Source organism: Carica papaya, chromosome 6 (genome assembly GCF_054855325.1).
Source record: "Carica papaya isolate Zhongbai chromosome 6, ASM5485532v1, whole genome shotgun sequence".
Classification (NCBI taxonomy): domain Eukaryota; kingdom Viridiplantae; phylum Streptophyta; class Magnoliopsida; order Brassicales; family Caricaceae; genus Carica; species Carica papaya.
The window spans coordinates 5,884,910-6,029,088 of NC_142314.1; the positions used below are offsets into that span (position 1 = coordinate 5,884,910).

Consider the following 144,179-nt stretch of genomic DNA (forward strand, 5'->3'; position numbering starts at 1 on the left):
GAAAGGTTCTAATCCAATTGACTTGTTGATTATTGAGGAAATCAATGTGTCTTTTCCAATAAAACAATGTGTCTTAGATTACTTATTGCAGGTGATTATGTGGTTACAAATTTTTGAAAGTCATTGGGTCTTCTATGGTTTTGTGGAAATACGATCTGTGTTATTTTAAATTGGGGTTTATGATCTCTTTATTGGTGCGATATTGAAGCTGTTATTTGTTTATGATACTTTTGTTTCCAAGGCAATTCAAGCAATCCTACTTTAATTTCAATACTTATAATAATTTTTTCAATATTAATAATATTTGTAATGGTTGATCCATAATATCTAATTTAACATTATTTAAAATTTAATTTATTAATGTATTAGTTATAACAATATAAAAAGGAAAGAAAAAAAAACAAAATAACATTTTTCAAAACGATGCCATTTTAAATTTAAAAAAAAAAAAAAAAAGATCAGAGGCATGTTTGCTTCTGATCGATAAAGAAGAGATGGAAGAGGCTTGTATGCCTCTTCCCTCCGACAAAGAATAAGAGGAGGAACCCTGCACGTCAGACGGACAGAGACGTGCAAGACTTCCCTTGTTTAAAGGAGACCTGCGTGGAAGAGAGAGAGAAAAAGAGATCTGTATAGAGAGAGAGAGAGAAAAAAAATGGAGTCACGACTGCCACCGACCTGCACAAGGCGGTCTGAGTCGATGTGTGGCTTTCCTCGTGACAAACAGAAGAGATGAGATAGCCAGCAACCTGCATAATTGGAAACCATAAGGAGAATCGCGCGACGACATACATATGGAGAAGAAGGAGATCCGCAGCGATTGGTCGCGTGATCCCACATATCTCTGGCTTTTACCGACACAATTTCGCCATATACACGTTGGATCTATGTGCATAAAACATTTTGTGGTGAATTTTGGTCGATTCGAAGTGGTTCGCGGCAGCGTGCAGTAGTCTGGTGGTGGTCCAACAGCAGCGCGTGGCGAAGCAGGGGCACGCGTGTGGTGCGCGTGGCGATTTCAATGATCGAGATCGCGTGTCTATGATGAAAAATCGATATGTTTTTTGTATTCTAATTATTTTTATAAGTATTTTTCATTTAACGCATGTGTTTTCTGGTTGTAAACGAAAAAATTATCTAAATAATGTCGGATTTATAAGAGACTATAGACCTGAATCAGTAAAAATTTCGATGCTTTTCTGATTCGATTGCAGATAAGGGATTGGGTTAGTCTCATTCATAGGCCTCTATATTTTTATAAAACTTGGTTTTCCATTCAAATGAATTGTTTATCGACCTTATAAATTATTTAAGTTTTCTAACATGATTTTCGCGAACTAATTTTGTGTATGGTTATAATTACATATGATTGAAGACTATAATATTGTGTATGATTTATTTTTATGTATGCATATTGCTACTAGTGTGTATACGCAGATTTTTATACAATCTAGTTATTGAGTTGTATGTGTACATAACACTTATCTATATAGGTATATATTTAATTGTATGTTGTGTAACGTATGTATGTATATTGTTAGTGGATATGAGTGAATTACTTGTATGTGCATGTTATGAAATACACATATGCATTGAGTAAATATGCAAGAATACCTATATTTTATGTATTGCGTGTGTGTATATATATATATATATATATATATATATTTAAGTCGAAGATTGTGCATATAAGATGTATATATTATGCCTAATTTGTAAGTATGTTTATGTATAATATATATGATGTATATGTAAGTGCATGCATGAGTAGGTTATATAGTAATGAATTTGATTAGTAAAAGAATAACAGAAGAATATTTAAAAGAAGAGAAAACTCGTTTAACAAGTATCAATAATGAGAGGGTGTGTGTATAGCCATTTTGGCAAGTGAAGTGTGGTAAACCCTAACTGCAGATACGACCTCAGCCAAATGTGGTTGGGAAGTTTATGCATAATCATTCCATGTTCGAGTGCATGTGAAAAGTGATAAGTGATACTCAATACATAATCATTATATGTTCAGATGTATTGGAGAAGTGATAAATGATAAGTGACAAATGATAAGTGATGTATCTTCATGGCAGAGCAGATCCTTAGTGCCCTTGCTGACGCCGACGAAAACGGCATCACGCGATGAAACTCTTGAAAGATAAAAAATTATAAATTATAAATCTTACTAAAAATGTAACTGAGAATGAAAATGTAATTGAAAAGAATAAGTGAATAATGCAAAGTGAAAGTGATACTGACATATACAATGATAAGTAATTTAGTGACAAATGCAAGTAATTGTTAGAAAGTATAAGTGCAAGTATTATGAAACCAATAAACAGTATTACTTGTTTATATAAATGTGATGTCAGAATATTTGTGATGTCTATGAAATTATATATGAATGAGGGAATTATTGAAATATGTGAAATTATAGTTGTTGTATTACTTGAGAATTTATTTTAAAGAAAATATGCATATGTTTTATAAATCTTGTGTGATTGAGTGTGTGCATGTCTTTATTTTGGGCATTGCCCATCTTTCTTACTGAATCCGTGAAGTTCACTCTAATTCACATTCCCTCAATATAGATTAATCTAGATCAAGAGTAAGTTTAAGGTCGAAGAAAGAGTTTGAAGAACTTTTAGTGACCTTAAATGTTATTTTATAAAGTCGGTTTAATTATAACATACCAATATAATGTAAAAAAATTTATAAACCTCATGTCTTGTAATTCCGTATAGGAGATGATTGAATCTTAAATTTTACTTTATTGATGCGCAAATTTATCAGATTATGTGCATGGAGTAGCATTCCTTCATTAATAGAGAAGACGGGTCGTTACATTAGTAGTGCTTCAGTGATTAAATTTAATTTCTTTTTTAATAAATTATAATATATCTAAATAAAATTGATATTATGTAATAATTAAATTAATTTAATTGGGATAGACAGAAAAAATTAGACCTAACCTCCTATCATTTAAAAAATGTATTTCTTTTTTTTCTTACTAACATTAGAAGTGTAGGGTGATGAGTTTTTAATTGATGTAGTTGATAATTTTGTGACATCCACTTTAAATATTGTTTTTTAAAAAAAAACAAAAATTGAGTGAAAATGACACAAGTGAGGTTGTAGCTTCGTATAGCATAAATTTCCTTTTGATCCCCACTTTGGGCATCTAGTAATAAAAATTATATTATAAGAAAGAATTCAAATGTATATATATTTTGTTATCTTTCTTAATTAAATTGCACCGCAAAAACTATTACAAGTTAATTGTTCTTTGATCTTAACTAAGTAGGTATCTTGCTTTTCTGATCCTGCAACCTTCATACTTGACAACTTGGGCGTGCCAAACCAATGTGAATTCAGCTTTAAATGCACCTCTTAATTTAAGGGTTATGAAATCCTTTGGAAGATCTACAGACATATAGAATACTACAATTGGTGTGTGTGTGTGTATATATATTTGTGTGTGTGTTGCTTTTCTGATCCTGCAACCTTCATATTTGACAACTTGGGCATGCCAAACCAATGTGAATTCAGCTTTAAATGCACCTCTTAATTTAAGGGTTATGAAATCCTTTGGAAGATCCAGAGACGTATAGAATACTAAAATTGGTGTGTGTGTGTAAATCTATATATGTACGTAGTTGGAATATAGCTGTTTACTGTTAAATAGAATGTGTTTAGTGACTGGACGAACACTAGCTGCTTCATTTGACAGAAGGAGCATATTGTAAACAAAGTTGAATAATTAATTATTTTCTAAATTAAAAGTATTGGAAATTTATAATTAATGTTCATAGATTTTGGAAAAGTTGGGTTTTTGTAACTTCAAGTGGGTAAGTACATATTGTTGTCAAACATGGGAGTTAAATATTAAAAATTTCTATTATATCACCAAATTTTACCTAATCTTAGATCTAGAATATATATTACATATATGTATACACATATATATATATATATATAAAAGAAAAGAGGTTATTCATAGTACTAGATTACAAGTGTGTGTGTATATATATATAGATATAAATGTACATTAAATCTGGGTCGATCAAACCGAACCATAAATGTTTAAATAAGCAAAAGCTAGTAATCAAGAACAGACCCACTTGTAATTTCATTAAGGGGACAACTTCATTGATTAGTTTAAACATTTGATAATCACCCATTAATGAATACAAAATGGAAGAAAAGCACTCCAAGTGACATGGAATTTGGGCTCTACATATAATTTTTTATATATATGTATATATTAAGTGTTTCTTGAGGAACTTTTGGAGCTATATGGTTAGATATATATACCTTTAAACCCTTTAAATTTATTTCTTTTAGCACTTTTTATATTAGCACAAATATTTTTTCCCCATTTCCAAAAAAAAAAATGTAATAAAAGAATGTTGGTTAAATCAGGAACCAACACGAACACCCATATATATATATATATATATATATATATTGCAATATTAATTTATTCCACTTGCACGGCAAAAGAGATTTATCAAGGATTAATCGGTCACTTAATAGTCATAGTAGGAGCCGAAAAAGGGATTATCAGGCTTAGGTGGCTAATTAACTATCAAAAAAATGATTAGAAAGTGAAAATAATGCAATTAAACAAATTAATTTCGTCATTAAGGATTAATAGATAAACATTAACAATAGGAAATTAAGGCTTAACCATGACAGCTTATAGATCTTACATGTGCGTGCATATATATATATATATATATATATATGTTGAGGATTATGGGTTACAGATACGAGAATTTTGTGTTTGCCAATCACCAGGGACTTGTCAAAACTATAAGCTTGTCTCAGCGTAGGTTTAACTACAACAGTATGATATAATAATCAACTTTGTGTACGTTTAGAAATACTTAATATATATATGGAAGATCCATTTGGAAATACTTTACCCACAGAATATTCAGCTAGCAACTAGTAATATTTGGATTTAATTACTTGTTAAAACCTCAAAAAAGGCAATTCAGCTTTCCCTATATATATATATATATATATATATATATACACACACACATATATATAATCTCAATTGCCAAATTAAACCCCTTACCCCACCCAGAATACCTTTGTCCTCAATTTTTAACATGTCTGCATCTTTCATTTTCCATGATAATTTTCCGGGAAAATTTAACTCGAGAAAATTACTCTTAGACACCAATCATCAACCAACACCATCTCCTTCTCCTTCGACAGCCAACGATGATGGGTTCGAAAGCGATCTTCTTATGATCATCTCAGTGTTGTTATGCGGCTTGATTTGCTCACTCAGCCTGAGTTCTCTAGTTAAATGTGCATTAAGGAGATCAAATTCACAATCATCAAGTGGCAGAAACTCTTCCGTGCCAGTAATCCAAAAAGGAGTAAAGAGAAAAGATCTTAAGGCTTTTCCGATTTTAAGTTTCGCGTCTGAAATGAAACTGCCGGGAATGGACACTGAATGTGTGATTTGCTTGACAGAGTTTGCAGCTGGTGATTGCCTACGGCTGCTGCCTATGTGCAGCCATGGATTTCATGCTCGATGCATCGATCAATGGCTTAAATCACATTCTTCGTGCCCTAAGTGCAGGAGGTGTTTGATCATCCAGACATGTCAAAATATCAAAGGGTTGACTCACCTCGCTCAGCCTGATTCCTCATCGCAACCTTAATTTGCAAGCTCATAACCTCACTTGAATGTGTTATAATGCTTAGAGTTTTTGGTATTTAAAACATTTCGTCTTTGAAAAGATGAAAACCCTTCGTGTAAATACTTCAACAAGAAACGTAAGAAAATTTCATCTCCGATTATCTTCATCATAATTCTAATTTGTACGTGTTTGGGATAATTCAGTTTCAGCTGTGAGTATTTGTTAAAAGGGCTTGTTGGAGGAAGAAGGACTAATGGGCTTCTATAATTAACGTTCAGGATATTTTTAACTTGTTTAATTTTACTTTATATTTTGTTTCATATATTATTATGCTGGGATTATATTTGTACTTCATTATTCATAAATTCTAAATAAAATTGGCTAATTTTATTATTTAATTAAAATATGTAATTTTGGGTTAATAAATTAGTTATTTAAATTTAAAATTATAAATGTTTTAAATTCATATTCCTCCCATATATAATTTGAATTAATAACTTAATTATAAATTTTTATTAGTAATAAATCTCAAAATTGGTCCGGCCAACCGTCCCCGCCTAAATAATTAATTAATTAATTAATTTTATTAAATTATTTGCAAACCAATTTCTACAAATTAAATATAAAAGTATTAAGTCAATACTGTGATCACGACCAACGTTGATGGGGAAGTGCTTATCCTAAACTCAGCTTTTTCAAGAAGTAGCTTCTTATCTTTTTTGCGTCAAATTTCAAAAAAGCCCAGGCCTTATGTTCAATGAAAAGCAACTCGGTAAGTGCTTTTTTCATTTATCCCTTAATTTACGTTTGTGAATTAAAAGAAACTTCTGGGAAGGTTCTCTCATACAGAAAAAAAAAAAAAAAAAAAAAAAAGAACTTATATTTAAGCCGTAATTTGGCTTATTAACTTTTACTGTTAACGCATGAGCCCGACCCTGCAGGCCGTACAAATTTAAGAATTTATTACATAAATTCTTTGCTTATTTAATTAGAGTATATATATATATTGAAACAACACTCTATAAATTAATTAAATTTTATTCTAATTTCAAATAAATTTATTATTTTTTTTAAGTAGTAAAAATTTTAAAAATATATATATATATTTTAGTAAAAAATTTCTTTATAAATTTTAAGAAAAAAAAAAAAAAGGGTATGTCCAGTAAAATCCAGAGACAACAGAAATGCAAATAAAAAGGCAACCTTATCTCATCTATGGGAGACCCCCAAATAAATTATTATTCTTTTTTATAAAAAAAAAAAAAATAATAATAATAATAATAATAAAAAGTTCAACCAAACTCTAATGTATCACTGCCATGATTGAAGTTATAAATTAATAAATAAGTGGTAAAGCCAAAGTATCCACTTGCTGTGATTGCCATATTATTATATACAAAAACCACTTGTTGTTTTTTCAAGCAATGGGTGCTTAAAAAAAAGGACAGAGACGCCTCTAGTTTTCAACTTTCTGCACACCCAACAGATCATCTTTGCTGTAAACTTCAGAAGATTGCAATCAAACTCTGCATAACCGAGAAGAATTATTGATTGATTTCATGATAAAACAAAAGGAAACAGATCTAAAAAGGGGATCCTCATATCCTAATTCCAATCAAATCATTACACATATTTATATATAACAATTGAACTATGTGTATAGTGAACCAGAGAAATGAAAACATGCATGCCTAAAAAGCATAAAGTATTCTGTTTTCCAAAATGAATTTTAATTTACCCTTTGCTTTCAACAAAAAATAATTTAATTTGACCATTCTTCTATCTACACCACGACTACTAATTATTGTAAGTAAATTTCACTTCAAATTAGGTAACTATGAATTGGAGAAAATCATGTTTGTAATGAAACTAAACTAAGAGTTGAATAAATTAGCATATATATCATCAATGTCTTTTTCTGATTGGAAAGGTTCATGGTCCTTGAGCAACAAGGGGTCCTACTTGGCATTTTGTTGTATAGAAGATAAATATGCTCAGTGGCAAATCTACGCAAAATAAAAACAGATAAGACCTTAATGGCCTCCCAGATCCTCCTCTCAATCAATTTTAATTCCCCCCATCAAATGAAAAGCAAAAAAAAAAAAAAAAAAAACTCTAATCTCATTTTTTAATATACCCTTTCACCTTCCCATCTCTCTCTCTACACACATATACATATATATATATATATGTATAATCATTATATCTCTCATCAACCCATTACCCCCTTTTCTCACCAACATAAGTCTACCTCCCCAAAAATGTCTACTGCTTCTTCATCACTCCTCCATGATTTCCACCCAAGAAAGCTCTTATCAGAACCAACTAACCCAGCACCAGCTCCATCACTTTCTCACCCCTCTGCTACCACCAACTTCAATGGAAATGTCCTCATGCTCCTCTCCGTCCTCGTATGCGGCGTCGTTTGCTCCCTCTTCTTACATTACATCATAAGGTGTGCCCTCCGCTGTTCTTCCTCCATAACTTTTACAGAACCCGGTATAAATACCACCTCCACCAGGGTCGCTAACACTGCAGGAATCAAGCAGAAAGCACTCAAGACTTTCCCAGTTGTAACCTACCCGCCGGAGATGAACTTGCCGGGTCTTGACACTGAATGTGTTATATGCTTGTCGGAATACGTTGCCGGAGACAAGCTCCGACTGCTGCCCAAGTGTAACCATGGATTCCATGTTCGTTGTATCGACAAGTGGCTTAAGTCGCATTCCTCTTGTCCAAAATGCAGACATTGTTTGATTGAGACTTGTGAGAAAATTGTTGGGTGCGAACAGAGCAGCTCCCCGCCTGAGTCGACTCAGGAAACTGTGGTGAGGATTGTGACGGTGGAGCAGGAGAGATTGGGGAGTGGCAACACAGAAAATTAGTCAAGAGTTTTGAGGTGTTTGATTTGTTGACTGCTGAAGAGATGGGAAACTGCAAGTGTATAGAAAAATAGGAAATATAATTAAATTTTCAATGATAATTCATTCTTGATTATCAAATTCTAATCCACTAACATATGTATAGTCTATGTAAATATCAAAGCTTAATTATTGGTTTTCTCAATTTTATCCAACATGTCTTAAAGGTCATATTGTATCACTAAGTTAATTAATCACACTTTTCAGAAAACAATTACTTAGTTCGATCATTTGGGTCTACTATTACAAGAGAGGTAAAATAATATCTAAGTAACAGTTAAAAGGGTTCGAGTTTAACTGTATGTTTTATATATATATATATATAACTGTGTTGTTTCTTTATTAAAAAATTGATTGTATTGATACTAATTCTGCAGAAAGTTATATAGTTAGTTATTCCGATGTATAAATTTTAACTAATAAATGTAAAACTAAGACAGGTCTTAACAGGGTATGATATTATTTTGAAGTAACTATCGAAATAAACCCACAATTAAAAAACAGGGATTAAATATAATTTTTATACCAAAATAAGACTGAAAAAGAAATTAGGTAGCAAACAGTGAGCATCCCCTGTTCTATGAGTGGAATGGCTATTTAGGCTTTGTTTATTTTCTTCACTCTCTTTAATGTCCTTAGCCGAGTGTTGTCACTTCATAATTCATGCAAATCTTCTAAACATCTTTTCCATAGATAATCCAAATTATACTAACCATAAATTTTCTATGAAAATTTACCATACAATAAAATTTAAACCACAACACCTTATCGACATAAATGAATATCTACAGCAAGATTTTTCATAAGTGGATTTCATAATTTCCTATAGCATATTCTCATTACACAGTTGTAGGAAACATTCTTTAGTCAAAAGGATAAGGATCAAACCATCAATTAAGCATAACTTGTCTAATCTCTTGCAATTATAAATAAATATATAAGACAAATTTAGCAGTGCTGGATTTTTTTAAAACATGCATGCAGACCCAGTTGCTTAATTTGATGACAAATTCTTCTTTTTCAATGCTTTCTCCAAATCTTTATCCGATGTATTAGTTCTCAGAAGCCAATTAGTACTTTAGTAGTAACTTTAGTTAGAATCCAAAAAGATTGATATCTATCTTTTTAACTCTTAATTACTTGTGAAAATCAGTGAGTTGATACTTTGATGTCACTTGATCAAATATATAATGCTGCTTTAATTAGGAACCACAAGCAAAAGCTAAGTATGTATGTACAGCAGATGGATTATCTTGAATATTTGCTTGGCAGAAAGAACACAGCCTGGTTTGATGAAAAGAATGATTCACAAGGGGGACCATATACCTTTTCCTTTTTTTTTTTACTGTTTGTCTATTTCTATTGGCTGCTTATTGATAGGGTGGAAATAAAGGCTTCATTTGAGTAGCTTAAAATGAGATTAATTAATTTAAAAAGCACCTCTTTAAGCCTAAGCTTATTGGTTTGTATCAGAAAATTGTGGCTTACAGGTAGGATTGACATGCTTTTGTTTTGCTCCAGGGGCAATTTATTTATTCTTAAAGAACCAAATCTAACTTTTAGATTTTATGATAAAATCTAATATGGTATCACCTTACCGTATATTCTACCTTTGACCCTATTAGATAGTACGTCGATCAAATATAAACCTCAACCCAGATGAGTTTCAAGGGTAATTCTCTTGCTTTTTAACTTGATTAATACAAGCATGAAAAGTAACTGCCACACAGCAGTGGTCTCCTACTGAGGCACTGCTATAAGTTGTTGTTTGACTTGATCAAGGGCTTATTCTCTTTTGCTCCACTTGAATGTGATTCTTAATTGGTGCACAAAATCCTAAATCTGACATTGTGCAGTCAAGAAAAAGACCCGGCACACACACGCACACAGATCAACTTTGAACACGTTGCAACCAAGGAATTAGAAAAAGACATTTCAATGAAGCAGCTCTTGAATGTGGAATATCTAGAGAACCCTTTTAAAGAAAAATCTAAATGGTTCAGATATTTCCGAGCCAATAAAATTTGGAAGGACTGTTACTTTTCAGATATTATGAGAAAATTAACCATACTTTCAAGCTTAATTTTTTCTGTATATGTCACACCTTCAAGAAGATTGAACATTTAAGATACAAATATAAGTGCGTGCTTTCCTCTTATCAGAATAAGCATAAACCAAGAGGTTGGAAAAATAAACAATCTTCAGATTTAGAATGCGGAACGTTTATCTCTAGAGAACAGTACGGTCACAAGGTCTAAAAGTTAAAGGTAAGAAATTTGAATGCTTATATATTTTGCACTATTTTAAGTCAACAAAAACATCCAATACATACGTTTATAAAGGAAAATCAAGCTAAAGGAAGAATACTGGGGTTTGGATACAAAGACGGGGCTAAGCTCAACTTATCACTCGAAGCCCAGATTATACAGAATATCTCCACTCGGTGTTAACTTTATATGCTCTGTTAAAAAAGGCTTCTATAGAATACAGAAATATCTCCACTCATGTAACTCATAGATTAGATAAACTTCTACAAACAAAGAAGAAAAGATTTTCTGAAGGTGTGTGTGTGTAGCAAAACTAATTCAGGGGATTATAAAAATTTTTGCTTTGGAGGAATTGCTTCATTACTTGTCAAAAATTCGTAACTTATCCTACCTCTCCATTATGCGGATCCATGTATAATAAAGTTACATGCAATGTTTAGCCACAATATAATGATTATTTTAACTAATTTCATACTAAGTGCAATGACCTCGGGTCTCCACTTATCCTCTGTTTCCATTTATTGCACTTTCAACTCCAGTTCAGGTTGCTTCTTTGCTAACATGCACTATAATTTTATATTCTCTCCCTATAGTTCCTTCGAATAGCACCACCTGACTTGCCAACAAAGTTGGAAAATGAATTTATTTATGTCTCATTTGACTTTGAATTTCTATTGGAAATCCATTAAACAAAACTATGTAATTAGTTGGATCAAAAAAGTTGAGCCGCCCAATATCATAATTAGTGTCTAGAATTTCCTGGGAAGACTAATGCTTGAGGAGACCATTACTAAAAGGTATGTATTATTCAAATACAAAATTCCAATGCTCCATCCATGAGCAGTACTTGAAATTGCTATGCAGACAAAATACTTCAATCAATTATGAACCTTTCCTTAGCTAGATTAATATTGTTGACAAGGCACGGAAAACAAAAAAGATGGATGAAACCCTTGTATATCTTTTGTCTTTGTAAAAATCAGTATCAAAAGTAATTGAAGGATGTTTGACAAAATTCCTGAGGTACCCTAATCTCACATCAGAAATATATGTTATTATTGAACTTCATATATATGTTCAAATCATACACTACTGATAGTTTAAATTTTACTTTCTGAAAATCAGTTATTTGAATTTAAAAAGTTATTAAATCAGTAATTATTGGAAGCAAGCATTACAACTTGTAGCACTAAAGATCTTGGATCTTATAGGAATTGCTTGATCAGAACATCAAAGTTTAAGAGATGAAGATTGTGATAGTCCAAGATATACTATACAAGTCACATATTAATAATACTTTTGATAGGTGTTTGAACTTCAATGTTCAATGGAGAATTAAAGAAGGCACCTCAAAAATCAAGATTGTGTTTTAACATCAAAAGAACGGAAGAAGATTCCTCATCACCCAAAAAAAAATGAACTTTGTTAATATATCCAAACAAGGAGCAATAGTAAATGCTAACCCTTTAGGCTGCTTGTAGAAAACTCCAATCCGGATCAAGTAACATGCAGCAATGATGTGAAGCAGTACACTAGAAAAGCTACTTTCTGTTGTCCTATATTCTTTTCCTTTGTATTCTTTTGGATATCAACAATTGGTTACAATAATTGAGAGCAAGCCTATTTCACGTCACACAAAAGTTTCAGCTACTGATCTTTATTGCTGTTATATGCTATGTATCTAGCCTTTGTGTTTTAGGTATATCTTTACCCTGACCACTTTACAACTCCCACCATCCATCAATACTAATTTGATAAGAATTTCTCTCTTTACTAACTTCTCATCATTACTTTTCCTAAAACTTCTTTCTGTCTGTTTAAACCTTAATGTTAAACAATTCAGAGTCATTAGCTACCTGCCAGTGTACACCAATATGCTTCTTTATCCAGAGAAAAGATGCTGCTTCCACATTTTCTGCAGGATTTCCACACAGATATAAGCACATTTTTCACCATATGTTTGGACAAGTTATCCATAAAAAGCTTTTATTATGTAAGGAAATTTGCTTTTCATAAAGTTTCTTTCAATTATTTTTCACTACCTCTAAAAAGCATTTCATAATGTTCTTGTGAAGCAGATATTCAACCTTTTTGCTAATTCTCATAATGCACTCCCATGTCTCTTGAGTTACAGCTTTCAGTTATTTTCATCTCGAGCACTGTAATGATGTACAATGGAGAATTGGTGGTGATGTACCCTTATCATTCTTTTTCTTTTGTTCTAAAGGAGGCAGCGTGGATTTCATAATGGGAGCAAAAGGTTTTTCTTTTCTCTCTCTCTTTTAATGTGCGAGCAGGATTCAATAATAACTCACACTCTCGATAAGTAGAACTTTGAAGGACAATAAAAATTAAAAAAAAAAAAAATAGTGTTGATAATAATACATATGAAGAATATTGTTTCACTTGCGGCTCTTTTGAGAATACATGTTCTGTACAGTAAATACTAATATTTAATTTAGTAAAAGCTATACATATTTGATATAATTTATAATCAAAAATTACTAGAAATAAAATGGAAATGAAATTAAACAGCGTAAATATCTAAAGTAGGAATAGATTGCTTTTATAGTGCTCTATCCTTCCAATTTTCTAAGTCCTTAATCATGAGAATATAATCATAAGTAAATTTAAGTGATGAACAACAACCTCAATGGGAGTATCGCACATGCACGACATTCATATTTGTATGATATTCTACAACAAGGAATATTCTTTATTTATCCCAGATCAGCATATAAAGACACAACAATTATATAGTGAAATCCAGCTTACCAAGAAGATACAAATTTCAACCGACACTTAGCGCAAAACCATAAAGTGAAGCATTTTTTTAATTTTATAATTTTTTTTTTTTTTAAAAAAAAAAGGAGCAAACTCCCTCTGAGATCTTATTAAACTTAATTAATTCTCTGAAAATAAAAACAGTACCTATATTATTATGAACTTGCTGTCTCAACTTTTTGTACATGTTGTACAGGTGGGTTTTGAAGGCAAAACTACAGGACACAAAAGTAGATCAAGAAATCAACCTCGTAATTCTTTCCACATTACCATGAAGAACCCATTTAATATTTAAAAAAAAGAAAGAAAAAAAGCACCCACTTGATATTTCATTAAAAAAAGAGTACCCTTATGATTTTTCATAAAAGCAAAAAGATTCCAATTAAACAACAAACTATCTGGAAAAGAAAATTAGTTAATTTGGAGGCAGAAGGAGAGGAGCATATTAATTAATTTATTTGGATTATACTTAGATTTGCAATCAGGAAAAGATCACGGCGTGCAAAGAAAACAAAATAAGAGATCTAAAAGGGAGAGGGAAATGGCTTTCTTTAATGTTAATTTCACGGTCATTGACAGGTTCAAAAATGAAAAGGAGCAGGCAGCTGCAGATGGCTGTGTTGTATTGTGTACTAAAGATACGAATATGAGAGTTAATAGTAACTGAGAATGACAGATAGGCTTAAAACCAAAGTGGCTTACAGTTTTTCAAGATTAATTGGTGTTAGCTAATTTCCTTTTTAATTATTGAAGTTATTATTAATAAACTTTAATTAAAATTAGTGGGAACATTCTAATTTAGTTGGAACAAAAATTATATCAAAAACATTTATATATACGAGTAGTACCAATCAATCTCGTTCCTTTATATGGGACCCTGCAATAACTTGTCATGCAACAGAAAATTGAACAAGCTGAAAACGGACTAGAAGTTGCAAGCACTAACATGAAATGAAAGAGCAATAACTCACAGGGAAAATCACGTTGAGTTGAGTCTGACTCAAAAAAGATCTGGCATGTCTATCACTTTAAGCTGCATATATGAAAACAAAAAATTTAGAAAAAGAAGAGATCAAAAGAGATGCCCATCCCTCTAAAATTACATCTCCACAAACGTATTATCGGAACCTTCATGGCTGCTTCTCAGGCCACTGGGTCCCCAGCAGCATTTACAGATGCAATTTGCCAAGATAGCCACCACGTGTCACTTTCACACAAGCCACCAATCCTCACTGGGACGCCAATTAAAATATGTAAAGCTCAGTGGAATGTGTCCGTATGATTCCAAAACCTGCAAAAATAAAATCAAAGATTAAACCTGTATGTGGGGCTAAAAAAAAAACCTTCGCATATTCTCTTAACTACATTTCACATGTGAATAATCTTTTTATAATATTTATATATATAATATAATATAACATAATGCTCGATAGAAGAAACTTCAACCCTATATATTTATGTCATCCCTCTTATGCAGCAAGCAGCAAGAAGTTATCTCAACTATCAAAACTCTCTAAACCATGTCTGCTTCCTCTTCTATATCCACTCAACTATTCCAACATCCAGTATTTTACTCCCGAAGATTACTACCACAAAACCTTCAGCATCTACCAACAGCAGCAGCTCCTCCCCCCAGTAACAGCCATGACCCATCTGATCCCTATGGTGCCAGCAATGGCTTTGACGCTAATGTTGTTATGGTTCTCTCAGTCCTCCTTTGTGCTCTAATTTGCTCCCTGGGACTTAACTCCATCATAAAGTGTGCATTAAGATGTTCAAGCTTAGTGGCTTCTGAGACGAGTGGCAACCCCTCAGCTCGTTTAGCCAACACTGGGATCAAGAAAAAGGCTTTAAAGACTTTCCCAACTGTAAACTACTCAGCAGAGTTGAAGCTGGACAACAAGTGTGCCATTTGCCTCTCTGAGTTTGCATCCGGCGAGCACTTGAGGCTTCTGCCCAAGTGTAACCATGGATTCCACGTCCGCTGCATTGATAAGTGGCTAAACTCGCATTCCTCCTGCCCTACCTGCAGAAACTGCCTCCTCCAGACCTGCCAGAAGATTGTTGGTTGTAGCAAGGCTACCACATCGCAACCACCACCTCAACCAGCAGCAGAGACTATTTTGCACATAGCACCACTACAACCTGAAGGTTTGATACGCGACTATAGGTGAATTAATTAGTTGAGTAAATACATCTTACTAGTTCTACTTCATGCTACCTGGTGTTCATCACTGTGCTGCAAAGATTAGCATAGGTCAAAAGAATTCTAGGATTAGTTGTAAATTTTTATAAGTAAAAGAAATTATGACTTGTTTCATTTTTTACACCTCCTCATCCATTAAAAAAGGATTCAAATCACGATTCAGTTAAAATTTCAGGAAATGGAAGAATTCCTTAACTCCATAAAATCGCAGCTCAGTCAACAATGTAAGAAACAAGTCAACAGTCTCAAAAGTTATAACCAATCAACCAGTAATGAACGGGCGGCTGCCGCCCCCACCCAATCAGCTTGGTCAACTAACAGAAGCTTTTCTTTGCTTCTTATTTATTCAGAAATCACCAATTCTAATAACAATGCTCTGTCCACCTGCTTCACGATATCAATATAATATCATACTGAAAAATACTAATTCCTATAAGAAATACTGTGTCAAAAAGTACCCATTAACAAAATTAATCCCGTAAAATGCAACACTGACCACACAAAAATCTTGAATAATAAAGGTAATTACCACCAATGACAAGGAAGATGCCATAAATTCAAAACATGCATCCTGCATTGGAAAATATAGAAACCACACATTAAACAAAGTATTTTTCATCTTGAACCAATGGAAGCTGAGGGCAAATCCACTATCTATTCATGTCAAACGAAATTTCACCCAAAGGGGAATGTTATATTATATTACTCACATGCAGAATATGATAAATGGAGCTGACTAATGACAGTAGCCAGACTGCCGCACTGCACTGGTTAAAAGCTATCTTGTGGTATTCACAGAACATGGATCCCTGAAATACACTTGAAGCATGATAGAAATTTGAACAAAAACAACAGTGCAATTCCTAGATAGTTCTATATCCAATTAAAATTAGATATTCTGTATAATTTTTTCCTTAACAAGTGAGAATAAAAAATATATGATTCTGAAATTTATGATAGAAGAGAAATTAATTTAATTATACATGAAATGTCTATTATTATTTTATATAACTAAAAAAAAAAGAATTAGAATCTAGAAAGAGTGAGAATAGAGTTGATTTGATCAAAATATTAGTACTACAGTCCATTTTTCAAGTACCAATTACAGCATTGCAGAAGAACTATTGATTTGAAAACAAATCAGAAGTTGAGAAGATACAATAGCTAACAAGGGTCAACATGGAATTGATCTTCCAATATTTCATCAAATGAATATCGGACACTTAACACGAGCGTTCAGATCCCTCAAAATCAATTTTTTATCTTGGACCCCTCTTTCCCGGGGACTCATATGACACATTGAACAACTTTTTAGGAGCTAACTTCTAATGAGACATGCACTGAGATTTTATTGCTGAGGATAAGGACCAGAAAGAATAAGATTTGAGCGACTTATTGCCAATTGGATATATAATTTGAAATTTATCAGCAGTTATCACTACTCATGCCTTAATATGCATGGAGTAAAATCAAGTGAAGGAAAGAAAAATGTCCAGCACCATGAACTCATTTGAGATTGAAACTATAATTCTATGGACAGATGACACATGTTAAGAAATATTTCATCCATTGAAATTTTCACATCAACAAGCACAATGAAGAGAACAGTAAAATTCCATGGAGGACTTAGTAAATAGACTATCTATTCTGAAATATCGCAAACAGTAATATTCTAACTGGTTATTATGTCTATTAGAACATAAACAATAAAGTTAAAGTCTTTTTCTATTAACTTAAAACTTTAAAATAATTAATGAGGCAATCAATTATCTAACATAACAATGGAGTAGAGAAATAAATTTCAGACTCGTTTGTGACTCTACCCAAAACCTGTTATATATGTGCTTATTCGACTCGTCAATTTGAGTTTGTGTTCACATACTAAATCTGTTGTCTCACTTACATGCATGGGGATATATTAAAAATATAAATAATAAAGTGCGGCAGTTTTCTATCAGTTTAGTTTTTAACATATTTAATCACCCAACTAATTAAGTATTTAACAAGTTATATTATCTTATTATTCTTTGCAAAAGTCATACAATTGCGATCACTCTTAAGTTCTAGCAAGCAAGAAAACAGCCAAGAGGATAAACTTAGCACTCAACTATCACAATGGTCCAAACAGGGTCATGAATTTCGCACATGATTATAAGATATTACTTGAAATTATGGTTTAGAATATTGAGTTTTCAAATGTAAAATATGTTAGTGTAGCTTCAAAACCTCCAAACAAGACACAAAAGAACTCTTGTATCTTCTGACTCTTGAGGAATTTTCAATCTTTCACAAAAACGAACAGTAAGCTGATTTTTCACAGCAGCAGCCACCATTCTTATTGACAAAGACAATCTTAAAATAATCTTAAAGACTTGGACACAAGCTTCTGTGTTCCTTCCTTATGTCTGCCCCAGTATGGCTCCCTTGCCAGGCCTTTACAATTTTGATAAGGGTTCCAAGAACGGCACTGCTAGATTGTTAGTAGCCAAAAAAAATTATTTATAACTCAGAATAACAAAACAAATTCTACATATAACTGAGATATACTGTTTATTAAGAAGTTAAAATCACTACAGACTTCAGTCATGAGTGAATTTGTACATAAATTTTTCACTTGAACAGGATGTACAAGAGATGTGTAGGGAAAGAGAGAGAAGTTTTGTAACTAGCAAGACCCCTGTATTAGCTTCCAGATAACCAAAAACACACATTTTAGCACAATGAGAATTAGTGTTCAAATACATTAGATTTAAATCCCTAGTAAGCTAAGAATTACACGTAGCAAATCAAGCGGTGGAAGAAACCAGAGTAGTCCAACTCTTCGATTCCACAAAATCAAATCAAAGACAAATCCATTTCAAATCGCCATTATACTTGCAATGCACCGGCTTGAATCTCAAGCTTGGCGACCAACAATACGCGATTGCAGTAAACGTTTAATGATACAACGTACAAGACAATTTTTTTCAAGCAAAATATTACCAGAGTTAGGCCAGAGAAGACGTGAATTCGTTTCTTCGTTCTAACAATGAAAGACGAAGAAATTCATACCTCTCTCTGAGAAGCTGAAATACTTAAAATACTCCCGCGACAAATATTCCCTTCCCGGGTGTACCAATCGGTTATTAATGGGTCTAAAAGATCCGACCCGATACAATTCGGACTCCAACCATTATCCCGTGAACATTGGGCCTCTTAGATGTGGCCTATTGGTTTTTTGTAGAATATAACAATAATGTGTAAAATTATTCCAATTTGTTGAAATTAAAAATCACCATAAACAGGAAGTTTCTGTTTTTTGGGGTAGAAACAAAATGGTAATGTCAAAAATATCATTTTCCCAATAAAGATAATAGGAACACAATAATCACTGTCATCTTGTGACAATCACAAATCAACTTTCATGTCCTCGCGCACTGCACCAAAATTTTTTTATGTGCATCTCAAATCCAATTTTTAGTGGTCACAGTGATATGAACTCAAATACCGATTGTGATATATATATATATATATACACATGAAGGCTTTTTGTAGTCTTGTATTGTCTTGGGCTTCTTTATTTTTCTATCGACTATAAAAATTTGTGTGGGCTTCAGTTTTTATTTCTTTAAATAAAATCGATGTGGGTTTCTATCGCAGGAAATTAAATACGAAGCTGGAGACAAATTCAATCTTTCTTTATTTGTGGTCAATGTTTACCTCCTAGACCCAAAAAATTTTAATGAGATGAAATTGCCAAACAAGTGGATCTTTAAAAAATTAACTCTATGAAATACCAAACTTATGTAAACAAGAGAAAAAAGTAAAAGACGGCATAAAATTTTATGCCAAGTATTATAAAACATGGAAATTTATTCAGTTTTATTAAACGGTGTGTTTGTGCCAATTGACTTGTTACCAATATTATTTATATGTGTGACAATATTTACTCTCCCTAAAACTGTTTTATTTATTTTTATTTTTTATCTATTTATATCAACCAAAAAAAAAAAAAAAAAAAGAATTCATGAATATTTCAATGATACGAAGGGAGTTTTTTTATTATAAATTTTTAATGCAATGAACAAGTATAGTTTGTAAAATAGAGTTAGATATTTTATTATGTCAGTATTATAAATTTTATTTGATTCACACATACAACATAGCTAACAATTTACGTAAGTAATTCAATCATTTTTTTTATAAAATTAAATATCACTAAAAAAAATAAAATTCATAATTTTATAAATATAATAGATATTAATTTATAATATTTAATTTAGTATAATTAAAGATTTAATTCATTAATATATTATTAAGATAACAGTAACAAAATTAAAGTAAATATCGGTTAAACAATTACTTTTTAAAACAAAAATAATAATAATTTATAACAATTAAATTATATTATTTATGACGCTTAAAAGCGCAATTTGAAAATAAATCGGTTGAAAGAGCCTCCATAAATCATATTGTTTCCAACTTGTTTAATGATGTAAATATTAAATTTATTTTTATACTATTTTTTATTTTTATGATTATTCTTCTACTTTCAAACAATTGCATTAGTCAATATTTATTAAATATCACTACCGATAATGAATTTACCATTTAACAGCATTTTAAATACGTAATAATTTTATTTTCAGTTGTGAAGTATAAAATAATACTTTAATTTTTAAAAGTAATTTTTTTAAGAAATAAACTCTGCCTGGTCACTCCTCCCAATGTCGCCGAAGCCGTCCTCACGTCCACCCACCTCTCTCTCTCTCTCTCCCCTCTCTACCTCTTTCGCTACCTTCTCCCCATCGCCAAGCAGCATTTCCTCCACCGCAACCCACCATTCTCCTCTTCCGCCTTGTCATTCGTGCCAACCCAAACCCTCGTTCCGATTCTCGGATCCCTGATCTCCGCCGTTCACCTTCCCATGGTCTCTGTCTTACTCCATGAACTTGTTGCCATTCGGCACAGTGCTTGGGACTGCGTTGGATGTTGAACAGTCTTGGAGTTTGATCCCGTTAATGAGCTTCTTTATCCTGTGCTGGTGATAGCGTCCGTACGTGTCGTCGTTGTCTTTTCCGCTGGATGATTCTGGGGCATCACAGTCCGCGACGGATCCTGACCAGCCTCGGCAACTATAGTGGAGTCCACCTGTTTGATGCTTTCACAAGCTTGATTGTAACTGAACATTGCTTTGTATATTTCATTCGTGATGGTGAAATCGACTGATTCATTTCTTCGGTAGGAAATGACTTTTGAATAAGACCAGGCTGGGAGGGAGATGTATATATATATATATATATATATAAAGAGAGGTAGATGGAGAATGGAAAAACGTGGGAGGATTCAGTTGCGGAGAAGAGTCAAGAGGAGAGGAATCTGACGTGGGAGAATTAATGTTTCTAATTTTATATTTTTAATATTTTTAGTATCACATGACATGTAAGATACAAATTTAAATAATAAAAAATAATTAGCATTTAATGAATATAAAATTAATAGAGATATTTTTACAAATAACAAAAAAATTAATATACAAATCAATTCAAGTATTTAAAAATAGGTAGAGATTAGTTTAATATTTTTTACTATCATTTATTTAATCATTAAAATTACATAATAATAAGTTTTATTTTATTTTATTTTTATTTTTTTAAATAAAGATATAACATATTGTACCTATAATTGTTAATTTTATACATATAAAATAAATTAGATTTATTTTATTCTTATAGTATCATTTCAAAAGAAAAAAAAAAAGTCTAATTGATTATACTAACGTGGAAAGATATTTTTTTCAGTTTAAACTTTGAATATTAACTTGTTTGGATAAATTTTAGTGATGGTTAATTAGTATATGATAATGGAAGTAATTAGATGGTAATAATATATGATAGGTATGTCAAAAAAAAATTATATTTGGATGATTGTATATTAATGTATGTTAATGGTATATTTTTATTTTGATGATAGTATGGTATAGTTGTATTTTTAGTTAAATTGTTAATTTATTCATACCTATTTATGTAATAGTAAGTAGTATATCAAAAATATATAATAAAAAAATTAAATTTTTTACTAATATATTTACATTTATATTTAAATAAATAATTATTATAAATTAAATTTTTATATTTAATAAAATAAATAATAAATTGTGATGATAAAAATATAAATAATTATATTATATGGGGGTATAAAGGAAAAAAAATTAACATTTCATTCACATACTACCGATTCAGTAATTTTAAAATTCATCCTAAAATTTTTAGTCAGATATCATTTGTTACAATTGAAAGTTGAAACAAATATGATTTTTTTACATATGTAGAGTATCATATATTAAAATTATATCATTTAGTACAATATAAACAAAGTGTTTATTTTAATGTGTTACATTAGCCAAATTAATTTTAGTTTTAATTATAAATTAGCATAATTTACCTAATATCTTAAAAATAACGTTAGAGTACATTTAATTATGACAACTCTAATAATTTGCTTAACAAAAGGATCTTGATAATTTTTTGTTTGAAAAGAAAACTAAGAGATATTACTTTTCGCATACTTTTTACAAGTATGATTACTAAAATAATTATTACAAGATATTGGATTTATATTATAATAATTGTTATTATATTTTAGTACGATTTCTAATTACATTTTAATTAAAGTATAAAGTAAATCTACAAAATAAATATAAAATTATCCAAAATCCTAATTAAAGTTTTTTGAAATTAATGGATTCTTGTGCTGACCACGGTAAAAATATAAAAAAAAAATCATTACATTTTATACTATTAATTAGAGTACTATTTATATTAGACTAATTAAGGCATGATTAGCATGTTTCCAATAATATATATGTATATATATAATAATAATAAGTCAATTAGTCAAATAAAAACATAGGGTATTATCCTCTCATGTTATAAGATTCTTATAAAGATTATAGAGTAGTTTATATTGATTTCATTATATATATGCTCATGTTTTGCCACTAAGTATCTTAAGCACTACTCTAAGGTCAAGCTATCTTTCCCTATAGCAAGCTAACCCCCTAAAACATGTATTTATATATATATATATATATATATATTTGATTACAAGAGATGTAATGGCTCTAAAATTTTAAAGGAAAATGTATATATATAAGAAAAATTCTAAGTGCGGAAGTGGAATAAAAATTTTGATTTGTATTCCTTACACAATAATTCAAACGTACTAAACATATGAAAGAATAAACTAATTAAAGGAAATATTATGAATGAATACTATAAGGAAAATTAATAAATTCTTAGGCTTCTACTCGCTGTTTTCCTGCAAAACGGGCTCGGGAACCAAGTCCTCATGATTTGAAATGGTTAAGTAAGGAATGAGCTACACTAGCCCAGTAAAGACATCACACTATCTCACTATTACAAAAGTAAAAGTTGGTAGAAAACAAAAACGACCAATTGAGCATAATTTATAACAAACTCATTTATCAATAATAAAAAATTTTACTGTCCACTTACCTCGGTGAGATTCATGAAAACAATTTATGAGAAACTATAACATCATAAACATCATAAGATCATGCACACTCTGTAACATAACACATATCATACTTTTGTATTTCAATCATCAGGCAAAAAATTTCCTCTTTTATCAACCTACTAGTATCCATGGGGATCCATAGAGGGTCTCCGCTACACGTGAACCATTCACATTAATAACTTAATTCCAGGGCCGTCCCCATACCCCGTCCAGTATGGGTGCCAAAACCATAAACCTCAATACCCCGTCTGGTATGATGGTGAAACGAGCCGTCCCCATACCCCGTCTGGTATGGGCGCCAAAACATATAAAGTCTCCATACCCCGTCCGATATGAGAGACCACATTCCCGGTAGAATTTTCTATGGACCCGGTCCGTCCACCATCTCTCAGGATATCTAGTTAGGCTGTCGACATTATCCATTTATCAATTCACATACCTTTTTTTATTTTTTTTAATCTCAATTATCCAATCAAATATAAACACGTAAACTAGTAATGGACACCAAACAAGACAACACAATATCGGGTTCACAATAATTCAAACCATAATAAATAAAACCGTGATTCATGCATACGAAACTATAGAATAAACACATCAGGCACCATACTGCATTTAAAACTGTAAAATAAATCAAACAACAACTGACCGAAAAATACATCATATTCGGGCTCCATTAGCAACCTTAATTAATTATATATATCTATTAATTCACAACATACCATTTGATCATTTATTAAGCTTTAATGTCTTAATAGGAAATAGGGTGGGAGATCCTTACTTGTTTCAGAGTCTGAAATCGGGTTCTCACTGCGCCTAAGGACAGTCCCTAAATTCCCCGAATTTTTTCTCCGGAAACTGAAACACACTTCCGGTACCTGCACATGTCCCAAAAAAAATCCCAAATCAGACCCAAGGCCTTTTCGGCCAATTTCAGAATTCCGGCACGGCAGCTCCGCCGTGCTCCGATGACGGCGCCGCCGTCCGCAGCGGCAATCCGCCTCGGGTTGGCCGTTTTCGGTTGAATTCGGCCAAACTTGCATTGGTTCTTGTGATAAAACATCCCTAGGGCCCTCGGTGGACCAAAAAATTACAAAAAATCGAGACTTACCGGTGGCGGTGCTCTCGGGTACGGCGGCTCCTCCGGCGCAAGTTGCGATTTGGTGTTTTGCTCCGGTCAACTTGTAGAGAAAATGACTGTGGTCACTGTGGTATAAAAATTATATCGAACGGGAACCGGGAAGGGTCTCATCAGAGGCAAAAATTGAGAAAATCTGCGATAGCGCCGTTGGACTTCGACGGTATTTTCTGGCCAATTGGCCGGTGGTTTGGGTTCGATTTGGCCACAGGGAGGTTCAGCATCGAAAAATGAGACAATGGGATAAATTTTATATCGTTTGGCGGTCGAAAAATCCTCCGGGGCGGCGGCGGGTGGCGGCGACCGGTTCCTCTGGTGGCTGGTTTGTCTTCTCCGGCGAGGGTTCTGGCGGCTAGGGTTTGGGGGTTGAGTGTGGATGCGATTATTTATAATCTTCCCCTTTTAATCTAAGTCATTCATCACGATTTAATCTGAACCATCCGATCGCGATTAAATTGAAAATAAAGCTGAGCCGTCCGTGCGTGATCAAATCTGGGCCGTCCGCACACGTGAGATCTGGGTCGTCCGTGCGCGAAGGAACGAATCTAGACTGTCCGATCGCGCGCACGCGGATCGCCCACGTGGCTCCTTCCCGCGTGGCTCCCGTCGTCAGCGTCCCTGCCACGTGACGTGTCCTGGTTGGCCGGGGCTGCTGACGTGGCACTATTTTTCTAAATTACGTTTTGACCCCGATTTTCAATTTTCTTTTCAAGAACATCATTAGAATCCAAATTTTCACCTATTTTTCTCAAAATCAATTTCAATTAAATCCCAAAAATAATTTTACCTCTTTTTATTATTATTATTATTATTTCTATTAAATTAAATTAAAACCTTATAAATTAATTATTAAAATAGAATAAAATTAAATAAAATTCCAATAAAAATTAAAATAAAATAAAATAAATAGTTTTGGGTGTTACAAGAGATGCATAAAAATCACATTTTTTTCATATCAATTAAATGCATTTGAACTTTAATTTTTTAAAATAATGTATGTATGACTAAATTTATATATATGTATAAAGCTGAGTGTAATTCTCATCACATTAAATTATATCATTAAAAAATATTACATAGTTTTATAATTATCAATTTTTACATACTTATATAATGATTCAATGAATATAACTATATTTAACATTTTCATCACAAATAATATATTTAACTATAACATTAATAATAATAAAAATAAATCATTATAAATTGATAATATTTTAATTATATGGGATAACATGTTTTCGAATTTATGATAATTAGTATATAAATTGTATATTATATTTTTAATTATTTATATTATATTTATTAACAAGTAGAATATGTTTTTTTAAATTAATAGTATATTGATTATATGGATGTACAATTAATCAAATTTATAGTCATTAGATTCATTTTTAGTTACTATATGTTTATCAAAATTCTTATAATTACTTATAATAATTTAATGTCTATAACATTTTTATTTATTTTTATGAAAAAACGTGTGCTTGAATTTACTATTACTAACATATAGGTGTGTATATATATATGTAATATTTTCATTGATTGTATAATATAATTAATATTATTTTAATTTAGATAAGATAAAGAAATACACAAATTATTGATATAATGACATAGTATGAATAATTAACTTATATTATTTATATTTAAGAGACATAATTTTTGCTAATATTCGATAAATATGTACTTAAATATGGCAGTCAAACCACTAAAACAAACTCTGTTCTAATATGTGAGGGACCGAGTGTAGTGCCCGGGGAAATTGAAAAAAAAAAAAAAAATCGCTCGTGCCACGTCAGCAGGCCTGGCCAACTAGGACCTGCCACGTGGCAAAACCACGTCGACCGGGGACAGGCCACGTTGGCGATCCGCGTGCGCGCGATCGGACGGCCCAGATCAATCGCGCGCACGGACGACCCAGATTTAATCGCACGGACGGCCCAGATTAAAACAAAATGGACGGCTGAGATCAAAAGGCAAAAGGGTATAAATAAGACCCCCACACCAGACCCCAAACCCTAGCCGCCTGCCCTCGCCAGAGAAGACGAACCAGAAGCCGGTCGCCGCCACCCGCCGCCGCACCGGAGGGATTTCCGACCGCCGATCGAGGTAAATTTCATACATCCGACTCGTTTTTCCACGCTGATTTCCCCAGTGGCCAAATCGGAGCCAAAATCCCGGCCAAATGGCCGGAAAACACGGCCGAAAGCCAGCAGCGCCGCCGCGCCCCTTCTCGATTTTTGCCTCCGATGAGGCCCTTCCCGGCCTCCGTTTAATGCAATTTTTATATCACCGTGATCACCATTCTTTTCTCTACAGGTTGATCGGAGTCGAATCACCAAAATACGAACTTCACCGGAGAGCCGCCGCACCCGAGAGCACCGCCGCCGGTAAGCTTCGGTTTTTCGCAAATTTTCGGCCCCCCGAGAGCTGTAGGGTTGTTTTATCGCAGGAACCAATGCGAGTGTGGCCGAATTCGGCCGGAAACGGCCGAAAACGGCCAACCCGGGGCAAACCACCGTCGCCGGAGCACGGCGGAGCCGCCGTGCCGGAGTTGCGATATTGGCCGAAAGGGGCCCTAGGCCTAATTTGGGATTTTTTGGAACACGAGCAGGTACCAGTAGTGCATTTCAGTTCCCCGAAAAAAATTCAGAAAAAATTAGGGACAGCCTGCAAGCGCACTGTGAAGCCGTGTTCGGACCCCGAAACGAGTAAGGACCCCTCACCCTATTTCCTATCATGGTTTTAAAGTTCAATAAATGATAAAACGGTATTTCATGAATCAACGAGTGTGTGAAACTGCTTAAGGTCGCTAATGGAGCCCGAGTCTAGTGTGTTTGTCGGTTAATTGTTATTTGACCTGCTTTACAGTTTTAAATGCAGCATGAGGTTCGATGTTTTCATTTTATAGTTTCGTGTGCATATTCTACTGTTTTATTGATTATGGATTGAATGACCGGGATATTGATGCTGTATGTTGTCTGTTTGGCATAAATTATCATTTTGCTTGTTTGTATGTGATTAATAATGCTGACTGAGGGAAAAGGAGAATGAAAGATTATGTAAATGGAAATTGTATACTGTGGTCAGCCTGACTAGATTCCTGGGAGATGGTGGACGGACCGGGTCCGTAGGGAACCTTACCGGGATTGTGGTCTCCCATACCGGACGGGGTATGGAGATCTTATTTGTTTTGGCGCCCATACCGAACGGGGTATGGGGACGGCCCGTTTCACCCTCATACCGGACAGGGTAATGAGGTCTATGGTTTGGCGCTCATACCGGACGGGGTATGGGGACGGCCCGTTTCACCCTCATACCGGACGGGGTAATGAGGTCTATGGTTTGGCGCCCATACCGGACGGGGTATGGGGACGGCCCGTTTCACCCTCATACCGGACGGGGTAATGAGGTCTATGGTTTGGCGCTCATACCGGACGGGGTATGGGGACGGCCCTGGAATGTGATTTCAAGTGTTAAGGGTTAACGGGTAACGGGACCCCTATGGATCCCCATGGATACTAGTGGGCTGGTAAATGAGGAAAATATGTTGTGTAACGATTGAATTACGAAAAGTTTGATAGGTATTATGTTATACAGTTTATATATATGGTTTCATGATGATGATGATGTTATTGCTTTCGTATATTGTTTTATGAATTTTACCGAGGTAAGTGAATGGTAAAGGTTTTATTATTAATAAAAGGATTTGTAGTAAATTATGCTCCATTGGTCTTTTTGTGTTTTCTACCCACCTTTACCTCCGTGACGGTGAGATATCGTGATGTCTTTACTGGGCTAGTGTAGCTCATTCCTTATCTAATCATTTCAGATCAAGAGGACATCGTTCCCGAGCCGGTTCTGTAGGAGGACGACGAAGGGGACGCCTAAAGACTCCATAGTCATATTCGTAGCTTTTACTTCCAAGTTTTTCCTTTAGGTAGTTTGATCTTTTATATTTTGTGAGCAAGTTTTTGGTTTTAGTGTAAGGGATGTTATTCAAATTTTGACTTCGCTTCCGCATTTGATATTTATAATATAAATTTCATTATGAATTTCCGGGGCTGTTACACCGAGGGTGCTCACATAACAAATGAGGGTGCTCACATAACAAATGAATATTCATTATCTGTGTCATTTACTGAAATAGAAATTTATGATGCCCTGAAATAGATAAAACCCATAAAAACCATAAGACCTAATTGTTTGCCTTATTCTTTTAGAAAGTTGACCTCTTGTTAAAAATGAAATTATTTATTATATGTTAAATGTACTAAATCATAGAATTATTCGAACTCAGATGAATCGTACTTATTTGGTGTTAATGTAACGATTCATTTTCTGTATTGATAAATGAACGCTATTCCATGCACATAATTTGGTAATTTTATGCAACAATAAGAAAAAACGTAAGATTCAATCATTCTCTATATAGAATTATAAATCATGAGCTTTACAAAATTCTTTCTATTATATCGCTATAACATAATTAAATCAAATTTATAAGATGAAACTTTCGCGTCACTGAAGGTTCTTCGAAATCTTTCTTCAACCTTGAACTTGCCCTTGATATAGACTAATATGCATTAGGGATTGTGAATTGAGGTGAGTTTCACGGTTTCAGTAAGAAAGATGGGCAGTACCCAAAGTAAATACATGCGCACACTCAGTCACTTGCACTTGCTCTTTCTGACAATCACTTGCACTTGTTACTGAATTACTTATCACTGCATATGTCAATATGGCTTTCACTCTATATTGTTCACTTATAACCTTTTAGTTATACTTTCATTCTCAGTTATATTTTTATTAAAGTTTATCATTTTTATTTTTTTTTCGTCTTTTAAGAGTTTCATCGTGCGTGTAGCAGCCCCGGTAATTCAAAAAATGGAAATTATATTATAAATATTTAATGCGGAAGCGAGATCAAAATTTCGATTAACATCCCTTACACGAAAACCAAAAACGTACTTAAAATATAAAAGATTAAACTAACTAAGAGAGAAACTCGAAAATAAAACTATGAGTATGACTACAGAGTCTCTAGGCATCCCCTTCATCGTCCTCCTGAGGAACGAGCTCGGGAACCATGTCTTCCTGATCTGAAATGGTTAAATAAGGAGTGAGCTACACTAGCCCAGTAAGAACATCACGATATCTCACCGTCACGGAGGTAAAGGTGGGTAGAAAAACACAAAAGACCAATGGAGCATGATTTACAACAAATCCTTTTTATTTCTGATAAAACCTTTACCATTCACTTACCTCGGTGGAATTCATGAAGCAATATAAGAAAACAATAGCATTATCACAATCATAGAATAACATAAGCTGTAAAACATAGCACTTATCACGCATTTTGTAATTCAATCATTATACAACATATTCTTTTCTCATTTACCAGCCTACTAGTATCCATGGGGGTCCATAGGGGTCCCGCTACCCGTTAACCTTTAACATTCATAATCGGTTTCCAGGGCCGTCCCCATACCCCGTCCGGTATGGGCGCCAAAACCATAAACCTCAATACCCCGTCCGGTATGAGGGTGAAACGGGCCGTCCCCATACCCCGTCCGGTATGGGCGCCAAAATCATAAACCTCAATACCCTGTCCGGTATGAGGGTGAAACGGGCCGTCCCCATACCCCGTCCGGTATGGGCGCCAAAACCATAAGATCTCCATACCCAGTCCGGCATGTGAGACCACAATCCCGGTAGGGTTCCCTACGGACCCGGTCCGTCCACCATCTCCCAGGATATCTAGTCAGGCTAACCCCATCATACAATTATCAGTCTACACAATCTTTCATTTTTCTTTTCCTCAATAAGCATCATCAATTCACATTTAAGAAAGCAAATCGTAATTCATGCCAAACAGACAACATACAGTATCAGTTCTTCAGTCATTCAACCCATAATTAATAAAACAGTAATATATGCACTCGAAACTATAAAATGAACACATCAAACCTCATAATGCATTTAAAGCTGTAAAACAGGCCAAATAACAGTAAATCATCAATCACACTAGACTCGGGCTCCATTAGCAACCTTAAGTAATTTCACACATGCATTAATTCAAGAAATACCGTTTTATCATTTTGAACTTTAGTACCGTGATAGGAAATAGGGTGAGGGGTCCTTACTTGTTTTCAGGATCCAAATACGATTCACAGTGCGCCTACAGGCCGTCCCTAATTTTCCCTGAATTTTTTCCGGGGAAACTGAAACACACTAACGTACCTGCACGTGTTCCAAAAAAAACCCAAATTAGGCCCAGGGCCTCTTTCGGCCCAAATCGCAACTCCGGCACGGCGGCGAGTCGCCTCGGGTTGGCTGCTTTCGGCCGTTTTCGGCCGAATTCGGCCACACTCGCATCGGTCCCTGTGAGAAAACAACCCTAGGGCCCTCGGGGGGCCAAAAAATCACGGAAAAACGGAGCTTACCGGCGGCGACGCTCTCGGGTGCGGCGGCTCTCCGGTGAGGTTCGTGTTTTGGTGATTCAGCTCCGGTCAACCTGTAGAGAAAAGACTGGTAATCACAGTGATATAAAAATTGCATCAAACGGAGGCCGGGAAGGGCCTCGTCGGAGGCAAAAACCGAGAGGGGGCGCGGCGGCGCCGCTGGTCTTCGGCCGCGTATTCCGGCCGTTTGGCCGGGATTTTGGCTTCGATTTGGCCATAGGAGGAATCAGCGTGGAAAAATGAGTCGGGGGTATGAAATTTACCTCGATCGGCGGTCGAAAATTTCCCCGGTGCGGCGGCGGGTGGCGGCGGTCGGCCTCTGGTTCGTCTTCTCCGGCGAGCGGCAGGCGGCTAGGGTTTGGGGTCTGGTGTGGGGGTTCTATTTATAACCCCTTGCCCTTTGATCTCAGCCGTCCATTTTGCTTTAATCTGGACCGTCCGTTTTTGATTAAATCTGGGCCGTCCGTGCGATTAAATCTGGGCCGTCCGATCACGCGATTGATCTGGGCCGTCTAATCGCGCCCACGTGGATCGCCAACGTGGCCCGTTCAGGAGCGACGTGGTCTTGCCACGTGGCAGGCCCTGGTTGGCCGGGACTGCTGACCGGGCCTGCTGACGTGGCTCTTTTTTTTTCCTCGGTCCGGGTGCTACAGTGCGATACCGTTTCTATTAATATCAACGAGATCAGTAAAGATCCTCTCTACCACATGAATACGTCCCAATTCAGTACATAGTTCATAGTTTGCAGTACACAGTATACAATTCACAGTTCTTATCGCTTCACCGCGTCTAGTTAAAGTCGTATATACGGGTAGGGTTTACCATAGTTATACGCCAAAAGGCTACACACACCCCCCCCCCCCCCCCCCCCCGCCCCCTATCAATGATACAGGTTAAATAGATTTTCTCGTCTTTTAAAGATTCTTATATTATTTTTTTACTAATCAAGTTCATCGCTAAATGATCTACTCATGTATACACCTATTTATATATCATATATGTTATACATCAACATGCATACATAATACGCATAATATATACACTTTATATGCACAGTTATCAACTTAAATAAATATATATGTACACTTAACACATACTACATTAATATACTTGTATATTTACACAAGGCATATGTGTAGTCTATAAGCAGACACATATAAATTTTTTACTCATACATACATATGTTACACAACCTATAATTATACATACATATGTATCACGCACACCTATAATTCGATAACTAACATGTATAAAATCTATATATATATATATAAGTAACAATATAAATACATAAATATACATCATACACAATATCATGCAGGTCTCCAATCATATACAATTGCACACATGCACATATGATGAATTTGCAGAATTCGTATTAGAAAACTTAAATAGTTTACAAAATCTGTAAACAATTTATTCTAACAAAAAATATGAGGACCTCTAAATGAGACTAATACAATTCCTTACCTAAAGTTTGATCGAAAAAATGTATCAGGATTCCTACTGGTTCGGGTCTACGACTTTTTTTAAATCTTCACTGTCACTTGGTTAATTTCTTCGTTCACAAATACATAACACGTGTATTAAATGACGAGAGATTTTTAGAAACAAACCCAATAAAAAAATTAGTTTTACCTTAGGCACGCGATCCTGCTCGCCAGAGTCGCCACGCGCCACCACCTGTGTGCTCCCGGTTCACCATGCATCGTCGCCAAAGTGCCACCAGCTGCCTCATGTGTGGCCACCGGAACTGGCACACGCCACCGAACCAATCACAAGCTCATATGTTTCGGCTAAAGATTGCCACGGAACCACGCAAACATCCAAATATGGCATGGATCTTGTGGAACCATGTCGGGAATACACCACATATCCCGAAGTCACACTTGGGCGCTGCGCGGGTCTCTTTCTCCCACCGCATGCTATTGCACTATTCTCTTTTTAGCTTTATGTTTTCGGTGCAGGTGGACTGATCTCTCAAATTTGACATATAGTTTCGTGCACCGGACAACCCTTTCCACTGCATGCTGGTCTTCTTTTTCCATTTACTTTATCTCTCTACACGCGGCTATCTTTCTCTCTCCATGCACATATCTCTCCCTCTTTACGCTCAGAATCTCTCATCTCCATGGCTCTTTCTCTACTTTTATAATCGGAGAGAGGAGAGCCCCAAACGAACCTTCATCCTTCTTCAGTGGAGGGAAAAGGCGTACACACCTCTTTTTTCTGTTCTTCCCCAACCAGAGGCGGGCACGTCTCTGGTCAATTTTTTTTTTCATTCGTTTCCAAAACGACATTGTTTTAGAAAACCTCCCAAAATGATGTCGTTTTGGCCCCCCTTTTTTTTCATTTTTATTATTATTATTCTTTTCTCTTTTTTTTTCTTTGACACTTGGGCCATCTTGGGCTATTACAGTTAATCCCAAAAATGAGACAACCGAAATCTCTATCTGACTATTGTTCTGTTAGTTTTGTGCAATGTAATAATGAAAGTGATTAATAGGTGTCTTATGAATAATTTGAAAGTGTTTCTTGATAATATTATTTTGCTTGTGTTAATCAACGTTTGTCATAGGTTGATTGATCACAAATAATGTATTTATTGATATGGAGCTATTTCACATTCTAAAACATCATAATTTCTCTCAAAATGGATATTTTGCACTAAGGCTAGATGTCTTTAAAGCTTGTGACATAATGAAACGGTCATTCCTAAATAATATGCCGTTAAAAATAGAGTTTCATAGAAATATTTTCTTAATGATTATAAATTATGTCACTATAGTGTCTTATTCTATTTTGGTGAATGGTAAACCGACAAAGATGTTCTATTTAGAAGGGGATATTTGCCAGAGAAATCATTTTTTTCCTTATCTTTTCATTATATGTGCAGAAATATTATTGACAATGTTGCGAAATGTGGAAATAGATCAAAAAATACACAACTTTAAAATATATCCGCTCAGCACCCTTAGTCACTCATGTCATGTTTGTAACGCCCGGAAATTTGGAAAAAAAAAAGAGAACGTCACGTCAGCAGACCCAGTCAGTAGTCCTGGCCAACCAGGACCTGCCACGTGGCAAAACCACGTTGACCGGGGACGGGCCACGTTGGCAATCCGCGTACGTGCAATCGAGCGGCCCAGATCAAGCGGGCGCACGGACGGCCCAGATGCAATCGCACGGACGGCCCAGATTCAATCAAAAACGGACGGCCCAGATTAAATCAAAATGGACGGCTGAGATCAAAAGGCAAAAGGGTATAAATAGAACCCCCACACCTGACCACAAAAACCCTCGCCGCCACCCGCCGCCGCACCGGAGAGATTTCCGACCGCCGATCGAGGTAAATTTCATACCCCCGACTCGTTTTTCCACGCTGATTTTCCCTGTGGCCAAATCGGAGCTAAAATCCCCGCCAAACGGCCGGAAAACACGGCCGAAACCCAGCGGCGCCGCCGCGTCCCTCCTCGGTTTTTGCCTCCGATGAGGCCCTTCCCGGCCTCTGTTTGATGCAATTTTTATATTACCGTGATCATCATTCTTTTCTCTACAGGTTGATCGGAGCCGAATCACCAAAACATGAACCTCACCGGAGAGCCGCCGCACCCGAGAGCACCGCCGCCGGTAAGCTTCGGTTTTCCGTAATTTTTTGGCCCCCTGAGGGCCCTAGGGTTGTTTTATCGCAAAGACCGATGCAAATGTGGCCGAATTCGGCCGAAAACGGCCAAAAACGGCCAAACCGAGGCGAATCGCCGCCGCAAGCGGCGGCATCGTCGCCGGAGCACGGCGGAGCCGCCGTGCCGGAATTGCGATATTGGCCAAAAAGGGGCCCTGGGCCTAATTTTGGATTTTTTAGAACACGTGCAGGTACCAGTAGTGCGTTTCAGTTCCCCGAGAAAAAATTCAGGGAAAATTAGGGACAGCCTGTAGGCGCACTGTGAAGCCGTGTTCGGACCCCGAAACGAGTAAGGACCCCTCATCTTATTTCCTATCACGGTATTAAAGTTCAATAATGATAAAACGGTATTTCTTGAATCAACGAATGTGTGAAATTGCTTAAGGTCGCTAATGGAGCCCGAGTCTAGTGTGTTTGTCTGTTAACTGTTATTTGGCCTATTTTACAGTTTTAAATGCAGTATGAGGTTTGATGTTTTCATTTTATACTTTCGTGTACATATTTTACTGTTTTATTGATTATGGATTGAATGACTGAGATACTGATGCTGTATGTTGTCTGTTTGGCATAAATTACCGTTTTGCTTGTTTGTATGTGAATTGATGATGCTGACTGAGGAAAAGGAGAATGAAAGATTATGTAAATTGGTAATTGTATAATGTGGTCAGCCTGACTAGATATTCTGGGAGATGGTGGACGGACCGGGTCCGTAGGGAACCCTACCGGGATTGTGGTCTCTCATACCGGACGGGGTATGAAGACCTTATGTGTTTTGGCGCCCATACCAGACGGGGTATGGGGACGGCCCGTTTCACCCTCATACCGGATGGGGTAATGGGGTTTATAGTTTTGGCGCCCATACCGGACGGGGTATGGGGACGGCCATGGAATCTGATTTCAAGTGTTAAGGGTTAACGGGTAGCGGGACCCCTATGGATCCCCATGGATACTAGTGGGCTGGTAAATGAGGAAAATATGTTGTGTAATGATTTAATTTCAAAAGGCGTGATAAGTATTATGTTATACAGTTTATATATGATTTCATGATGATGATAATGTTATTGCTTTCGTATACTGTTTTATGAATTTCACCGAGGTAAGTGGATGATAAAAGATTTATTATTGATAAAAGAATTTGTTGTAAATTATGCTCCATTGGTCTTTTTGTGTTTTCTACCCACCTTTATCTCCGTGACGGTGAGATATCGTAATGTCTTTACTGGGCTAGTGTAGCTCATTCCTTATTTAATCATTTCAGATCAGGAAGACATTGTTCCCGAGCCCGTTCCGCATGAGGACGACGAAGGGGACACTTAAAGACTCCATAGTCATATTCGTAGCTTTTACTTTCGAGTTTCTCCTTTAGTTAGTTTGATCTTTTATATTTTGTGAGCACGTTTTTGGTTTTAGTATAAGGGATGTTAATCGAATTTTTTTTGACTCCACTTCCGCATTTGATATTTTTAATACACATTTCATTTTAAATTTCCGGGGCCGTTACAATATTTGCAGATGATAGTATAATATTTTGAAGATGGATAGAAAAGTTCAATGTAATCAAAAGCATTTTGAAGGAATACGAAAGCGTATCAAATCCATATATAAACCTTCAAATTTTAATAAAGCCTTTATGCCCTCATTATGATGCCTCATATCTCATAGTCACTCATCCTTTAAACATTTGTCATTTATTAGACCAACTAGTGAAAATTACGTCATCCAAGACTATTCTATCCCCTGTTACAAGGCCTTTGATTATGATTTTTCCATTTATCCTCCTTCTTTCTTACCCAATCCACTCATCATTACTTGAACAAATTTTTTTTATTATGTTTGATCATTTGAAGGAGGTTAGTGATAACACTACTATGTCCAAAAATATTATGTGCAAGTTTAGAATAAATTTTTTTTCTAATTTATTTAGATCCACTAGTGAAGGCTTTCCCAGCTAATTAAACCTCAAAAAGCCATTGATATTAGGGTAGTAGGTCGGCCTCCCTTTGATTATGAGGACTGATTCTTGATGATTAAGCATTCAAACCAAGAGCTTAATATCATCTACATGCGTTTAGCCATTATAATAAAAGACAGAGAAATATCTATTTAATAATCATTCTTAAACTCTAAACATCATGTGATTTAAGATTTGACATCTAATTATAATATTATGAGAGTCTTAAGATTTAGAGAAAAAAAAAGTATAAATTAATTAGAATAATTTCTAACCTTTCATTTGTTTTGATGGTCAAAATTTTGAAAGTAAAAGTATTTTTTTGGTCACTACATTTTTCTTAAGTTGTTGTATAATTATTCTTGCTTTTTATCTCCATTTTCATTTGTTTTACACATTGAGGATCCTATGATTTTCATATGATAAAGGTCAATTTTGGTTCAGATTTCAGTTTTATAAAATGAGAATGAGAATATAAGAAAAATAAGATTAAAATTTTAATTTTAAATATAGCACATTGTATCACATATTGATACTATTATAAATTGAAGTACGATATTACAATAAATATAATTGTCGGGCTCTATAATAGAGCTCAAGGAACATTCTCTCTCTCTCTCTCTCTGTATATATATATATATATATATATATATATTATTACTCAAATGTACTAACTACATGTACCTTTAAGTCTTTTAAGTCACAAATATAAACTATGCTTTCCCTCATAAAATAATAATAAAATTATTATTGGTGTTGCATGGTGTTACATATTTAATTTAAGTTAAATATTCTGGGGGTTCCTCCATTAACTCTGAAAAAAAAAATTACCATATTAATGAAGTTTATTTAATTACATATTAAATTTATAAATTATGACTACTTTATATAGGTTAAACAATTAAGGTCTATAAATTTAATAAAAATAAAATAAATTTCAAGTAAATCTAAGTAACAAAAGTAAATATATTTTTATCAACTATTATTTAGTAAAATGAGTTATATATAGTATGTAGTTCCTGTTGGACTGTGATATATGCATCTTGTACTTGTAATGAAAAATAAATATAAACTTTAAAACAAAATTTACAAGACATGTATTCATTTATTCTCATCATAACATAAAATTATAATGGATGCTTGTTTGGTTATTAGCCCATTTAAAAATATAGGTCACAAAATTAGTATTAACCTTGTTTTTACAAGATAAATAATTTTTTTTAAAATATGTTTTATTGACTCGATTTTCTAATTTTTACAGCTATTTTTTTGGTTCTAACCCCACTTGCTTTTTATAACTAACATTCTACCAACTACATTGTTGGGCTAGCCGTAATACCATTAATTAATTAATTTTCATATAATTAAAATTAATGTATAAATATAATTTTTTTAGTTTTTGAATTTTTATTTAATGCAAAAATAAAGAAAATTAATTGGAGGATGAAATTAAAAATAATTTTAGAAAAAATAGATGAAAATTTGAGTTCTGCAGGTGTTTTTGAAAGAAAAATCAGAAACTGAAAGTTAAAACACAATTTAAGAAAATTGTGTCACGTAAGACGCCCAATCAGCAGTCTCGAAAAATTCGGACCGTCTGATCGCGGGCATGCGAATCGCTAACGTGGCCTCCCGCATGGTATTGCGTCTGTGTGCCTTGTCATGCAGCGCGCTCCGATTCGTCGGGTCTGTTGACTAGGTATCTTACGTGGCACAATTTACTTAAATTATATTTTGATCCCCGATTTCTGATTTTTCTTTTAAAAATACCCCCATAACTAAAATTTTCACCTATTTTTCTCAAAATTATTTTTAATTTCATTCTCCATTTAATTTTTCTCATTTTCACATTAAATAAAAATTTAAAAACTAAAAAAATTATATTTATACATTAATTTTAATTACATTAAAATTAATTAATTAAGGGTATTACAACTTTCTCACTCTTAAAAGAAATTTGATCCCTTAAATTTGTCTCTCTCTCACTCAATCAAACAGTCGGGGATATTGAGCTTTGAAGTTTGATTCTAGCTCCTTTGTAGCCTCTCTCGATGTGTGATTTTGCCATAGGACCTTAACAAAATGAATATTTCAGTTGCAGAGTACTTTATTCTTTCGTTCCACAATACCGACTGGTACTTCCTCGTATGACAGATCTTCTTGAAGCAAAAGGGGCTTGTGGGCCAGGATGTAAGAGGAGTCTGGGTTGTACTTGCGTAGCATGGATACATGAAACACATTATGGACCCTGTATAGTTCTAGATGCAGTGTCAGTCTGTAGGCGGTGGTGCCAATTCTGTTTAAGATTTTAAATGGTCCAATGAATCAGAGATTTAATTTCCCCATCTTGCCAAACCTACTGATTCATTTGAAAGGAGTGACCTTAAGAAACACCCGATCACATTTCTCAAATTTTAAATTCCTCATTCAGGTGTTCGCATAACTCTTTTACCTGCTCTGAGCCGTCTGAATGTTCTTACTAATCATAATTATTTTGGCTGTAGTCTCATCTACAAGATCTGAGCCGAATAATTTTTTATCACCCACTTCTTTCCAACAGATCGACGATCTGCATGGACGACCATACAACACCTCGTACGGAGCCATACCAATACTTGCTTAGTAGCTGTTATTGTAGGTGAGCTCTATTAGAGGTAAATGATCATCCCAATGGCCCCCGAAGTTAAGAACACAAACTCGGAGCATATCCTCCAATATGCGGATCGTCCTTTCTGATTGTCCATCGGTCTGAGGATGGAATGCAGTACTAAGGGACAGTTTTCTTCCCATGACTTGCTGAAAACTAGATCGAAACCGAGAAGTAAACTTGGGGTCCCTGTCAGATACTACTATCACTGGTACTCCATATAACCTGACAATCTCTCGGATATACATTCTTGCTACCTTATCCAAGGGGTCGGTCATCCTGATGGCTAGAAAGTGGGAAAACTTGGTGAGCCGGTCAACAATTACCTAGATGACATCATATCCTGAGCGTGCCCTAGACAATCCTGTCATGAAATCCATTGTGATATGTTCCCACTTCCATTTCAGAATTGGTAATGGCTGAAGTAGCCTGCCTAGGTGTTGATGCTCTGTCTTGACCTACTAACATACCAAATACTTAGAAACAAAGACGCCTACATCTCTTTTAATCATGTTCCACCAAAATCGGGGCCGCATACTTTGATACATTTTAGTGTTTCTGTGATGCATGAAAAACTTTGAATTATGAGTATTTGTCATGATGTCCCTTTTCAACTCACTGTCACCTAAAACACACACTATATCATGAAATCTAAGCAACCCGTCGGCATAGACTCGAAACTCTAAATTAACTCTCTGTTCTGCATATTTTTTGAGGGCTGCTAGGGTGGAATCGGCAGACTGAGCTTCCTTTATTCTCTAAATTAACTCAGGTTGAACAATCAGGTGGGCCAAACATGTGGTTCTTTTTAGGTCCTGAAGTCGTAATTGTTGTGTGGCCCTTATTATCCTGTATTCTGAAACCATCAAATGAGTTAATATGCCTGTATTTTTTTTACTGAGTGTGTCGGCTATTATATTGCTTTTTCCCGGGTGATATAAGATGTTGCAATCATAGTCATTGAGGAGTTCTATCCATCTTTTTTTACGCATGTTGAGATTCTTTTGAGTGAATATGTGTTTCAAGCTCTTATAATCGGTATAGATCTGGAAGGTCTCACTATAAAAGTAATGGCGCCAAGTCTTCAAGGTGTGAATAATTGCGGTAAGTTCTAGGTCATGGGTGGGGTAGTTTTTCTCATGATTCTTGAACTGTCTGGACTCATAGACTATTACTTTCCCATGTTGCATTAGAACACAACCCAACTCTAGGTAAGAGACATCACTATAAACTGTATATCTACCCGACCCACTCGACAAGACCAACACAGGTGCAGTAGTTAACCGTTTCTTTAGTTCTAAAAAACTCATTTCAAAGTTTTCGTTCCACTCAAACTTCACGTTCTTCTTTGTGAGTTGAGTAAGAAGAGCAGTTAGGCTAGAAAATCCTTCCACAAACCTGCAGTAATAACCTACCATTCCAAGAAAGTTACGGATCTCCTTGACTAAGGTTAGTTTTTTTCTAGCCGAGCGCTGCCTAAACCTTTTTAGGGTTCACTGACACTCTATCCTTTGATATGATGTGCCATAAGAAGGTAGTCTACTTAATGCAAAACCCACACTTACTCAGCTTTACATACAACTTCATTTCTTTAAGAACCTGTAAATCCTGAGTCAGATGGTGAGCGTGTTCCTCTCTACTTTTTGAATAGATCAGGATATCATCGATGAATACAATGACTAGAAATTGTCTAAAAATCTTGTTCATCAAATCCATGAAGATAGCTAGTGCGTTGGTTAGTCCAAATAGCATGATCAGGAACTCATAGTGCCCGTACCTGGTTTGAAAGACTGTTTTAGGAATGTCTTCAGCCCTGATCTTTACCTGATGGTAACCTAAATGCAAGTCTATCTTGGAGAAGACTTGAGCACCATGTAACTGATCAAAAAGGTCATCGATCCTAGGGAGGGGGTACTTATTCTTGATCGTGACCCTGTTTATACCTCTGTAGTCGATAGATAACCTCAACGTCATATCCCATTCTCTTATAAATATGACTCCAGCATCCTAATGGGACACACTGTGTCAGATGAACCCACTATCCTGCAATTTATTGGTATGTTTCCTTAACTCCTCAATCTCAACCTGACTCATGCGGTAAAGGGCAATCGAAATAGGCTGGGTGTTTAGTTGAAAGTCTATGATGAATTCAACTTCTCTTTCCACTGACAGTTTGGACAATTCATCAGGAAATATATCGAGAAAGTCTCGAACTACTGGAATCTCTTGAATACAAATTTTTTTCTTATGTTTGCCTAATTAGAGAAAACAGACGGGTTAAAGTACTTGGTAATAGAAAAATTACCTTAAGGGAACAAATGTTAACAAATTTTATTAATTTGTGAATGACTTTCCATTAGGAGGTTTGAATACAAGTTTCTTATGAAAATAATCTACAATGGCGTGATACGCTATTAGCTGATTCATTCCTAAGATTACATCAAAGTCTCCCGTGTCAATTTCTATTAGCTCCACACTCAATTTTCTACCTGCTATATCTATGACACAGGCTCTGTATATAACCTCCCCTCAGTAGTGTCATACTCCTAGGAGTAGACACAAACAACACAGAATTAAGTCTTTCAGGTAATATATTTAAGTTTGATGCAAAAATATGAGAAATAAATGAATGTAAGGCAGGGACGAGAGGGAGATCTCGCCACGACCGCGCGGGGGGCCATGGACCCGTTAGGTAGGGCCCTGTATTAGAACCGGAGCACATCGCGTGACAAGGCACGCAGACGTGGTGCCACGCGGGAGGTCAAGCTGGTGATCTGCGTGCCCGCGATTGAACGGTATGAATTTATTCCCGCGCGTACGGACGGTCCAGATCCGCTCCTCCTTTAAAACACAATCGGATGGTCCAGATCAAATCGCGATGAACAATTTAGATTAACTTCCTATTTAAACAAGATCGGACGGTTCAGATCAAACGTGATAGACGACCTAGATTAAAAGGAGACGAATATAAATAACCTTCTTCACACCAAACTCTAACCCTATCCGTCATACCCCTCTACCGGAGAAGAAGAGCCAGTCACTAGGAAGAGATCTGACCGTCGTCTGTCGCGATGCTGGAGCAACTTCTGACCGCCAAAAGAGGTAAAAAAAAAATTTATTTGCTCAAAATTCAATTTTAAACACCTCCATGGCCAAATCGGATAAAAAAGATAGGCGGGTGAGCCGAAATCCGCAAGCAAAGTCCAGTGGTGCCGCTGCGGGAAAAGATAAAAACTTCCTCCGATGAGGCCTTTTTCGATTTCCGTATCATGTAATTTTTCTATTATTGTGATTATCATTCCTTTCTCTATAGGTTGACCAAAGCAAAATATTTAACCGCGAAGGTGGGCCAGCAGAGCCGACGCACTAAAAAGCTCCACCGTCGGTAAGCTTCGATTTTTTGAATTTTTTTGGTCAATTGAGAGGCAAATCGCCACTGTGGGCGGCGATGCCGTCGCTGGAGCAAGGCGGAGCCACTGTGCTGAAATTTCAGAATTGACTGAAAAGAATTTTTAACACTGATTTTAGATTTTTTGGGGTACTTCTAAGTATTTAAAGCGTGTTTTAATCCCGAAAAAAAAATTCAGAGAACCTGAAGACAGCTAGTAGGCGCAGTCAAAAGACTTAGCGTTCGGATACTAATTTGGGTAAAAATCCCTCACCTTACTCCCTGTTATAGAATTGAAGTTTAATTAATAATAATACAGTATTTTATGTAGTTTAGAAAATATCCATAATTAATTACAGGTCACTAATGGAGCCGGAATATGTTATTTATTTTTGTTTGCCGTATTTAGCTAATTGGTTGATTTTACAGTTTTCGAATGCATAATAATACACTTGAATTTGTATGATGATGCGATTGCGTTTTCTTGACTTATGTATCGCTTGTTTTATGTGATTACTGTTAGATTGATAAACTAAAAATTAAAGATAAACGAAAAATTATTTGATTGAGTAGATTGATGAACGACAATCTTACTGGATATCTTGGAAGATAGTGGACGGACCAGGTACATAGAAAATCCTACCGTGGACGTTATCTCATATTGGACGGGGTATCGAGAATTGATAATTTGACGCTCATACCGGACGGGGTATGGGGACGACTCGTTATTTGAAAATGTTGAATAAAAGGTTCACATGTAGTGAAGATATCCCTATGGACCTCCATAAATATCAGTAGGCTGATAAAAGAGAAAAGTTGTTGTTGCCAACATATTGCATATGAGATTATGTTAATTTTTATGTTATTGACTCTATACGTTGGGTTTAGAAATCTCACTATGGTAAGCATGCGGTAAATAGTTTTTATTCATGATAAACCAATTTACTTGAATTAAGAGCTCTATTAATTATTTTTTAATATTTACCAACCTTATTTTCCGTGTCGGTAAGTAGCGTGATATTCTTACTGGAGTAATATAGCTAATTCTTTTATTAACAATTTCAGATTAAAAGAATCAAGATTTATAGCCCGATCCACAAGAGGGTTGCGAGTATAATATTTAGTCGTTTATTTTTCATTTTATTTTTTAAATTTTTCATTATTTCTTTTAAAATGATTATTCCTGTAACTTTATTGGGTAATCTGAATTATTGTGTAAGAAATGTAAACCTTAACTATTTATTTCGCATCCGTATTCAATTCATATTTATCTCATTTCTAATACACGGACCGTTACACTAACCAAGTAGTTTTTTAATATTTTTTTTTATTTTAAAGTTTGAATACATAATTTTTTTTAATTATAAAATTTAATAAAAAAAGAAATCAAATATATTCAATCTTTATAGTTTGAATACATGAACTTATTTTCTTTTAGAAAAAGAAAATTCAACCCGAAAAACAAAAAAAATCAGTTAGAGTCATCTTTAAAAAAATATTGAAAAAATGTGACTTAAAAAATAATATTAATGATTTTCTACTACTATTTTTTTTTTAAAAATAATTTAAGTAAGAAAGTATAAAAAAAAATTAAATTATAGTAAATTACCACTGGCTGAAGATACCGTATACTTTGTTCGTGTAGCCAGCAAGCAGTAAATAAACCAAACATGACGGATTTTGTCTGCATTGACGTTCCGGCTGAAATTGAAAATTGAAAATTGAAAAAACTGAGGCAAAGCCGCAAAAGCCAGTCCAAGCCGAGCTGCGACCTTTTTTTTATCGGTTTAGCCAAGCCGACAATGAAATGTCTGAATCTAGCAAGCCGATCTAGTGAGAAAGGAAGATCCGACGGCTGAGATTAAATCAAAATCCCAATGCAGGAGAACATGAACATGGTAGTAAAAGCTGTCAGCCAGGTCACCCTATCTTTTCTCGTGGTCGAAATGATTCCTCTATCTCGCACAACACACGAACACTACTCAAACCAATTTATTAATTTCATGTGCATTTCGTCTAATGCATACCAAATTTGTCCTAAATTCCATGCGCTTGAAATGCACATGAAATTCACTCGACATTTCATTTGAATTTCAAAAAAATCCCCACCTATATATATACCCTTCTCTCTGCCCTCTCTCAGCTCTCCATTTTTATCCGAGTTTCTCGCCCTTTGAGGACAACCGGAAGCGCCAGGCCATCTTCCTTGTTGATTTGGCTTGGTTTCTGCTTCTCCGATCGTTTCCTTCTTCATCTTCGATCCTCTCTACTCCTTTCAATCAAGGTAAGCATCGATCTCTTGTTTCTCGATTTGGATCTTATTCTTTTCATAGATTTGATCTGCAGATAGTTTATGGATTTTACTGTGTTTAGTGATTTCTGTTCAAGTAGATCGGTTTAAGTGTGATTAGATTTTCTAGGGATGATTGTTGGAGTTTTGAAATCGAGTCGAGCACAAGGATTTTCACTCATCAAAAGAGGTTTAAATTCAAATTTTAGTGGCCTATAAGTTTGTTTCTTGCCGATCTAGTGATATCTCTGTTTATTTTCATCTACTTGACGACTTGAAGTACTAGACTTAAGATCTGTAAGTACGGCCTGTAATGATTACTGGATCTGATCAAGGAAGTCTTATTGGATTTAGCTTTATTTTTGTTTCCGATTATCTCCTTCTCTTCAAAAAGTGATTAAACTTTATATTTTCGGTTTAATATCTGAATTATTTGGCTGATCTGGTTTCTCATATTTGGATCCGTGGTTACGTGGTTGTTTTCTTGATCTGATTCTCCAACCTTTTTAATTTCCTTAGATCTGTATAAATGGTTTCTCCTTTTCTGTACCTTGATGAGACTATTATTGAGTTTTTGGTATTTATTTAATTGCGAAATTTTACGGCTTTCCAAATGGAATGGATTGAAGAACTGAATTTTGAGCTTTTCTACCTGCTTTCTTTGCGTATCTGATCATATGAAATTTTGATAAGGGCTTTAGGTAAAAAGTTAGTCAAGCATGCTTCTTTCATTCAGCATATAGAGTCTTTAATGTTGCTCGCAACCAAATGAAGGATTAGTATAGTTTCTCTTGTCAATATTCTTTATGCAGCTTGTAGTGAATTTTGGATCACTTGAACTTCACTCGTAGCCATTTTTCAAACAAGTATAAGTTGAAATTCAATCAAAAGACTAAATGCAGTGCACTCCAGTACTTTTAATGGATTGCAATGCAATCTTTACATGGATGGATAATGGAAATATAGTGTTGCTAAACTCCTAAGTTGGACAGGAACTGGTCGGAAGTATTGAACTTGGTTAATTGAGAGATTTGTAATCTGACTAGAAATTTGGTTTTTGCTAATGCAGTTTATAAAAGATGGCTGATGCTGAGGATATCCAGCCTCTTGTCTGTGACAATGGAACTGGAATGGTGAAGGTTAGTTAACTCTCAATTGAATTCTTCTGTTGTTTCTGTTTATTTATGTACTTAGGTATGAAAAATGTGTAATTTAATTGAATTTTAATCTTATATTATCTTGTACAGGCTGGATTTGCTGGAGATGATGCTCCCAGGGCAGTTTTCCCTAGTATTGTGGGCCGTCCTAGACACACAGGTGTCATGGTTGGAATGGGTCAGAAAGATGCTTATGTGGGTGATGAAGCACAATCTAAGAGGGGTATCCTTACCTTGAAATATCCCATTGAGCATGGTATTGTTAGCAACTGGGATGACATGGAGAAGATCTGGCATCACACATTCTACAATGAGCTCCGTGTTGCACCTGAAGAACACCCAGTGCTTCTCACCGAGGCTCCACTTAACCCTAAGGCCAACAGAGAGAAGATGACTCAGATCATGTTTGAGACTTTCAATGTGCCTGCAATGTATGTTGCAATCCAGGCCGTTCTCTCCCTTTATGCCAGTGGTCGTACAACTGGTTCGTTAAAGATGCAATCCAAACCTTAAAGTTCGCATCATCAAGTGCTAGTTTTTTGTTGAATTAGCAATTAATTGGCCTCACTTATGCAGGTATTGTGCTGGACTCTGGTGATGGTGTCTCTCACACTGTTCCAATCTACGAGGGTTATGCTCTTCCACATGCCATCCTCCGTCTTGACCTTGCTGGTCGTGATCTTACGGATGCTTTGATGAAGATTCTTACCGAAAGAGGTTACATGTTCACCACCACTGCCGAACGGGAAATTGTCCGTGACATGAAAGAGAAGCTTGCTTATGTTGCACTTGATTTTGAGCAGGAGCTTGAAACTGCCAAGAGCAGCTCGTCAGTTGAGAAGAACTACGAGTTGCCTGATGGACAAGTCATAACCATTGGAGCTGAAAGATTCCGTTGCCCAGAAGTTCTCTTCCAGCCATCACTCATTGGAATGGAAGCTGCTGGAATCCATGAGACTACCTACAACTCTATCATGAAGTGTGATGTTGATATCAGAAAGGATCTCTATGGTAACATTGTGCTCAGTGGTGGTTCCACTATGTTCCCTGGTATTGCAGACCGAATGAGCAAGGAGATCACTGCTCTTGCTCCAAGCAGCATGAAAATCAAGGTTGTTGCCCCCCCAGAGAGGAAATACAGTGTCTGGATTGGAGGATCTATCCTTGCATCCCTCAGCACCTTCCAGCAGGTGAAATGTTTTTGCTTATTTCTGTTCTTTTACACACGAATTTGTTATATTTTTTCTGTTATTTCTTTTTGATATTTTGTTCTGTTTGAACGTAATATTTTTGTCGCAATACTGACCTGATTATATTGCTTTATGTTGTCTCAGATGTGGATTTCCAAGGGTGAGTATGATGAGTCTGGTCCATCCATTGTCCACAGGAAGTGCTTCTAAATCCTACAAGTGCTTTGATGGTGAGTTGCTTTTTTTTCCATTTAGTTGGCTTTTGTGTCCTGTGTCATGTGAACTCAGTTTGGTTGAGGTGGAAAATGTTGAGGTGGGGTTCATTGAAGGGGGATGTTCTGATCTTCATGTACTATATAGCTTCTCCTCTGCTATGGTTATTGTTGTAATTGCAGTTAAGAGGCTTACTCTAATGACCTTCCGGATGTGGTGGGCAGACATTTGGGTGCTCAAGTCGTCCTTGCCTCTCATCATCTGTTGTTCAACCATGTCTTTTTAGTAGGATGTTTGTAGCTGGAGAGTGATTGTGATGATGATGCTTTTTTCCTTATTAATTTTTTTTTCTTCCATATCTGAAGGTTTTTTTCCTCCCTGGGAACATTTAATGTTAATAGTTATTGTATGAGAAATTTTAAATTAGTGTCAGCTTGCGGTTATAAACTCTTATGGAAATTATTATATTGTAATAGTTGGTTGGAAACTTCTGATAAGGAATCTTTGCTCGGTCATCAACTCATTTGGCCTCTTATGCAGAATGTCTGTTAATTTGATTTACCATTTTTATGTGGGTTCTACGTGTTCCTAAAAGGCATGCCCAACTTGCATGTTGCAAAATATTTTGGCTCTGGCTACTAAATCTTGTCTTAGTCTAAACAGACAAATTGATCTTAGTTCTGAAGTTAAAATAATCCGGTAGCTGTTTGGTGGGCCAATTTGTTGGCTGACGGTTTATTTTTCTTAGTGTTCATCCCTGGTTATTGATCGTTTTAAGAACATCAAGTTATCTGATTTGTGGTAATAATCTTCCATTTTTGTGATATAATATGCTAAATCACAACCAGAAGTAGTAGACAAATAGCCCTCGTGAAGATTTAATTAATCATGCGGTGGCAGGTGGATGACCTGCCAAATCTCCAACCTGCAGCTATTCTTCTTTAACTGTTTGCTTGAAAAGAAAAAAAAGGTTGACAGTGTAGTGCGACGAAGTTTCTAGGAGGGTCAGGTATATACAATGCTCGCACATGTTAGTTGGTCTGGATCCTGGGGTTCTAATGTCCAGGGCATAATTAGTTGTATGCCCCCGAAAGTGAACCAACTAATACAAGATCAATCATTAAGTTGTGAATTCCAACTTACTGCTAATTCAATATAAATACTTGAATTAAGTGATTATACGTGTCTTACATAAAGTTGAGGATGGTGAGAGGGATGATGGGAAAGGAAGGCAGAGGGAAAAGTGGGTGACAGTGTGGAATGGTAGTAAAAGATATGTCCAAGTTGGTAGGACCTACCTGGGAAAGGAAAGCAATCAAGGAGATTCAAGGGAGATGCGTAACTTAGAATGCCTACCAAAATAATCGCAGTCTTTGACATCACCCAAAAGCTTATATCAGAAGAAACAAAAGATTGAAAAAATAAAAAAGTCGTTTCTATCTTAGTGGTTAAGCATAAATGAATTTTAAACAGACGACGTGCAATTCATAAACTTGAGATGGTCATCCAAGCAACCCAAGTGCGACCGAAATATTATTTAAAGCAGGAAAAAATAGATATATGAAATACAACTTGAATTTGTGATTTCATTATTTGGTGGGTAGGGAGCTCTTAAAATCCAGCTTAAGCTAAATGGATTAACTTGGTAGTTGAAATTAGTGAATGCAGCTAGCTGTTTACTTGAGGTGTACTGTATATTACCACGTGAATATATTCTATTTAATTTTTATTTGCGTTTCTTTCCCTTAATATATTTTATTTAGTATTTCTTTGCATTTCTTGTTAAATTTAATTGAAGGTCTGAAAAAATCATCGCAAACCATTAAAAATTTTAAATGGTGGACAGATTTGTTTTAACAAAGTGATTGAAATTTATCAGCTATTTAAATTTTAACTGCTAAATCAAAATTCATTTATGATGGAGGTTCATCAGACATACTCTCTCTGGTAGGATGTTTGGTGTAGTAATCACAATGCCTGATTCTTGTGCACATGCCCACCACACCACAATCTACAGTTTAATTCTAAAGCATTTTCTTAAGAACCAAAATATGTAGAATAAGAAAAAGAAAACAATTAACTTTACAGCACAAAGAACAAGAGATTCTGAAAAAGTTAATTAATCATTCATATCACTTTGTTCAAAGATAAAGAACATCAACTTTCATACTCAATCCCACCCAATCCTCTATACCTTCTTCAAATTTCTTAACAAAGAAGATAACAGATCAAACCCAGGAAAAAAATAAGGTTCAGAAAACCAGGGAGTTCTTTTATAGACAAACTAGAGTTCAGACAGACATCCTCAACGCTCAATCTCAACAGGGTATTTAAATATGTGAATTTAAAGTCAAATGCCGGATGAGGAGTGGTAGTAAAACTAAGATGCATTCAGATAAAAATAATTCAAGCTTACACAGATCGGTCCAACTTGATTGTAGTTAAATATAATGGAATGGATCTCCATTCACTGACTAGACTGTAATATGCTCCGTTTTCTTAGCCTGCCCGTATCAACTACACTGGAAAAGTATGCTGAAGAGACACCTCTAAAGACCACTGTTTGAATTATATCCAAGTTCAAACATCTGATCAAACTTTTTGTAGATATTGCTCAAGCCTTCTGTTTAGACTTCTTCATAAGCTCTATGAATTCCATAAAAGCTGCAAAAGAAAATCAAGGAAAATAACTGTGCATTAACGTTTCAGGAAGGGTAAAATCAAGAGATACATATGAATCACACTCTGACATCAAGTTAACTGGAAAGAAGGAATGAGATGGTGCCCCCACATCTACTAACTCCCAATCTTTTCAAGTCCTCAATCATGAATTTCCTTGAGATTTATAATAACTATTATTTCTTCCTATTAAAGAAAAGGTAAATTAGGTTAGATGATATAAAAGTAAATTATACCATTTGTAATTAATTATCCATTTTCTTTTTTATCATAGAAAAAAAACCTTTATATATAGGGGCTATAATATTTACTAGAATACAAATAAAACCATTCTTAGCACTCCCACTACATAACCAATAAATGTTCTAATGCAATTGGTGCTTTTAGCATCAAAAAAGATAATTTACGTAGAAAAGTACTCAATTATACATATACAAGAAGAAAAATTTCCATTACCGCCATCAGAGTCATGAGGTCCTGGGGATGCTTCCGGGTGGTATTGAAGAGACATGATTCTGAGTGCAGGGTAAGCAAGGCCAGCACAGCTTCCATCATTAAGATTGATGTGAGTTACTTCAACACCCTCAGGAAGTGACCCAGGGTCAACAGCAAAGTTGTGATTCTACCAAATCATAAATTTAAAGGGCAACAAGTGGTCATGTTGAGGAGAAGAAATGAAAGTTATAGGTATCTTAAGAAAAAGTTGTACTCTGCTGCTTCAGAAATGCACAAAAGCAATCAAAACTCCACTAGATAGATGCCAGCCTCAAGATAAATGCATGTAAGATGCAAAGTTTTGAATTAAATTATAAAACAATGAACATTAAGATACTGGTTTCAATAAAACAGAGGAGAGGTGGTTCCATGTTTGATAGAAGAAATTAATGACTTTTCTAGCCTCAATATTACTGCACTATATGTAGCATTGAGAAAAAATATGGCTAAGTACTTTGAGATGAAAGAAAAACCAAGTGTAGAAGAGCTCCGAAGATAAGGCCATGGCAAAGAGGTGAACAGTCATTGTATGACTGTAGAAAACTCACTTAAAAGGATTATCATCATTCATCATGCATAGAAAGCATTAAACAATGATTAAATTCTAACACATCAGGGTTTCAATTGTTCACCTTTTCCTCCATTTCCTATTGAATTCCTAGTTCTAATGCTCATATTAGTCTTAGTAAACGTAATTACAATTTATGGTGTTTCGAGTTAATATACCCCACTTAGAAGTTCTTGATGGTGGAAATTCATCACCCACTTTATGGAAATTGAATCAATTGCAGCACGAGGATATTTTATTAGGTAGATGTCAAATACCAATTACATTATTGCAAGGGAGTTTAACTAAACAAGGGTTGAGAAAAATTAGATATTTAACTTTGAAGCATATTTCTATTATGCACATATGAAAGATACAACTCAATAAAAAACAGAGGTTTATTAAATCAAGAAACCTGTGCGCTGATCTCAACATTTCCATTTCTGATATTGCGAACTGGGTGATTTCCTCCATGGTGACCAAACTTCATTTTGAAGGTTTTACCCCCCAATGCCTGGCCAAGTAACTGATGACCCATACAAATTCCAAATACAGGAACCTTACCCACAATTTCCTTGACTGTTTCGACAGCATAAGGAACTGCAGAAGGATCTCCTGGGCCATTGCTGAAAAGAACTCCATCTGGGTTCATCTTCAGAACTTCAGATGCTGGCCATGTTGATGGGACAACAGTAATTTTACATCCATAAGAAGCTAGTCGCCTGAGTATATTATGCTTGATTCCAAAATCATATGCAACAACCTACATTTATTAAGACACAACAACAGACTAAGAACAGATCGAAAAAAAAATTAGTTTCTTGTAAGGTTTGAGAAACTGAATACTAACACGGTAAGACACTCCATCTCTTGCATGAGAATTAAAATCCCAGTCTGACCTTGTTTTATCAACCCATTCGTAAGGAGCATTGCAGGAAACATCACTTATTAAATCAACACCTGCAATGTTACACCAGATAAGCAAAGGACAGCAATGTCCACAAATCCCTTTCACTTATTGATCAAATTCTTACCGACAATATCCCATGAACGAGACATTTCTATAAGTTCTTCATCTGCTTTGGATTCTTCTGTGCTCAATACACCAATAAGACTTCCATCTTCTCTTAATCTGCGGGTGATTGCACGTGTGTCAACATCATCTGTACAAAACGAAACAGCATCAAGTGCAAAAGAGAGGTCAGTAGTTATGCATAACTTAGAATTGACAATGCCTAGATATTTTTAAGGTATAATATAACTTACAAATTCCCATGATGTTTCTCTCGGCTAAGTAATCGCCAAGTGTTTTTGTAGTCCTCCAATTTGAAGTACTAAAATATTGGAATCGAAGTGTTAGGCTCCTTTAGATGAAAATATAAGCAATTTTTGAGTGCAAAGTCAAGAAACATACAGTTTCTTTGAGTGGCATTAGAAAGAGAAGCTTACCTGATACTTAAACTTCTGATCACTAGACCAGCAAGAAAGCACTGTCTGGACTCTTCATCATCTGCAAAGAAGGCAATGAAGTTAGGATTCAAAAACAAAAGCTGAGGGGAAAAAGGGTAGAATGAGAATTTCACCTACCATAATTAACACCAGTGTTGCCAATATGGGGGGTTGTCATTAGGACAAACTGGCCAGCATAACTAGGATCAGTAAGAATTTCCTGATACCTGTACAAGTTGTATATTGCAATCATAAATTAGACTCTAGATGTATACCAGAATTCAGACATGACTTCTTAAATATTAAACCTGATTATTTTACTTTTCTTTTTGGATCAGAGAAGTACTATATGATATCAAAGGAGAGACCTCTATAGTGGCCATGTGCCTCATCTGAAAGAGACATAAAATGTGAAACATATCCCAAACAAGGAGAGAAGGTAAAAAAAGATCTTTGAAAATTCTAGCTTGTCCTCTAATCACAAGACTCAGAGCAAAAAGAGCTCCTCTTGAAGGCAACCTATCCTCACTATTCTTCCAAACACCATGTAGTTGCGAAGAGGACTTAAAACACCAAGGCATGTTCTCTAATCAGAAGACCGTAGCAAAAAGAGATCCCCTTGAAAGCAACCCATCCTCTCCATTCTGGCCAACACCATGTAGTGAAGAGGAGTTAAAACACCCAAGGCATGGGAGAAACCAGACAAGACCAAACCATTTGTATCGTTTGTTTAGAAATAAAGCTGCCAAGATAGACCTTTAAAAGAGCACTCAGCAAAAAGTGTGCATTTTGAATGTCTTTAAAATTTGTGTCCTTAGATTCATATTGATATTGATCCAGTCATGCAGAGAATTAGACATTAAGATGCTTACGAACTACAAGCTACACTTTTTTTTTAATAATAAGGAAGAATCATTTTAGAAAAAAGATAAAAAGAGAATACAAAAAATAAGGATAAGGAATCGTTCATAATAGCAAAAAGAATTAAGAAAAAAAAAAAACAAACTTCAATGTGAAATTTGCAATCCCTTTGCAAATTAGCTGAAAAGACCCCTGAAAGTGACCATGGGCCAAATATACTAATCTATTCCAAAGCAATGCTCGATTTCGTAAATAGTCTTTTTAGATATGGCATTCCTTTCAATCTACATCACCCAGAAAACAGGAAAAACAGCTGCTCTTCTTACAGGTTAAACATAATTTATCTGAAAATAAATAAATAGAGATCCTGCAATAGCATTTAACCTTGAACATTAAGGCTCCGTTTATCACTTGCTTGTTTATCTTTCTTTGTCAAGTAAAGAACATTTGAACCAAAATTAGCTTGATGACTGCTTGGACGATATGATCTGATCTTTCTAAATCGACAAGGACATTAGTTTGCCTTTTCCTTGTATCATACAGCCATTAACATTAACTCATAGGAGATCGGAAACAATGAACACTTTGCCACAGAAATTTTTGATTCTCAGCATCAACAAAAAAGTCCAAGCTATATTGCATACTTCTCAAGCATGTAATTATTTTGACAAGGCAGAAAGAGGATGTAACACATACAAGTCTAAGAGATCAAAGCATTTGAATATTAGAGTTTAAACAAGTTTCCATTTTGCAGTTCCTAAATAATTCCATATAATCCTCACTGACCCCCCTTCATTACCACATCCTAAAGTCTTCCCCTCTCTCTTTTTTAATTCCACACCTTTTCGCACTTCTGGATGAAAATAGATTTTGACTTTGAAGTTCAAGCTATCAGAAGGCTTCATTTGTTTCCATCCCCTAGACTAGACTTCACATCAGACTGCAACTTGCTGCAATATAGCAGCCTGCGATGCTGCGAAAGTAACAAGTGGCTTAATATAGAATATGAAGAGGTGATAATACAAATCGGGACTAGCAGATTTTAGAGGAAAAAGTCTATTCTATCTACAATCTAATCCAAGTTTCCAGAATAGCCAGAAATAGGTAAGGAAAATGTTGCCAGCCAGTAAAATAAAATAAGGAAAACAAGAAAAAAATTGCAAAATAGTAGAGAGAACCAAATATCTCACAAGTTGAAAAGTCTTTTCTTTCTAGTACTTGTATTGAAGAAAATTGTTCTAGGAGTGAGATAAATAAATGTATTTCAGGTAAAATATTTTAAAATAATCTTACCCTGTCAAAGATGTGTTGAAAACCAATTCGGCAACTTGAGTTCCTGGAGCACCAAATGACTTGGCCCTCCAAATTGAACCATCTTCCAGCACAAGCCTAGCATTGTATATATTCCAGGGTTTTTCCACCAAACCTAGAATCAGCAGTGTGATTGCAATGAATTATAAATATAGAGAGCAACCATAAAACTATAATGTGCCAAAGCCATAAGCAGAGAGGTAAAGAATTGCAAGGCAAGTGGAACGTAAACAGTAAATAATCCTATCAACTGGCGACATTTACCACAATAGATTAGAGGCATGACTAAATTAATGCTGGCAGAAAATTTCTCCACCATGTGGAGTCAAAAAGAAATGAAAAAAGAAAAGAGGTGTGTTTAACTACATGCTCGAGAACTTTGCTCAATTTCTCAATTATAAAAAAAAGATGGGAGTCAGGACTAGCCAATAGGGAGGTATCAAATTTTAATGGCATAAAGAAACTCAAGAATGTGATACAGATGGTAGAGACAGAAAGGCAGTATCCTCCCAATCATGGCATCAACATATTATTTACAGTAGTTATGTAAAACAAACATATTATTTACAGTAGCTTTAACTCTAGTTTCCTTGACCAAACAAAACTTACAAACTGGCAATGCTTGTATCATGTATGTGCATCTTTCAATGACTGTTATGCATTGAAGTTACATCAATCATTGTAAATTACCAATTTGAAACACTTCCAATATTAAATTTTTATTCATCAAAGAAAAGAGAGAGTGCACTTCAAAAAAAAAAAAAAAAAAAAAAAGGAAGAGTAAAACAAGTGATACGGTTATGAGAAAAAATTCCGGTAGCAAGTTGGACGAGGTAAACATTCTAGACTCCTCATAGCCCTAAACTAATAACTAACAAGTAAACGGAAGCTAAAATCAAACGGGACATAGAGTACTCACACCACCTTTCTGTGCTCACCAATCATTCTACTCATCTAAACCAGTTAAATATTGAAGCTTTGACCCTCTCAAATAGATAACTAAAGAATATCATGGTTGAATTTGGGCACCGGAAAAGATAGTTATGTTAAGCAGATAGATACAGCACTTTCGTCCAATTACTTTGCACGTTTCTATAGAGCTGTAAAGCTTTCTTTACGTTTATGATTTTCCTTCTCCTTCTCTAGTTGCCTAATTTCTACTATTGCAATAAGCACAGAAGCAAGAATTTACAATCCCATATTCTGGGTAAAATTGAACCAAACGGAAAGAAACAAAAGAAGTAAAAGTTCTTGGCTTAAAGTCTCCATTCTATATTCAATAAAGTATAAGACAGGCCCATGCTAATAAAAATGAAAAAAATTATTTTTCTTTGGGGGGAAGCAGAAAACGAATGAATTCACGTAAAGAGTTCTCAGAAGAAAACAAACTAGTGGTAAGGTTACCCGTGCGAGAACCGTCAAGCGAAGTAGCAGAGCATCTGATAGCCGAAATCCTAGGTGGGGCTTTAGGGCTTAGGTGCTTTGGGATGGAGAGCGTAGGGGATAAAAAATCCACAGCTTTGGTTGCCATGGTTAAATCTCCCATGAGTTGGGTTTCTTCTTCGGCTTCTCAAGCCGAAAAATGGAGGCGGCTGCCTGCTACTCTTAGGTCTGAATTCTATTGAACACGTGCTGCTACCACTTCATCCTTTTACATGTCTTGTAATATAAATAAAAGATTATATTTTTATTTTTTAAATATATAGTACCATAAAAATATAATTATTCATAAAAAATAAGAAAAAGAAAAATTTATGAGAATATGGAATGAATTAAAGAATGAAATAATAAAAAACAATATTATAATTTTATTGACTGTAACTAAAGAATTAAAAAAAAAAACTATAAATTGACAGTTGATAAAGTAAAAAATTTATTTATTTCATTTAATATATAAAGTAGAATAAAAATAAGAAATATCTGAAAATAATTATATTTTTATACCTAAAAAATCTTAAAAAACTGAAAGAAAAGTAAAAAAAATGACTAAAAATTAGAAAAAGGAAAATGATTGGAAAATCTGAAAAATAAGAGAAGAAACTATAAATTTAAAAAATAAATAACAGAGGATTGATAAACATCATATATAAATACATTATATATATATATATAAGTAATACCGTAAAATGCTGCACGAAAATTTTTTATTTTCTAAATAAAAATATATTAATATTAATTATAATATATGTCAATAAAATTTTTAAAATATTATCTACTCAAATTTTAGAGTGTAAAAAATAAATTACATCAAGTAAAAATGAAATGAAGATAAAAACAAGTGAGCTGCCAATGTTTGTCTGTACAAACAATTTAAACCTGCATGCTTATAAAAAATATGGGCATTGGAAACTTGAGCTTCCTGCAAGCTGATATGATACAAAAGTTAATTCAAGTCTTCCAGTGCAGTAATTTTTTCAAAACTACAAAACAAGTCAGAGGCTTTCTCATTTTATTATGATGCATTCCCCTTTTCCCCTTCACAATTTAGAGACTTCATGCAACACAAGAAATCTTTCATGAACCAAAATCTCATCGCATAGCATGTCCGTCTCGAAAACAAAATCTTAAGCTAAAACCTACAAGCTCATTGTTTGATTCATTATGCGGATAAAGGGTCTTCTGCCTCCTTTTCGTTGCTGAAAAATGGAATAGGTTTTGTAGGGGCAGGAAGGCGTCCGATGCTATCGACTTTATCTCTCTGTTTTGGTGGAGGCCTAGCAGCTTTCGGCAATAACCTTCCCTTCTTTTCAAACCATTCGGGCTTCAGTAATGCTCGCAAACCCAGCTTGTTGTAATAAACTTTTCTGACAGATCCACCAGCAGTTTCAACCGCTTCCTTTGCCCTAACAGTCACTCTTGATACCTGTATGTTCCAATTAAAACAAAAAACATGTATTGTACTTGAAGCAGAAAACATGAACTTTGTATGCTCCATTTAAACTTAATGATCAAGAAATCTATGCTTAAAATTCAGATGTTTGGACAATTGAAAACAAGTTCTAAATAAGGAATATTGACAACCAACTAATTAGACATTACTACAACAGACTTGAAAAACAATTAATCCATCTGAATGGTGACACGATTACACTGTCATAATCAATCATAGCAATTACGTACCACACAGAATTTGATAAGGAAGAAAGCAACTGTAGATAATTCATTAGTATATAAAAAGCCACTGGCTAAAGAAATAGTAAAACCTTGGCTTCTATAATAATTAACAGGTTTTCTGCCTTTTGCATAAGCAAAAAAGAAGCATAATTTACGTACAAGAGAATTGTCAAGTCCTATTATAAAATCATAAAAAAGAAGTGTCATATATTTTCACACTGAATCATATTGCACAAAAAGGTAGAATGGCACTTACAAGCCAAAATATTAAAATCCTTATCCAACCAAAAATAACAATCAAACTAGAGCACGCATTATTTCCTCACCAGCTCCAAGCAACGTTTGCTATCTAAAAAAGGAACCAAGGTTGCCAACAATAACATACCTCTAGATGAATTGGCCACTTGATCTGTTCAGAACCACGTCCCATCAATCTTACACCATCTCCTATCTGTTTTCCTATGGCTCTGGCATCCTATTGAAAAGGTAAAAGCTCATACAAGTTGAAGCCCATGAAACTAATGCTTTGAATTTAGAAAGTAGTGAAGAAAGTTGCATACCTTGAGAGTTTTCATTGTGATAAGTTCATGAGAATCTATCTTACCTGCATTGATAAGTTTTGCAATCTTTCCTAACCCCACTGGCTGCCAGACAAAAAGCAAATAAATTAACAGGTCAACTGTAATAAAGACAAATAGGAACTAAAAGATGTGTTTCCGATAGAAGTTAGTGGATAATGTTAATGAACTACATCCACATGAATATATTCTGCATGCACAATTCGTACACCTTTATGTAACAGAGACATAAATTAATGCACACCCATACAAACACCTGTATATACACAATTGACACATGCAACCATACGTAGAATAGTAGTGCGCAATCACATTGATGCATATACTAGCATGTACACAAATGCCCTAGCATGTCCTGGTAATTCTTGCCCCCCCCCCCCCCCCCCCTACAGAGATATCCATCTTGATGGAACACTTTTTGCCTTTGAAAAAAATCTTGAAGCATAGGTTGTTAAAAGCTTTGATGCTTACTCAAGTTATTCTTCAAGACAAAGGATAATTAATGCAAACATCAAAGTCTTAAACAATCCATGCTCAATAGAAAGCAGCAACTCAAGCAAAATTTTTTAGGTTACTAGTCAGCACCAAGTTGTCCTTATTTGGGTCCTTGTTTTCTAGAGAAAAACATAAAGGATTAATATTGAAAGGGAACATGAAAGGGAACCAAGGGCTAGTGCCATGCACAACGGAAATCTCATAAAAAGAGAGAATAGATCAAAAAAGAGATACAATATCCACTTCATAAAAAACAAGATGACCCTTAAACATAGACAAGGTCCTAATCCAATGACCCCTTATGAAATCAAAGGGGGATTTCCTTTCTTTGAAAATGATCCAGAAGTAGATTGAAGGATGAGAGATAGGAATCCTTTGTAGCATATATCTTTGGATATTTTAACAACATAATTAGTTAATAATACCATTTTTGCAACAATCAACGGTGAACCTACAGACATTATGTTTTTATAGATAATGCAAAAACATCTTCTTCCATATAATGTAGTGTTTTATGCAATACAAGTATACGTTTAAGTTAGCATGGAGGTAACCAACACCACTTGGAGTACTACAGTCCTTTTACTTACAGTAGCTTCAAATTTATAGCACCCATTAAAAATTCAAGAAATGAATTTGATCACAACGCAAATATGGGGAATGGACAGTATGAGAAGCTGAGAAACCTAAACAAAAGCGACATTTCCAATGAGAAATTTGAAAATGGAGACTACTAGGAATATCCGCTAGCAAAAAAAAAAAGAAAGTTTATGAGGGGACTTGCTCTCCGTGATCACTGGTTCTGAATGCAAAATCCCCAGTGTTTATTTAACCAACTCAACCAATCTAAAAACAGAGACGCCATGAATAAAGCTCCATTTTTTAGAATTGGAGGTTTCAACAACACACAGAATCTGGGACGGATTACCTACCTGGAAATTGAGGCTCAACGGATTCTTGAACCCCCGTTTTGGCAAACGACGTCGCATCGGGGTCTGCCCTCCTTCGAACCCAAACTTCATAGTCCCTCTCGCCTTCTGTCCCTTGTGACCCCTCCCTGCAGTCTTTCCCTTCCCTGATCCAATACCTCTTCCCTTCCTCGTCTTCTGCTTTTTCGGAATCTTGTCTCTTAGATCATTTAAGCTCAATAGACTATAAGCTCTCATACCCTGAAATAATAACGAACTACTCAGGCTACGGTTACTGATATGACCTGAACTAAGGCATTGTATGGACTGAATCGGGAGATGAGTTGTGGAGATGTGACTCGGCTTGGTATGGAATGTGGAGTTGAGGAGTGAAGTTGAGAGAATCGAAGAAATTCTTCTTCTGATCATTTTCTTTTATAAAATTTCGAATTGAGGTTCTGACAGTTTTAGTTCGTTTCAGGGAGTTAGGGTTTTTGTGTTCATCTTGAAGTCTAGGATTCTATCGCTCAGTTTGAAGGAGACGAGCACATTGGCGGCCATTGCTGAACATTGTGGTTTTTTTTTTTTTTTTACGGATTCTTCTTCGTACGGCCCATATGCTATATGATGGGCTTTAGTTGATCAAGGCCCAAACTTAACAACGTAAAAGAACAGAGTACGAAAGTGCAGGTTGTTCGCATACCATCTCCTTCATTACTCAACCTAGGGTTTTGACTCGGAAAGCAGAATTTCTCAGTTTCTCCATTACAGTCTCTTGAATTGTCGAAACTCGAAAAGAAGAGGGGAGAAACAGAAAAAAGAAAGAGAAGATGGCTCGGAACGAAGAGAAAGCGCAATCTATGCTGAATCGTTTCATCGCGCTCAAGGCCGAGGAGAAGAAGAAGCCAAAAGAGCGGAGGCCGTATCTGGCGTCGGAATGCCGGGACCTCTCGGAAGCGGACAAATGGCGGCAACAGATCATGCGGGAGATCGGTCGTAAAGTCGCTGAGATCCAGAACGAGGGGCTCGGGGAACACCGACTGCGCGACCTCAACGATGAGATCAACAAGCTCATCCGAGAGAAGTCGCATTGGGAGCGCCGCATAGTTGAACTTGGCGGCCCCAATTACGCCAAGCATGGAGCGAAGATGACGGACCTCGAGGGCAACATCGTCGATGTTCCAAACCCTAGTGGCCGAGGTCCCGGCTACCGCTACTTCGGCGCGGCGAAGAAGCTCCCCGGCGTCAAGGAGCTCTTTGAAAAACCTCCCGAGCTCAGAAAGAGAAGGACGCGATATGACATATACAAGAGGATTGACGCTAGCTACTACGGTTACCGGGACGATGAAGATGGCGTGCTGGAGAAGGTGGAAGGCCCTGCGGAGGAGCGCATGAGGAAGGAGGCCGTGGAGGAATGGAGAAGGGTTGAGGAGATTCGAAAGGAGGCAAGGAAGGGCGCCATGGAAGTTGTCAGTGTTGGGGCTGCAGCTGCGGCAGCGAAGGAGGTGTTGTTCGAGGAGGAAGAGGATGTGGTGGAGGAGGAGAGAAGGGAGAGGGAGGAGAGAGAGAGAATGAACAACGAGAGGGAGTTTGTAGCACACGTTCCGCTTCCTGATGAGAAGGAGATCGAAAGGATGGTTGTGGAGAAGAAGAAGATGGAGTTGCTTAGTAAGTATGCCAGCGAAATGTTGTTGGAGGAACAGAGCGAGGCTAAAGCCATGCTTAATATTCAGAGATAGCTCATTGTGGTTGGTTGATGGTATGTCTTCCCTCTGTTGTATAATAATGAATTGATGATCTTTCTACTGGCTCGCACTTAAGAGGATTGAATTATTTGGTTATTAGTCTGGCGTGTTTTGCTTTTTATGCTCTTCAACTCCCATATTAGGGCAGAAAACAGTCTAGTTTAACTTCGAACATGATAACATAGGATAAAATCCTGGGATTTGTCATTACCCAGATTGTATGAATTTTCTTCCTAGAATTTGTTTCCTTGTTATCATAGCTTTTAGTTGATTTGACGTTTCTAGTTTGCAGATTCTCCTCATATCTAGCATATTTTATGCATGTTTTTAGCACTTGAATGGTGAAACGGTGCTAACAGACTGAGTGCCCTTAGTTCAATGCTGCAGCTTATTTGGTGCTTTTCATGTTAAGATTGATTGTGCCAGATATGTAGTATTTGTGCTGGTTCTCAATAGTATTGAGAATATCTTAGCAGCTTTTGGTAAGAACAGAACTATAACATTGTTACCACAGTATGATGTGCATCGATTCCAAAGAATAATATTGTGTTAGTGTTATTCATTTTTAAGGGTTATTTTTCTGGAAACTTGTGCAAGCATCTTCCTTTCTTGATTGGACTGCCCTTATACTTGTGGTTTCATGGTCTGTGCTTCCATCTACACATTGTAGCATTTCGACTCTGCTTGTGGTTTCATGATGTGAATAGAGAAAATGTAATCAGTGCATGTTAATGGACATTGACTGTGTACCTCTGCACTGCTTCCTGAAGTCATTTTATGGTTTTTGATGACGGGTTATCATGGGGTTCCATTATGGAGTTCTTGTCTCATTATGGTTTGTTGATTATGTTGCCATTGAGTGCTTTTATAGAGGCATTGTGGGTAAAAGGTGCGAATGAATGTGATGAAGATATAATGCAGTCATCTCAAGTTGTTTTTCAAAGTATTGGTGTTCACTTGGAATTTGGACTTATCCAAGTATTAGTTTTGGTCAGAAGAAGCGCAACAGGAATTAATATCTTATGATTGACTTTCATTCAGTTCTAGAAGTTGTATGTCTGCACAGTTCAACCATGTGATCAAGATACTGATGGAGAAGAATGCATCAAGAAATTATTTCTCTCCGTGCTTTCTATTTATGGCTAATAGTTTGAACTTATATATCTGTGTTGAATATATTCTGTAGTGTCATCTTAGCATAGAGAAGAGAAGGAATTGAAAAGAGTTAGTGGAGAAGCAGAGAGAAGGGATCTGGGGTTCTTATACAGTTTTTGTAAATATAAAGATACAAAATATGATGCATGCGAAGGTAAGGGCACATAATTGAAAGCATATGGTTAAATGCATCAATTTGTTACTAAAGGAGTTTTTTTTTTTTTTATTGGAGGTAGTGTTTCAGCCTCAAGGGCTAGTGAATTATCTATTCCTATTTTGAGGAGAGGTTCAGAACCATATGAAAAAATTATTATTGAGGATGCTTTTCGATGAAGTTAGATGTTGTTGAAAAGATGGCAATACCAGTGAAAGCATGATACCATTTGGATACCATTTGCATGGCTTGTTGTGGGGTGGGGGAGAGAACTAACACACTTAATATCCTATACATCTTTGTGAATTTGCGAAACTGGGAATCCTCCATAAACATTGTTCACCTGTCTGGAAGTTAAGTTCAGAAGATTTTTTCTGATGCATAAAAATGTCCTGTTATAATTTTGCAAGTTCACAATTTAATGAACGTAGAATGTTTTCTCAAGTGTTTATTTGGTTTCTTTTACCTGTCACAAAAAGATAGGCTTGTACAACCTCATTTGAACTGAGGAATGATAGAAATAGGTCCGTTATGGCTTTGAATAAGATTTGCTTTCATTTTTAGGTTGGAATGACGATGTTGTACAGACATTTTTTTGCTTCCATGCCTGCTCTTCACGCTCATTCTAGAACTTGAGTAGCCATGGTGCTCTTTGTGAGTGCAAGTTCATATGGCATGACACTTTCATGGGCTTGCGGAATTTGGGAGGTGGAACACCAAGATGGAGCAACCTTGTCCACCATGTTGCTCGTGTCTACCATTTGTGCTGGTAAAGCTTCTTGATTGGCTTCTTGTAACCGGTTGGCGACCCCATTTTCCTCCTCAGTGTATTACTGTATTCACGTCTATTTGGGTTGAATATGCGATAATTCCCTTCCTCGTTTTAGTTGGTACAAGTGAAAATTAGGATGCGCTCGAACGGATGTGAGTTTTCTGTAATGAGATTTATCTAATTTTCTGTAATGAGATTTATCTAAGATTACTGAGTTTGAAAGTTGTTGGACATGAAAGAGCTCAGATGGATTTTAATTTTACCGCCACTGGTTTCTTTTTTCTTTTATAACAAAGGCTAAATTGATTATGTTATGTTTGGATGTTTTAATTAATTAATTAAATTAATAATTAATAAATTAAGAATAATATTAGACTTATTTTTTTTATTAAATTAATTAAATAGTTAAAGTCATTTTTTGAGTTACTTTTTTTAAGTTTTCAAATATGATTTAATCATTTTAGCTTTTTTTATTAAGAAATATAAAGAAACTGAGTATTTTAAACAAATAAAAAATATTATAAATAAAATTATAATTAAAAAATATTAAGTATCAAATTGTAATAAACACCAATTGTTGAGGACTAATTTAGCAATTTATTAAAAAAAATTTTTATAACATTTTTTTACTAGTTAATAAATTATATATCAAATACAATATACTATTAAAATATATGATCATATCATTTAAATTTTGAAAGAATTGCATTTTACCAATATATGAAATTTATATTTGTAACAAATTTCATCTTCCAGTGTATATTATCTAGATATCAGTGTCTTTTAATGGATGTCATCTAAATTTATAAGACATTATATTTTCAAATATAGATTATCAAGATATTGTATCTCCCGATATAGATTATTCAACCGTTTAAAGATATTATATTGACATATATTAAATATTTGTATTTCTTTCTTAAAATTTTATATTGTATACAATGTATCTTATAAATATTTTACATTTAAACTTTATATTTAGTACAACATATTTATTTTTTATCTGATATATAATATATCTGATAAAACTGAACATTTTAAATAAATAAAAATTATTATAGATAAAATTATAATTAAAAAAATTAAGTATCAAATTGTAATGAGTACCAATTATTAGAGACTAACTTAGTAATTTTTTTAATAACATCTTTTAACTAGTTAATGAATTATGTATACAATACAATAGACTTTTAAAATATATGATTATTTAGAATTTGAAAAAAATTACATTTTACTATAATAAATTGTCTAAAATTTACAAAATACGGTGTATATTCGATGCATATTATTTAGATATCAATATTTTTAAATTGATTTTATCTAAATTTATAAGATTATATATCTTCAAATATTGATTATCTAAATGTTGCATCTCCCGATTTAAATTATTCAAATGATTAAAGGTATTGTATTGATTGATATAGAATTTTCGTATTTCTTTCTTAAAATTCTATGTCGTATACAATGTATCATACAAAATATTTTACATTCAAACTTTATATCTAGGATAATATACTTATCTTTTATATGAGATATAATGTATATGATAAAACTGAATGTAAAGATCCAGAATTTAAATGAAAATAAAATCATAAATTAAATATAGAAGCGAAATAATAGAGTTTAAGATTTACATTATTTACAAGATAATTTAAAATGCCTAATAGAATTACGAGAATGTCCATTCTCAAAGAACAAACGAAAATTAAAGAAATAAACAAAAGACAAATAATTGAGTATTTTACAATGACCTTTACTAGCTTTTGAAGGGAGTGCAGATGGTGAACTATTCACAACTCTCTTATTGATCGAGATCTCGATTTTGGTCATCTTAATTTGAAATAGTTAATGAAAGGTGAACTACACTAGCCTATTAAGAATAGTACACTACTCACCGGTACAAAAACTGAAAATTGATAAAAATCATAAAAACAACCAATGGAGTTCTTGATTTAAGTAAATTCATTTATCATAAGAAAAATATTACATATATTTACTCTTGCAAAATTTTTAAAATCGACTTATAGAGACAATAACTCAAATAACATTTTAATATCATATTCAAGTGAACAAGAACAACAATTTTTATTTTTTATTTGCTTACTGGTATCCTTGGGGGCCCATAGAGATGTTCCATTACACGTGAACCAATATCCAACATTGTCAATATAGTACCCGAAATTAATTTTAAAAATTTAAAATTAATGTATAAAATATAATTTTTAAATTTATAAATTTTTATTTAATGTAAAAATTAGTAAAAAATAAGTGGAGGTTGAAATTAAAGACAATTTTGAAAAAAATAGATGAAAATTTGGGTTATGAGAGTCAAAACTCAATTTAAAAAAAATGTGCCACGTAGGATCACCCAGTTAGAAGTCTCGACGAACTGGAGCACGCTGCGTGACAAGGAATGCTAATGCGGTACCACGCAGGAGGCCACGCTGGCAATTCGTGTGCTTGCGATCAGACGATCCAGATTTGTTTCCATGTGCGTGGACGGTCTAGATCCGTTCCCTTCTCAGACGCGACCGGATGGTCGCGATTAAATGCGATAAACGGTGCAGATTCGTTCACTCTTTAAACGCGATTGTACGGCTCATATCAAATTGCGATGAACGGTCCAGATTTATTTCATCTTTAAACGCGATTGAAAAGTCGAGATTAAATGCAATAGATGACCCAGATTAAAGGGAGACAAATATAAATACCTCACTTTACACTGAACCCTAACCCTAACCGCCAGCCCCTCATCAGAGAAAAAGAACCAGTCGCCAGAGAAGGGAGCCGACTGCCTGTCGCCGTGCCGGAGCCACCTCTGACTGCCAAAAAAGGTAAAAAAAAAATTATTCGCTCGAAATTTGATTTTGAACACCTCCATGGCCAAATCAGAGCAAAAAGACCAGCGGATGAGACAGAAATCGCGAGTGAAGCCTGGTGGTGCCACCGTAGAAAAAATAAAAAATCACATTCGATGAGCCCCTTCTCGATTCCCATTTCATGCAATTTTTCCATCATTGTAATCACCATTCTGTCTATAGATTGATTGAAGAAAAATGCCTAATCGCGAAGGTGAGCTGGCGGAGCCGCTGCACTGAAAAATTCCACTGCCGGTGAATTTTGTTTTTCGACTTTTTTTGGCCAATTGATGCCCCTTAATGTGTTTTCTCATAGAGATGAATATAAAACTGGCAGAAATCGGCTAAAATTGGCCAAAAACGACTAGTTCGAGGTAAATCAATGCCGCGAGCGGCGGTGTCGTAGCCGAAGCACGGCAACGCCATCGTGTCGAAATTCTGAATTTTGTCAAAAAATATTTTTAACATTGATTTTAGATTTTTGGAGGTATTTTTAGGTACTTGAAGCATGTTTTAACCTAAAAAAAAAATTCAAAAAATTCGGGACTGCCAGTAAGCGTAGTTGAAAGTTTAGTGTTTCAGATATCGATTTGAGTAAGAATCCCTCACCTTATTTCCTGTTATAGAATTGAAGTCTAATAATAAATAATACAGTATATTGTGAAATTTAAAAAATTTTGATAATTAATTACAGGTTACTAATAGAGACGAAACTGGTTATTTGTTACTGTTTGTCATGTTTTAACTGATTGTTTGATTTTACAATTTCGAATGCATGATAATATACTGGAATTAGTAAGATGATTCGGTTGTATTTTCTTGATGCATCTATTGCTTGTTTTGCGTGATTTATAGTTAAACTGTGAAAACTAAAAATTAAATGTAAACGAAAAATTGCTTGATTAAATGAATGAATGAATGGTAGCCTTACTCAATATCTTGAGAGATGGTGGACAGACCGGGTATATAGAGAACCCTACCGTGAACGTTGTCTCATACTGGACGGGGTATGGGGACGACCCATTTCACCCTCATACCGGATGAGGTATTGATGGATGATATTTTTGGTGCTCATATCAGACGGGGTATGGGGATGACATGTTTTATTCTCATACCAGATGGAGTATTAAGGGATGATATTTTTGGCGCTCATACTGGACGGGGTATAGGGATGGCCAGTTAGTTGACAAGTTTTGTTATGGGTTCACGCGTAGTGGGGACATCCTCATGGACTCCGATGGATACTCGTAGGCAGATAAAAAGAGAAAGTTGTTCTGGTTAATTAGAACTGAGATTATGATATTGTCTGTATTTTACCTATATAGGTCAGTTTTGAAAATCTTGATATGGTAAGTATGTAATAAATGATTTTATTTGTGATAAATGAATTTACCTAAATTAAGAGTTCCATTAGTTATTTTTATGATTTTTACCAACTTTCATTTCTGTATCGGTGAGTAGCGTGACATTCTTATTGGATTAGTGTAGCTCACTCTTTCATTAACTATTTCAGATCAAGAGGACCAAGACCTAGATCCTAATCCACAAGAGGGTTGCAAATAGGATGCCCAGTTGTTTACTTTCTATTTATTTCTTTGATTTTTTGTTTGTTCATTTAGAAGAGTCATTCCCGTAGCCATATTGGGTATTCTGAATTATTGTGTAAGGAATGTAAACCCTAACTTTTTTATTTTGCTTCCGCATTCAATTTATAATTTATTTCCTTTTAAGTTCTGGATCATTACAGTTGATATCAGAGCTGCGTTCCTCAGAAGCATTCCTTACACAAAAACCTTAGGAAACACCAAAAAAATAAATTATCACTCAACCATTTCTTGTGAAATGCAAGTACAGATAGATGAGGAGAAGAAGATCCCCATTAAACTAAGCAGTTTGGGACGGTTCGCTTCGAGAGGATGTTGACCGATTATTTGAAATGCTGGAGAGACTCATCGCTGCCCAACAGGCCTGGGAAGAAAGGAGGGAGCTACCTGATCCTCCCTCGCTACCACAGGTTGAGCCATCCCTGCAGCAGGAGGATCCTGAGCCATTCCGGTACGATCCTACTCTTCCACAGTACTATTCGGCACCACCACAGTATAGCCCGGTGCCTCAACTACATCAACCGGCACCACCATAATACAATCTAGTGCCTCCACCGTATCATCCAGTACCACCACAGAGCCATCCATCCATCTCCAACACAATCCAGTCCCTCTTCCATAGGACTCAGTTCTTTCCATGATGGACTCAAGCTATATTGAGAGGTATAAAAGACTAAATCCATCTACTTTTGCAGGGGCATCCTCCTTTGAAGAGGCCGAATACTGGTTAGCTGAGATAGAGAAGGCCTTCACAACTCTTAGGATGATTTCCGAACAGAGAGTCATATTTACCACCTATATGCTGGTGAGAGAGGCAGGCCACTAGTGGCAACTCAAGCAGACCACCCTGCCCGTTCTAGTCACTTGGGAACAATTCTTGCTGGCCTTCAATGTAGAGTACCTCCTAAAGCATCTCCGATATTTGAAGAAAATGGAGTTTGCATACCTAGTTCAAGGTGATATGACTATATCAAAATATGCACGAAAGTTCATAGAGTTGGGCCGGTATTCCCATGAAAGCATGATGGATGAAGGCAGAAAGGCAAGAAAGTTTAAGTGGACCCTTCATCATGAGATTAGACAATAGTTGTATGTGTTCAAGCTCAGTATTTACTCTGTTGTTCTAGCCAAGACACAGCTAGTAGAGAGAAACCTTCGCATTTTTCCTCTAGCAGTAGGGAAACTTAGGCCCTCAGTTTTACACCGTAGACCAGCACCTACTGCACCTGTTCAGTAGAACAAGAGACCTAGGTCAATGACTCAGGCTCCTCCTCAGATTCTGACAATAAGACGCGGTAGGACTTGACAACACTGTGGTAAAGATCATGGGAATCGATCCTGCTATCGCCTCAATAATACTTGCTACACATGTGGGAGTGCCCAACATTACGCGAGAGAGTGCTCGAAAAATCAGAATCAGGCCAGACCTCCTATCCAATGCAGGGCTTACAATCTTACTCAGCAAGATGCAGAAACTAACCCAGACTTGATACAGAGCAAACCTAAGAAAAAAAATTTATTTGAGAGATTCTGGTAATGCGAGACTTCCTGGATGTGTTCCTAGATGAACTACTTGGATTGTCAGTGAATAGAGAAGTTGAATTCACCATAGATCTTTAACCAAGCACCCAGCCTATTTCAGTTGCCCCTTACCCCATGAGTCGTGTTGAGATGGAGGAGTTAAAAAAATAGATCAATGAATTATAGGATAGTGAATTTATTGGACATAGTATGTCCTCTTGGGGTGCCGGATTCACATTTGTAAAAAAGAAAGATGGGACATTAAGGTTATGTATTGACTATAGAAGACTGAACAGGGTCACGATCAAGAACAAGTACCCAATCCTCTGGATCGATGACCTTTTTGATCAATTGCAGGATGCCCAGGTCTTCTCCAAAATAGATCTGTATTCAGGTTACCATCAAGTAAAGATCAAGGCAGAAAATATGCCCAAAATAGCTTCTCGAACCAGGTACAGATACTATGAATTCTTGGTCATGCCATTTGGACTAACCAACGCACCAGTCATCTTCATAGATTTGATGAACAGGGTTTTTAGACAATTCCTAGATTAGTTTATCATTGTATTTATCGATAATATCTTGATTTATTAAAAAATTAGAGAGGAACACGCTCATCATCTGACTCAGGTTTTGCAGGTTATTAGAGAAAAGAAGTTGTATGCAAAGCTGAGTAAGTATGGGTTCTGGATCTAATAGACTACCTTCTTGAGGCACATCATATCAAGGGATGAAGTGTCAGTAAACTCCGAAAAAGTTGAGGCAATGCTCGGTTGAAAAAAATTAACATCGGTCAAGGAGATTCGTTACTTTTTGGGAATTATAGGTTATTACCGGAGGTTCGTAGAAGGATTTTCTAGATAGCCGCTCCTTTGACTCAGCTCACAAAGAATAACGTCAAGTTTGAGTGGAATGAGGACTGTGAAAGGAGTTTTTTAGAATTAAAGAAGCGGTTGACTACTGCATATATGTTGGCTTTACCGAGCGGAACATGGGGATATACAGTTTATAGTGATGCCTCATACCTGGAGTTGGGTTGTGTTCTGATGCAGCATGAGAATGTCATAGCCTATGGGTCCAGACAGTCGAAGAGTCATGAGAAAATTTACTCTACCCATGACTTAGAACTTACTGCGATTATCCACGTTTTGAAGACTTGACGCCATTACTTGTATGAGGAGATCTTTCAGATTTATACCTACCATAAGAACTTGAAACACATATTGTAACAGCTCCGGAAATTCATAATGAAATGTATATTAAAAATATCAAATGCGGAAGCGAAGTCAAAATTTGAATAACATCCCTTACACTAAAACCAAAAACATGCTCACAAAATATAAAAGATCAAACTACCTAAAGGAGAAACTTGAAAGTAAAAGCTACGAATATGACTATGGAGTCTTTAGGCGTCCCCTTCGTCGTCCTCCTGCGGAACCGGCTCGGGATTTAATCGCACGGACGGCCCAGATTTAATAAAAAACGGACGGTCCAGATTAAATTAAAATGGACGGCTGAGATCAAAAAGAAAAAAGGTATAAATAAGACCCCCACACCAGACCCCAAACCCTAGCCGCCTGCCCTCGCCGGAGAAGACGAACCAGAAGCCGGCCGCCGCCACCCGCCGCCGCACCGGAGGGATTTTCGACCGCCGATCGAGGTAAATTTCATACCCCCGACTCGTTTTTCCACGCTGATTTCCCCAGTGGCCAAATCGGAGCTAAAATCCCGGCCAAACGGCCGAAAAACACGGCCAAAAGCCAGCGGCGCCGCCGCGCCCCTCCTCGGTTTTTACCTCCGATGAGGCCCTTCCCGGCCTCCGTTTAATGCAATTTTTATACCACCGTGATCACCATTCTTTTCTCTACAGGTTGATCGGAGCCGAATCACCAAAACACGAACTTCGCCGGAGAGCCGCCGCACCCGAGAGCACCGCCGCCGGTAAGCTTCGGTTTTCCGTAAATTTTTGGCCCCCCGAGGGCCGTAGGGTTGTTTTATCGCAGGAACCAATGCGAATGTGGCCAAATTCGGCCGGAAACGACCGAAAACGGCCAACCCGAGGTGAACCGCCGCCGCAAACGGCGGAGCCGCCATGCCAGAGTTGCGATATTGGCCGAAAGGGGCCCTAGGCCTAATTTGGGATTTTTTAGAACACGTGCAGGTACCTGTAGTGCGTTTCAGTTTCCCGGAAAAAATTCAGGGAAAATTAGGGACAGCCTGCAAGCGCACTGTGAAACTGTGTTCGTACCCCGAAACGAGTAAGGACCCCTCACCCTATTTCCTTTCACGGTTTTAAAGTTCAATAAATGATAAAACGGTATTTCATGAATCAACGAATGTGTGAAATTGCTTAAGGTCGCTAATGGAGCCCGAGTTTAGTGTGTTTGTCGGTTAACTGTTATTTGGCATGTTTTACAGTTTTAAATGCAGCATGAGGTTCGATGTTTTCATTTTATAGTTTCGTGTGCATATTTTACTATTTTATTGATTATGGATTGAATGACCGGGATATTGATGCTGTATGTTGTCTGTTGGCATAAATTATCGTTTTGCTTGTTTGTATGTGATTGATAATGCTGACTGAGGGAAAAGGAGAATGAAAGATTATGTAAATGGGAATTGTATAATGTGGTCAGCCTGACTAGATATCCTAGGAGATGGTGGACGGACCGGGTCCGTAGGGAACCCTACCGGGATTGTGATCTCCCATATCGGACGGGGTATGGAGATCTTACGTGTTTTGGCGCCCATACCGGACGGGGTATGGGGACGGCCCTGGAATATGATTTCAAGTGTTAAGGGTTAACGGGTAGCGGGACCCCTATGGATCCCCATGGATACTAGTGGGCTGGTAAATGAGGAAAATATGTTGTGTAACAATTGAATTACGAAAAGCTTGATAGGTATTATGTTATACAGTTTATATATATGGTTTCATGATGATGATGATGTTATTGCTTTCGTATATTGTTTTATGAATTTCACCGAGGTAGGTGAATGGTAAAGGTTTTATTATTAATAAAAGGATTTGTTGTAAATTATGCTCCATTGGTCTTTTTGTGTTTTCTACCCACCTTTACCTCCGTGACGGTGAGATATCGTGATGTCTTTACTGGGCTAGTGTAGCTCATTCCTTATTTAATCATTTCAGATCAAGAGGACATCGTTCCCGAGCCGGTTCCGCAGGAGGACGACGAAGGGGACGCCTAAAGACTCCATAGTCATATTCGTAGCTTTTACTTTCAAGTTTCTCCTTTAGGTAGTTTAATCTTTTATATTTTGTGAGCACGTTTTTGGTTTTAGTGTAAGGGATGTTATTCAAATTTTGACTTCGCTTCCGCATTTGATATTTTTAATATACATTTCATTATGAATTTCTGGGGCTGTTACACATATTCTCTCAAAAAGATCTAAATATGCGTTAGAGAAGATGGACATAATTTCTCAAGGACTATGATTGTAACATCTTGTATCACCCGAGTAAGGGCAACGTGGTAGCTGACGCACTCAGCAGAAAAAAGTGCAGGTATATTAGCTCACTTAGTGGTTTCAGAATGTAGGGTAATAGGAGCTGCACATCAGGTACGACTCTAGGACCTGAAGAGAGTTACAAGCTTAATCTATCTGACTGTCCAACCTGAGTTGATCTAGAGAATAAAGGAACTCCAATATACCGATTCTACCCTAATAGCCCTCAAGAAAGATGCAAAACAGGAGTAAATTTAGATTTTCGACTCTCTACCGATTGGTTGCTTAGATTTCAGGACATAGTGTGTGTTCCATGTGACAGTGACCTGAAAAGAGACAACATAACCGAGGCCCATAGCTCAAAATTTGTCATGCATCCCAGAGCACTAAGATGTATCAAAGTATGTGACCCCGATTTTGGTGGAATGAGATGAAAAAAAATGTGGTCGACTTTGTTTACAAGTGTTTGGTATGTCAGCAAGTTAAGGAATAACATCAATGCCAAGGCGGGCTACTTCAGCCATTAACAAATCTGGAGTGGAAATGGAAACATATCACAATGGATTTCGTGACATGATTACCTAGGACACGCTCGGGATATGATGTCATTTGGGTAATTGTTGACCAGCTCATCAAGTCTTCCCACTTCTTGACCATCAAGATGACCAACCCCTTGGATAAGGTAGCAAGAATATATATCCGGAAGATTGTCAGGTTATATGGAGTGCCAATGACAGTAGTGTCCGACCGAGACCCCAGGTTCACTTCTCGATTCTGATCTAATTTTCAGCAAGTCATGAGAATAAAATTGTCCCTTAGTACTGCATTCCACCCTCAAACCGATGGACAATCAAAAAAGATGATTCGCACACTTGATGATATGCTCCGAGCTTGTATTCTTGACTTTGGGGGCCATTGAGATGATCATTTATCCCTAATAGAGTTCACTTATAATAGCAGCTACTAAGCAAGTATCGGCACAGCTTCGTACGAGGCATTGTATGGCCGCCCATGCAGATCGTCGATCTATTAAAAAGAGGTGGGTGATAGAAAATTGTTCAGTCCAGATCTTATAGAGAAGACTACAGCCAAAATAGTTAAGATGAGGAAGAACATGCAGACGACTCAAAGTAGGCAGAAGAGTTATGCGGATACTCGGAGAAGGGATTTTAAATTTAAGGAAGGTGATCGAGTATTTTTTAAGGTCACTCATTTCAAGAGAATCAGTAGGTTTAGTAAGAGGGAGAAACTAAATTTCCGATTTATTGAGTCATTTGAAATCTTAAACAAAATTGGCACCGCTGCCTACAAACTGACACTGCATCCAGAACTATCCACGGTCCATAATGTGTTTCATGTGTCCATACTATACAAGTACAACCCAGACCCCTCTTACGTCTTGGTCCACGAGCCTCTTTTACTTAAGGAGGATCTGTCCTACAAGGAAGTACCAGTCGGTATTGTGTACAGAAAGAGCAGAGTACTCCGCAACTGAAAAATTATCTTTGTTAAGGTCTTATGACAGAATCACACATAGGGAGATGCCACATGGGAGATAAAATCAAACTTCAGAGCCTAGTATCCCCAACTGTTTGATTGAGTGAGAGAGAAAAAAATTTGAGGGACCAAATTTCTTTTAACGGAGAGGGGGAGAGTTGTAATGCCCGAAATTAATTTTAAAAATTTAAAATTAATGTATAAAATATAATTTTTAAATTTATGAATTTTTATTTAATGTAAAAATTATAAAAAAATAGGTAGGGGATGGAATTAAAAATAATTTTGGAAAAAATGGGTGAAAATTTGGGTTTTAGGGGTGTTCTTGAAAGAAAAATAAAAAATTGGAGGTCAAAATATAATTTAAAAAAAATATATCACATAGGATCACCCAGTCAGCAGCCCCGACGAACCGGAGTGCATTGCGTGGCAAGGCACGCTGATGCAGTGCCATACAAGAGACCACACTGGCGATCTGTGTGCCCGCGATCGAACAGTCTGGATTTGTTCTTGCACGCGTGGACGATCCGGATCCGTTCCCTCTTCAGGTGCGACCAGACGGTCACAATTAAACGCAATGAATGGTCCAAATTCATTCCCTCTTTAAGCACGATCGTATGATCCAAATCAAATCGCGATGAACAGTCCAAATTTATTTTTTTTAAATGCAATCAGACGGTCGAGATTAAACGCGATGAACGATCCAGATTAAAGGGAGACGGATATAAATATCTCACTTCACACTAAACTCTAACCTTAGCTGCCAGCTCTCCCGCCGAAGAAGAAGAACCAGTTACCAGAGAAGGGAGTTGACTGCCACCCGTCGTTGCGCCGGAGCCACCTCCGACTGCCAAAAAAGGTAAAAAAATTTGAATTCACTCAAAATTTTATTTCGAACACCCCCATGGCCAAAGCGGAGCAAAAGGAGTGGCGGGTGAGCCAAAAATCGCGGATGAAGCCCGGCGACACCTCCGCGGAAAAAACCAAAAACTGCCTTTAATGAGCCCCTTCCAGATTCCCATTTCGTGCGATTTTTCTACTATTGTAATCGCCATTCTATTTTTTACAAGTTAATCGAAAAAAAAACACATAGCCACGAAGGTGAGCCGGCGGAGCCACTGCACGAAAAATCTCACCATCGGTGAGTTTTTATTTTTTGACTTTTTTCGGTCAATCATGGTCCGTTAAAGTATTTTCTCGCAGGGATGAGTATAAAATCGGGCCAAAATTGGCAAAAACTAGCCGAAATGACCAGTTCGAGGCAAACCACCGCCACGGAGCGGCAGTGTCGTCGTCAGAGCATGGCGGCGCCACTGTGCCAAAATTCTAAAACTGGCTGAAAAAAGTTTTTAACATCGATTTTGAATTTTTTGGTACTTAAAGTGTGTTTTAACATCTAAAGGAAAATTCAAAAAACCGGGGGGCTACCAGTAGACGCAATTGAAAGTTTAGTATTTCGGACATCGATTCGAGTAAGAATCCCTTACTTTATTTCCTGTTATAGAATTAAAGTTTAATTATAAATAATACGGTATTTTATAAAATTTAGAAACCTTCGATAATTAATTACAGGTTACTAATGGAGGCGGAACCGGTTATTTATTACTGTTTGTCATGTTTTAACTGATTATTTTATTTTATAGTTTCGAATGCATGATAATATACTGGAATTAGTAAGATGATTCAGTTTTATTTTCCTGATGCATCTATTACTTGTTTTGCATGATTTACAGTTAAATTGTGAAACTGAAAATTAAATGTGAACGGAAAATTACTTGATTAAGTGAATGAATGAATGGTAGCCTTACTGGATATCCTGGGTAATAGTGGACGAACTGAGTACATAAAAAATCATAACATAAACGTTGCCTCATACAGGATGAGGTATCGAGGATTGGTATTTTAGATCTCATAACGCACAGGGTATTGGGACGACTCGTTTCACCCTCATACCGGACAAGGTATTGAGGGATGGTATTTTTGGCGCTCATATCGGATGAGATATGGGGACGATCCGTTTCACTCTCATACCGGACGAAGTATTGAGGAATGATATTTTTTGTGCTCATACCGGACAAGGTCTGGGGACGGCCGGTTAGTTGACAAGTTTTGTTATAGGTTCACACGTAGTTGAGACATCCCTATGGACTCCTATGAATACCAGTAGACAGATAAAAAAGAAAAGTTATTGTTCTGGCTAATTAAAAATGAGATTATGATATTATCTGTATTATTACCTCTATAGGTCAGTTTTGAAAATCTCGCTACGGTAAGTATGTAATAAATGATTTTATTTATGATAAATGAATTTACCTAAATTAAGAGCTTTATTAGTTGTTTTTATTATTTTTACCAACCTTCATTTCTGTATCGGTGAGTAGCATGATATTTTTATTGGGCTAGTATAGCTAACTCTTTCATTAACCATTTCATATCAAGAGGACCAATATCCAGATCCCGATCTACAAGAGGGTTGTGAATATGATATCTAGTTATTTACTTTCCATTTATTTCTTTGATTTTGTTTGTTCTTTTTGAAGGGTCATTCTCGCAGCCCTATTGGGTACTCTGAATTATTGTGTAAGGAATGTAAACTCTAACTTCATTATTTCACTTCCATATTTAATTTATAATTTATTTCATTTTAAGTTCTAGGTCGTTATAATCAATTAACCGGTTGTTCCCATACCTTATCCAGTATGAACACGAAAAATACCATCCTTCATTACTCTGTCCCGTATGAGGGTAAATCGAGCCGTCTCCATATCCCGTCCTGTATGAGCAATAAAAATATCATTCCTCGATGCCCCGTTCAGTATGAAACAACGTTCACGGTAAGGTTCCTTATGATAAATGAATTTACTTAAATCAAGAGGTCAATTGGTTATTTTTATGATTTTTACAAACTTTCAGTTTATGTATCGATGAGTAGTGTGATATTCTTATTGGGTTAGTGTAGCTCACCATTTCATTAACTATTTCAGATCAAGAGAACTAAGATCCAGATCCTGATCAATAAGAGAATTGTGAATAGTTCATCACTCAAACTTCCTTCAAAAGCTAGTGAAGGTTGTCTTAGAATGCTAGTTATTTACCTTTTATTTATTTTTTTTATTTTCGTTTGTTTTTTTAGAAGGGACATTCCCATAACCCTATTAAATATTCTAAATTATTGTATAAAGAATGTAAATGCTAAACTCTATTATTTCGTTTCTATATTTAATTTATGAATTTATTTCTATTTAAATTTCGGGTCTTTATACTGAATGTTTTAAATAAATAAAAAATATTATAGACAAAATTATAATTAAAAAAATTAAGTATCAAATTGTAATAAGTGTCAATTATCAAATACTAGTTTAGTAATTTTTTTTTAATTTTTTAATATCTTTTAACTAGTTATAGAATTATGTATCAACTATGATTGATTTTTAAAATATATAATTATTTAAATTTTTTAAAAATTGAATTTTACCATAATAAATTATCTAAAATTTACGAAATACCGCGGATATATATGACATATATAGTTGTAACAAATTTCATCTTTCGATGTATATTATTTAGATATCAATATCTTTAAATTGATTTTATCTAAATTTATAAGACAATATATCTTTAAATATAGATTATTTAGATATTGTATCTCTCAATATAAATTATTCAAATGGTTAAAGATACTGTATTGACGAATATTAAATTTTCATATTTCTTTCTTAAAATTCTACTCCGTGTATAATGTATTTGATAAACATTTTACATCCAAGCTTTATATCTAAGGCAATATACTTATATTTTATCTAAAATATGATATATTTCATAAAACTAAATATTTTAAACAAACAAAAAATTATGGACGAAATTATAATGAAAAAATTAAGTATCAAATTATAATAAGTGTCAATTATAGAGACTAGTTTAGTAATTTATCTTAATTTTTTTATAACATCTTTTAACTAGTTAATGAGTTATGTATCAAATATAATAGACTTTTAAAATATATTGTTATTTAGATTTTGAAAGAATTGCCTTTTATCATAATAAATTGTCTAAAATTTACGAAATAATGCGGATATATACAATTTATATATTTGTAACAAATTTCATCTTCTAGTGTATATTATATAGACATTAATATCTTTGAATTGATCTTATCTAAATTTATAAGATAATATATCTTCAAATATAGACTATCTAAATATTATATTTCCCAATATAAATTATTCAAATAGTTAAAGGTATTGTATTGACGAATATTAAATTTTCATATTTCTTTCTTAATTGACGAATATTAAATTTTCATATTTCTTTTTTAAAATTCTACGTCGTATACAATGTATCTGATAAATATTTTACATTCAAATTTTATATCTAAGACAATATACTTATTTTTTTTTTATGTAAGATACGATATATCTAATAAAATTGAATATTTTAAACAAACAAAAAAATTATGGACAAAATTATAATGAAAAAATTAAGTATCAAATTATATAAGTGCCAATTATTAGAGACTAATTTAGTAATTTATCCTAATTTTTCCGTAACATTTTTTAACTAGTTAATGAATTATGTATAAAATATAATAGACTTTTAAAATATATGATTATTTAGATTTTGAGAGAATTGCATTTTACGGTAATAAATTGTCTAAAATTTATGAAATACTGTGGATATATATGACATGTATATTTGTAACAAATTTCATCTTTTAGTTTATATTATCTAGATATCAATATATTTGAATTGATCCTATTTAAATTTATAAGAAAATATATCTTCAAATATAGATTATCTAGATATTACATCTCCTAATATAGATTATTCAAATGGTTAAAGGTATTGTATTGACGAATATTAATTTTCATATTTCTTTCTTAAAATTTTATAATGTATACAATGTATTTTATAAATGCTTTACAATCAAGCTCTATATATAGGGCAGTGTACCTATCTTTTATTTCAACATTTTTAAAACAAAGTCCTTGAATTACAGAAAAGATGAATTGTTGTAGTGTAGTATTAGAAGAAGCTGAAAGCGATGAAGACGAAGAAGAAGAAGATATATTTCTAAGAATTATTAAACTGCCAACTCAGTGATCAACCAAAAATTCTCAATCAATAGGTACGTTACCTTCTTATTTTATTTAAGTACCCTAGTTATATTTATGATTTCTTAATCCATTACGATTATTAGAAGTGATAGCACAAATAATAAACAATAGCGAATTTCTTCTCTTTTGAAGAAGAAGAAAATAAAGGAGAAGAAGATGATCCTGAGGAAGGAAAAAAGGAGAAGAAGACAGAAGAATTTCTTCGTTTTCTCTTACGATTTCTTCCAATCCAAATACCTAGTATAGTCCTTCTCTCTTTCTTGTCTCATATAATTATTATAATGACAACGAATTCTTTATCCGTTTTCCATCTTCTCCTCTTTCTTACTTTTCTGTTTTTGACTTACTATAGGTTGACAGAACTTATCGGATCAACGAAATGTCTAACTGCTTATCAAATGGTGCTATATCGTTTTCGAGTCGATTGATGCAATGTTCCTTACTGGCAAATCAACAACTTGAAAGCGAGTCGATTTAGAGGGCCCAGGCTCAAAAGAGAGAGACGCGCGTAAGCTTATCAAGCAAATCATGCAGAAGAAGAACCGACTACTATTCTGTCGGCAGCATAACTCTGCTGCAATCAAAATACAAATTAGGTTGATCGAAATGTTCTTCTTATTCTCCATCGTTCAGTCTCCCTCTGCGATCTCCCTCACTTTGTCGTTAAAGCAGCTCTGCCTCTCACAAGTAAATTTTTAAATTTTCAATTGTCTTTAACTTTGTGGTAAATGGTGTTTACTGTTGTATATTAGTTTGTATACATATATATCTACGTATAAATATATATATTGAAGCTAATTGATGAAATTAGAGGTCTGATGTATTAAATTATTATAACAATTCATTTAAGTGATTATATTCATGTTGTACAGCCTAGAAGACGATTTCAAGCGATTCTCGTAGGTTTGATAACTGTTTCTAGCTCTCCATCTACTTCCTTCGTTGATTGAAGATCTTTTCTTCTCCTCTGTAACCAGTTCTACAGCGAACTTGTTTTTGTTCGATAACCAGATGGCTTGATATGGAGAGATAAACATGTCATGTCATCCACAGCTCCAACAACAACAATAACAACGAGACGTGGAGTAAGTAGTCCTACGCGTAATATGATGTTCCAAGCGACAATGATAACATCAAGTAACACCTACCAAGACAGCCATGAAAATGTTTGAAAAGATTTCTCCCTTTCTTTTAAACTGGGTCAATGCACATGCAAATTTTGTTATGCATAAATGTGTATATGACACTTTTGTTTGAGACTGAGTTGAAATTTATGTTCATATTCGTGTTTGAAACTTCGTGACTGTTTATTGGTCACTCTGGGTTTAAAATTAGGTGGAAAAAGATGTGTATGAGATAGTGTTTGAAACTGTGTGAATTTGTATATGAAATTCAGTGTTTAAAATTGGATGAAAATGAATATTTATAACAACCTTTGACTACCATTTATTTAATATCTTTATTTCTTGTTTGCACTTACTGTTAGATGATTGCTAAATTTAACATTATCAGTTAAAAATAATCATAAATAACATATAAAATTAATTTTTTTTTAATGTTGTTTTGAACATAAATTTACTTTTCTAGATATTCCGTTGTACCATAAACGATATATAAAAGAAAATATGACAAACACAATATCAAGAAGACGGATTTTAATCCATATAATATAAGCTGAGTTAAGGGAACGGCTATGCAACTAATTGCACAATCAAAAGTATATGATTATGGAAGCTAAGGGTTTGTGTTTTTGGTAGGATTTATATTGAAGGTGCTAAGAAATTTTTTAGTTGGGAAAGGTGTGAGTTTTGTGTTAACAAGTTGAGGGTTTGTGTTGGGAAGCTACGGGAGGTGGCCAATGAAGCTACAAGAGAAAGATGAAAGTTGAGGTGTAACGGTCCCGGAAATTTAAAATGAAATGTATATTAAAAATATCAAATGCGGAAACGAAGTCAAAAATTCGATTAACATCCCTTACACTAAAACCAAAAACGTGCTCACAATATAAAAGATCAAACTACCTAAAGGAGAAACTTGAAAGTAAAAGCTACGAATATGACTATGGAGTCTTTAGGCGTCCCCTTCATCGTCCTCCTGCGGAACCGGCTCGGGAACAATGTCTTCCTGATCTGAAATGATTAAATAAGGAATGAGCTACACTAGCCCAGTAAAGACATCACGATATCTCACCATCACGGAGGTAAAGGTGGGTAGAAAACACAAAAAGACCAATGGAGCATAATTTACAACAAATCCTTTTATCAATAATAAAACCTTTACCATTCACTTACCTCGGTGAAATTCATAAAAACAATATACGAAAGCAATAACATCATCATCATCATGAAATCATATATAAACTGTATAACATAATACTTATCAAGCCTTTCGTAATTCAATCGTTACACAACATAATTTTCTCATTTAGGTAGCCCACTAGTATCCATGGGGATCCATAGGGGTCCCGCTACCCGTTAACCCTTAACACTTGAAATCATATTCCAGGGTCATCCCCATACCCCGTCCGGTATGGGCGCCAAACCATAGACCTCATTACCGCATCCGGTATGAGGGTGAAACGGGCCGTCCCCATACCCCGTCCGGTATGGGCGCCAAAACACATAAGATCTCCATACCCCGTCCGGTATGGGAGACCACAATCCCGGTAGGGTTTCCTACGGACCCGGTCCGTCCACCATCTCCCAGGATATCTAGTCAGGCTGACCACATTATACAATTTCCATTTACATAATCTTTCATTCTCTTTTTCCCTCAGTCAGCATTATCAATCACATACAAACAAGAAAAACGATAATTTATGCCAAACAGACAATATACAGCATCAATATCCCGGTCATTCAATCCATAATCAATAAAACAGTAAAATATGCACACAAAACTATAAAATGAAAACATCGAACCTCATGCTGCATTTAAAACTGTAAAACAGCCCAAATAACAGTTAACCGACAAACACACTAGACTCGGGCTCCATTAGCGACCTTAAGCAATTTCACACATTCGTTGATTCATGAAATACCGTTTTATCATTTATTGAACTTTAAAACCGTGATAGGAAATAGGGTGAGGGGTCCTTACTCATTTCGGGGTCCGAACACGGCTTCACAGTGCGCTTGCAGGCTGTCCCTAATTTTTCCTGAATTTTTCCCGGGAAACTGAAACGCACTACTGGTACCTGCACGTGTTCCAAAAAATCCCAAATTAGGCCCAGGGCCCCTTTCGGCCAATATCGCAACTCCGGCACGGCGGCTCCGCCGTGCTCCGGTGACGGCGCCGCCGCTTGCGGCGGCGGTTCGCCTCGGGTTGGCCGTTTTCGGCCGAATTCGGCCACACTCGCATTGGTTCCTGCGATAAAACAACCCTACGGCCCTCGGGGGGCCAAAAATTTACGGAAAACCGAAGCTTACCGGCGGCGGTGCTCTCGGGTGCGGCGGCTCTCCGGTGAAGTTCGTGTTTTGGTGATTCGGCTCAAATCAACATGTAGAGAAAAGAATGGTGATCACGGTGGTATAAAAATTGCATTAAACGGAGGCCGTGAAGGGCCTCATCGGAGGCAAAAACCGAGGAGGGGCGCGACGGCGCCGCTAGCTTTCGGCCGTGTTTTTCGGCCGCTTGGCCGGGATTTTGGCTCCGATTTGGCCACTGGGGAAATCAGCTTGGAGAAACGAGTCGGGGGTATGAAATTTACCTCGATCAGTGGTCGAAAATCCCTCCGGTGCAGCGGCGGGTGGCGGCGGTCGGCTTCTGGTTCGTCTTCTTCGGCGAGGGCAGGCGGCTAGGGTTTGGGGTCTGGTGTGGGGGTCTTATTTATACCCTTTTGCCTTTTGATCTCAGCCGTCCATTTTGATTTAATCTGGGCCGTCCGTTTTTGATTAAATCTGGGCCATCCGTGCGCGTGATTGATCTGGGCCGTCCGATCGCGCGCACGCGGATCGCCAACGTGGCCTGTCCCCGGTCGACGTAGTTTTGCCACGTGGCAGGTCCTGGTTAGCCAGGCTTGCTGACTGGGTCTGCTGACGTGGTTGCTGACGTGGTGCGCGCGTTTTTTTTTTTTTTTTTTTTTTTTTCAATTTCTCGGGCGCTACATGAGGAATCTTTAAACAGACTAAAAAAAGAAAAAAAAAAGTTGCATTGATATTTATATTGTTGCAGAGGAAGAAATGAGAAATTTTCATATTAGACATATTTTTATTACTAGTAATTTGATTAATTGGTCAAAATTATTTTTTAATTACTTTTTTTCAAGTATCCAAACAAATATTAATGACAAAATTAAAACAAAAAAATATTAAGTATCAAATTGTAATAGACGTCAATTATCAGAGACAAATTTAATAATTTTTTTCATAATATTTTTTTACTTGTTAATGAATTATGTATGAAATATAATAAACTTTTAAAATATATGATTATTTAAATTTTGAAAAAATTACATTTTACTATAATAGATTGTATAAAATTTATGTAATACCGTTGATATATATGATATTGATATTTGTAATAAATTTCATTTTTCAGTATATATTATTAGATATCAATATATCTGAATGAATGTTATCTAAAGTTATAAGGTATTATATCTTCAAATATATATTATTAAATATCGCATCTCCCGATATAAATTATTCAAATGTTTAAAGGTATTGTGTTAACGAATATTATATTTTCATATTTTTTTCTTAAAATTCTACACCGTATACAATATATCTGATAAATACTTTACATTCAAACTTTATATATAGGACAATGTACCTATCTTCTATTTCAACATTTTTAAAATCAAAGTTATTAAATTATAAAAAAGATTAATTGTTTTAGTGAGGCACTAGAAGAAGATGACAGTAATGAAGACAAAGTAGAAGACATATTTCTAAGAATTATTACAATGCCAAGTCACTGATCAACCAAAAAAATCTTCAATTAATAGGTGTGTTACCTTCTTATCTTATTTAAGTACCTTAGTTATCTTTATGATTTCTTAATTGATCTTATGATTTCCTTCAATCCAAACACTTAGTACAATCCTTCTCTATTTCTTTTCTCATATAATCATAATTACAATGAATTTTCTTTTCATTTTCCATTTCTTCTTATTTTTCTGTTTCTGAATTACTATAGGGTAACAGAACTTATAGGACCAACAAAATCTTTGATCGCTTATCGAACGGTGTTATAATACTTGTTCTTATTGTGATTAAGTTTTATATTTGAATCGACTAACATGGAGAACCAACTCCTTGAAAGCGAGTCGATTTAAGGGTTGGAGGTTAAAGGAGAGAGACACGCAAAAGCTCATCGAGCAAACTAATAGGACTCTATTGTTAATAGTGTTCACTGTTGTGTATGAATATATATCCATATGTACGTACATATAGATATGTATTTAAATTGATTGACAAAATTAGAGGTCTGATGTCTTAAATGATTATAACAATTAATTTAAATAATTGTATTCATATTGTACAGTATAGGAGAACGCATCAAATGATTCTATTCGTTTCAATACTATTTATGGTTCTCAATCAGCTTCCATTGTTGATTGAAGATCTTCATAACTTGATAGCTTGATATGAAGAGATAGAAGTGTCATGTCATCCACAACTCCAACAATAACGAGGTGTTACAACAAGACATGGAGTAAGTAGTCCTATGAGTGATATGATGTTCCAAACAGCAATCATAATATCAGAGTAACACCTATCAAGACAACCATGAAAATGCTTGAGAAGATTTCTCTTATCTTTTAAACTAGGCCAATGCATATCAAACTTTCATTTTCAAACTGCATAAATGCGCATATGATATTTGTGTTTGAGACCGAGTGAAAATAGATATTCATATTGCACGCATTCAAAACTTTCTGATTGTTTATTCGACACCCAAGTTTGAAATTAAATCGAAGTAAATGTGCATGACACTTGTTTGAAACTAGGTGGTTGTGTACATGACACTTGTGTTTGATGTTGGATAAAAATAAATATGTATAATAGCCTTTGGTTGTCATTTAGTGTCTGTACTAATTGTTTGTATTTAATATTAGAAGATTGTCAATCTTAACAATATCAGTAACAAATATCATAAATAACATAAAAAATTAAAAATTTACTTAGAACATAAATATACTCATATAGATATTTCACTATACTTTAAATAATATATAAAAGAAAATGTGACAAATATAACATCAATATGACGATCTTAGTCTATATAACATAAGTTGATTTAAGGGAACATTTGTTCAATAAATTGCGCAATCAAGAGTAAGACTGTGCAAGCAAAGGGTTTGCGTTAAAATTAAAGGTTTTATGTTTAAGATATGATTTATATTGAAACTACTTAAGAATTTTTAGTTGGAAAAATTGTGTGGGAGGTGACCCATGAACCTATGAGAGAGAGAGAGAGAGAGAGAGAGAGAGAGAGAGAGAGAGAGAGAGAGAGAGAGATTAAAGTTGAGGGACCTTCAAAAATAAATGCAAATTTGATATATGAAGTAATTGAAATATCTTCAAATGGTTTACAAATAAATTTAGACATTTAGTTGTCAAATGTAAAAACACATTTTCTTACTTAATTTCTTAATTATACACTCTAATATCATATTTAGCAAATACATTTTTTAATTTCTTGGTAAGTATCCGAATCAGACTAAAACTCAAACAGTTATCTCTCCGTAGTTTTATGAATTTGAAAAATTCAATCCAGAATGGTTTGATCCTAGTCTGAAATGATTATTTATGTTTTTTTTTCTAAATAAAATTTTATAAAAATATAAAACCTAAAATATTAGCAATTAACTATTTTCCCAAGAACCAAAAAATCAAAGAGACAAAGATACAAACAACGACAATTTGTAGCTTCTAGTTTTCGCTCTTTCCATTCCATTCCTGTACACAATTTTGTGCCATAGAGTCTATAAAAATCCAACTCATTTTCAAATTGAACTTAAGTTTGTTTTATTAAATCCGAACTAAATTAGATTGGACGAAATAAAGAACGATTTTGTCACCAAATTGTATTTATTTATTTTTTTTAAATTTCGACCTAATTCGAAATGAACATTCCTAGTACTTGGTAACAAATTATAATAAAAAAATTAATTATCGGGGTATGGAGTTGAATTAATATATTTTATGTGCATGACTTCCGAGTTCTATTAGAAATGAATACATGCAAATTTTTTTTTGAAAAAATTATTAAATTTATATTAGAAAATCATAAAGATATGTAAGAAATTAATATATATATATGTGTGTGAATTTAAAAAAAACGATTTGCTGGGTGAATGAATGATATGTAAGTGCTTGAAACAAGTAGAAACCACACAAAAAAAGGGTCCACGTGGCATGAAGAAAGACGTAGATGTGGATGGAGATGAGATTATGATTGGTCCGAAATCTATCCAACTCACTTCACCAGATTTCCTCTCCAGATTTCATTATCCCACTTCCCTTCCTCTTTACAAATCCTCACTACCACCATCTCCTCCCTGCTCCCACCACATTTTTCCATTTCCTTTTTTCTTTTCTTCACCCACAGACACATTCCATGGCTGCTACATCCGGTGCCTTGCTTAATGGCTTAGGCTCTTCTTTTCTCTCCGGAGGGAAGAGAACCCACCAGGCTTTGTTTGCTACTCGATCTGGGTCCGCCGCCGCCGGCGCTGCAACTCGCAAGTTCGTCGTAGTCGCTGCTCTTCCGCCAAAGAAGTCTTGGATCCCGGCCGTCAAAGGTGGTGGTAACTTCATTGACCCCGAGTGGCTCGACGGCTCGTATGTTTCCCCTTTTAATCTTCGCTTCTCATACTCGTAAATTCTACTTGGATTCTGTGTATTTGAAATTGTGATTGATTAATTTTATGCGGTACAATGCAGACTCCCTGGTGACTATGGTTTTGACCCGCTGGGTCTAGGAAAGGACCCTGCATTTCTCAAGTGGTACAGGGAGGCTGAGCTGATCCATGGACGTTGGGCCATGGCTGCCGTGGTTGGCATTTTCGTCGGCCAAGCTTGGAGCGGCGTGCCCTGGTTCGAAGCCGGAGCTGACCCAGGTGCCATCGCACCTTTCTCCTTCGGTTCACTTTTGGGTACCCAATTGATTCTGATGGGTTGGGTGGAGAGCAAGCGTTGGGTTGACTTCTTCAGCCCGGATTCACAGTCGGTGGAGTGGGCGACTCCATGGTCGAGAACTGCGGAGAACTTCGCTAACGCGACCGGCGAACAGGGATATCCCGGCGGTAAGTTCTTTGACCCATTGGGGTTAGCCGGAACGATAAAGGACGGCGTGTATATTCCTGATACAGAGAAGCTGGATAGATTAAAGCTGGCTGAGATCAAGCACGCGAGGATTGCAATGGTGGCCATGTTGATCTTCTACTTTGAAGCCGGTCAAGGGAAGACTCCATTGGGTGCTCTTGGGTTGTAATTAAAAACCGAAAATGGAATGTAGATACAGTTTCGGTTAATTGGTGATTGAATGAAACGCAGCGTTTAGACTCACACTAATGAAGCCTATGTTATATGTAAAATCTTTTGTTTTGAGGTATATAATATGAGTTGCCCCATGAATGACTTCAATCTCAAATTCTTTTATCTTCGCTTACGTTTCTTTTTTTCAGTTGAATAAAATGGAAATAAATTTTTTAATTAAATGTTACTGCATTAGTTAAAAAAATTTAATTATTATAAAATATTTTTTTAATAAAAAAATTTAACCACCAACATAATATATTTATAATTAAGTTCGTTCAAATTTCATTAAAATCATAAAACTTGTTGTTTATTATATTATAATTTTATAATTATTGATTTATAATATATAATTTAATATTTATGTTATTATTGTATTAATAAAATTACCATAATTAAATTAAATTTAGTCACAATAATTAATTAATATTTAACATAACAGTTTCATTTTGTCAAATAATTTATAATTCTCAAATTAATATTAGTTTGATAGTTAAATACTATTATAAGTGGAAAGTAAAAGAAATAATATTTTGATCTTATCTGTATTAGTTTATCTAAAAAGTACAGATAATTAAATTTATGAGAAATCAAAACTGTATTCTACTTTATATTTATTGAGTATGATAAAATTTTTCATCATTAATTTTTATATAAATAGTAATATAATATACATTTCTACAGACATATAAATTGATAAATATGGTTTGTAAATTTATGCTAGTAAATATATATCAATAACTTTTTGTAAAAAAATTGTATTAATGTATATACTGTCAAAGAGCCTATAAACTATCCTCAAAGATATTTTTTTCTCACAACAATTTTCATATTATTTAATCAATTATAATAAACTTTAAAATATGTTCATTTTCAGGTTTTAAAAGAAATTGCACCTAACAACAAATTAAAAAAAATTTACGGAGGTACAAATAATATTTATATTTTATAATACATTGCACCTCTTGATAATAATATTTCTTTATATGTATAGAGATTATCTATATTTATAAGATATTAGATCTCTAAAAATATATATAAATTATTCAAAATTTGAAGATATTATATTTATTGAATTCTATATTTTCGTATTTCTTTCTTAAATTCTAAGATAATATACAAATTATCTTATTGAATTCTTTACATTCAGGCTTTATATATAGTACAACCGCTGAGCTTTTTATTTCAACATTCTTAGAATGAAAACAACTATTACAAAATTACGGTGTATCTTAACGAGACATTAGAAGAAGACGATTATGAAGAAGACAAAGAAAAAAATACATTTATGCAATTGTTGCATCATCGAATCAGCGATTTACTAAGAAACACTCCCCTAATAGGTACATTACTTTGTTGAATTATTTAAGTAGCTCAATCCTTTTACTTATCAAAATTATTATTGAGATAGTAATACATGTTTCAGAACTAATAATGGGTATTACTTTATATTTTCAGTTTCAGCATCTTCTGTGGAGTCCTTTTGGCTGGGCAGGGGATGAGTGAGTTTATCTTATTTTCTGAATCATGGTAAAGAGTCTGGTTGTGCCTCAAGATTGAAATCTTGCTTCAAATTTTCAGGATGAAGTGTGATCAGAATTCTCAACCTTCAGTTTACTTGGCGGTCTCTTCGTTAAGTTTGGTGGGGTATATGAATTCTACTTTACCTTTCAAATGAAGATGAAATGATTTTATTTTATTTATTTATTTTTAATGTTATACGGGTGGTGTAACTTTAAATCTGAAGTTGCAGAAGAATATGCAAGTATTAAAACAATCTTAAACTTAATGAAAATACACCTTAAGAATTCAATAATCGATAAATCCTTTAAATTGAAATATTAAATCGAATATTAAAGTGTAACAGGTCGAATTCTCATCTAAAGCTCTGAGCGTACGCACACCATATCATAATAAAATAATGTATAGAAATATTTCGCGCAACAAATTTTGAAATAATAAAAAGTACATCCACTACGTACTTAGCTCAAAATATCCAATATTCACGAAACATGTCTAAATTCTAAAAATAAATACTCACTAAAAATAAAATAATTAACATTAAGTATTATTTGAATTAAAATAAAAATTAAACGATCTCCTAACAAATTTTTTACTGTTCAGGAACGGGGTTCTAAATATTCTGATCTAAAAGAAATGAATAATAAATAGTGTGAGTTTAATATATTTAGTAAGCATTTAAGTACTAATAAATAATAGGATAATCTGTCCAATTTGATAGAAAAATTAAAACTACCTACGGAGATAGTTCAAAATATTTTTCTCTTTAATTCAAAAAACATCTAGTATTTATACTCTAATTCAATTACTAAACATTCTAAATCAGTTTATTCAGTAAACATTCAGAATTCATTATTTCAGTATCATACCTGAAGGTATAAACAGTTTAATAAATAACATAATTCAGTATTTAGTATCACAATTTAGATAGTAAACAGTGTAGTAGATGTTAATTCAGTACTTCAGTATCATAAACGTTACACATAACTTTCTATTCATTCATGTCGGTTTATATCCTATTAAAATAATTTCATCGCGCGATGCTATTTCCGCCAGTATCAACAAAAGCAATAAGGATCCCTCCTACCATGTGAATACGTTACAATTCAGTTCATAGTTCATAGTTTGCAGTACGCAGTATACAGTTTATAGTCTTTATCACTTTGCCACATCTGACTAAAGCCGTATCCACGAGTAGAGTTCACTACAATCATACGCCAAAAGGCTATACACACATATGCCCCTCGGTGATACTAGTTAAGTGTGTTTTCTAAATCTTTTAATGTCTATTTATTTATTTCAACACACTAATAATTTTTTAATTTTTATTGCTTAATATATTCTATACCTATAACACACATACTGTAACTATTCATTACCCTAAACTCTTCTACATATTCTTAATATACTCTCACTTATATAGCAACCAGTACATATATGAATTCAGTTACAAAACGTAACAAAACAATTCATCAGCAATTTCAGTAGTAAGCATAAATAAGAACATAACAACCAACAATAAAATTCCGTCGGATTCCTGCGCCTAATTATCAATTATTAAACGTCCCAGTTTTAATATCTCAAAAAGATTAAACTACATTTCTAACTGTTTACGCACTTACCTGATTTTTGTCTAAATCTCGTTCGTGAAATTATCTCTGATGTACAAGATCAACCTGTTACAGTGATATCTGTATCGAGTTAGTAATGAATTGGTTATTTCCTAATTTCAAATATCCATGTCCAGATTTATTCCTAATTCTAAACCGGATAAATAATTTATTGTATTAAAATTAAATAAGATTAATTAATTCTAAATCTAAAATGGTAAACCATCAGGATTTTTGAACTTATCTACCCTAACCGGGTTCCTAGGACTCATTGTGTGCAACCATCGGAAGTCCGCGCACCTCCGCACGTGCCACCACCCGACCACCACGTGCCGCCACTGGACCGTCGTGCCTTGCCACCGTTCATCGCTGCGAATTGGCCTAAATTCACCATAGAGCACTTCGCACCCTCAGATCCGGCACATATATGGTGGAATCGCGCTGGAGGGAGCAGCGAAATTGCAAAACACGTGTCGGCAGATCTTCTCCTCCTCCTGCACATCGTCGTGCACAACATCGACTTCTCCTCCTCATTTTTCTTCTTTTCATCTTCCTCTCTTCTCTCGGTTGCTGATTGATGATAATCATTGCCTTTATCCTTATATCTTCCTCTTCCTCTCTTTTTTTCTCTCTCTTCCTGCACTTATCTTCTTTCCTCTCTTCACGTTTTATAAGGAAGAGCAAGAGGAGTCCTGCACGACCCCTCCTCCTCAGAATATAGGTCTCCTCTTTTTCCTTTTCGATTGGTGGCAGAGGCATGTATGCCTCTGCCTCTTCACCTATCTTGACTAGAGGAAAACACGCCTCTGTTTTTTTACCTAAAACAGCACCATTTTGGGATTTTCTAAAATGATGTCGTTTTAGTCTATTACATAAAAAGTTTAAACTCTCCAAATAAAATAATTTTTCAGTTTAAATACAAATCCAACTAATATATTTTTATTTTCTAAATCGGGATTCAAGTCATTCACATGTTCTAAGTCGAAATAGGTATGAAAAAAAAATAGAGTGAATTGATAGTTTACTGAATAATAAAAAATCTAAAGTAGTTGGATCAAACAAATTTTACTAATTGTACTAAAAATAAATTTAATATATAATAAAAATACCAGTCCTCGATACCCCGTCCGGTATGAGGCGACGTTAACGGTATGGTTCCGTATATATCCGGTCTATCCAATATCTCTCAGGATATCCAGTAATACTATCTTTCATTCATTCACTTAATCAATCGATTTTTTGTTTACATTTAATTTTTAGTTTGACAAGTTAACCATAAATCAACGCAAGACAAACAATACATGCATCAAGGAAACATGACTGAATCATTTTATCAATTTCAGTAAATTATAATGCATTTAAAGCTGTAAAATCAATTAATTAGTTAAATAGGACAATAATAATGAATAACCAATTCTGTCTCTATTAGTAACCTATAATTAATTCTCGAAGTTTTTTAAATTACACAAAATACTGTATTATTGATAATTAAACTTCAATTCCATAACATAGAATAAGGTGAAGGATTCTTACTCGAATTAGTATCCGAAATACTAAACTTTCTATTGCACCTACTGGCGGTCATCGAATTTTCTGAATTTTTATGCGGAGATTAAACATGCTTTACGTACCTAGAAATATCTAAAATAATCTAAAATCGGTGTTAAAAACCTTTTCTGGCCAATTTTGGAATTCCGGCACAGCAGTACCGCCGTGTTCCAGCAATGGCACTGCCGTATGCGGAGGCGGTTTGTTTCGGCCTGGCCATTTTTGGCCAGTTTTGGCCTATTTTATACCCATCCCTATGAGAAAACACGTTATGAGGTCTCGGTTGGTCCAAAAAAATCGAAAAATAAAAACTTACTGGCAGTGGAATTTTTCGATGCGGTGGCTCCGCTGGCTCACCTTCGCAGTTGAGCATTTTTCTTCGGTCAACTTGTAGAAAATAAAATGGTGAACAAAATGGTGAAAATATCGCATGACATAGGAAACTGGAAGGGGCTCATCAGATGCGATTTTTGGTTTTTTTCGCGGCGGCACCACCGAACTTTACCCATAGTTTTCGACTCATTCGTATTTTTTTTTGCTTCGATTTGGCCATGGAGGTGTCCAAAATCAAATTCCGAGCGAATATAAGAATTTCTATATTTTTTGGCGGACGGATGTGGCTCCAACGCAGCGGCGGGCGACGGTCAGCTCCCTTCTCTAACGACTTGTTCGTCTTCTCTGCGAGGGGGCTAGCAGCTAGGGTTTGGGTTCAGTATGAAGTGATGTATTTATACCCGTCTCCCTTAAATTTGGTTCGTTCATCGCGTTTGATCTTGACTATCAATCGTGTTTAAAGAAGAAATGAATCTAAACCGTTTATTGCGATTTAATCTCGACTGTACAATTGTATTTAAAGAGAGAACGAATCTGAACCGTTCATCGTGTTTAATCACAACCTCCGATTGCACTTGATAAGGAAACTGATCCGGACCGTCCACACACACGGGAATGCATCTAGGCCGTCCGATCGTGGGCACGCGGATTGCCAGCGTGGCCTCCCGCATGGCACTGAGTTAGTGCGCTTTGCCACGTGGCGCACTTCAGCTCGTCGGGGTTGCTAACATGGCGATCTTATGTTGTGTAACTTTTTTTAATTGTATTTTGACCCTTAGTTTTTGATTTTTCTTTCAAAAATACCATCCGAATCCAAATTTTTACCACTTTTTTTCAAAATTATTTTAAATTTCATTCTCAACCTATTATTTTTCTTAATTTTACATTAAACAAAATTTTTAAATTTAAAAATTATATTTTTATACATTTTTTAAAACTTTAAAATTAATCCCCGGCAAAATTTCGAGCCCGGGTATTATATTAACCTATTATACGGGATAATAATATTATGATATTAATTTTGGTTATTACAAAATAACGAGATAAATTTTCATACAAATCATTTTTGAATTCAATGGCAACCCTTCACTCTATTTGAACATGATTTTCCCTTATTCAATCTTGGTGCAGTGGAGCACTTAATTATGTTTGTGAGCCACCCTGTTGGTTTGGAAGAGGGTTATGAGGAGTAAGCTTTTTCCCTTTTATGACTTTGAACTTGAGATCATTATAATAATCAACAAAGATATGATCAATTAGGATGTTTTTGAGCTTCTTGGTGGGTTTGCCAACGACAAATGATGGTGATGGTGAGTTGCTTGTTACTGTGGTGAGTTTAGTCTTGGTGAAGAGATTATTGATAATAGATAAGTGTAATGACCTCGAAATATCCAACGGAAATAAATTATAAATTAAGCGCGGAAGCGAAATAAATTGTTAAGCTTTATATTTCTTACACAATAACTTAAAGTACCAAATAATGCTACGAGAATTACTCTTTTGAAAGAAATACAAAAAAAAAAGAAAATAAAATAAGTGGAAAATAAATAAAACTAGCATCTTACTCGCAACCCTATTGTGAATCGGGTTTTGATCCTAGTCCTCTTGATCTGAAATGATTAAATAAGAAATGAGCTACACTAGCCCAGTAAGAATATCACGCTATTCACCGACACAGAAATGAACGTTGGTAGAAAATCGAAATAACTAATGAAGCACTTAATTAAACAAATGTATTTATTAATAATAAAATCATTTACCGTCCACTTACCGTAGCGATATTTATAAAAATAATCTATATAGACAATAACATAGTACTTATCATGATTTCATATGCAATCGGTAACATGCATACATTATAAATCCATATTCCATAAATCAAACAACAATTGTCCCTTTCCAGCAGCCTGCTGGTATCCATGGGGGTTCATAGGGATGTCCATGTTACGCGTGAACTCTTTCTTTTAACATTCTCAATTAACGGGCCGTCTCCATACCTCGTCTGGTATGAGTGCTAAATTACTAAACCTCAATACCCCATCCGGTATGAGTGTGAAATGGGTCATCCTTATACCCCGTTCGGTATAAGTGCCAAATTACCAAGTCTTGATACTCTGACCGGTATGAGACAACGTTCACGGTAGGATTTCCTATTGTACTCGGTCCGTCCACAATCTCCCAGAATATCTAGTAAGGTTGTCGTTTCATCCATTCACTTAATCACACAGTTTTTGTTTACTTTTAATCTCCAGTTTTCCAATTCAACCGTAATCACATAAACAAACAAACATGCATAAGGTAATGCAATCATATTTCAGTTTTCCGATTTAAAAGTAGTCACATAAGGGAGCAATACATACATTCAAAATCATAAAATCGATAATAAGATATTATTATGCATTCAAATTATAAAATAAATCGACATAAATCAACGGAGAATAATTCCCAATTTTGGCTCCATTAATAATCCATAATTAATTATACATATTTTTTAAAGGGTACAAAATGCCGTATTCTTATTAATTTCACTTCAATTCCATAACAGAGAATATGGTGAGAGATTCTTACACAACTTGATGTCAAAAAAGCTAACCTGTTGACTGCAATTACTGGCGGTCCCCGGGTTCCCTGAATTTTTTTTCAGAGATTAAAACGTGCTATAAGTACCTAAAAATGTCTTAAAAACCCAAAATTAGTCTAAGAATTCATTTTTGGCCAATTCCAGAAAGCCGGCACGGCGGCTCTGCCTCGAGTCGGCTGTTTTCAATCGTTTTCGGTTGAATTCAGCTGATTTTGCATCAATCCCTGTGAGAAAACACGTTAAGGGGTCCTCTATTGACCCAAAAAATCGAAACTCACAAGCGTCAGGGCTCTCCGGTACAGCGGCTCCTCTGGCTCACATTGCGGTTGGGTATTTTGCTCTGGTCAACCTATAGAGAAGAAAACGATGATCACAATGGTAGAAAAATTACGCAAAACAAAAATCAGAAAGGGCCTCATCGGAGGTAGTTTTTGAAATTCTCCGCGGCAGCGTCGCCGGACTTTACTCGCGGTTTTCGGCCAATCGACCGATTCATTTACTATGATTTGGCCATGGGGTATTTAAAATTGAATTTTGAGTAAAAGAGAAATTTTTTACCTCTTTTGGAGGTCAGAAGTAGCTCCGGCACGACGGCGAGTGGCTGCGGCTCTCCTTCCCGGCAGCTGCATCTTCTTCTCCGATGAGGGCATTTGGCGTCTAGGGTTAGGGTTTGGTGTGAAAATAGTTATTTATATTCATCTCTATTTAGTCTGAGCTGTCCATCACGTTTGATCTGGACCGTCTGATCGCGATTAAATAAGTAGTGAATTTGGACCGTTCATTGTGATTTAATTTGGACCTCCAATCGCGTTTAAATAAGAAGTAGATCTGGACTGTCGATCGCGTTTAAATCTGGCGTCCTATCGCGATTTGGGAGGGAACGCATCCAGGTCGTCTGTGCGTGCAGGAATGGATCTGGGCCGTTCGATCGCGGGTACGCGAATTGCCCGTGTGGCCTCTCGCGTGGCACCACGTCAGCGTCCCTTGCCACGTGGCGTGTTCTGGTTCGTCGGGGCTACAGACCGGGCATCTTGCATGGCACAAGTTTCCTAAATTATATTTTGACTCATAATTTTTTATTTTTCTTTCAAATATACCTCCAGAACTCAAATTTTTATCATTTTTTTTCAAAATTATTTTCAATTTCATCTCCCATCAAATTCTCTTCATTTTTACACTAAATTAAAATTAAAAAATAAAAAATTATATTTATAGATTAATTTAAATAACATTAAAATTAAATTTGGGTGTTACAACTCTCATCCCCTAAAAGAAATTTGGTCCCTTAAATTTATTTCTCTCTCTCTCAATCAAACAGCTGGGTATATTGGGCTCTGAAGTCTGATTCTAGCTCCCAATTGACCTCTCTCGGTGTGTGATTCTGTCATAGGATCTTAATAAATAGAATTTTCCGGTTGCGGAGTAATATGCTCTTTCGGTCCACAATACCGACATGTACTTCTTCGCAGGACAGATCCTCCTAGAGTGAAAGAGGCTCGTGGGCCAAGATGTGAAAGAGGTCCAGGTTACACTTCCGTAGCATGGACATATGAAATATATTATGGACCCTGAAAAGTTTAGGAGGCAGTGTAAGTCTGTAGGCGGCGGTACCAATTCTGTCTGAGATCTCGAATGACCCAATAAATTGGGGGCTTAGTTTTTCCCTTTTGCTAAACCTACTGATTCCTTGAAAGGAGTGACCTTAAAGAACACCCAATCGCCTTTATCAAAGTCCAAATCTCTCCTCCGGGTGTCCGCATAACTCTTCTGCCTTCTCTGAGCCATCTGAATGTTCTTCTTGATCTTAACTATTTTGGCTGTAGTCTCCTCTACAAGATCTGGGCCAAACAATCTTCTTTCACCCACTTCTTTTCAACAGATCGGTATTTTACATAGGTGGCCATATAATGTCCCGTACAGAGCCATACTAATACTTACTTGGTAGCTGTTATTGTAGGTGAACTCTATTAGGGGTAAATGGTCATCCCAATGGCCCCCCGAAGTCAAGAACACAAGCTTGAAATATATCATCAAGGGTATGGATTGTCCTTTCTAACTGTCTATCGGTCTGAGGTGGAATGTAGTATTAAGGGACAGTTTTGTTCCCATGGCTTGCTGAAAACTAGACCAGAATCGAGAAGTGAACCTGGAGTCCCTATCGGACACTACTGTCACTGGTACTCCATGTAATCTTATTATTTCTCGGATGTACATTCTTGCCAACTTGTCAAAGAGATCGGTCATCCTAATGGCTAAAAAGTGAAAAGATTTAGTATGTCAGTCAACAATTACCCAAATGACATCATGTTCTGAGCGTGCCTTAGATAATCCTGTCACAAAATCTATGGTGATATGTTCTCACTTCTACTCTGTAATTTGGTAATGGCTGAAGTAGCCCACATGGGCATTGATGCTTTGGTTTGACCTACTGACATACCAAACACTTAGAAAAAAAGCCAGCTATATCTCTTTTCATTCTGTTCCACCAAAATCGGAGTCATATACTTTGATACATCTTAGTTCTTCTGGGATGCATGACAAACTTTGAGCTATGGGCCTTTGTCATGATATTCCTTTTTAACTCACTGTCACTTGGAACACACACTCTGTCTTGAAATTTGAGGAACTCATCGACAGAGACTAGAAATTCTGAGTTAACTCTCTGTTCTGGATCTTTCTTTAGGGTTATTAGGGTGGAATTGGTGGATTGAGCTTCTTTTATTCTCTGGATTAACTCCGGTTGAATAGTCAGGTGACCCAAACATGTGACTCTCTTTAGGTCCTAAAGCCGCATCTGCTGTGCAGCCCTATTTGCATGCATTCTGAAACCATCAGATGAACTAATATACCTGCATTTTTCTTGTTGAGTGTGTCGACTACCACGTTATCCTTACCTGGTTGATACATGATATCACAATTATAGTCTTTGAGGAATTGTATCCACCTTCTCTAACACATGGTGAGATCCTTTTGAGTGAATATGTGTTTCAAGCTCTTATGATCAGTATAGATCTGAAAGATCATCCCATACAAATAATAGCGCTAAAACTTCAAGGTGTGGATAATTGCGGCAAGTTCTAAATCATGGGTGGGTAGTTTTTCTCATAACTCTTCAACTGCCTAGACCCATAGGCTATGACCTTCCCATACTGCATTAAAACACAACCCAAACCTAAGTAGGAGGCATCATTGTAAATTGTGTATCCACTCGATCCGCTTGACAAGGCCGACATGGGTGCTGTAGTTAACTGTTTCTTTAGTTCTGAAAAGCTTATCTCACAGTCCTCATTCCACTCAAATTTAACGTTATTCTTTATGAGCCAAGTTAGGGGAGCAGGTAGATTAGAAAACCTTTCCACAAATCTGCAGTAATAACCTGCCATCCCAAGAAAGTTACAGATCTCCTTAACTGAGGTCAATTTTTTCCAGCCGAGCACTGCTTCAACTTTTTCGAGGTTCACTGACACTCAATTCTTTGATATGATGTGTCCCAAGAAGGTAATCTGCTCAAGTCAGAACCCACACTTACTCAATTTTGTATACAACTTATTTTCTCTGAGAACCTATAAAACCTGAGTCAGATGGTGAGTGTGTTCCTCTCTGTTTTTTGAATAAACCAAGATATTATCAATGAATACAATAACAAACTGATCTAGGAATTGTCTGAACACCCAGTTCATCAAGTCCATGAAGATGGCTAGAGTGTTGGTTAGTCAAAATAGCATGACCAGGAACTCATAGTGTCCGTATCTAGTTCGAAAGACTGTTTTGAGAATGTTTTCTGCCCTGATTTTTACCTTATGGTAATCTGAATGCAGGTCTATTTTGGAGAAGATTTGGGCACCCTGCAATTGATCAAAGAGGTCATCGATCTTGGGGAGAGGATACTTGTTCTTGATCGTGACCCTGTTCAGACATCTATAATCAATACTTAACCTCAACGTACCATCTCCCTTTCTTATAAATGTGACTCCGGCATCCCAAGGGGACACACTATATCGGATAAATTCACTATCTTGCATTTTAGTGATCTGTTTTCTTAGTTCCTCCATCTCAACACAGTTCATGCGGTAAGGAGCAACCAAAATAGGAGTGTCTGACTGAAGGTCTATTGTAAATTGACTTCTTTGTCCACTGGCAGTTCAGGTAATTCATCCGGAAACACATCTGAAAAGTCTCAGACTACTAGGATCTCTTGAATACAAATTTCTTTCTTGGGTTTGCCTAGTTAGAGAAAACAGCTGGGTTAAAGTACTTGATAATAAGAAAATTTACCATAAAGCAACAAATGTTAAACGATTTTATTAATTTGTAAATAACTCCTCATCAGGAGGGTTGAATACAACCTTCTTGCTAAAATAATTTACAATGACGTGATACGCCGTTAGCCAATTTATTCCTAAAATTGCATCAAAGTTCTCCTGTGTCAATTTTTATTAGGTCCACACACAATTTTTTATCTACTATATCTATGACACAAGCTCTGTATACAACCTCCCCTAGTAGTGTACTACTCTCAGGAGTAGACACAAACAACACAGAATCAAATTTTTCAGGTAATACATCTCATTTTGATGCAAAAATATATGAAATAAATGAATGTGATGCACCATTATCAATCAAGACATGAGTAAGATGATTACAAATAGTGTACATATCATGTACCACATTCGGGTTGACTTCTGCATCCTGCTAAGTGAGATTGTAAGCTCTACCCTAGATAGGAGGTCTGGCCTAGTTCTAGTTCCTCGAGTACTCCTTTGCATAGTGTTGGTCATTACCAAATATGCGGCATGTATTGTTGAGGCGATAGTAGGGTTGGTCTCCATGATCCTTACCACAATGCTGACAGATCTTGCCGTGCCTGCTGGTGGAACCGAGGGGGTACCTGAGTCATCGGTCTAGGTCTCTTGTTTTGTTGAATAGGTGCAGTAGGTGCTGGTTTGTGGTGTGGGGTTGACGACTTGAGGTTCCCTGCTACTTGAATGAAGGTGCGAAGGCTCCTCTCCACTAACTGTGCCTTGGCCAGAACATTCGAATAATTACTGAGCTCGAACACAAACAACTATTGTCTGATCTCAGGACGCAGACCCCGCTCAAACCTTCAAGCCTTCCTGTCTTCATCCATCATGCTTTTAGGAGAATATCGACCCATCTCTAAGAATTTTTGAGTATATTCTAATACAGTCATGTCTTCTCGAACCAAGTGTGCAAACTCCATCTCCTTCAGATGTCGGAGATACTTTGGGAGGTACTCTGCATGAAAGGCCATCAGGAACTGTTCTCAAGTAACTGGAAAGGGCAGGGTGATATAGTTGAGTTGCCACCAGCGGTCTGCTTCTCCCACTAGCATGTAGGTAGCTATGATGATCTTTTATTCGGGAATCACCCCGAGGGTCTTGAAGGCCTTCTCTGCCTCAGCTAACCAGAACTCGACCTCTTCAAAGGAGGATCCCCCTGCAAAAGTAGATGGATTTAGTCTTTTATACCTTTTTATGTAGCCTGGGTCCATCATGAGAAGAGCTGGGTCCTGTGGATAAGGGACTAGACTGTGCGGAGGATGGGCTGGATGGCCCTACAGTGGTACTTGATGATACAGTGGAGGCACCGGATTGTATTGTAGTGGTGTTGGGTGATGCAGTGGCTGGAGCACTGGATCATTTTGTGGTGGTGTGTGGTGGTGTATTGTGGTACTGTGGAGGAGCAAGATCATATCGGGGTGGCTTGGGATCCTCTCGCTGCAGGGGTGGCTCAACCTGTGGCAGTGGAGGAGGGTCAGGTAACTCCCCCCTTTCCTCCTGGGGCCTGCTGAGCAGTAATGAATCTCTTCTTTCCTCTTGGGCTGCTCAGTTTAGTGGGGGTCTTCCTCTCCTCATCTATCTGTACCTGCATTTCACAATGAATGGTTGAGTGACAATTCATTATTTTTGGTGTTTCCTAAGGATTTCGTGTAAGGAATGAGTCCAAGGAACGTGACTCTGATACTAACTATAACGACCACAGAATGTCCAAAAAAAATAAATTATAAATTAAGTGCGGAAGCAAAATAAATGGTTAAGGTTTACATTCCTTACACAATAACTTAAAGTACCGAATAGTGCTACAGGAATTACCCTTTTGAAAGAAATATAAAAAAATAAGGAAATAAGCGAAAAATAAATAAAACTAGCATCCTACTCGCAACCCTCTTGTGGATTGGGCTCTAGATCCTGGTTCTCTAAATATAAAATGGTTAAATAAGAAATAAGTTACACTAGCTCAGTGAGAATATCACGCTACTCACCGATACAGAAATGAAGGTTGGTAGAAAATCGAAACAACTAATAGAGCACTTAATTAAACAAACATATTTATTAATAATAAAACTATTTACTGTCCACTTACCGCAGCGAAATTTATAAAAACAACCTATAGAACAATAACATGGCATTTATCATAATTTCATATGCAATTAGTAACATACACACATTATAAATCTATATTCCATAAATCAAACAACAACTGTCCCTTTCCATCAGCCTGTTGGTATCCATGGGGATTTATAGCGATGTCTCCGCTACGTGTGAACCCTTTCTTTTAACATTCTTAATTAACAAGCCGTCCCCATACTCCGTTCGGTATGAGCGCTAAATTACTAAATCTCAATACATCGTCCAGTATGAGGGTGAAACGAGCTATCCTCATACCCCGTCTAGTATGAGCACCAAATTACCAAGTCTCGGTACCCCGTCCGGTATGAGACAACGTTTACAATAGAGTTCTCTATTGTACCCAGTCCATCCACCATCTCTTAGGATATCCAGTAAGGTTTTTGTTTCATCCATTCACTTAATCACATAGTTTTCGTTTACCTTTAATCTCCAGTTTTCTAATTCAACCGTAATTACATAAACAAACAAATATGCTTCAGGGAATATAATCATATCTCGATTTTCCAATTTAATAATAGTCACATAAGGTAGCAATACATGCATTCAAAACCATAAAATCGATAATAAGACATTATTATGCTTTCAAACTGTAAAATAAATCGACAGAAATCAACAGATAATAATTACCGATTCTAAATCCATTAGTAACCCATAATTAATTATAGATATTTTCTAGAAGGTACAAAACACCGTATTATTATTAATTTGACTTCAATTCCATAACAGAGAATAGGGTGAAGGATTCTTACACAACTTGATGCCCGAAAAGCTAAGCTGTTGACTGTGCTTGGTGGTTTCCGGGTTCCCTGAATTTTTTTCGGGGATTAAAACACACTATAAGTACCTACAAATGTCCTAAAATTTCAAAATTAGTCTCAAGACCCATTTTTGGCCAATTCCAGAATGTCGGAACGGCGGCTCCGTCGTGCTCCGGTAATGGGGTTGCCGCCGCCAGTAGCGGTCCACCTCGGGTCAGTTGTTTTCGATCTTTTTCAGCCAATTTTGTATCAATCCTTGCGAGAAAACATGTTAAGGGACCTCAATTGGCTGAAAAAATACAAGAAATTGAAACTCACCGGCGACTCCTTCGGCTCACGTTGCAGTTGAGTGTTTTGCTTTTGCTCAGGTCAAACTTTAGAGAACAAAACGATGGTTACAATGGTGGAAACATTATGCAGAATGGGAATAGGGAAGGGTCTCATCGGAGGTGATTTTTAAAATTCTCCGCGATGGCGCCGCCGAGCTTTGCCCGCGATTTTCGATCAATTGACCACTCTTTTTGCTCCAATTTGGTAATGGAGGTGTTTAAAATTGAATTTCGAGCAAAGGGAGAAATTTTTACCTCTTTTAGCAGTCAGAAGCAGCTCCAGCACGGCGGGGGGTGGCGGCGACTATCCTTTTCGGTGGCTGGGTCTTTTTTTCCAACGAGGGTGTCTGGTGGCTAGGGTTAGGGTTTGGTGTGAAAAGAGTTATTTATATTCGTTTTCATTTAATCTGAACCGTCCATCGCGTTTGATCTGAACCGTCCGATCGCAATTAAATAAAGAGTAAATATAGGCCGTCCATCACGATCTAATCTGGACCATTCGATCACATTTAAATAGGAAGCAGATCTGTACCGTTGATCGTGTTTAAATTTGGCTGCCCGATCATGATTGGGGAGGGAATGCATCTAGGTCGTCCGTGTGCACGAGAACGGATCTGGGCCGTTTGATTACAGGCACGCAGATTGCATGCGTGGCACCGTGTCAGTGTCTGTTGCCACACGGCACGTTCTGGCTCGTCGGAGCTGCTGACCGGGCATCTTACGTGACGCAAGTTTTCTAAATTGTATTTTGACACCCAATTTCTGATTTTTTTTTTTCAAAAATATCTCCAAAACCTAAATTTTTACCTATTTTTTTAAAATTATTTTCAATTTCATCCCCAATCAAATTTTCTTCATTTTTACACTAAATTAAAAATAAAAAATAAAAAATTATATTTATAGATTAATTTTAAATTACATTATGGGTGTTACAATGAGTATGAAAAGTTAGAGAGGATTTTGGTGATGTTGAAAGTAGTAACAAATGAGGTAAAGCACAAAGCTAGTAAGATGAACAGTGAAGGGAGAGTTTTAATTTCACAATATATATGTTTTTCACAGTATTTCTAAATTTAGTCTAATAATAGCTTAAATAATTTCTAAAACCTAAAAAATTAATCCGAAATAAAATTTCAATCAAATTTTCATTCTATTGATTTTGTTATGTGATATTAGATTGAAAATTTGACTGAATTTATTATATATATATAAAAGTAAAACTGAAAATTATTATATGACATTTTTGTTTTTAATTTTTTGAGGTTGTACTTTTATATATGTCATAAATTTTGAATACAAAAATAAAATCATGTGATAATATATAATAATTATTATTTATTTTTATTTTTTTAAATTTAAAAATAAAATTTAATTTTTAATTGACTCTAAATTATGTAATAAATATTTTTAAATATAAAAATAAAATAAATATTTATCTATTTAAAATTTAAAAAACAAAAAATTAATTTTTAGAGAACCAATAATAATTATCTATCTAAATTTTTATATCATAATATATATAAGAGTTTTTTTTTTAATTTAAAATTTTAAAAATAACATATTAATTTTTTCGAAAAAAAATATTTGTTAGAAGAAATGTAACACCCTAAATTATTATTATTATTATTAGTATTATTTTATTTTGATTTTTTGTAATTTATATATGAATATATGAATTTTTATATAGTTTTAATTTTAGTTTAATTTAATTAAATAAAAATAAAAATAATAAAAATAATAAAAAGAGGTAAAATTATTTTAGGGATTTAATTGAAAGAAATTTTAGAAAAAAGGGGTGAAAATTTGGATTCTGGAGATTTTTTGAAAGAAAATTTGAAAACCGGGGGTCAAAATAAAATTTAAAAAAATTGCACCACGTCAGCTGCCTGGTCAGCAGCATCGGCCAACCAGAACGCGCCGCGTGGCAGAGACTCTGACGCGGGAGGCCACGCGGAAGGGAGCCACGTGGGCGATCCGCGTGCGCGCGATCGAACAGCTGAGATCCGTTCCCGCGTGCACGAACGGCCCATATTGCATCGCGATGAACAATCCAAATTCATTTCTTTTTTAATCGCGATCAGACGGTCCAGATTAAATCACGATGGACGACTCAGATTAAAAGCAGAAGATTATAAATAATCTCATCCACACCCAACCCTAACCCTAGCTGCCAGAGCCCTCGCCGGAGAAGACAGCCTAGCCGCCGGGGAGCCGACCCCCGCTGCCGCACTAGGGCACTTTTCGGCCGCCAAATGAGGTAAAAATTCTCCCCTTGGCTCAGAATTCGATTCTAAACCCACCTGTGGCCAAATCAGAGCCAAAAAATCGGTTAATTGGCCGAAAAATGTCACCGAAACCCAGCGGCGGCGCTGCAGATTTTTTTTTTTTATTTTTACCTCTGATGGGGCCCTTCCCGATTTCCCTTCGATGTAATTTTTACACTATTGTGACCACCGTTCCTTCTTCTACAGGTTGACCAGAGCAAAACACCAAATCGTGACTCGAGCTAGAGGAGCTGCCGCACTAGAGAGCTCCCATGTTTATGTGGGAAACGGAAAACTAAGAAAAAAATAGAAACGGTATGTGAATTGATAAATGGATAAGTTGACAGCCTCACTAGATATTCTGGAAGATGGTGGACGGATTGGGTCCATAGGGAACCGTATCGGGAACGTTGTTTCATACCGGACAGGGTATGGAGACTTTAAATATTTTGGCGTTCATACTGGACGGGATATGAGGACGACCCGCTTCACCATCATACCAGACGGGGTATTGAGGTTTATTGTTTGGCGCCCATACCGGACGAGGTATGGGGACGGCTCTGGAAATTAAGTTTGTTAAGGGAATGGCTCATGTGTAGCAGAGACCCCTATGGATCCTCATGGATACTAGTAGGCTGATGAAAAAGGGAGCAACTGTTATTTGATGGTTGAAATATAAAAGTATGACATGTACTATGTTACAGATTATGTATGAATTTATGATATCTATGATGTTATTATTTTCATAAGTCATTTTTATGAATCCCACTGAGATAAGGGGACGGTAAATGGTTTGGTTATTGATAAATAAATTTACTTGAAACTTGTGCTCAATTAGTTCTTTTTAGTTTTCTACCAACATTTACTTATGTGACAGTGATATAGTGTGATGTCTTTACTGGACTAGTGTACCTCATTCCTTACTTAACCATTTCAGATCAGGAGGACTTGGTTCCCGAGCCTGATTTACAAGAAGACGACGAGTAGTTACCTAAATATTTATTAATTTCTTTTATAGTATTTAATTTCCAGTATTTTCTTTTAGAGGATTTATTTTCGGTATTGTTACTACGTTTAAGTTATTGTGTAAGAGATATTAACCAAAACCTTTTATTTCGCTTCCGAATTTATATTCTTTATATACATTTCCTTTTTAAATTTTCGGGATCGTTACAAGATGTAGCGCCCGGACCGAGAAAAAAAAAAAGCCACGTCGGCAGCCACGTCAGCAGGCCCGGTCAGCAATCCCGGCCAACTGGGACCTGCCACGTGGCAAAACCACGTCGTTCCAAAAAGGGCCACGTTGGCGATCCGCGTGGGCGCGATCGGACGGCCCAGATCAAGCGTGCGATCGGACGGCCCAGATTTAAACGCACGGACGACCCAGATTTAATAAAAAAACAGACGGCCCAGATTAAAACAAAATGGACGGCTAAGATCAAAAGGCAAGGGGTTATAAATAGAACCCCCACACCAGACCACAAACCCTAGCCGCCTGCCGCTCGCCAGAGAAGACGAACCAGAAGCCGGCCACCGCCACCCGCCGCCGCACTGGAGGAACTTCCGACCGCCAATCGAGGTAAATTTCGTACCCCCGACTCATTTTTCCACGCTGATTCCTCCTGTGGTCAAATCGGAGCCAAAATCCCGGCCAAACGGCTGGAATACACAGCCGAAGCCCAGCGGCGCCGCCGCGCCCTTCTCGGTTTTTGCCTCCGATGAGGCCCTTCCCGGCCTCCGTATGATGCAATTTTTATATCACCGTGATCACCATTCTTTTCTCTACAGGTTGACTGGAGCCGAATCACCAAAACACGAACCTCGCCAGAGAGCCGCCGCACCCGAGAGCGCCGCCGCCGGTAAGCTCCATTTTTCCGTATTTTTTGGCCCTCCGAGGGCCCTAGGGTTGTCTTCTCGCAGGGACCGATGCGAGTGTGGCTGAATTCGATCGAAAACGGCCAAAAACAGCCAACCCGAGGCGAATCGCCGCCGCCAGCGGCGGCGCCGTCGCCGGAGCACGGCGGAGCCACCGTGCTGGAGTTGCGATTTGGGCCGAAAGGGGCCTTGGGCCTAATTTGGGATTTTTTTAGGAACACGTGCAGGTACCAGTAGTGCGTTTCAGTTCCCCGAGAAAATTCAGGAAAAATTAGGGACAACCTGCAAGCGCACTATGAAGCCGTGTTCGGACCCCGAAACGAGTAAGGACCCCTCACCTTGTTTCCTATCACGGTTTTAAAGTTCAATAAATGATAAAACGGTATTTCATGAATCAACGGATGTGTGAAATTGGTTAAGGTCGCTAATGGAGCCCAAGTCTAGTGTATTTGTCGGTTAACTGTTATTTGGCCTGTTTTACAGTTTTAAATGCAGCATGAGGTTCGATGTTTTCATTTTATAGTTTCGTGTGCATGTTTTACTGTTTTATTGATTATGGATTAAATGACCGGGATATTGATGCTGTATGTTGTCTGTTTAGCATAAATTACTGTTTGCTTGCTTGTATGTGGATTAATGATGCTGACTGAGGAAAAAGAGAATGAAAAATTATGTAAATGGGTAATGGTATAATGTGGTCAGCCTGACTAGATATCCTGGGAGATGGTGGACGGACCGGGTCCGTAGGGAACCCTACCGGGATTGTGGTCTCCCATACCGGACGGGGTATGGAGATCTTATGTGTTTTGGCGCCCATACCGGACTGGGTATGGAGATCTTATGTGTTTTGGCGCCCATACCGGACGGGGTATGGGGACGGCCCGTTTCACCCTCATACCGGATGGGATAATGAGGTCTATGGTTTGGCGCCCATACCGAACGGGGTATGGGGACGGCCCTGGAATGGATTTCAAGTGTTAAGGATTAACGGGTAGCGGGACCCCTATGGATCCCCATGGATACTAGTGGGCTGGTAAATGGGGAAAAGATATATTGTATAATGATTGAATTACAAAAGGCATGATAAGTGTTATGTTTTACAGTTTATATGATTCCCTGATTATGATAATGTTATTGCTTTCGTATATTATTTTATAAATTCCACCGTGGTAAGTGGATGGTAAAGGTTTTATTATTGATAAAAGGATTTGTTGTAAATTATGCTCTATTGGTCTTTTTGTGTTTTCTACCCACCTTTACCTCCGTGACGGTGAGATATCGTGATGTCTTTACTGGGCTAGTGTAGCTCATTCCTTATTTAATCATTTCAGATCAAGAGGACATCGTTCCTGAGCCGGTTCCGCAGGAGGACGACGAAGGGGACGCCTAAAGACTCCATAGTCACATTCGTAGTTTTTACTTTCAAGTTTCTCCTTTAGATAGTTTAATTTTTTATATTTTGTGAGCACGTTTTGGTTTTAGTGTAAGGGATGTTATTCAAATTTTGACTTCGCTTCTGCATTTGGTATTTATAATATAAGTTCCATTATGAATTACACGGGCCGTTACACAAGAAACCAATTATTTAAAATTTTAAAAAAAATATATAAAAAAATATTTATATTTACCATAGAAGCACGATTATTGGGTGATTGAATTTCAATTCTTATTTTTATGCATTGAGATGGTTTAGTCCACTTTTTAACTCAAGCTTTAATTAATCACAACATAAAAAATATGTATATTATTTTTTTAATCCTCTTCAAACATATAACATTGAGATAATTTTATTAAATTTAAAGATAATAATTCATAGATCTTTTTATTTCTATTTAATTTTTAATATACATAAATATTTATATCATAAAAAATTATTTAAAATTATAGTACGTGCATATAATAATGATACTAGTTAACCTCGTTTCGTTTACGTAATTATTTTTTCAGGATCATTTAATCTAGACCTAATTTTAGGATTATAAATAATTATGAATATAAACAAAATCATTAAGCATGAAAAAAAATTTCTGTAGAATTATACTTATATTATAATTTTTTCATGTGTACCATATTTTCGAACATATAGTCCCTGTTGAATATTTAAAATATGAAAAAATATTATTATTTAAATTAAATATTTTAAAACACTATTTTTTTTGGGTATTGAATATTTGAAATTTTAGAAAATTATAAATATATACAAACGTTTTGAATTTAGTTTTAATATATTTAAATGAAAATTTTAATTTCTTATTATGTACAAATTATAATTTTATTTTACATGTTCTTACCAATATTTTTGTCTCCATTTTTTTAAGACCGTATGTATTATCTCATTTGTCCTAAATAAACATCGTGGATAACTCCGCCCAGAGGCGTAAATCTGAATTCTGAATCCAAAATTTGAAAACTCAATTACACGCTCATGTCTTTCCACATAATTACTTCCAAGTCCCTGTATTGACCCCCCTGCTCCTGCTATATCACACTTCTTCATTTTCTCACTTTCAATCAACCTCTGGAACCCGCTTGCTTCATCACAAGTAACCATACCTGGCTGCAAAACTTCTGTCAATCCTCATCCTTTGATTTTTTATTGGAGCAGGTAAGACGCCTTCGTTTGTGCGAATTCAAGCTACGTTTTTCTCTTTTTTGCGTGTCTGTGTGTGTTGGGGGGCTTGTTGGATCTAAAGATCAATTGGATTATGAAGAAATACTCGTCTGTCCTGGAATCTGCTTAATTTTTTTTATTTATGTTTTCTGGTTATGTAACCCAAAGATATTAGCTGAGTTGTTTCAATGCGTCTATGGATTTTTTTAATTGTCTTTTTGAAATTTCTGGAAGCAGACAATTTAAGGGTGAAGCTTGAAATTTGTTTTCCCTTTGAAACTTGTGGGGTTGCTTGATTATTTTATAATTCTGTGGTCCAACTTGAGTGTTTCCGTCTTGAGCTTTCTCAAATATTATACAATGCGAAAGAGTTTTGGGTTGAAATTTAATAAATAGGATTGGCTAGGGTTTTTAGTGAGTATGGAAGACCGTTTGATTAATTAAAGTGATTAGTGATAAGCTTGAATAGGATCGGGTACAACAGTAGATCGGCCTAGCTATGATTTCAAGGTGATTTAGTTACTAGAATTACACATACGTTAGCTCCCTCTAGAAAAAGATTACATGTCCAGTTCTTGTTGATAAGGAATTTATATCTCTTTAATACGGTTTTCAAATTCAACTGTACAGAGCTTTGATCTCTCTTCTTCATGTATTAGAAGGGAAGGCTTAGGAGCTAATGCTGCTTAAGGTAAAAGCCCTTTTTCTTCTCCTCTTGCACTTGGCCTCTCTCTCTCTCTCTCTCTCTCAGTTATAGACGAAGTAAAAGTCATTTTCGTAGATGAAGTAAAAATCTTATCTAGATATATATATATATATATATTTTTTTTTTCTTGCTGGGATATCATTTTTATCTTTCTGGGTTTTCTGTTAAAACAAGTATCACATTTGCTGAATTGTTGTCAAACCTCCCGTTTCATTTCATAAAGAAACTTGACCGATTCACAAATACTTACCTGATCTGGAGCTCTCCTGCAGTCCAAGTATCAAAATTTTCAAACTAGTTTGTGGTAAGGGTGTGTTTGTTTTCGTTCATTAACCAGATTTCTAAAATTTTTGGAAATCTAAGAAGAACAAGGACAAGTTAAGAAGCTGGGATAGAGTAGAATTCTGGAAATTGAGAGAGGTGGGAAAGAGTTCATATTCTAACAAATTTTCTTTGAAATTGAGATTAGTTTAGGGTTAGAGAAGAGACAGGTGTTGAAGTGGGAGCAAGTATCCATTAGATAATGTTTTCTCTTTTTGGAATATTGATTATCTTCTTTTGAAACTCTTATTGTCTTACTCTTGTTCTGGAATTTGTAACTTAAGTACTGGTTGTTTGTCCTAGCTATAAAAAGAAATCAACTCCAAGATTTCTTCACAGAGGGAAGAACAAGAACCATTAGAGCAAGAATGTATTATAAAACTACTATTTTAATCTAAATAATGAACCAAGTGGTTCAGTTGAATTTCTAACAAAAATAATGTACCAAATCTATCCCCATCAAGCCTAAGTTTAACATTCATCTTATCTTCTACTACCCTCTACCAAGATTGGTGTGTATCACTTTCCTTTATCTCCATTTCCAAACTTTAAAATGTGGAACTGCTTTGGATATATTGTATTTTCAAGTTAAAATTTTGTTTACATGTTGGACTTTTAAGCTTTGATGTCATTCTCTTTAAGCTGAATTGGCAAACAAAATGTTGTGCTCATAGAGTGACACCCAACTTTGTTACAGAAGTGTCCTTCTAACTTTTAGTTGATGTAGGGTTAATTTGAGATAGTATCTTTGGAAGTAGGCAGTGTTTTGGCTACAAATAGTATGTTATATTCACACCTAGGGTTTTTAAGATCCTGCATCGAAGAAGAGTTGTTTCACACGATGGTAAGAGGATAAGCTATAGAGAAAATGATCTCTGAATAGTTGCATTGACAGATTCTAATGTAACCCTGATCAAATAAAGACATCGAATTCCAAGAAAGAATTTGTTGTTTAGAACTAGGGTTGGAAACTTAATTAATGTAAACTATGTCCTAAAAAGAACCAACAATAACTACTAAGCACTGAATAAAATCCTACTAGTACTAAAATTATAACCAATACTGCTATCCAAACTGTTACACAATGATTAAGAAATTTCTAAAATTTTCCTAGACAGTTATAACTTTAATAAAATAGAACCACTGCACTTCTAATCTCTAAAGAAATATAATTCATAACCTACGTAGAAATTCCTACTCAGACGTCCTCTGCATCATTAGCTGAATACTATGTGGTCTGAGATTTATTTTGGGTTAGGATCATTGAGTCTGCCTCCATTTTATTAGGATAACAGGACCCAATGACGAATTCTCCTCTTCAAACATCTAATAGGCATGGATTCATGGTTTTGTGAAACATGCTTTACATCTTACCTTATGTATGCCAGTAGGGGTTTTGAGCTATTATGATATTCCTATTAATCAATATTCATTGAAAAAAAAAATTTTGATCTAAGCTTCTTTAATGGTGGAGCTATAATTGCTCAACGCCACACCCTCCAGCATCGTATCTTCCTCTTCTACAACTTTTCTTCCTCTCTTTAAACTCTCTATCTATCTTGTCTTTTTCTATATTTTAACATTGTATCTGTTGTATTTATATTTTATATCGAAGTCTAGAAATTGTCAAAAAAAATTGAAACATTCTTGAACCTCCAGTTGAGTTCAACATTTGGCCGGTTCAGATTGGTCATTGATCATCATCAGCATCATGGCATCAGTTTCGCCAAACAAGATCGAGAAGGCACATCAGATGTACCGAGATGGAAGGTATCACGAGGCACTAGTGTTTTACACAGATGCACTCTCCATGGCCAAATCTAAGCCCCAGAAGATTGCTTTGCATAGTAATAGAGCTGCTTGTTATCTGAAACTACATGACTTCAAAAAGGTGAAAAATCAATTTTCCCTTCTTTTCCATACAATAAAACAACTGTTGGATGCAAAAGATGTCTTGTAGTGAGCAACTTTATATGTTCTTTTTAAATTTCATTTTGTTAAGCCTGCTTGAAATTGCTATGCATGGAAACCAACCTAGGGAATTCAAAATGTTAATGAGGAAATGTATTCTTCTAATTCTTCGACTTTGTTGAGCTAATATTAAAAGAATCTGGATATACTGAAGTTAACTTTCCATGAGGATGGGAAACAAAAGTTGGGTTTAGGATATCTGAGACAAAAAGGGGCTTCTTGCTTGGAGGTGGTGGCTTTTAAAAAATAATAGTTTAGAAAGAGAAACTTGTTATAAAATTGGTCTAGAGTATATGTTTCAGGTGCAAGGAACAAATTAAAAATATTTAAACAGGGTACAGAGACAAAAAAATCTTCATGAATAATGAGCAGAAGGAAGTAACACATGAGGAGGTGTATATATTTTGATCCTTGAGGTCCCTTTGGCCACAGTGTGGTGCCATGTTGTGAAGGTTTGCAGATGATGTCTGAATTGCATTTTAATCATACTTGGGATATTAGCCAAATAAATTGTTTCAAAGTGCATGTAGGTAACTATTCTTTTTGTTACATGGCCTTTCTTGGAAAACTGCTGTTGGTGAAACTGACACTCTTGCTTTCATCAGTCAGCTGAAGAGTGCACCTCAGTGCTTGAGCTTGATCACAAACACACTGGAGCGCTGATGCTGCGGGCACAGACACTAGTCACTCTGAAGGAGTACCACGCAGCTCTTTTTGATGTCAGCCGACTCATAGAGTTGAATCCATCTTCAGAAGTTTATAAAAACCTTGAGGCGCGTTTGAGGACGCAAGTGGTAACCATTCCTTCTCAAAGATTATTAATATGCATTTTCATCATTGTCTTGGAGCATTATCGTATGATTTAAGAGGCACTTAGTTGAATGGAAATGGAAGTGGAAATTGAAAGCTATAGCTTGTTTTAGTGTTTTGTCATGCGAAAAAGATATTGCAATTCTGTTTAGTCTGTATAGAAATGAATTTGGTATGATAACTACTGCCAAATAAGCGTGATTGCTTCATCCTAACTGCTTTCTTTAGACCAGAGTGATTCTGGTATTACAAACATGCTTGTTTAGCCCAAAAATTGAGGCAGGCTTTACATAGAGTTTTGCGACTTGGGTGCTGTGTGAAAGATGATACTTCGAAGTTTGTTTCCCCATTACAGTTATGCAGTGGTACTAGAGTTTGGTGCAGCACTTTGCCACGGGATTGGGATGCTATTTTGTTTGATGGCTTTTGATTCTCTTTATTTCCTTTTTTTTAATGAGGATGATATCTTGACCTCCCTGTTTACATCATAATTCTTTTCTCCCTTTTAAATAGTATTGTTTCTTTTATAAAAGCAAATCAGTTGTGTTTAAGTTTGTGACCGAACTTATTGGTATATAGTCTTTTTGGGATTGAGAGTTGTGTCCAATGAAAGAAGGGGCAAAAGGCTTTCCAGTCTTTGCTCTTTCTGGCAACGCACTTGGTTTCTTTTAGCTAATAGCATTCACTGCTGGTAATATGCTTGTTGATATTATCATTTAGTGAGTATTTAGGCCAATAAATGCATACTCTAGAAAAATTAAGAAATGTTTGTTTTTGCTCAAGGAAAGGCTCTTTGTCCAATACCTGAATCTGAAGCAGAGTTGGAAGAAGAGGAAGAGGAAGAAGGACAGGCAGGGAAGTACAGAATTGGGAAAGAAACAGAAAAAGATGATAGAAAAGAGGGTCCAATGGTCTCTGTTAAAGGGGGTCAGACAGCAGAAATCAAGCAGGTTTTGGTCACTGCAGAAACTGCAAAAGATGATAGAGAAGAGGGTTTTCTGGTTTCAGTTAAAGGGGATCAGAAAGCAGAAGTCAACCAGGTTTTGATCATTGCAGAAGATGTGAAAGGTGATAGAAAAGAGATTTCAGAGGTTTCAGTTAAAGAGGATCAGGAAGCTGAAGTAAAGCAGGTTTTGATCACTTCAGAAGCTGTTGTCCCTAAAACATCAGGTGTGAAAGAATGTTCCGAACCAGGAAAAGATCAGAGGGCTGAACCTAAAAGAACTCCTAGTGGAGTTAATTCTCAAGAGAAGAATAACAATGGACCATCTGAAAAAAATTCCGCAGGATGGCAAGCAATCCCAAAACCAAAGGGACACTCAGCCCTGGACTATGCACGGTGGGACAGAGTTGAAGATGATTCCAGCGAAGATGACGATGATGACGACAATGATGAAGAGTCTCAGCCTCAGTATCGGTTCCGTGTAAGAACTGTTGGTATGCGATCAGTGAAGTGAATGAAAAAGAAAACCACACATTGGACTGATTATGAATGGAATTCTTACCCATAACATCATGAGCAGAGGCTTTAAAACTCACAAGATCTATACGTGCTTTCTGCAAAAACTGTATTGGTCGTCTTCTGGAACTTCCAAACATTGGTTAGACCAACCTTTGCAATGTTGATAAGTGGTAATATGGTGCAAGAGTTGGTATATAAGACATGCGATGAGAGATTTTGCTGTCTGCACTTCTGAGCACAGGCAAGTTTGCTGTTTCAATCTTTACCTTGAAATCCATTTGCAACAAGCTACGAAAACCATCAGCTTGCTACCTCTCTACATATGGCTCAGTTATTCATTTGCTACTTCCGACAGTCACTGATTTTGGAGATGTTAATACGTGCCTTCATCTCTTTCCCTCTCCCTGCACTGTCTTGCCAATTGAAGAAAGCTTCCATTCATCATGCAATCAAAGCATTTACTTGTCCATCCTTTCTGGCAGGAGCATTGTTTTTGAATTCAACACACTGAGAAGTTGAAAGTTCTAATTGTTGTTTATATTTACCGATGATCTTATCGCGAATGTTGTATAGTATCTCAATGAATTTCGATTGTCATTAGCAAGTTATAGAGAATTTAACCATATTTGGTTAATGTATTTTTTCACCCTGGCTCTTAATAATAGACATGATGTTGAATTCATTTGAGGCCGTTTTGGTAATTGATGAGCAAACGGCAGGAGGTTCCATTTGAACCTTAAATTTCGTTTGATCTTGAAATGTCCATAGCTGAGATAAATTTTTCAGTGGTAATGGGGTATGTTGGAAGCTGTTTATCACTTCAATATTATTGGGTTAGTTCAATTTTTTGTTAGATTAGACTTTTCTTTGTTGGTTCAAAGAACAACTTAATATAACTTTAGAAAATTATCAGGTGTTTTCCGGTCCAACTAAAAGAAAATAATTCTTAAAAGGTAAAATTTCAGAAATCTATATGGACATAATTTATTTTTTAATTAGAAATCTACGAGGGCATTTAAATATTTTTAGAAAGTGAGGAATTTTCATTACAACAAAATAAAATATAAATATTGGGTATTTTTTTTTTTTAGAATTTAATTTTTTGGAATTTGGATAAATTTTATATCATTTATAGAAAAATAAAATAGAGGCGCCCCCACCAGCACAACGGCTAAACAGCTTTAGCAGTGCAGTCCCCAAAAAGATTTGGTATCCGCATCCTCTTCTTCCTACATCCTCTGCGTCTTCGGCCCCAAAAATCTAGAGAGCTTGTTCTCTTTCCAAACAGTCACCTATCCTTCACACTTACAAAACCACTGATCGAACAAGAAGAAGAAGAAGAAGACGAAGAAGAAGAAGAAGAAGAAGAAGAAGAAGAGGAAGACTCCAATTAGACCGAAATGGACTTCTCCATCAACCATTCTACTCCTTCTCCTTCTTCCTCCTCCACCTCCTCCTCCACCCTTCACCCACCCACCGCCACCACCGACGCTACCACTCCCGCTACCACCGTTGCTACAGCCGGAGATCACGATCCCATGCACTCATGGTGGGAATCCGTCTCCAAACAACGTTCTCGGATCCTCTCGCTTTCTTGTCTTCTCTCCTCTTCTATCCACCCCGATAACTCCCTTTCCCCTCTCGCTGACTCCGATCGCCCCGCCCTTTCACTCCTCTCCTCCCCTGACGCCTACTCACTCCTCTCCTCCGCCCTTTCTGCACCTCGTTCGGGTTCCGGGGGTGACCCACTTTGCCAGTGGCTTTATGAAACCTATCTCTCCTCTGATCCCCACCTTCGCCTTATCGTTCTCTCCTTCCTTCCCCTTCTATCGGGCATCTACCTCTCTCGTATCCACTCCTCTGATTCTTCTTCCCTCCCTTCACTTTCTGGCTTCGAGGCTGTCCTCCTCGCTATATACGCTTCTGAGGCCAAGGCTCGCGCTGGCAAACCCCTCGTCGTCCAAGTTCCGGATCTCTCTCAGCCCTCTCTTTACCATACCCCTCGCGTCGCCGTCCCTGAAAGATCTCGCCCTTCCGTCGGCGTCTTATCACCCCCGCTGGAGCCCCAGATCGCCGTCAAGTCAACTAAGCGTGCCTGCATCGTCGGGGTGGCTCTCCATTGTTATTTCAAGCAGATCTCTCAGATGCCCGCATGGTCTAAGCTCGAATTCTGTAGATTCGCGGCTGCTTGGGCTGGTCAAGATTGCCCGTGCAGCAAAGAGCTTGATGGTGGCGGCGGTGGTGATGGTGACGAAGGAAATGAAGGAAAAAGTTTTGAGAATTTTGCTATTACCAATGGCAATTGGCATGGGCATGAGATTGAGGATGTTTCGGAGGAGATGGGTAGGTTGCAGATCGAAAGGGAGGGGGAGGTGGAGAATTTAGAAAACACAGGTGTGAGGATTCCATTGCCATGGGAGCTTTTGCAGCCGATTTTGAGAATTCTGGGCCACTGCTTGTTGGGTCCTTTGAATACACAAGATGTCAAAGACGCGGCTTCCATGGCCGTAAGGCGTTTGTACGCGAGGGCCTCTCATGATTTGGTTCCCCAGGCGATCTTGGCTACCCGAAGCCTAATTAACCTTGATAAGAGTGCACGCGCAGCTGCCAAGGCTGCTGCTGCCGCGGCAAATGCGTCCTCTAATGCTAACACACCCAGCAAAGCAAAGAAGCCGGAAATTCTTCTGGTTTCAAAGTGATTGGTATGGTTCTCATCTTGATGTGCAGCTTATGTTTGGATGTATAGTTAATTTTGAGGCTATTCAGAAGCATTCCCATTCCATCTAAGTTAAATTTCTATATCCAAAGCAGTGTTCTAATTTATAACAGTTGATCCCGTCCTTGTTAGAAATATGTTTAGGTGAGTTTGCTCTGCCTTTGCCGAGTTTGTCATTGTTCAAATGTATTGTTTTGAATAGAATTGTTGTTTTTTCTTCTTTCATTTGGAGGAATGCATTTTGCCCCTTGTTTTAGAATTAGATAGTCGTATATGATCTGGGATTATTTGTAACTATTTCACAAAGATTCTAGTTTTGTTGGTTTATAGATTCACATTTCCTAGAAATCTCTATTTCCATTGTGCATTGCTAGTATCTTCATGATCTTTGATTGGTTGGACTCAATATTTTGAGATAACATACCCAGTTGTTGGTATAATCCAGAGTTTCATTTGGCTGAGCTGGGACAATTCAATTGCATAATGCTGGATGAAGATTCTTGTTTTCATCTTCATTGGTTTAATTGAACCTTTGGAAGCTAAAATTCTGTTACTAACACCTGGGTTGCTTTATTCTTTTTCAATCCTACTTTTTTCTTACATTTAATTGCTAGGCTTTCAATACCTTGGGCTGTGTAGCTCCAATTTTTTTACTTTGAATATGTACAGTTGTGTCCTAATGAATTCAAGATGGGATGATTGTTTTAAACATTGATATGAATTATAATGTAAACTTGTATATCATATTGTTGGTAATGAAATAATATAGGAAGTAAAATGAGAATTATATCAAATGGATCAATCCGGAATCAATTGTTTCATTTGGTCAAGCATGTTGGATTAGACCAAATGTATTAGTATTCTCTTGAATCCTCTGTTTTCTATGAGGTATGTGGCTCTGCCTTGATGTTGATTTGTTGAGGTGGATGGCATTTGCAGATTTTTTTTTATTGAGCCTAGCTGTGGAAAATCATTTCTTTTCATGGGATAAATCTTGTAGGTACTATTGCAACAAAATTCATGGAATGTTAAAGTATTGATGCATTTGGTTCGTTTTCCATTCAGTTCCATGTTAATTTATAGTTTTACATTTTTATAGTAGTCTTGTTATATACCAAGTAGATGATAGTTTGTTGTGTTTGAGTTACCAGCATGTCCGCCTTGATAAAGATGGGGATAATGGTAAATCAAACACAATAATTGCATTCTAATTATGCCTATGAAGACTAATATGAGAATTAAAATTAGGAATTGAATGGAGAATGAACTAAACATGGTTTGTGTTCTAACTCATTAACTCTTGTCTTAAAACATATTCCAGTCAATTAACATCAGTTTTAGCTTATCGTTCATTGAGTAGTTCTAAGGAATTCCAAATGGTTTTTCAGTGAGTTACCCGCTTCTGGTAGGTCTATGCTTACTTGTGTATGTTTTACTTTTATGGTATGTCAATGTCTTCTAATAACCACTGTACTAACCCCAGGCTGCTATGCTCTTGTATTTTTATCTTTTATTCTGGATTCACTGCCTCTATTATTCAGCATAGATTGGGATTTGATTTCTTAATAGATGGAAGTGATTGTGATTTTTATTTGTTAGGGCTGTATCAATTGTTTTCTTCTTGACATCCATGAATCATTTTAAACTTTTGACGCATATAATCTGATACTCCTAAGATTGAAGATTTATGGGAACATACTTGGGGTAAAGGTAGTTATGTAGAATTGGATTTTATGGATGACGTTAGCTAATAAAACTTTTGATGGCCTGGCATATTGGAGCCACCGGTAAGAATTCATTATGTTGTGATTGCTTGTTTGTCATGCGTTGAGTTTGTCTGATAAGAGCAGGTATTCGTTATATTGTGATTGAGCTTGTCTGAATTTGGTATTGTATAAAGGGTTTATTGAAAAGATTAAGGTGTTAGAGGTCAAACTATGAATGCTGTGTTTGTCTGGCGGTAAAGTATACGTATCATATATATGTTTATATATGATTTGTTGGGGAAGATTTGTGGATATGTGGATTGCTTCATTTGCCCAATTGGTATCCTGTTTCTTAGGTTGAACAGAGCTTTTGTTTCTATTTGTTGTAGTGCGTAGCTTAAATCAAGCAAAGTTAAAGATAATTTTTTTGTGGTCATACCACAAAACTGTTTAGATAGGGATAATTGTTTATATAAATGTGTCATCCATAACTTCTATATATAATATTATGTGGTTAACTTAATACAAAATTAGTTTAGTTTGGTATGTAATGATATTAATAGATTATTAATTAAGGCCTTGGTTTGAAAGTTGGCTGTGAGTCATTCCTTTATCACAGAAAATATATATATAAAAAAGCTGGTGATCTGGAGATAGAGGGGAAATTCTTTGGGCTTTGTTTCTTGTACTTAGCTTTCCAACTAGTAATGAACCGATGATTTCTATGCATTATTTATATATTTTTCCTAAAAACTAAAAGAAATCAGAAGAATTTGCTTAATAATTTCAACAAATAATAAATGACAACATTTAAATCTTAAAATTTTATCATATAAATAAAGAGAATGTATAACAATTGCCTTTTTAAGGATATAAATTCAAATTTTATTGAGAATATAAAGTTTATAATTTTGTGGGTATATTATAAGTAGTGTTTGATTTATAATATTTGTTGTAGTATAACGAAAATTTATCTTACTAGTATATTGATGAAGATTATTAAATTTTTTAGTTAAAATAGTCATAACGTATTGAAAATTCACCAAACCGTTTTACTAATAAAAAATAAAAATAAAAATTAATTACAAGTTAGGACCTACACTACAATTATCACCCGATCTAGAAAGCCACGTAGTTCTACAAATTATAAATTGAAAATGCGTTAAAAAAAAAAGGAGCAAAAGAGATTATTATGCTTATTGTCACAATATGTCTCTTATTATAATTTTATTATATAGTGCTTAATCTGAATACTTAAATACAACTTACATTATACAAATAATAAACAAACTATGTAGTATATCCTTTTAGAACTTTGCAACTTTAACAATAAAGTATATATATATATAATATCAGTTAATCGTGCTACAAATTCTGCGAATTTCACCTGAAGTGTCAGTTTTTACTTCGATGTTACTCATTTTAATCATCGATCGTCCAAATTCAATATTGAAGGCTGATCCGAACATGCCTCTAACACCCAAAAAATGTTGAACCAAAATTCTTGTTGAAGCATCGCTCCAAAGCGCTTGATCAGATTGAAGAACTCCTTTGCCATCTCTCAAATTTGCAAAGAAAGATGTGTCAAATCTATTTACACTACCAGTGTCTAATGCAACACGCATTGATCCATCACCATTTTCTGGACAAAGAATTTGCAGTTGAGGCAAAAACATACGATTAATAGTAGAATCGTGTGTTCCAGTTCCGTTGAAATTGAATAATCTATCTCTAAACAATTGACATGATGTAGTACCAATAGTGTGACCACCTGTTATTCAAAAAATACATATAATTAATAAATTTATACAATCATCGCCATTTAAAAATATTACTTATAATTAACTATTTTATAGTAGAGAATTTTAATTGATGCTCACCAACAAGAACAACAAGATCTTGGGTATTGAGACCCTTATCAGCAAACTTTTGCTTTTGCACATCAACAGAATCAGTAAATCCAGGCAAATTCAGAGCTTCAGATGCCAATGAAACTGTTCCATCTCTACGTCCTGTAGGCACTGCCCAGTTTGGTCCATTGGTCTGTGTACACAAATGTTATATTAGTTTAATAAAATAAAAATCTTATAAATTATATGTAACTATAAATTGACATAAGGATAAATATAATATAATTATAATTAGTTAGCAAGTTACCAAGACAACGGAATCACGGGCAGCAAGAGTTAGAATATCAGCACATGAAACAATTCCAGGACATGCCGCTTCAAGTTGATTTTTAGCATCGTCGATAACGTGAAATCCATGCAATAATCGATTTGGAGGAGCTGTTCTCTCGGAGTTAGGTCCTTCGAGAAGAACTGAAGCATCACATCCACGAACAAAACAATCATGAAAATGAATCCTCAACAAGCCAGGAGCAATTGTAGGATCTGAGCGAAAATGAGATTGCACAGTTGACCTCACAATGGACTCTGCTTGAGGACAAGTCTTATAGTAGTAACCAACTCTCGTTCCTTGGCCATAGACAGAAGTTGCTGCCATGGCAGCCAAAACAAAGAGTAAAATTAACAAACCAGAACGACCCTCCATTGTCAAAACAAAAAGAGTTGTAGGGTTTTTGAAAAAATGAAGGTAAGCAGTGGGGAAGTGTAAAAATGGTTGAATATATGATACTGGTTTTTGAGTGGCAAGTTAAACAAGAACGTATTTTATAGAGCTTGGGAAGTCAAAAAGGAGAAAGATGAGAGTAAGCAAAGCCGGCCATTAACGAGTACAAGTGGCTAAAACGAGTTGGAATCTCCATTAATGCTTTCAGCTTTAGCCAGTATGTAGTCCCAAGTGATCAGTACACTTGTGGTGGTAGGGTCGAGTTACATCAGACGGCTCTGATCAAACGAACCTGTTTGAATCACACGTTTTCTCGACTCATCTTTGTATCTCTCCTTGGCGCCCAGCTTGAAGGTGGATACCCAACCTCCATTAACGTGCGTGGAAGAATTTTCAAAGGCTTAACGATGTGGAGCCAAGTAGATTTGGTTTCTTCCCAGTTGCAGCAAAGCACTCGACTGAGAAGAGTTTTTCAAAGCCTAGAAAAACCCGGCCCGACAAAAGGCCCAAGCCCAGCTCTTGAGGCCAGAAACGACTTCGTTTTGGGACCTTCGGTTTCCTTCTTCCTTGCGTCGACAGAGATGGATTGGGTTAAAAAAAAATGAACAACAAAAAACAGAGGAAGATAGCAAGTGGAAACGTGTCCGATGATGATATAAGCCGGTGAGGGTTGGTAGAATGACGATGATGATGATTGATGGACAATTTAAGGCTGAAAGAAGAAGAGAAATGATGTGACCAGGAATCAGAGCAGGTCGTCGATTGATGAAGAAGAAACGCCAGGAGATGGCGTGACGGAATAAATGAGCAGCGGCGGATGAGGAGAGCCATCAACCTGAAGAAATTTGATGGGAAGACTCGGCTGTAAAAGGAGCCGAGGTAGGGCAAGCTAATACGGAGAGAAAGGAGGATCATTCTCTGGGCTCTTAGGTAAAATCTATAACACTATTCTCAGCTTTTAATCCTGAAAAAATTGATTCGCTGATTGTATATACCATGAGTGAGTGATGATTTGAGTATCGATATCAGTATCTCAATTCAATCCTAATCTGATCGTTTGCAGTAATTTTGGTGGAAATGCTTAATTTTGAGTGTATCTGCAATGGGTTTGATGATATGAGTGTATGGTGTTGCCTGAAACTTCTCCTTGTATCTGAAAACTGAATCAAATTAGTATATTCTCTATTTTGACATTTTTGCCAAGTAGCGATGCTGATGCAGTACCTAAGATTAACATGCAATCTGAACTCATACATACACAATTAGCATTAAAATTTAAATTAAACAAATCATTTCTACTTAATCTACAATTAGCTTGTAATTGGAACTAAGGTGATTGAGATGGAAGAAAAAAAAAATTGATTAAAATGCCACAAGAAAATTTTAGTAAGTTGAAACCAATTCTTGATGAACATTGAAGAATTATACAAATTCCAAAGAGTAACATCTAGCCAAAATTGTTTTATTTTCATAGCATAAGAAAGAAAGGTGCATTTAAGAAAGTCTTGTATGCGAACTGATCTCAATCCTTAGAGGATTAAGAAATAATATTACTCCTTAATCTAATCTAATCCTAAGGGTAAGATCTAATTTAATGCTAAAACTCAATCACAATAGACAAGTGAATAATTAATCCAGGTAGGATTCATGAACCAACTCCCAATCATAATAGAAAAAATGGGTAATAAATTCCTGTGGATCGTACATATAAACAAACTCCCACATAGCTTAATGACTCCTATATATTGCTATGTGGCATAAAATCTCATAACTAAAAACCAATTCCCATATTACACACTATACATGACTACTTAATGAAGATATTGAGCTTTATTATTCATGAATTTTAGTTTAAAAATTCGGCTGGTTGACTTGTAGAAGATTAATAGGCTACTTCTCCATGTGAAAAGACCATTTCTTTCATGGCTCTCCAAATTCGACCCAAGGATTCTTTCTTCATTGATCTATTTTTGAACATAAACTTGAAAGGTTTGCTTGAGTGTCTTGGCCCATAATCTAGTGAGTAGCCCACTTGGCATAATGATGTTTGGTCCATGTGGCCCATGTATGTCTTGAGTTGTGTTTGCATTATGCTTGTCTCCTTGGACACGTGTTTCATTATGCTTTGTGTCTTGATGTCCATCAAATCTTTTGGATCATGAATCTATAAATAACATTCCTTGTATAATGAGGAATTAAGACTATCCTGGTTGATTGGTTAACTTGCCAAAATTTAAATGAATGTTGCATGTATGGTTGTTTTGGTGCTGTCAAAAATTTTTTGGCATTTCCAAACGCTAAATTTGATTGTTCCCTTTCTTTTCTTTTGATGTTGTATATAAAAATAATAAAGACTATATTGCTTGTGTGAAATCTGGCCAGAAGGCAGGAGTAATGAAAATCTAAAAAGTGTTGGCAATCCCCTTTACGTAACAGTGGGGAAATGAAATGAATTGCATTTTAGGGCTTAATCATACATGGGGAATTTGTGGCATGCCTGAAAAATATGCTATGGTAGTTTAGTGTTATCTAGGCTGTAAAGAATTCCTTGGCTGTCCAGGTTTTGGTTAAAGGGATGAATTTTCTTTCCAAATTCTTTCTATAAAATGTGCTTGGAAATGATTCTTGACACTCTTGAAGGACTTCTTCTAAATCGTTGGCATGTTAAAGCAGTTGGTACGAAAATCTGAAAATAAAGAGTCAATCATCTTGTGAATTTAAATTAGTTTATTCTTTTTTTTTTCGATGAAAGACTTTAAATTAATTAGCATTACGTAATATTATTATTATTATTTGTTATCTTCTTTATACAAAGAAAATACTTTAAAGCACTCGAATTCTTAATCTCTTGAAAAGAGATAAGGAAGTAAGTTATTTTATCACAGGCTTATGTAGTATTATTTTTCTTTTTTGGATCATAATTTCTTCTCCCTCCCATTTTAGATTCTTGCATGGCATTAATTTTGTTGTTTGTTTGAAAATAATCAGCAAATTTCTTTTAGTCTGTCATCCACTTATTTTCATTTGGTATCATCTTTAGAATACAATTTTTTCTTAAACTAGATCAATATAATTTTTAACGTATAATCTCGTTTCAAATAAAATTAGTAGCAGCTTTTCTATTTTCTAAATAGATCTTTTTTCAGAGTTTTATCTTACATCAAAGATTGTGACTGATTCAACATACAACACACTTGTCTCGGACATGTGATATTTCTGGTAAGGATATACATATATAAATATATATATGTGTGTGTATATATAGGCTGTGAAGTCAACCTGGAGGCAAAAGCAAATGAAGATGGCCCAAGAGCGGTGATAAAGGAGAATCACAGTTTCAAAAAAGCTAGAAGTTAATTCAAGAGTTGTTAGAGTTTGTCCTGTTAAGACTTTTTCTGAGTCCTCCACCGTACATGGAAAAGCTTACTTCAACTTTCTTTGATGTGATTTTCCGCGTTAATATTATAATGGTTGTCTGTCTCCGTCAACCAATAATTTCTCTTGGACTGCTTGTTTTATCTCCTTGCTTGGTCCTTGTCCTTTCATGATTATGATGATTGGATCATATTATATTCCTTTCATACATATTAAGACTATATAGTTTCAATATAATTATATATACGTATATATATAAATTCGGGTACTTGGGTCGAGAATTAATCAACTTAGAATGAGAAGAATTAAGTTTAGATAATGTAATTTATTACAATTGCAATATTAAGTTTGAGATTATGATAATACCCTTCAATTGTCAATTGTCAAAGGAAGAGCATCTGCCAATTGCTAACCTCATTAATGTGCCAACATGGCTTGCTTGTTGTTGGCAACCCAAATGTTATTAAATGGTAATATAATCACTTCTAACTTTTAATATTTATATTTAGTTATTTGTATGTATTTTATTTGGGTCAATTCAATGTCTAATCTACATTCAACTGTCTTCATTTATTATTAATTAACAGTGTTTGAATGCAATGTTTACATATATATATACATATGATGTGACACACTACATAACAAAGTACAAAATAATGATTTGTGTTAGATAGGGATATTGGTCAAGAAAAAAATAATTTAACTACTAAACATTTTCTTAATAAGAATTATAAAAAATAATTATCTGTATTACAAAGAATGTTTGGACAATTATAAAAAAAAATATTATATTACATAATTGACGTAGTAATTTTAATAATAGAAAGATATTATATGAATCTTAACGAATATATATATATATATATGTTCTGACTAATTATAAGTTTTATCGACAAAAATTTTTGAGAGAGAGTTTTATAAAAAATGTTAAAGCTGTAATAACGTGAGTAATCCACAATTCAAACCCTTGAATTAATATCGTGGTTTTCGAGTTTGGCGACTAATTATGACGAAGAAATGGTCTCTATATTGTAGTCATTCTAAAATTTTCTTTAATCTGCATATATATATATATATGTGTGTGTGTGTGTATATATATATATATGTACGGCTCGAATATATAAAAGAACTTATATATATGTCTTGAATCTTTTTTTATTATTATTATTAAGAAGCTTATTATGTATATACGTTTGTAATTTGAATCTTGTTTCTAGTCAAAATTAGATCTCAGAAATACATATTTGGACATAATCAACTTACCATCACCTTGCTTTCACTAAACGTGCATGTATTCCATGATATGTCATCATTAACGTATATGTGTATATATATTATATTTGTTTTGAATGCATAAAATTCAATGCCAAGTAAACTTAGAAATACAAATTAGTAGACCAAGATTAATTTTTTTTTAAAAAAAATTAAACCTAAAAAAACTTAACGTTTTTATTTCTTTTAAAACATTTATTATGGCTGCCATATATATATATATATATATATATGTTATGGACTTTTTATTCATAAATGAAAAACAGACGAAATAGCTGTCTGAGAAAGACTTCAAAAAAAAAAAGGAAAAACAAACTGTAGACTGAAGGCGTCTTGGTAATTAGTCAAATTCAGCTAGTAGATAGCAATACGTACAGCGAACATATATATATATATGTATATATATGTGTGTATGTTTGTGTGTGTGTGTGTGTATATATACATATATAGGGTTAAGCTGTTTGTATTGACGAATTCCTTTTCAATTTTATGTCTATTAATCCATTCTGATTGGTGTCTTGGATCTTTGTGTTATCTGGTTGTAGTGAAATGTTCAAACCGTTGACAAAGATAGTTTCTCTTTTATTTTTTTTTCTTTGACGTGAAATTTAAAATTCCCATGCAATAATAATATATAATTATCCATTAATCCATCACATAACGAATCTAAGCAGACTAATCTTACCCGATAGCTTCTGCTGAATATTCCTATACCGCAGTTAATTGAGCAGCCAGCAGCCCTTAGTTTGCGCCATATATATAATTATGTATCGTATGTATATATACATATTTAAGCTGTCGCTCTTTTTGTCTCCATATCTCGTTAACCACCCTGTGCTTCAAAAATTAAGACGACAATTGTCTTAAATTTATATTTACTTTAGATTTTTTTTTTTCATTTCTATATAATTTTTATTCATATAAATTAAAATTTATATTATTTTTATAAAGAATTATATTCTATAATATCACAAGATTCGTGATTAAGGAAGAAGTATTATGATATGTTAATACACGAGGGTGATAGAATAATAGTTGACAATTGAAACTTAGATATCAAGCGTTGACAAATATTTATTTGACCTAAACTTAAACATCATGCCATCACGTAATTAATTAATTAATTAATTAATCAACACATGTAATTAAGCACTTCACTCAAGTAGTGCCCAAGGTTGAATATCAGTACGTAACAAAGTACGATAATTATATTAATAATATAAATATTTTATGTAAAATATACGAAACTTCTCAGCCATGTCCCAAGATCTTTGTTTAATTACAATTAAATTTTTTATTAAATAATTGATATAATTTTCCTTAAAACATATATTAAATTAAAAATTCCAATAAACTTAGCAGTTGCATTATTTATTATATTATATTATATTATATTAAGGTACAAATACTAGATTCTGCTATATAATATTTAATTAGAGTTAAAAAAAAAAAAATCATATATTCCTTAGATTATTTAATTAACACATAAATTAACAAGTGGAAACTAGCAGTCAGTCCGCTAGAAAAAGTAGGGAGAAGGGCCAACCGTTGCCAGAAAGTTTCATTTAATTAATTTATGAAATCGTCAATATATATATATATATAACCATCAATATAAAGATTAATATTAAAGACAAACAATTATATAACAAAAAAGCTAGAAAATTATACAATTCAGTTGAAAAGAAGAGGAAAAATAAATTAAAAAATATATATATAAATATAAAAGAAGACATGTGAACCTTATCCAATACATGTCTCTTTCTATGCTTACATCCTCCATAAGCTACTTTGTTACAATACTTTTATTTGATTGAATATAGCTTACGCTATAAAGAACAAACGATAAATGTAAATATATGACATGAAATACTTTCTTCCAATAAATGTTCAACTATTAATTAATAGCAGTGCATACTCGACGAATTTCACCTTGAGTACCTGTTTTTACTCTAATATTACTCATTTTTATCATTGATCGACCAAATTCAACGTTGAACGTTAATCCAAGAATACCTCGAATACCCAAAAAGCGTTGGGCAATAGTTCTAGTGGAGGCATCAGTCCAAAGTACTTGATCGGATTGAATAACTCCCTTGCCATCTCTTAAGTTTGTAAAGAATGATGTATCAAATCTACTTACACTACCAGTGTCAAGTGCAACACGTTTTCCTGGATTACCATTTTGAGGACAGAGAGCTTTTAGTGTAGGAAGAAATGAAGGACTTATTGAGGGATCTGATGCACCAACAGTTCCATTAAAGTTGAATAATCTGTTTACAATTACAGCACAACCTGCTGTACCAATTGTGTGTCCACCTGTTTACAAAACAATATAGTAAGAAATAGTTATCTCAAGTTATATAATCAATAATTGAAGAACATAAAAATTAGAAATAAATTATTCAGAATAATACTCACCGACAAGGACGACAAGGTCTTGGGTGTTGAGACCTTTGTCAGTAAATTTTTGTTTTTGCACATCAACAGAGTCAGTAAATCCAGGCAAGTTAGCAGTATCGGATGCTAAAGAAACTGTTCCGTCTCTTCGTCCAGTAGGTACTGTCCAAGTTAGTCCTCTAGTCTGCATATATTTAAGTGACGTTAATCGAAAAGAACTTTAATGTGCTTGATTACTTACGAATACATATTTTAGCAATATAACTACATAATGAAATAAAAATAAAAATATTAGATGAAAACTCTCGTAAATTATTACCAGAACCACAGAGTCCCGAGCAGCAAGGGCAAGAATATCAGCACATGAAACAATTCCAGGACATTCTGCTTCAAGTTTGGACTTAACATCATCAATAACATCAAATCCTTTTAATTGAAGGTTAGGAACTGCAGTTTTCTCAGTGTTGGACCCATCAATAAGAATTGACGCATCACATCCGTTGACAAAACAATCATGAAAGTGCATCCTTAGTAAGCCAGGAGCGACAGTGGGATCAGAGCGAAAATGAGACTCCACAGTTGATCTCACAATCGACTCCACTCGAGGGCAAGTCCTAGAGTAAAACCCAACACGTGTGCCTTGGCCTTGCACCGAAGTGGCAGCCATGGCAACCAAAACAAACAATAACATCGAGAAACAAACACCAGTTTGCTCCATTATTTGCTAAATTTCTCTGCGTTTTGTTCTCTTTGAGTTGTAGAATGAAAACGGGTTTATGGGTTTTGCAAAAACCGGAGAGCGAAATGTAGTGAAGGTTTTGTGTGATATTTTTTGAGATGGGAAACATGCGGATGTATTTATAGGATTGTGATGTCAACGGAAATGGAGTGGGCAAAAAAGTCAAAAAACACGGCCACAAAAAACAGTGATAAGGGAGAGGGAAGAATTCAAATATATTTTACGCGTTATAATATAACCCCAAGAGGGGGTAGTGCACTTCAATCTGGATGTTTTAACATATTATATTACTTACTCAGAGAGGTGGGTTTGACATGCCCATTACAAGAATCTTTAGTAGAATACCACAATGATAGTAAAATTGGCGGCTATGAATTTCTAAATTTGTATATTTTAGGATTTAAATACATGCATAATTTGTATTTCGGTCTATTAAAAATTGATAAAAAAAAAATATTGAACAAGCAATTGAAGCTATCGTAGTTTGAGACAAGTGTGGTTTCCATTATATATTGCCGGAGAACTTTTACCAGCTACCTTTTGGTTCAATAAAGTTTACTTTAATTTTCCTAAAATATTTTAATTATATAGATGAAATAGTCGAGTTCCATATTTACTCATAAAAATACAAATAATTTATGCAAAATATAATGTTTCAAAAAATCTTTAAACTCAGACCAAATATGTTATTTTAGTTAATTCATAAATATAAACTTAATTTTTTACTTTTTATTTATTTTTTATATTTAAATAAATATAATTAAATTGATATTTGGAGCAATTTATAACATACTGACAATTAATTTGTAGGGGTGTATGGATATATGGGCTTTTGGCAAAAATGAGATTTGGTTAAGAGGCTTGTGCATCTGTGGGCTTGTGAGGTCAACGTAGAGTTAAAAGTCAAAGAAGACGGCCCAAAAAAAAACCGTGATATGTAACGGACGAAATAATCCAAGAATACATACTTTGTCTTGTTAGGACTTCGTCTCAGCCTCCATAACGAAAAGGGATGGTTCGTCAGAATCACTTTTTTTTTTTTTTTTTAACTATTTTTTCTACTTACTTTGTTTTCGTTACTGGACCACTTAGTCTCCATGATTAGATATATATATATATATATGTATATATATACATAGATGATTGGATATCATAAACCCACCCAAAAGGCAATCAGTTTGGTAGAAAGGTTATATCAATATGGACTTTTTACCATATATGACATGTATATATATATATATATATACACCTATTAGAATTTGATGTAGTTAAAATGGCGGCAGCTATATTACTGTTACTATTATAACTATATAATTAACGTAATAATATAATAATAAAACAGTGGTTACTTATTTTAATTTGACATAATATATAAAAAATTTACGGTGTTTATTTTATTATATGAAATTTGATCAACGTATTTTTTCAGTACACCAAAGTATTATTATATATATATTTTTTTTTTTCTGAACGCATAAAATTCAATGTAATGGAAATTAGAAATGCAAGTAGTATACCAAGAGGAAATTTTTTTTAAAAAAAATAGACCACCAAAGCTTAATGTTTCTACTTAAAAAAAACCCTAATTATGGCTGGAAGATATATATACATATATATATATATATATGAATGTATGTATGCGTATATGTTGGTGCGTTATGGACTTCTCATTCATAAATAAATAAATAAATAACACGTGAATTATTAGAGCTCTCCAAGAAAAATACAACAAAATGTAGCCACAAGGTGTCTTTGTAATTAGTCAAATTAGCTAGGAGATGGCAATACGTAAAGCAAACATATATCCATATATATATATATATATGTGTAGTTAAGGGAGTTGTATTAATATTTCATATAACTTCAAAATATTTTATTCCTTATTGGCGTCTTGGATGTCTCTGTTATCTTGTTGTAGTGAAGTATTCAAACTATTGCCAAAAATATTTACTTTCTTTTCCTTTTTCTTTCCCGTGAAACTAAAATTGCCATGCAATATGTGTAATCCATTATTTCATTACGTAACGAAGCTACGTATACCAATCTTTACTTGATAACTTCCGCTGAATTTTATAAGTATACATACGTGTGTGTGTGTGTGTGTATACATATAGTATATGGCAATTTAAGAAGCAGCAGCCTATTAGCAGCCTTCGCTTACGTAGTTTTCAAAATATGTAATATAATAAATATTTTAGCTATGGGGGTCGATTATTCTGTAGTACTTTATTTTGGAAAATGTTAACTATGCAGTTCTTGACCAATTATACGTTTGATTTAAGTATCTTGTCTATGATTTACACATACATACGTGTATATATATATATAATCAGTATATTGTGTATGATTTTTTCTTGAAAGTTAAGTAGTATTATATTACGTAAAGACCAATTAATAATTTACAATCTAAATTAAATATAAGAAATTAAAACTGAATCCACGGAAATACTCTAATGAAATTCAAATCAAACGGTCTTATTCTTTTATACAAATATATTCTTTGGCACAAATGCACTGTTCATCATGACAACGAGTTGACATTATTCCATTAACAATTAAAAATAGTATTACATTTTATAAGGTTGTAATTGACCGGTCGTAAATGATTCCATTTATATTCGAAATGATGAATACAGGGTTTATTAATTAGTGTATAATTAATAAATTTGATTAGCGCCGAGGTTGAATTTTACTTGGGAGAAGAAAAAAACTGTTGAATCAGTAATAAAAAGTTATTATATTAATGAATATAAAACATTTTTTTACTTTAAAAAAAAAATAAGGAACTTATCATCCATGTCCCAAGATCCAAGAACCTTTGAATGTTATTCTTGATCTTTGTCGGTCTCCAAGAAAATTGTTTGTTTGTTTTTTCTTTTAATGTTGAAGTATATTATAAGAAAAGGAAATCATTCCATACGAAAACGTGTAGCGTCCAACAAAATTAATATATGTCAATGTACATAATATATATATATATGCTATTATTATATTTTCAGACTTTAGTTTGTCATAGCTAAGAGAATGCACATTTATATATAACTCATAGTAATTAGAGCATTAGGGATGTTTTAAGAAAATAACTTAAATTACAATGACCAAAATGAATATATATGAATACATATACTATCATTATATCTTCAAACTTTAGTTTATCATAGCTAAGAGAATACATATATATAACTCATAGTAATTGAAACATTAGAGATGTTTCAAAACAACTTAAATTGCAATGACCAAAATGAATAAGGATTCATTTTTGTCTTGCTGAGCGTTATCTATAGACTTTAACTTTATAAGCAATATAACTTAATTTTCTAGCCTAAATAGTTGACATAATCTAATTAATAACTCTTCAAATACGTACATGAGGATTTAATATGTCAAAATTCTGCATATTCATGAAATTAACCCATAAATACCCAAAAATAATAATAATAAAATATTAAAAATATAGTTTGAAAATTAAAATAATTTTCAACATAACCACTAATTTTTATTTTATTTTTATCTCGAAATATGAGACATTATCTTCTTGTGATAAATAAAAAAGAAATAAAACAAAATAAGTCAAGAGTTTCCTTTTTCTCCATATTTTGAGTTGTGCGGATGAAAATGGGTTTTTGCCAAAAAAAGAAGGTAGGTTGGTAGGAGAGTCAAAAGTAAAAGAAGACGGCGACAGAAAAACCGTTATATAACGGAAGAAAGAATTCAAAAATACATTCCTTCTCCTGTTTGGACTTCGTCTCAGTCTAGACGACGAAAGGTATAGTTCGTCAGCCAATCAACTTTTTGAACTATTTTTTTTTTAAGTTCTTAATTTTCGTTAATGGAGTACTTCATCTCCATGATTATATATATATATATATGTATAGATAATTGGATTTGCATAAATCCAAAAGAGAATCAGTTTGGTAGAAGGGAAATACCATATGGACTTTTTAATCACATTGCATATACTATATATATATATATATATATATTTATTATATGAATTTTGGAGGAAGATGTATTGTATAGATATATGTATAAAATTTATTAAAGTTCCTTTTTTTTTCTGAGAGTTTCATAACAAGTATTTAAGCCAAACGTGAGTATTCCACAATTCAAACACTAGTTGTGGTTATTATTATTATTATTATTATTATTTAGCAACTAATTATGACGAAGAAATGGTCTCTAGTTGTAGTCATTTTAAAATTTTCTTTTGTGTATGTGTGTGTGTATATATACAGCCCGAATATATATATAAGAACTTAATCCTGTCGATTATCTTTATGAACCTTATATATATATATATATATGTATTAATCTGAATATCGTTCCTAGTCAAAATTAGATTTCCAAAATGCATATCTAATTTCCAAAATCCATATTATTTCGGCTTAATTTATTTACCATCACCTTGCTTTCTCTGTACATGCAAGCATGTACGAATTCTATGGTCATCGTTAACATCTATAGATATATTGTATTTTTTTGAACTTATAAAATTCAATATAATAAGAATTAAAAATGTAACAACTTAGAACTTTTATTCAGAATTTTAATCGTACGCACACCATATCATGGTAAAATAATTTACAAGAATTTTTCGCGCAGTCAATTTTAAAATAATAAAAAGTATATTTCTTGCATACTTAACTCAAAATATATGATATTAATGAGACATGTTTAAACTCTAAATTAAATACTTACTACAAAAAAATAATTAATTTAAAGTACTGTTCGACTTAAAATAAATATTAAATGATCTCTTAACAAGTCTTTCGCTGTTCTGGAGCGAAACTCTGAATATATTGATACTGAAAAAATGAATAGCAAATAAGGTGAGCTTAATATGCTCAGTAAGCATGTAAATACTAACAAATAATAGAGTAATATGTCCAAGTTTGTAGAAAACATAAAATTACCGACTGAGAGAGTTTTAAATTTTAAATTAAATACTTACTACAAAAAAATAATTAATTTAAAGTACTTTTCAACTTAAATTTAATATTAAATTATCTCTTAACAGCTCTTTTGCTGTTCAAGAGCGAAACTCTGAATATATTGATATTGAAAAAATGAATAGTAAATAAGGTGAGCTTAATATGCTCAGTAAGTATGTAAGTACTAACAAATAATAAAGTAATATGTCAAAGTTTGTAGAAAACATAAAATTACCGACTGAGAGAGTTTTAAATTTTAAATTAAATACTTACTACAAAAAAATAATTAATTTAAAGTACTGTTCGACTTAAAATAAATATTAAATGATCTCTTAACAAGTCTTTCGCTGTTCAAGAGCGAAACTCTGAATATATTGATATTGAAAAAATGAATAGTAAATAAGGTGAGCTTAATATGCTCAGTAAGTATGTAAGTACTAACAAATAATAAAGTAATATGTCAAAGTTTGTAGAAAACATAAAATTACCGACTGAGAGAGTTTTAAATTTTAAATTAAATACTTACTACAAAAAAATAATTAATTTAAAGTACTGTTCGACTTAAAATAAATATTAAATGATCTCTTAACAAGTCTTTCGCTGTTCAAGAGCGAAACTCTGAATATATTGATATTGAAAAAATGAATAGTAAATAAGGTGAGCTTAATATGCTCAGTAAGTATGTAAGTACTAACAAATAATAAAGTAATATGTCAAAGTTTGTAGAAAACATAAAATTACCGACTGAGAGAGTTTTAAATTTTAAATTAAATACTTACTACAAAAAAATAATTAATTTAAAGTACTGTTCGACTTAAAATAAATATTAAATGATCTCTTAACAAGTCTTTCGCTGTTCAAGAGCGAAACTCTGAATATATTGATATTGAAAAAATGAATAGTAAATAAGGTGAGCTTAATATGCTCAGTAAGTATGTAAGTACTAACAAATAATAAAGTAATATGTCAAAGTTTGTAGAAAACATAAAATTACCGACTGAGAGAGTTTTAAATTTTAAATTAAATACTTACTACAAAAAAATAATTAATTTAAAGTACTGTTCGACTTAAAATAAATATTAAATGATCTCTTAACAAGTCTTTCGCTGTTCAAGAGCGAAACTCTGAATATATTGATATTGAAAAAATGAATAGTAAATAAGGTGAGCTTAATATGCTCAGTAAGTATGTAAGTACTAACAAATAATAAAGTAATATGTCAAAGTTTGTAGAAAACATAAAATTACCGACTGAGAGAGTTAAAAATATTTTTCTTTTTAATTCAGAAAATACGTGGTATTTACATCATAATTCATTAACAAAACCTTCTAAATTAGTTTATTTAATAGACATTCAGAATTCATTATTTCACTATCATAATTTAGGGTATAAACAATTCAATAAATATCATAATTCATTATTCAGTATCATAATTTAGACAGTAAGCAGTACAATAAATATTAATTCAGTATTTCAACATCATAAACGTTACAAATGATTTCTTATTCATACTTATCGATTTATATTCTATTAAAATAATTTCATCGTGCAATGCCATTTTCGCAAGTATCAACGAAAGCAGTAAGGATCCCATCTACTATGCGAATACGTTACAATTCAGTTTGCAGTACATAATATACAGTTTACAGTTCTTATCGCTTCGCCACGTCTAGTTAAAATCGTATCCACATGTAGAGTTCATTACAGTCACACGCCAAAAGATTACACACACACACACCCCTTGGTGATACCGGTTAAATGGATTTTTTAAATCTTTTAATGTCTATTTATCTATTTCAACTCATTAATAAATTTTTTAATTTTTATTATCTAATATATTCTATACCTATAACACATATATTGTAACTATTCATCACCTTACACTCTTCTACATATCCTTAATATACTCTCAATTACATAGCAACCAGTACCTATATGAATTCAGTTAGAAAACATAATAAAATAATTTATCAGTAATTTCAATAATAAACATAAATGAGAACATAATAATCAATAGTAAAATCTCGTTGGAATCCTGAGCCTAATTACCAATTATTAAACGTCACAGTTTTAGTATCTTATAAAGATTAAACTATATTTGTAAGCGCTTACGTACTTACCTGATTTTTGTTTGTAGATCTACTTTGCAAAAGAGTTCCCGAATGCCAAATACAATTATGCGTAACCACCGAAAAGACGCGCTGTTGAACATCTCCACATGATGTCATCAAAGTGTACACGCGACGTTGCCAGACCACCGTTTGCCACCACGAATCGATCAGAACATGCCGCAAAATGCACTACATGCTAAGATCTAATGCAGATAAAGCGAAATCGTGCCAGAAAATGGTGCAGATATACAAAATCGCGCTTTGGCCGTCGCGCGCAACTCCTCTTCCTCTTTCCCTATTCTTCTTCGCCGCAGGTCGGAAACGATCTGGGCGTGCCATCGCCACTGCCATATTTTCCTTTTTCTTCTTATTCTTATTTCCTTCCCCCCTCTCTCTACCAAATCCATCTCTCTCTCTCTCTCTCTCTCTCTCGCTTCTCTCTTCCTCTTATAAGCAGGAACAAGAAGATTCCTCCACGTCTTGCTCCTCATTCTCCAGTGAGCTTCAGAGGCGTATACGCCTCCTCTTCTACTCTTTTTTGCAGAGGCATGTTCACCTTTGTAACTCCCCCATTTTTTTTTCTTGTCATTAAAATGACGTCATTTTAATGCTCTCAAAACGACATCATTTCTACCTCTTTCTCTTTTTCTTTTCTTCATATCAAAATGACGTCGTTTTTGGGGTTTCCCAAAATGACGTTTTAACTTTTCCTATTTTTAAGAAACATGTGAGTTGAATTTTATTTTTAATGGACGGCATGTTACAATCTCCCCCCTTTTAAAATAAATTTGGTCGTCCAAATTTGCAGTGACCAAGTGGTTTGAAGACATTCTTACTCGTTTTCAAGTTTTCTTTTTAACTTAATAGTTTTGTTATAATATTTTCGCTGGTAGAATCTCTTTAGTTTGTGGTTAATTCTTTTTTAACTCTCATAAGTAAGGTACAGTTGTTAAGAGTATGTCTTATAAATTCTAAGTTTCTTTTTTTTTTTTGGACATTCACTCTAGCTAAAAAGAATGTCATCTAGGTTTACAATGATCCTCAAAGTTCATTAACGTTTCCCAATTTCACATGTCTGAATTGAATTATTATTTTTTAATTTTTTAGAACTTAATATGTGGTTACTTGGAATATACCACATATGGTATTTAATAAAACGTATTAATACTGAACCATTCGCATCATTCTTAAGAACTTGGGATTTTCTAACTTCCAAATCCTGACTTATGAATTTTGTAAGCTGTTATAGTTTTTAACGCTTTTTGTCTTTTATTTCGATAACTTGATACCTACGCGAATTATCCTCCAACTACATCGTACTATTCTTCTAAATCAATTAGAGACTAAATGATTCTTAATATACCTCCATATTTGATCAGTTTACTTCTAAAGTCCTTTAGAATGTACATGGTAAGTTATGGAATGCATGATTATTGTTAACAATTATTAGGGATTCATTTGGCAGAAGGTTCATTTGTTAGTTTTATCACGAGTAGTTGTGTTTAGTTCTAGTTCTTGTAGGTACAAAGTTCGTAAAATTTTTAAGTGACCACTCTTAAGTATAGCCTTAAAATATAAGTCACAGGTTTATCATATCATCAATCTCCCCTCATTTGTTCGGAGGGAGAAACCTTCCAGGTATGTAGTTATGATTCACCATGCTTCCACTGTGCTACTTTGATACTTGTATACTTAGGAGGTTTATGATGGTTTGTTGTGAGAACATACTCCTAAGGTCTTTTCTTTCAACTATAAAAATTTATTTAGGAGTGAAGAGAATTTTTGAGAGAAAATGTTCTACAAAACTTGATATTACTCATGTTATTTCTTTTCCCTATTTTTTCACATACTTGGACTTTTTTATGCACTTTGATACTATATAAACATACTTAAACATCATTAATAAATATACATGCTCATAATGATACACATACTATGCATTTACACACACACACATGCATATACCCTCAGTTTATATATATACTATCACACAAACCTATATTCATAGTAAATATATACAATATATATGAACCTATATTGCATATATATATACGTACCGACATACAGTCATATATACATGTACATACTACATATATACACAACATATATATATATATATTATTCACGCATCTAATTTACGCACACTTAAATGCAATTACACCCAACTCATACCAAACAATTCACACACATAATCATACGTATACACATATAAACACATCCACACAGCCTTAATTTTATATACATATACATGTAGTTATACACACAAATCCTTAACTATATGCATATGTACATACAAACATGCATACTTTCTTATGGGATATAGCTCCATTAACATTTATATAATTTTTTTTTGAAATATATTTCTCGAAGAACTTGTAAAAAAATAAAACTTAGAGAAGATAGGTTCAATCTCCGTATGAACACTAATCTAATTCTTATTATTGTCTTTATTTTCTGCTATTTAAACATAATCCTTTAGTAACATCCCAAATTTTATTCAATGTCTCTTACATTTATTCATATATATATATATAGATATATATCAAGTCATGTACGAATATACTTACATATATTATACCCAATGCACATAATATATATAAATATATGTGATACACAATGCACTTAATATACATATATTCTTACAAAAACACGCTTTATACGCATACCAGTATACCTAAATCTAGATTTATATTTACATATCAAGACTCATACAGACTCCCATACATATGTAATTATACCATTTCTCATATAAGTTTTTTATATGTACATATTATGGTCACCGATACTCATACCTACCCACATACTTATGTATATATATATATATCTCTATATATATATTTATCCACATGCAAATGTACATATTCATATTTACAGCTTCATGTATCCATTACATTCAACATCACACGCAAACTACATGGACCATTACAAGAAAACTAAACAAAGCATGCGGAATATTGAGAAAACAAAAACTAAAGTGGGTAATAGGGATTTTCTTGTTGAATTGAACTCGTGTATAAACCTCTTAATAGCATAAGTCGTTTTGTTAACTTATTAATGAATTTTAGCAGGTAAATTCTAAAAATACTTGACACTCTACATTTTTAATTTGTTCTCTTATTTTTATTGGATTAACTTCTTAGTAGAAGTTTAAACTTTCTATAATTTATTTATTCACCATCTCCAATTAACTTTAAAGTGAAACCCTAATTAGTTAATTTCTAGATTTATTACATTTCAACCCTCCTAACTTCTACTTTTTCAAACTTTAGAAGTATGATCTTACTTCTTTACATCTACAGATGTTTTAGAGGAAGTTCTAAAACATCTCCTAAGGTGTGTATTACCTAATTTCTTTTGACTATAAATCTCATAAGAGTCCTAAGCCTCATGATATAAAGGATGGTTCCGAGAAACGTGGGCTCTGATACCAATTGTAATAGCTTTAACTCTCATCCAGAGTTCTGATTGTACGCACACTATATCATAGTAAAATAATATATAGGAATATTTCGCGCAGCCAATCTTAAAATAATAAAAAGTACATCTCTTGCATACTTACCCCAAAATATCCAATATCTATAAATCATGTCTAAAGTCTAAATTAAATACTTACTACAAAAAAAATAATTAATCTTAAGTACTGTTCGAATTAAAATAAATATTAAATAATCTCCTAGCAAGTCTCTCACTATTTAGGAGCGAAACTCTGAATATCCTGATATGGAAAAAATGAATAATAAATAGGATAAGTTTAATATGCTCAGTAAATAGGTAAGTACCAATAATGATAGGGTAATATGTCCAAATTGGTAGAAAATATAAAACTATCAATGGAGAGGGTTAAAAATATTTTTCTATTTAATTCAGAAAATATGTGGTATCTACACCATAATTCATTAACAAAACATTCTAAATCAGTTTATTCAGTAAACATTCAGAATTCATTTTTTCAGTATCATAACTTATGGTATAAACAATTCAATAAATAGTATAATTCAGTATTCAGTATCACAATTTAGACAGTAAGCAGTGCAGTAGATATTAATTCAGTATTTCAATATCATAAACGTTACATATGACTTTCTATTCATTTCTATCTATTTATATCCTATTAAAATAGTTTCATTATGCGATGCCATTTTCACCAGTATCAACGAGAGCAATAAGGATCTCCTCTACCACGTGAATACATTATAATTCAATTCATAGTTTACAGTTCGCAGCACACTGTATACAGTTCACAGTTTTTATTGTTTCACCACGTCTGACTAAAGACATATCTACGGGTAGGGTTCACCATAGTCACATGCCAAAAGACTACATACACACCCACCATTTAGTGATACTGATTAAATGGATTTTTTAAATATTTTAATGTCTATTTATCTATTTTAACTCACTAATAAATTTTTTAATTTTTATTATTTAATATATTCTATACCTATAACATACATACTGTAACTATTCATTATCCTACACTCTTCTATAATACTCCTAATTACATAACAACCAGTATGTATACGAATTTACTTACAAAACATAGCAAAATAATTCATCAGAAATTTTAGTAATAAATATAAATGAGAACACAACAATCAATAGTAAATTTTTTGCGTATAATTATCAATTATTAAACGTCACAGTTTTAGTATCTTAAAAAGATTAAATTACATTTGTAAATGCTTCACTTACCTGATTTCTATTCACAGATCTAGTTCACAGAAGAGTTCCTGAATGCCAAATACAATTGTGCGTAACCACCTAAAAGACGCGATGTTGCACGCCTCCACAAGATGTCATCGGAGTATACACGCGCTAGCGGTGGAAACCATACACGCGCTGCCATTGAAAATCATCATGTGTTGCCTCCAAAAATAATACACGCACCGACACCGAAAACTATCACGCATCGCCTTTAAAAATTGTACACGCACTGCTGCAAAAAATCATCACACGTCGTCGTCGAAAACCGTCACGTACCACGTCGAAAACCATCACGCGCCCAGCCAGAAACTGTCATGTGCTATTGTGAGACCACCGCATGCCACAACAAACCGATCAGAACACGTCACAAAATGCACCACACGCTCAGATCTGATGCAGATCAAGTGAAATCGCGCCGAAAAATGGTGTAGAAGAGTAAAATCACGCTTTGGCCACCATGCTCCGATTTTCTTCTCTGATGTTACTCCACATGCACAACTCCTCTTCCTCTCTCCCTATTCTTGCTTCACCGCAGATCGGGAACGATCTGGGCATGCCATTGCTGCTGTCGTCTTCTCCGCTTTTTTTTTATTCTTCATTCATTCCTTATGTCTCTCTTTCTTCATCTCTTTTTCTCTCTCTTTTTCTACCTTTCTATCTCGATCCAATCCATCTCTCTCTCCCACCTCTCTATTCCTCTTATAAGTGGGAACAAAAAGATTCCTCCATGCCTCGCATCTTCCTTCTCCGATGAGCTTCAGAGGTGTGTATGCCTCCTCTTCTTCTCCTTTTTATAGAGGTGTGTTTGCCACTGCAACTCCCCCTTTTTTTTTTTCTTCTCTTGTCATCAAAACGGCGTCGTTTTGATGCTCTCAAAACAGTATTGTTTCCACCTCTTTCTCTTTTTCTTTTCTTCATATAAAAAAAAAATCGTTTTGACTTTTCCTATTTTTAAGAAACATATGGATTGGATTTTATTTTTAACGGGCCGGGGTGTCATAAGAAATGCAAGTAGTATACCCAAAAACGTAAATATTTCTATTTTTAGAAACAAAAATCAATTATCACTATCATATATATAAATATATATGTGAGTATGTGTTATAGACATTTTTTTATAATTTAAAAAAAACACATGAATTAAATAGCTGTTAAATAAAAAATAAAAAAAAAAAATATCCCCAGGCGTCTTTATAATTAGTCAATTAGCAAGGAGATGGTGAAACGTAAAGAAAACATATATACGTGTGTGTGTGTGTATGTATATATACGGTGTAATGGCCTGGAACTTAAAAGGGAGATAAAGACATAAATTGAATGTGGATGCGAAATAATAGTCATGATTTACATTTCTTACACAATAGTTTTAAATACCCAATAGGGTTACATAAATGTCCATTCTAAAAGAATAAATAAAAAGTAAACAACTGAGAATCTTAGGACGACATTCACTAGCTTTTGAAGGAGTTTGGTGGTGAACTATTCACAATCCTCTTGTTAATCGAGATTTGGGTCTTAGTCCTCTTAATTTGAAATAGTTAATGAAAGAGTGAGCTATATTAGCCTAGTAAGAATATCACACTACTCACCAATACAGAAAATGAAGGTTAGTAAAAATCATAAAAACAACCAATGGACCTCTTAATTTAAGTAAGTTCATTTATCATAAGTAAAACTATTTATTGTGTACTTACCATTGCGAGATTTCTAAAACTGACCTATCGAGATAATAGCTCAACAATATCATAAACTCATATTCAAATAAGCAAGAATAAAAACTTTCTCTTTTTTATTTGTCTATTGGTATCCATATGAGTCCATAGGGATGTCCTACTACGTGTGAACCAATATCCAACCTTGTCACCTAATCGGTTGTTTGCATATCCCATTTGGTATGAGCGCCAAAAATACAATCCCTCAATACCTCATTCGGTATGAGGGTGAAACGAGCCGTCTCCATACCCCGTCCAGTATGAGCGCCAAAAATACTCATCCTCGGTACCTTGTCTGGTATAAGGCAACGTTCACGGTAGGGTTCTCTATATATTTGGTCTATCCATCATATCTCAAGATATCCAGTAAGGCTACCATTCATTCGTTCACTTAACAATCAATTTTCTGTTCACATTTAATGTTTAATTTCATAATTTAACTGTAAATCAATGCAAGACAAACAATACATGCATCAAGGAAACAAAACTGAATTATTTTACGAATTTCAATATATTATCATGTATTT

At 34.9% G+C, this 144,179-nt stretch overlaps 11 protein-coding genes and 2 long non-coding RNA genes across 19 annotated transcripts; 8 read left to right on the forward strand and 5 right to left on the reverse strand.

Moving 5' to 3' along the window:
- Positions 1–7,743: 7,743 nt before the first annotated feature.
- LOC110816149 (E3 ubiquitin-protein ligase ATL76-like) lies at positions 7,744–8,725 on the forward strand. Its single transcript, XM_022044204.2, has one exon. It carries the CDS (start codon positions 7,844–7,846, stop codon positions 8,537–8,539), a length of 696 nt encoding a protein of 231 aa, XP_021899896.2. The 5' UTR covers positions 7,744–7,843; the 3' UTR covers positions 8,540–8,725.
- A 3,662-nt stretch (positions 8,726–12,387) lies between these two features.
- Positions 12,388–18,938, reverse strand: LOC148253253 (uncharacterized). Of its 3 annotated transcripts, XR_015821408.1 has the most exons (6): positions 16,543–18,938; positions 16,362–16,403; positions 14,755–14,917; positions 14,598–14,659; positions 13,774–13,841; positions 12,388–12,757 (listed from the first exon to the last, which is right to left on the reverse strand). It is a non-coding gene; the product is annotated as an uncharacterized LOC148253253 (long non-coding RNA). The 3 variants fall into 3 exon arrangements; XR_015821407.1 differs by having other exon boundaries at positions 16,362–18,938; XR_015821409.1 differs by lacking the exon at positions 13,774–13,841 and having other exon boundaries at positions 16,362–18,938.
- On the forward strand, positions 15,040–15,953 carry LOC110816150 (RING-H2 finger protein ATL78-like). Its single transcript, XM_022044205.2, has one exon. It carries the CDS (start codon positions 15,147–15,149, stop codon positions 15,798–15,800), a length of 654 nt encoding a protein of 217 aa, XP_021899897.2. The 5' UTR covers positions 15,040–15,146; the 3' UTR covers positions 15,801–15,953.
- A 25,829-nt stretch (positions 18,939–44,767) lies between the features above and the next one.
- LOC110816158 (actin-7) lies at positions 44,768–47,992 on the forward strand. Of its 2 annotated transcripts, XM_088222844.1 has the most exons (6): positions 44,768–44,907; positions 45,983–46,052; positions 46,161–46,554; positions 46,647–47,260; positions 47,405–47,490; positions 47,656–47,992. In XM_088222844.1, exons 2-5 carry the CDS (start codon positions 45,993–45,995, stop codon positions 47,468–47,470), a joined length of 1,134 nt encoding a protein of 377 aa, XP_088078970.1. In that variant the 5' UTR covers positions 44,768–44,907; positions 45,983–45,992; the 3' UTR covers positions 47,471–47,490; positions 47,656–47,992. The 2 variants fall into 2 exon arrangements, with proteins under 2 accessions (XP_088078970.1, XP_088078969.1); XM_088222843.1 differs by having other exon boundaries at positions 47,405–47,992.
- Positions 47,993–49,577: 1,585 nt separating this feature from the next.
- CARA (carbamoyl phosphate synthetase A) lies at positions 49,578–56,464 on the reverse strand. Its single transcript, XM_022044216.2, has 10 exons — positions 56,220–56,464; positions 54,798–54,930; positions 52,782–52,870; positions 52,644–52,704; positions 52,461–52,528; positions 52,229–52,357; positions 52,045–52,154; positions 51,610–51,957; positions 50,609–50,774; positions 49,578–50,137 (listed from the first exon to the last, which is right to left on the reverse strand). Exons 1-10 carry the CDS (start codon positions 56,359–56,361, stop codon positions 50,088–50,090), a joined length of 1,296 nt encoding a protein of 431 aa, XP_021899908.1. The 5' UTR covers positions 56,362–56,464; the 3' UTR covers positions 49,578–50,087.
- A 723-nt stretch (positions 56,465–57,187) lies between these two features.
- Positions 57,188–60,480, reverse strand: LOC110816129 (Ribosomal protein L18e/L15 superfamily protein). Its single transcript, XM_022044170.2, has 4 exons — positions 59,935–60,480; positions 58,490–58,573; positions 58,315–58,404; positions 57,188–57,678 (listed from the first exon to the last, which is right to left on the reverse strand). Exons 1-4 carry the CDS (start codon positions 60,337–60,339, stop codon positions 57,415–57,417), a joined length of 843 nt encoding a protein of 280 aa, XP_021899862.1. The 5' UTR covers positions 60,340–60,480; the 3' UTR covers positions 57,188–57,414.
- Positions 60,481–60,584: 104 nt separating this feature from the next.
- On the forward strand, positions 60,585–64,004 carry LOC110816128 (pre-mRNA-splicing factor ISY1-like protein). The gene is made up of 2 exons (XM_022044168.2): positions 60,585–61,669; positions 63,529–64,004. Exon 1 carries the CDS (start codon positions 60,741–60,743, stop codon positions 61,647–61,649), a length of 909 nt encoding a protein of 302 aa, XP_021899860.1. The 5' UTR covers positions 60,585–60,740; the 3' UTR covers positions 61,650–61,669; positions 63,529–64,004.
- Positions 64,005–87,263: 23,259 nt separating this feature from the next.
- On the forward strand, positions 87,264–88,392 carry LHCB6 (light harvesting complex photosystem II subunit 6). The gene is made up of 2 exons (XM_022044091.2): positions 87,264–87,588; positions 87,691–88,392. Exons 1-2 carry the CDS (start codon positions 87,365–87,367, stop codon positions 88,238–88,240), a joined length of 774 nt encoding a protein of 257 aa, XP_021899783.1. The 5' UTR covers positions 87,264–87,364; the 3' UTR covers positions 88,241–88,392.
- Positions 88,393–109,895: 21,503 nt separating this feature from the next.
- Positions 109,896–116,097, forward strand: LOC110822419 (Tetratricopeptide repeat (TPR)-like superfamily protein). 4 transcript variants are annotated; one of them, XM_088222923.1, is made up of 5 exons: positions 109,896–110,139; positions 110,776–110,836; positions 112,858–113,063; positions 113,749–113,937; positions 114,742–116,097. In XM_088222923.1, exons 3-5 carry the CDS (start codon positions 112,884–112,886, stop codon positions 115,408–115,410), a joined length of 1,038 nt encoding a protein of 345 aa, XP_088079049.1. In that variant the 5' UTR covers positions 109,896–110,139; positions 110,776–110,836; positions 112,858–112,883; the 3' UTR covers positions 115,411–116,097. The 4 variants fall into 4 exon arrangements, with proteins under 4 accessions (XP_088079049.1, XP_088079050.1, XP_088079047.1 ...); XM_088222921.1 differs by having other exon boundaries at positions 109,897–110,139; positions 112,832–113,063; XM_088222924.1 differs by lacking the exon at positions 110,776–110,836.
- A 477-nt stretch (positions 116,098–116,574) lies between these two features.
- Positions 116,575–118,479, forward strand: LOC110822427 (hyccin). The gene has a single exon (XM_022052555.2). It carries the CDS (start codon positions 116,816–116,818, stop codon positions 118,112–118,114), a length of 1,299 nt encoding a protein of 432 aa, XP_021908247.1. The 5' UTR covers positions 116,575–116,815; the 3' UTR covers positions 118,115–118,479.
- A 2,532-nt stretch (positions 118,480–121,011) lies between these two features.
- LOC110822406 (peroxidase N1-like) lies at positions 121,012–122,494 on the reverse strand. The gene is made up of 3 exons (XM_022052524.2): positions 121,995–122,494; positions 121,718–121,880; positions 121,012–121,608 (listed from the first exon to the last, which is right to left on the reverse strand). Exons 1-3 carry the CDS (start codon positions 122,388–122,390, stop codon positions 121,190–121,192), a joined length of 978 nt encoding a protein of 325 aa, XP_021908216.2. The 5' UTR covers positions 122,391–122,494; the 3' UTR covers positions 121,012–121,189.
- Positions 122,495–122,601: 107 nt separating this feature from the next.
- Positions 122,602–125,926, forward strand: LOC110822413 (uncharacterized). The gene is made up of 2 exons (XR_002541255.2): positions 122,602–123,338; positions 125,555–125,926. It is a non-coding gene; the product is annotated as an uncharacterized LOC110822413 (long non-coding RNA).
- Positions 125,927–128,752: 2,826 nt separating this feature from the next.
- On the reverse strand, positions 128,753–130,272 carry LOC110822397 (peroxidase N1-like). The gene is made up of 3 exons (XM_022052513.2): positions 129,775–130,272; positions 129,477–129,639; positions 128,753–129,374 (listed from the first exon to the last, which is right to left on the reverse strand). Exons 1-3 carry the CDS (start codon positions 130,171–130,173, stop codon positions 128,953–128,955), a joined length of 984 nt encoding a protein of 327 aa, XP_021908205.1. The 5' UTR covers positions 130,174–130,272; the 3' UTR covers positions 128,753–128,952.
- Positions 130,273–144,179: the final 13,907 nt, after the last annotated feature.

Coding starts and splice junctions, on each gene's coding strand:
- LOC110816158 (XM_088222843.1), top strand. CDS start 45,993: ATGGCTGATGCTGAGGATATCCAGCCTCTTGTCTGTGACAATGGAACT. Junction 46,053..46,160: donor ATGGAACTGGAATGGTGAAG/GTTAGTTAACTC, acceptor TATCTTGTACAG/GCTGGATTTGCTGGAGATGA. Junction 46,555..46,646: donor TGCCAGTGGTCGTACAACTG/GTTCGTTAAAGA, acceptor TCACTTATGCAG/GTATTGTGCTGGACTCTGGT.
- LOC110822406 (XM_022052524.2), bottom strand. CDS start 122,390: ATGGAGGGTCGTTCTGGTTTGTTAATTTTACTCTTTGTTTTGGCTGCC. Junction 121,881..121,994: donor CCCGTGATTCCGTTGTCTTG/GTAACTTGCTAA, acceptor TTGTGTACACAG/ACCAATGGACCAAACTGGGC. Junction 121,609..121,717: donor AGATCTTGTTGTTCTTGTTG/GTGAGCATCAAT, acceptor TTTGAATAACAG/GTGGTCACACTATTGGTACT.
- LHCB6 (XM_022044091.2), top strand. CDS start 87,365: ATGGCTGCTACATCCGGTGCCTTGCTTAATGGCTTAGGCTCTTCTTTT. Junction 87,589..87,690: donor CCCGAGTGGCTCGACGGCTC/GTATGTTTCCCC, acceptor GGTACAATGCAG/ACTCCCTGGTGACTATGGTT.
- LOC110816149 (XM_022044204.2), top strand. CDS start 7,844: ATGTATAATCATTATATCTCTCATCAACCCATTACCCCCTTTTCTCAC.
- LOC110816150 (XM_022044205.2), top strand. CDS start 15,147: ATGTCTGCTTCCTCTTCTATATCCACTCAACTATTCCAACATCCAGTA.
- LOC110822427 (XM_022052555.2), top strand. CDS start 116,816: ATGGACTTCTCCATCAACCATTCTACTCCTTCTCCTTCTTCCTCCTCC.
- LOC110822419 (XM_088222923.1), top strand. CDS start 112,884: ATGGCATCAGTTTCGCCAAACAAGATCGAGAAGGCACATCAGATGTAC. Junction 113,064..113,748: donor AACTACATGACTTCAAAAAG/GTGAAAAATCAA, acceptor TGCTTTCATCAG/TCAGCTGAAGAGTGCACCTC. Junction 113,938..114,741: donor CGCGTTTGAGGACGCAAGTG/GTAACCATTCCT, acceptor GCTCAAGGAAAG/GCTCTTTGTCCAATACCTGA.
- LOC110822397 (XM_022052513.2), bottom strand. CDS start 130,173: ATGGAGCAAACTGGTGTTTGTTTCTCGATGTTATTGTTTGTTTTGGTT. Junction 129,640..129,774: donor CTCGGGACTCTGTGGTTCTG/GTAATAATTTAC, acceptor AAATATATGCAG/ACTAGAGGACTAACTTGGAC. Junction 129,375..129,476: donor AGACCTTGTCGTCCTTGTCG/GTGAGTATTATT, acceptor TTTTGTAAACAG/GTGGACACACAATTGGTACA.
- CARA (XM_022044216.2), bottom strand. CDS start 56,361: ATGGGAGATTTAACCATGGCAACCAAAGCTGTGGATTTTTTATCCCCT. Junction 50,775..51,609: donor ATGTTGAGATCAGCGCACAG/GTTTCTTGATTT, acceptor ATGATTTGGTAG/AATCACAACTTTGCTGTTGA. Junction 50,138..50,608: donor ACCTCATGACTCTGATGGCG/GTAATGGAAATT, acceptor TTTCTTTTGCAG/CTTTTATGGAATTCATAGAG.
- LOC110816129 (XM_022044170.2), bottom strand. CDS start 60,339: ATGATCAGAAGAAGAATTTCTTCGATTCTCTCAACTTCACTCCTCAAC. Junction 58,574..59,934: donor CGTTGAGCCTCAATTTCCAG/GTAGGTAATCCG, acceptor TTTGTCTGGCAG/CCAGTGGGGTTAGGAAAGAT. Junction 58,405..58,489: donor TCACAATGAAAACTCTCAAG/GTATGCAACTTT, acceptor CCTTTTCAATAG/GATGCCAGAGCCATAGGAAA.
- LOC110816128 (XM_022044168.2), top strand. CDS start 60,741: ATGGCTCGGAACGAAGAGAAAGCGCAATCTATGCTGAATCGTTTCATC.